The sequence below is a fragment of the Phascolarctos cinereus genome, unplaced genomic scaffold, assembly GCF_003287225.1.
Source record: "Phascolarctos cinereus isolate Bilbo 61053 unplaced genomic scaffold, phaCin_HiC Scaffold_726;HRSCAF=1367, whole genome shotgun sequence".
NCBI classification, from domain to species: Eukaryota; Metazoa; Chordata; class Mammalia; order Diprotodontia; family Phascolarctidae; genus Phascolarctos; species Phascolarctos cinereus.
Genome location: NW_027556098.1, coordinates 373428418 through 373570637, shown reverse-complemented (window position 1 = coordinate 373570637; position 142220 = coordinate 373428418). Strand labels below are relative to the sequence as shown.

Sequence of the window (142220 nt, the reverse complement as noted above, 5' to 3'; positions counted from 1 at the left end):
GGTTTGTTCTTATGTGGCACGAACAGAATTGAAGCCCTTTGAGGCCATCCTGTCTACTTGCTGCTCAGCCTAAGAAGTACATAAATTTCTACAGGATCCCCAACAAACAGCTAACTAGCTCTCTGGGAGAAGGTCACCACCACCTTCTCGGTCACCCAGGCTCACAACCTCATTTCCTCACTTACTCTCACACCCTTATATCCAACCTTGTTGTTACCTTCAAACAGATTATACATGCCCCCTTCTCTCTTCCGATACAGCTGTGTTCTGGTGCATGTCCTCATTTTCCCTGCTTTGTCTTTTCCCACTCCAGTACATCCTCCACTTAGCTGATCATCCTACAGTGTAGGTCTGACCACGTCCTCTCCTTAATTAATGTTTTCCAGTGGCCTCCTATTACGGATCAAGTATAAAAACCCTATTTGTGGTTTTTAAAGACCTTTCCAATCTGGCTCTTCCTACCTTTTCTGCCTTCTTGCACTTTACACTTCTTCCTGTATTTTACCATCCAGCTATACTGGCCTTCATGTTCCTTAAACATGACTCACCGTCTCTCAACTCAGTGCCTTTTCTTTGAATAAGTTTTTGTTGATATTTTGTTTCTTGTATCATCATAGGATCCTATGATAGCATCCCTTCCTTCCCCTTCCCCTTCCCCTCTTAGAGAGGTGTCCTAAATGACAAATAGCATTTTTTTTGGAGAGGAAAAAAAAGTCAGTGCAACTGATGAATATACTGAAAAAGTTTAAAAACAGGTGCAATGTGGAACACCTACGGACCTTCCATTTCCTCAAAGAGGTGGTTTGCTGGTATCTCCTCGTATCTCTTCATTCTGAGCCCTATTTGATCTTTATAATTTTTTGGCATTTACTTTTGAGTTTGGAGAGACTTAGCTCCTTTTTTGGGGGAGGGGGGCAGTAGAAATTAAATTACTTGCCCAGGATCACACAGCTAGTAAGTGTCAAGTGTCTGAGGCTAGATTTAAACTCAGGTCCTCCTGACTTCAGGGCTAGTGCTCTGTCCACTTCCTGTCCTAACTGCCCCAGACTCAGTTCCTTTTCACAGACTGTCCCCCACATTTGGGGTGCTTTTCCTTCTCCCTTCCACCTCTAGGTCCTTGGGTGCGGCCTTTCGACTGAGTCCAAGTTTTACAGAACAAATTCTTTTATTGAGGGGATTTGTTCAGTGACGTTTGGATTCCGTCTAAGGGCTGCACTTGAGGACCTAGAGGGCCACATGTGGCTTTGAGGCCACAAGTTCCCCACCCCTGGCATAGACTCTCCTCTCAGAAGACTATGGCTGGCCCACTTGAAGATAGGAAGGCTTGAGGAAAAATACGCTTCTTGCCTTCAAATGTATGAAGCATTTATTATGTGTCAGGCACTATGCTAAGTGCTAATGATACAAAGAAAGGCAAAAACATCGTCTTTGTGTTCAAGAAACTCATATTCCAATGGGGGAAACAACATGCAGTCACCTCTGTGATGATATATTATATATTGATGTATAATTATATGTCATAATATATTATTTTAATATATAATTATGTGTTATATTAATATATTATCTAATTATATAGAATATGTTAGGTATAATAATTAATTATATCAATATATTATAATACGATATTATATGTTAATATATTATTTATATATATTTTATATACATATGTACATAGTGCAGGGGGGGGCACTAGCAAGAATAGGGGGAGAGGGGAAGGGGACTTGGAAAAACATCTTACAAAAAGTAGATTTTAACAGTCTTCCAGGAAACTTCCATTTTGGGTCAGCAGCTCTGCTTCATTTTCACTCCTCAGAATATCATGCCCCTAAGAGGTACCCCCCACCATGGCCTCCTTCCCCATACTTTTCAGATTCCTTTTGCATATTGTCTCCTCCGTTAGATTGTAAACTCCTTGAAGGCAGGGACTGTCTTTATTTTTATTTGTGTCTCCAGCACTTAGCATAGTGCCTGGCATGTGATAAGTGCTTAATAAAAATGTTTTCTGACCTGAATTGAATTATGGTGTGCCTGTCCTTTGGGAGATGGAGTAGATACTGAGAAGACCAGGGCTGGGAATGAATCATAAAGGAGCCAAAGCCCTATTTGGGCTTCCTGAGTCCCTGTCCTCCCTAGCAACCTGGACATGAACTTGAATCAGGGCGACTGCAATCTGGTTGACCTCTCTATCTGACTGTAAGTATTTCTGTCAATTGACCAATTAGTCTGAAGGAAGATCACTTACTTTGGCAACTGAGTGGAAAATGGACTGGAGTGAGGGAGACCAACCCTCTGGCTATTGCAGTAGTCCAGGCCTGAGGTGCTGAGGGCCTGTATCAAGGCGGTAGTAGTGTTAGAGAAGGTGGCACATAAAAGAGATGTGAAAGCAGAAAAGTAGAAATGTCAAGGAGCTGCTAGGGGGCTTAGTGGATAGAACGCAGGGCCTGAAATCAGAAAGACCCGAGTTCAAACCTGGCTTCAGATACTTCCTAGCTGTGTGACCATGAGCAAGTCACTTCACCCTGTTTGCCTCAGTTTCCTTATCTGTAAAATGAGCTGGAGAAGGAGATGGCAAGCCATTCCAGGATCTTTGCCAAGAAAACCTCAAATGGGGTCTGGGAGAGTCAGACACAGCTGAAATGACTGGATGGCAAGAAGTGGTAGCAGATTGGATATGTGTGTGAATAAGAGTGAGGTGTTGAGGGGCAGCTAGGTGGTGCACTAGATAGAGCACCGGCCCTGAAGTCAGGAGGACCTGAGTTCAAATCCAGCCTCAGACCAAACACTCAACACTTTACTAGCTGTGTGACCCTGGGAAAGTCACTTAACCCCAATTGCCTAAAAACAAACAAACAAACAAAACAAACAAGAGGTGTAGAAGTTGAAGTTCATTTCATTCTACATTCTGAACAGAAATTGGGAAGGGCAGAGGGTGAGGGAGGTGACCCCAGATCTGTCCTGCTAGAGGCACTGAGATATAGTGGAAAGAATAGACTAGTTTTGAAGTCATAAGTGGTTTTGAATCCACTTATTTATTCATACTTGGTTTGGGATTAGTCACTTCCTTTCTCTGGGCATCACTCATTTTAAAAAGTGAGATCGTTGGCGACATGATCTCTTAAGGTTACTTCTATCTCAAGATACAAGATTCTATTTCTAGCTCTAGAGAGGATCCTATGTTTATTCTCTGAGACTTATGAGATGCAGGAAAGGACCCCCTCTATTTTCTTCAGATTTAGTTCTAGACCCAGGAGATGAGTAATAAGTCATTTTGTGTTCTGAGTTGTCTTGATCTGAGTGTCCCCAAACTTCCAAGTGGGCCTTTTGTCCCTTCAGACAGGCCTGTCTTAGAGAGGGGGTCTTAGAGAGTTTAGAATGCACGTAGTCACAGGGCCCCTTTGTGAGGTGGTCTAGAAAGGCTGGTTTAGAATTCTTGGAATTGAGATTCTGTGAAGGTTGGGCATTGGGCCAGGCTGACACGATGAGCGAGAGAGCCGAATGGACACATTGGGATGAAAAAAGTCAAGGAAGGCCGTTGAACTTCCTCAGGGTAGGTGGTCCTGATACCTCTGGCTGGATGTCCTGGGTGGGGGAAGAGAGAGATTGAGGGAGGGAAGGAGAAATGAAAGGGGAGGCGAGAAAGAGAGAAGAATGGAGGACCTCCCCATGGGAAGGATGTCTCCCCTGGCATAGTCTAGATAAAGGGTGAGGGAGCCTGTGGCCTCAAGGCCACATGTGGCCTTCTAGATCCTTGAGTGTGGCCTTTTGACTGAGTCCAAGTTTTACAAAACAAATCCTTTTATTAGGGGGATTTGTTCTGCGAAGTCAAAGGGCCACACTTGAGGACCTAGAAGACCACCTGTGGCCTCGAGGACTCCAGTTCCCCACCCCTGATGCATATTCTGAGTGAATTCTCCCCTTTCCCACCTTTAGACAGGATTTCGAGAATCCTATGGAAGGCCAGAAGAAAAAGTGCTCATCAACCGTCATGAGGTCACGATTACCAAGAGTAAGGCCTTGGGCTAAAGTGACCAGGACCCCTGCAATGACATTTCCCCTCCCACCCCACCAGTCTCCCTTTCTTCTGTAGTGACACACTCATTCAAGCACTCTTCCCCTTGTAGCCCCGTGCCAACCCCAGGGTTCCCTCTCTAGCGACTTGGCCTCTCCCCAGCGCTCCTTCCGTGGTGGGGTGGCTGTCCCTCCTCTCTCACAGTGGCATCCCTGCTCTCCCTGTCCTCAGGATGCCTGGGACATGCAGGAGTTCTTCACTTACGTGTACATCAGGCAGCTCCTTCGACATCCGGCCTTCCAGCTGCTACTGGCTTTGCTTCTGGCAGCTAACGCTATTACCATCGCTGTGCGCACGAACGCTTACTTTGGCCAGGTAGGACCAAGCACCCTGATTCTGACCCTCCCGCCACCTAAGGTCTTCCTCTTTTCCCCATCCCCTCCTCATGAGGCAGCATAGTGAACAGAATACTGGGCTTAGAGTCAGGAAGACCCGAGTTCAAATTCTATCTTAGACACTAGCTGTGTGACCCTGGGCAGGTCACTTCACCTCTGTTTGCCTCAGTTTCTTCATATGTAAAATGGGGATAATAATAGTATCAAAAGTGAGAGATAATATTTATAAAAACCAAAAACACAATGCAGTGACTGGCACATAGTAGGCTTTAATAAATGCTTATTCCATTATTCCATTCCATTCCCACATAGCACCTCCATGGCTCCTCTACTGATCTATTTCTTCCTCTTTCCATTCCCATCCATTCCTCCCATCCACAGCATCTTCTATCCGTCCTTCTCTCATCATCTCTCCATCTATCCTTCCTTATTCATTCCTTTCCCCTCATCTCTCTCTCATCCATACCATCATCTAGTCATCCATCCATCCATCCATCTCTCATCTATCCTTCTTTTCACCAGTCCCTTCCCCATTCATCATTCCCTCCCATCTGCCACTTAGCCCTCCATCTATCCCTCCCCAACTATATTATCATTTATTTCTCCTATCATTATCCCTCATTCATCCCTTATCTATCCATCCCTATTCATCTTTCCATACTTTCCTTTCCCAATTCATTCTACTCTGCATCCACTCCTCCCCAATTCGTTCCTCCCAATCAATCTTTTTATCTATCCCTCCCCCATTCTTTCTTTTTTTTCTTTTTTCCCCATATTCTTTCCTCCATCTCTCCTTCCTTCTATGCAGTCCTCCATCTATCATTCTTCATTTATCTTTCTTTGCATTCATGCCTCCTTCCCCCATCCATTCACCGATGGGTAAATCTTTATATCTACCCATTTCTCATCTTTCCACCTAAAAAGACTTCACTGAGCATATTCTGTGTCTACTGTCTTTGGCTAAGCCTCAAATTTGGGAGAGAAGAGCAAAGAGAATGCTATGTCTGTTCATATTTACAGAGAATTCCCTATCCCATAAGACAGACAAGACTAAGGCATGTAAACCCTACTAGGCGCTGAGTGCTAAGTGCCCAGTGAGAGGCCTACAGTGACTGTTAGGCAAAATTGTAGGGCAGTCATCAGAGACAGACTGGAAAAGACAGAGACGGCCTCTTGGAGGAGATGAACTCTGAGGTGAACCTTGAAGAATGGGGAGGCTCTGGAGAGACCAAGAGGAGGCAGTATGGTAGAGTAAGAAGAAAACTGGATTTGGACTCAGATGACCTGGGTTCAGATCTTGGCTCTATTTCCTACCTGTGTGACTTGGGCAAGTTATTTAACCTCTTTGGCATCAGCTTCCTTATCTGTAAAAATAATGGGGTTAGATCAGGTGGCTTCTGAGGACCCTTCTAATTCCAATTCTTTGGTACCATGAGGGAGAAGGTGTCCATTGTGGGATGATAAAAACTGGAAGGCATGTAACTGTAGGGACAGCTTGGTACTGTGAAGAAGAAAGTGCTTGAGTGGGAATTAGGAAGACTTGAGTTTAACTCATGCCCTCAGATACTAACTTGCTGTGTGACCTTGAGCAAGTCATTTTACTTCTCCGGCCCTAAGTTCATTATACATAAAATGAGGCGAGTGGATTTGATGCACTTTCAAGGTCCCTGATAGTTCTGAATCTATGTTCCTATTATTTCGAAAAGTAAGTATTGAGCCTATATGGCTCTGGATAAAACTTTCTGACACCGAATTCCAGGCTTGTCCATAGTAAGTCCCACTGCCCTGCTGGATACAACATCTCATGGTTAGGAAGTTACATCCTACTCTCCTCCCTTCTCTACAATGCTCACAGGCATTTTCTCCCTTTGCCCTCACACAGTGTTCCATTTCTATTGTTTACCCTCATTATAATATCATTAGCATACATTAATTAGCCAGTCCAAGCTCCAGCTGGGGGTGGTTCTGCTTGTTCTGAAGCATTTATCAGCACCCCAAGTTTATGCTCTGGCTACTCTGATCTGGTGTCCCCTGGTTCTATGACCTTTTTGTGGCTAACTTTTTCCACCAGTGTCTGGCAGGCAGTTCCAGTGAGAAAGGACCCCTTGCCTCTCCTCTCCTTCTTATTTCCCCTTTCAGATAACCTGACTAGAATATTTTTATTTTGGTCTGGATTTGTGATTTCATAGGCATGGGAAACTCCCAGTGCGGAAATACCTTCTACCCATTCAGGCTGATAACCAACCATAACTTATGATCTTGCACAGTTACCTGGGGTACTGAGAGATTAAATGATTTGCATGTGGCCATCCAGAGATTGTATCTGAATCAGGATTTGAATTTAGTTCTTCCTGACTCCGAGGCAGGCATGCCATCTGCTCTGAAAGTAAAGCTAGTAAGGTTACTGCACGGGCCCCGGGGCCCCTCTCTTACCTACTGGGAGCTTTGACTAACCTCTTGCTGTGCTTCTCCACCTCCACCTTGCCGCCCCAATCCCCAGCCAGTTTCCTCCCTTGGTAACAGGGAAGAATGGAGAAAACTGGCTTGAAGGTAGGGGCATGCCAGACCCAGATCCGATAGACCCAGGAAAGACCGATTCTCCAGATTTCAGTGTGAACTTTTACACCTAGGAAATCACAACAAATCAGGGCTCGATTTCGTGTTTTGTTGGTTGTGTAGAATTAAGAAAGTGATGGAGAAAATGTTAATAATTTATATTGAACTTTAAAATGTGTACTTTGGCTTTTTCTTCCTCCAGAAAGCTGGTTGTTAAAAAACATTTACAGCATACCCCCTGCCTAAAGGTTTGACATGCGTGAAGGAGGAGTAGGTCAGGGACCAGACAGAGTAACACTTGAGAAGGGCAAGAGATGGAGAGGAGGGGGTGGTGAGCAGGGGGGGAGAGCCAAAGGTGAGTTTCTAGCCCAGGAGACCGCGGTAATAGCATCAAAGATAGAAATAGGAAAGTCGGGTTTGGGGATGGGGAGGGGGAAGGGGATAAGTTCAGCTTGGGACACTTGGGTTGAGATGTGAAGGTGGCCTGGGGGGGGAATTGGCGATGCAGGTCTGTGGGGAACTCAGAGGAGAGTCAGGGCTGGGAGAGAGTTTGGGGATTGCCTGCTTAGGGGTGATGCTTGACGCTGGGAAAGTAGATGAAAGCAGTACCAAGGAGGAGAGAACAGAAGAGGAAACAACCATATTTGGGGTCAGGAGATCTGGGTTCCAACCTGGGCTCTGTTTCTTACCAGCTAGGTGACTATGGGCAAATCCCTTAGTCAGAGGTGGAGAGCCTGTGGCTGTAAGACCACATGTGGCCTCGAGGCTGCAGGTTACCCACCCCTGTCCATGTCTAGCTTCTGTCATCTGTTAAATGGGAGGGAAGGAGGAAAGTTGGACCCAATGAACTCTTGAGTTTTCTTGCAGCACTGGGATCATAGATATAATATTGGAAAGAGAGACCTATCTAGTCTGACCATTTTATAGATAAAGAAACTGAGGCCCAGAGAAATTAAGTGACCTGGCCAAGAGATAGTAAGTAGAAGAGCCAGGATTCGAACCCAAGTCCTTTGAGTCCAACTCTATCGTTCTTTGTCCTGTACTATGCCGCCTAGAATTGAGTCTTAAGAAACATATATATATATATATATATATATATATATATATATATATATATATATATATATATATATATATAGTGGAGAGAGGAAGTGGAGATGACTAAAGATATCCTCCCTCTTCTCTCCTCCTTCACCCAACCCAGACCTAGGGTTCTTGTCATTCCCACTCCTGTCATCCCCCACCCTTGAACCTTAGAGCCACATCTCCCCTTACTCCCAGGCCTGCCTGAATGACTCTCTCTCTCTCTCTCTCTCTCTCTCTCTCTCTCTCTCTCTCTCTCTCTCTCTCTCTCCCCCTCCCTCTCTCTCTCTCTCCCTCTCTCTCCCCTCTCTCTCCCCCTCTCTCTTTTCCTCTCCTCTCTCTCCTCTCTCTCTCCTGTTACTCTCTCTCCTCTCTCTCTCCTGTTACTCTCTCTCTCTGTCTCTCTCTTTCTCTCTCCTCTGTCTCTCTCTCTCTCTCTCTCTGTCCCTCTCCTCTCTCTGTCTCTGTCTGTCTGTTTCTTTTTCTCTCCCTCTCATGCAGAAACACTATGAGTTATTCTCTGCCATAGATGACATCGTGCTTACAATTCTCATGTGTGAGGTTCTGCTTGGCTGGTTTAACGGCTTCTGGATTTTCTGGAAGGTGATTTCAGTCCTGTCCCTCTAGTCCCCAAACATGATGCTTGCTCCACCGTGCTTCTGCTCCCATATGTCTTGAATTCTTCTGAAGGCTTCTTTGTGTGACTGAGTGCATGGGCACTGGTGTGAGCAGGTGTCTGTCTCTGCGGTTTGAGATGGATGTGTATCCATCTCTGGTGGGTAGAGTATATCTGTATGTCTCTTGGAGGGGTGGTTGCATGTCTGTGGATAAATATCTATCTATGGAGCGTTTTGTGTGTGGGTGTCTGATGTATGTCTGTGTCTATCTGAAGGGTGAGTACCTTTAGGTCTGTGTGTCTGTCTGTGGAGAGGAGACTGTATATCTGTGTGTGTCCATCTGTCCATCTGGAGGGGGTGATCTGTATGCCTGTGTGTATGTGTGTCATTTGGCAAGATATGTATATGTCTGTGTATAAGTATCTGTCTATGGAATGTTATGTGTGTGTGTGTGTGTGTGTGTGTGTGTGTGTGAGAGAGAGAGAGAGAGAGAGAGAGAGAGAGAGAGAGAGAGAGAGAGAGAGAGAGAGAAACTATCATTAAGGTGGATTGGGAAAGGCTTCTTGTAGAAAATGGAATTTTAGCTGGGACTTGAAGGACAGGGAGGTACAGATCCAGAGGAAGAGAATTCCAGGTATGAGGAAGAGAAAATGCTTGCAAGCTGGAGATAGAGTATATGGTTTGAGAAAGAGCTAGAAGAGCAGTATTACTCGATCACGGAGTGGGGGCTGGGGAAGACTGGAAAGGCAGAGTGCAGGTTGGATTATGAAGGGTTTTAAAAGTCAAGACTTTAAAAGAACTTTGATCCTGAAAGTGATAGGGGGACACTGGACTTTATTGAATAGGTAGATGACAAGGTCAGACCTGCACTTGGAGAACATCACTTTGACAGCTGGGCAGGGAATGGATTGGAATTTCTTATGTTCATTCTTTGCCCTTCCGTGTGTCTCTGTGCAGGGTCTCATAAGACTGGGTGGAATAAACCCATAAGGAAGTGATGCTGGGGTTATGCTCACTACTTTCAGGGTCCTGGGCAACTTCTTTCTCTGACCCCAACTCTTCTTCCCCGATGCTGGTTCTGTATGAATATCCAGAAGTAATTGATTCTTCTTCTCAATGGTTATCAAAGCTCTGACACCCTCCCCAAGTTCCATGGGACTTGAGATTGCAGATCACGGCAGCATGGGGCACGGGCTGCTGCTCCTGGTGGTGGTAAAGGCCAGTGATAACACATCTGTTGAGAAGCAGGGGAGCTGGGTGTTAGGCCATGACCTCTAACCACTGATTCTGTCCTCGCCTCCCTCCTAGGATGGATGGAACATACTCAACTTTGTGATCGTCTTTATGCTGGTACTGAGCCTCTTTTTTGAAACGTTCCAAACCATTTCCATTGTTTACACCTTGAGGTAGGAAGGATGAAAGGACTGGCCTGTCTCCTTGAGCCACACTTGCTGCTGCCTAGACTGACAACTAGGGCTTCAGAGGAAGGCAGATGAGGGGCATTGCTGGTGGGGTGAGGATAGGATATGTTTGGGCAAGAGGGGAGTTGAGGAGCTGAGGATCACCTGCTTTCTTGACCACCCCAGGGAAAATGGGATGGAGAGAGAGGGGACCCTCTCCTGGGAGGGAGCAAGAAGAGGACAGAGAACCTGAGTAATCCTCCCCTCTCCCCTCTCCCATCTTCAGAGTATTGAGACTGGTGCAAGTATGCATGGCAGTGGAGCCCTTGGCCCGGATTCTGCGTGTCATTATGCAGTCTGTGCCCGACATGGCCAACATCATGGCACTGATCCTCTTCTTCATGCTGGTTGGTCTCTTCCTTGGGGCCTTCTTAAGGGGTACCTTCTCCCATCCTACCCCCCTTCCTAAAACCACCTCTGGCCCAAGCCCTTGGAGATGGTACTGCCTTTGGGGTCAAGAGACCTGGTTGCAAATCCCTTATGTGATGTTAACATGACATAAGACAAATCCCTTTACTTCCTGGAGCCTCCCTTTCCATATCTACCAAATGGATGTAATAATGCTTATACTATCCATCTCCTAGGAGTTTGGTGAGGAAAACACTAGACCCTAAAACACCCGCTCCTTTCATCCTTATAGGTTTTCTCTGTTTTTGGAGTCACCCTCTTTGGCTCCATGGTCCCTCAACATTTCCAGAACATGAAAGTGGCCCTTTATACTCTCTTTATCTGTATTACCCAGGATGGGTGGGTGGACATCTACAAGGACTTTCAGTAAGTAAAGTAATGCCGCCCCCCCCCCCAGATGTGGGATGGGGATGGGCCTTGCACAGGACCTCTTCCCTGAGAAGAGAAATGTCACACAAACTACGATGAATACAATAGAATAATGGGGTGAGGGGATGGTGAGGGACCTTTGATTGAGGGCTAGAGTTGACTCCCAACATGATTCCAGGGGTTCTACCATGTCATGGATAGTGGAGGAATGCTAAGACCATAGACTAAGGCTGAGGAACCCTTCAGGCCAAGGGAAGAAAGCCTGAAGGAAGAGCAGAGCTGAGATCTTCCTTCTTTGTCACTGAAATGCCTAGTTTCCAAAGAATGAAGGAACCTTGTTCAATTCCTTCCAGGTCCATAGCCTTTGTTTTTTTAGAGGGAGAGGGCTAATTTCTTTTTCATTCTGTCTAGTTATTTTGTTTTTATTCCATTGCACAATTTCTATTGGCATATGGACCAATTTATCTTTAGCATACTGCCTACAGTTAACCCTAATGTCTAAATTATTTTCTTTTAAAAATGCTTTATTAATGCTTTTTACATTGATACTATTTTCCCACCTTCACACACACACACACACACACATACACACACACACACACACACACACACACACACACACACACACACACACACTTTTCCCTAGACAAAAAAAAAATCTTTACTTGTAACAAATAAACTCCACCAAGCAAAACAAATCAACACACTGGCCATGGCCAGAAATGCATGCCTCATTCTGTACCTATAGGCAACCACCTCTCTGCTCAGAGGTGGGAGGCTGGCCTAACCATCAGTCCCTCTAGAATCATAGGAACATAGATTTGAGCAGAAGATGATCTCAGAGGTCATCTAGTGTAACCTCCTCACTTTACAGATAAGGAAATTAAGGCTCAGAGAGGGTAAGAAATTTTCCCTTGATCATGACAGTATACTGCACTGCTCAGAGGTCTTTCAATATTGTTTTCCCTTTTACTTCGTTAAGATCATCATGTAAATTATTCTCCAGGTTGTGCTTACCTTGTTATGCATCAATTCATACAACCTTTCCCAATTTTCTCTGAATTCTCCATGTTCATTATTTCTGACAATATAGGAATATATTCCATTACAATCATAGACCACAATTGGCTCAGTCATTTCCTAATTGATGGGTACGCACTTTTCTTCTAGTGATTTGCTACTACAAAAACAGTGCTACTATTAGTATTTTTTGTGCATATGAGATCTTTCTCTTTTTAAACTTCCTTGGGGCATATGCCTAGTAGTGGTACTATTGGGTCAAAGGGCACATAAAACTTTGTGACTTTTTTAGTATAATTTTAAGGTGTTCCTCATCCCCCAACAGTGGGATTATCACATAGTTTATGTGCTTGTCTCCCCATAGCCCCTCCAACATTTACCTTTTTTCCAGTTTGGCATCTTTGCCAGGTGAGAACTCAGAGTTCTTTCTTATTTTTCTAAGTAGTGATTTGGAGCATTCTTTTATGTGGCTCAGTTTAAATTTCTTCTTTTGCAGACTGTCTCTTTTGTATCCTTTGACCACTTGTCTGTTGGAGAATGGCTCTTATTTGTATATATTACTTTTTTAAAAAAATCAATTCACCATACATCTTATATATCAGACTTTTTTCAGAGATACATCTGAAAAGATTTTTCCTCATTAACTGCTTTTCTTCTAATTCTGGTTGAATTGATTTTATTCACACAAAAATACTTCAATTTTATGTAATCAAAATTGCCCATTTTATCTTCTATGATTATATCTATTGCCTGTTTAGTTGGAAATTCTTTCCGTAGTGTATCTGTGCGAGGTACCTCCATCTATTGTCCTCTACCTTTTTTTGACGATGTGACCTTTTATATTTCCATTTTGGAATCCATTTCCAATCCATTTTGAAGTCTATTGTGGTATATGACATAAGCTCAAGTTATTTTCAGTATTACCTCTCCCCCACCTCATTTCAATTTAGACCAGCCTCCTGAATTCTTTTGGTCCTCCCCAAGTTTAGGCACATCAGAATCTCAGGGAAGGGGGCACAAGGTGACAAGGGGTCCCTGCTGTCTCCAGGAAGGAAAAAAGGGAAATCGGGATAGAGATCGGGGGTGCTGTTTACTTTGCCATCTTCATCACCATTGGTGCCTTCATTGGCATTAACCTGTTGGTGGTTGTCGTGACCACGAACCTGGAAGAGATGATGAAGGAGAGGGAGCGGGAGCAGCAGCAGGAGGTGACTACTTTCACCAACCTGGAGGTAAGTGATGATCCTAGGAGGATGTGTCCTGACCTGGGAATTAGGGCTCCTTGGAGGACGCCTTGAGCAAATCACTAATCCCGGGCCCTGGAGTCAGGAACCAAGATACTTAGGAATCAGAGGTCATAGGAAAGGTTTCTGAAGCCTGGAGGTTCTGAAAGTGAAGGGGTCTTCATTTTCCCAAGAGTCACTTATTTTCTGAGGTTCTGGGCCTTCAAGGGTAAGCTGTATCTGAGGATAGCGGAACTTCAGAGGAGGTAGGATTGGAGAGGAAACCTGGTATAGTGGTCAAGGCATTCCAACTAAGACTTAAAATAGCTACCTGCTTTATTCCCTAGCAGGTAGGTATGTGACCTTATTCAAATCACTTATCTCCAAGTCTCAGTGTCTTAATCTATAAAATGAAGGGTTAGAAATGAATTTAGGGTTAGGTACCTTCTATCTCTAAATCCTATAATGTCATGTCTTCCAACAGGGTGGAGATTTGGGGCAGCAGGGCTTCTGGAGGGATGTATGGATAATTACCTGCTGCTGCTGCTACAACCACCATTTTTTTTCACCAATTGAGGGAACAAACATTGACTGGGACACAGAGGATAGAGAAAACTGGGGTTATTATGATTTAGTTATCCCAATGCCTAGAATTCCCTCTGGCTACAGTAACTGGGAAACCCACTGTTAAGAGGCATCATGGTATAGTGGAAGGAACATTGGATTGGGAGACCTGTGTTCAAATCCTAGCTCAGACCCTTATTAGATTCTGAACTGATTGAATGACTGGTCTAAAAAAATATTGATGAAAGGATCTCTAACAAGAAAGCACTTCACTCTCTCCACAAAGTCTCACTCTGATGCCTCATCATGGTGTGGAGGCCACCTTGGGCTCTCAGAAGATATGCTGGTGAACTGTAAAATCTGGCAGGTTTAACTATGAGGAAAGGTTTCTATCGTGGTCCTGGCTACAGGATGTGTCTTCTTCCCGAGGATTAGCCTAGTTAAGTCTAGAGAGGCTCAACTCTAAGTAGGCTTGCTCTCTGGGGATGAATACAGAATGATCCTGAATTCTATTTAGCTACTTTCTGCTCTTGCAGTGATGATGGCTGGAATGTGGGAAAGAAGGCAGAGGGGGCTAGGAATTTCATAGTTTAAGAACTGTCTATAAACATTCATTTAGTTGCTGGTGCTCTAAATGTCCAATGACCAATGTCCAATGACCCTTGAACTGATATATTCCACACCATGCTGCCTGCACTACAGTTATCTTCCCCTTCGTAACAGAACCTTCTTGGATTTTGCCCTTGGGAATGCTAAACTACAGGTGAACCTTCACCTCATCTTGCCAAGAACTTCCACATACTCCCCGGTCTTCTCTGCACCATGCTGCCTCATGGGTAGACTCCCCCAGCTTTCCAGCTCCACTTTATGTATTGTCTCCCCACCCTCATTAGAAAAGCTCCTCAAGGGCAGGAATTGTGGCCATTTAGGAGCAAAACTCTGATAACTGCATGTTTCTGTGTTTTATATCTTTCTTTTCTTTTTTTTTTAAAAAAAGCATTTATTTTTTATTTTAAACATTCATTTCCACAAGATTTTGAGTTCCAAATTTTCTCCCCATCTCATCCCTCTTCCCACCCCAAGATGGCATGCATTCTGAATACCCCTTCCCCTAATCTTCCCTCTCTTCTATCTCTCCCCCACTTCTCTTATCCTCTTCCCCTTCTATTTTCCTGTAGGGCAGGATAGATTTCTATACCCCATTTCCTATATTTCTTATTTCCCGGTTGCATGTGAAGACATTTTTTTAATGTGTTTTTAAAACTTTGGGTTCCAAATTTTCTCCCTTCCTCCCTCGCCACCCACCCTCATTGAAAAGGCAAGCAACTCAGTATAGGTTGTACATGTGCAGTTATGCAAAACACTTCCATAGTAGTCAAGTTGTGAAAAACTATATTTCCCTTAATCCTATCCTGTCCCCATTTATTCTATTCTTTCTTTTGACTCTGTCCCTCCTCAGAAATGTTTGCTTCTGATTACCCCCTCCCCCAGTCTGCCCTCCCCTCTATTATCCCCCTGCTCTTTTGTCCCTTTCCCCCCTTATTTTCCTGTAGGGTAAAACAGATTTCCATACCAAATTGAATGTGTATGTTATTCCCTCCTTGAGCCAAATTCTATGAGAATGAGATTCACTCATTCCCTCTCACCTTCCCCAGTTTCCCTCCACTGTAAGAGACTTTTCTTTTCTGTTTTTTTTTGTGTGAGATAATTTACCCCATTCTACCTCTCCTTTTCATCTTCTCTGAGTATAATCCTCCCTCATCCCTTAATTTTATTCTCCAGATATCACTCCTTCATCTTTAATTCACCCTGTGCCCTCTATCTATCTATCTATCTATCTATCTATCTATCTATCTATCTATCTATCTATCTACATACATATAATTATATGTTTCTTAATATTAATGATAACAGACAGTCATTGAAAAAGGTAATCTCTTTCAAGGAATCTTATTATCACTTATTAATACATACACAGAAAACATCTTTTTGGAGAAGAACCTTTGAGGTAGCATTTTGCACATCAGAATTAATTTTTTTTATAGTTAACAAGCAACAAGGGCCATAGGATCGTGTATGCTTGGCACCTAAAATGGAATGCCCAGAACCGAACACAACACTCCATGTGTGGTCTGAGCTAGTCAGGGGACAAATGATCGTTTTGTTCTATACTCTTCTTCTATTCATAATCCTCATTCTCCCATTCATCCTATACTTTAGGAGGATTTCTAGCATATAGTCTAGATTGAAGGAGAATTCTCTATAGATGGTGAGATTTTCCAGATGGTCCTGTCTGTAGATGAGCTTGTGTTGAATGTACCAAGTGACCAGAATATGGCAGAGATTACTAAATGAGGTCCAGAATCTCTCAAGTTCAACCTACCATCCATATTAGAAAAAAAAAGTGGATAAAGAATACCCGCTGTTTGATAAGTAGTTGCATGGACAGCCCATAGAGCTGGTCCATTGAGCATTCCTCTTGAACTGACACTGCAGATGGACAATAAATGAACAGGATCGGTCCTAAATGAACAAGGGGAGGAAAGGAGTGGGGGTGGGGGCTAGATTCCATTTGGAAACTGCAGTACTATTAATAACTCCAAGGTTCTCTCCAAATCAAAAATGTTAACAATAGTGGATTGAGCTCCGGCCTTGGAGGACCTGAGTTCAAATTGGGGCTCAGACACTTGACACTTACTAGCTATGTGAGCCTGGGCAAGTCATTTAACCCCAATTGCCTCACTAAAAAGCAAAAAAAAAATGTCTTCCAATGTTGCCACATGCATGCAAATCATGAAGGATCACAATTTACAAAGATTTTAAATTGTAGAACACCTGAAAGGCAATGGAAAGGTACATGGTAGATCTGAAAGGACATTATTACAGAGATGCATGACCAGAGGAGGCAAGCCATGTGGCAAGACTGAGAGATCACTGAGGGACAGCCCACGTGCCATTTTGGTATCCATGTGATATCGAGAGATCTAGTGGATAGCCCCCTGTAGATTAAGTGTAACTCCTGAGAAGTTATGGGAGAGTATGAATAGGAGTTGACATGATGAGTATTCATGGGTGTATAGCCATCTGCTTCATTGGAGGGAGTGGCCTCACTGGTGAGATCACAGAACCTCCAAAATATCACAATATCAGTTTGGAGGAAGTATCTGATGGATTGCCCTGGTGTTCTATCTTTATCCCTCTGCTCTTCAACATTTTTATTACTGACTTGGAAGAGGGCATAAATGGCAGGCTTATAAAATGGGTAGATGACACAGAACTAGGAGGTATAGCTAATAGTTTGGGCAATAGGACTGGCACGTAAAAAGGGTCAAATTTAATCAAACAGTTTAATAAGGATAAAAGTAAAGTCTTTACACTTTGGTTAAAAAACTCAATTTCACAAGTATAATATATAATATGAGAGAGTAGTGGTTAGACAGTGTTTCTGAAAAAGATCTGGAGGTTTTCGTGGGCTACAAGCTCGATATGAGTCAACAGAAGGACATGGCAAATGAGTCAGAAGAAAAGTTCATTTAATCAGTTGCAGTGTGTATAAATAGAAGCAGCGTGTAGAAGACAGGCAGTAATAATTTGTCTTCTGCCCAACTTAGAGCACACCTGGAGTACCCAAGTGTACCTCTGGCCACTACATTTTAGGAAGGACTTTACTGAGGGAGTATTTATCCAGAGGGCAGCCAGGATTTTTAGGGATTCTAGAGGCAGTTAGGTATTTCAGTGGATAGAGTGCTGAGTGAGGGAGACAGGAAGACCTGAGTTGAAATCCTGGTTCAGATATTTTTATCAACTGTTTGACCCTGGGCAGGTCACTTAACCTCTGTCTGCCTCAGTTTCTTCATCTGTAAAATGAGGATAATAATAGCACTTACCTCTTAGGGTTGATGTGGGAATCAAATGAAAGAATATCTACAAAATATTTTGCAAACCTTAAGATACTACATAAATGCTAGCTATTATTATTATTATTATTTTTGCTATTACTGTGAGAGGTGGAAAGAACTGGGAACAGAGGTATAATCTAGAGAAAACTTATTAGGGACACAATAATTGTATTCAAATATTTGAAGTGTCACCATTTTGAAAAGGGATTAGTTTTGTTCTGTGTATTAGCAGGCAAAACGTAACAGAGAGGCTGAATTTGACTTAATAGAAGGAAAAAACTTCAACAATTAGTTATCCCAAAGTGAATCAGGTTGCCCAGGAGGTATCTAGTGTCCTTTCTGCTGGAGGCTCCAGCTGAGGCTGGATGGCCACAAATCTAGGGTACCTTGGAGAGGATTCCTGATTATGGCAGGGGTTATATGGGGTGACCTCCTCCAGCCTCGGTGGTTTTGGTCCCCCTGACCTCGGGCAAATCTCCTCTCCTCCCCAAACCTCAGTTTCCACACCTCTGAAAAGGGGATCCCATTCACCAACTGCCCTGCCTACTTTCACAGGACTTCGAGGAGGAGTGGGCTACTATAAAAATGTGAGTTGTGATTGTGTTGTGCTTAGATGAGCCAAGATGACTACACAAGCGACGAGAAACCAGAGCTTCAGCTAGTGCATTGCAGGGAATGCATCGCGGACTGGGGTGGGACGTCCAAGCAGGAGCCACTGTCTGGCGGGCCGATGCAGAACCTGTCTGAGAACACCTGCGACGACTTCTGCCTGGTGCTCATAGGCATCCAGGAGAACCTGCAGGCCTACAAGAAGATCCGGGAGGAGATCAACAAGTATGGCCGGGATTGGGGAGAGAGGACCTGTCAGGGACGGAGGTGGGGAAGAGGACCTGGAGAGGGCGCAGGTGGCAGAGGACCTGGAAAAGACGGGGGGGGCGGGGGAGGAGGATCTGGGAGGGGCGCGGAGGGGACCTGGAGGGTGCGCAGGGTTGGGGGAGACCTGGAGGGGACTTGAAAAGGGGGAGGGGAGCGGAGGGGAGAGAAGGATAACCAGGGCTCGGTAGGTCAGAATCCCAGCTGGCAGGAGAGCTTTCTGACACAGTTCATCTTGGAGGGTTACCCAGAGGGAAAGGAGTCCCTGGTAGGGAAAGGGGAGGCCTGGGAAAGGGGTGGCGGTAGAGGAGAAAGCTTTGGGAGGGGGATGGGGGATGCACTTGAGCGGGGCAGCAGAAGGGGGGCCAGTGTGTAGGAGTGGAGACTCCTGGAAGGAGCAGGAGGGCTGCGGGGAGGGAGTGTCCTTAAAGGAGGGCAGCCTGGATGGGATGAGGTTGTGCGAATGACTGGGTGAGAGGAGGGGCTTTTTTAGGGCCGGACTTCTATCCTCAGTTTCGGTCACCCTCGTCCTCTTTTCTCCCGTCCCCGACCCCGCCAAGTCCACCGCCATCCATACCCCTACCCTTCCAGGATCGTGGAACAGGTTCGCTCCATCCGCTTCAACCAGGAGCAAGAAGAAGAGATGTTACAACGGAAGTGGCATCGGAACCTTTCTGAAGCGAGCGAAACCACGATGCACAGCCAAGACATCCTCTCCAGGCTCTTGAGCAAGGAAAGGGTGGGTGGACATCCTGACTTCGGGCTCAGATTCCATGGCAGCAGTCACATCACGTCGGGTCCTTGTGGGAAGAGGGGACCTCCCAAATGGGTTGGTAGTCTTGGAGCCAAGGGAGACTCAGAGACCATCGACCCCAACAAACCCCACCCCTATTTTACAGATGAGGGAATTGAGGCAAAAAGAAGTTCATTGATTTGCCCAGGGTTCCATACTCTGGATTCACGGAGCGTTGGAAGGCTTTAAGTGAAACAATTTAAAAGCACTTGAGATCACATTGCCAAGCTGTATCTGTAAAGGGTGGGAAACGGCCAGGAAGACTGGAAGGTCAGGTCTGTTCCTGGGAAGACACATTAAGACAGGCTGAAGAAAAGGGGTGTCACCGAAAGAGTGAAGGAGTTGGGGTGGGTTGAAAGACCAGGACGCCAGTCCCAGCTGTACTACTTAGTATGGGATCTTAGCTGCATCCGTCCCTGTCTGGGCCTCAGTTTCCTCATCTTTAGATTGAGTGGGTTGGTGCAAGGGGGGGGAGCCTTCAGCCTCGAGGCCACATGTGGCCCTCTGGGTCCTCAAGCGCAGCCCTTTGACTGAATCCAAACTTCCCAGAACAAATCCCCTTAATAAAAGAATTTGTTCGGCAAAACTTGGAGTCAAAAGGCCCCACCCAAGGACCTAGAAGGCCACATGTGGCCTCGAAGCTATAGGTTCCCCACCCCTGGCAGCTAGATCATTTCCAAGGCCCTTTCCAGCTGTCTCTACCAAGGCTCCAGTAAGCCTCAGGACACCAGGGTCGCAGCAGGAGTGCTCTTCTTGCCTAAAGGCAGGTGGGGGTGGGGGAGAGTGAAAGAATGAGATGTCTATCCCTCTGCCACCCCACCCAGACAAACCCTCCCTTGCTCTTCAGTCTCTGGATACCAGAAGATGAATCGATGATCGGGCAGGACGCAGGACAAGAGCAGCTATACCCACCCAGCCTCCTGGATCTGCCTGAAGCTCGGGCATGACCACGGAAATCCCCTCCTGCTCTTGCTGCTCCCCAGCTACCCCAACCCTGAGACTGCAGTCACCGCTCAAACAGTCAAATTCTCTCTCAAGAGCTCCCGATGGGCACAGGGACCTGGAACTGGGGAGGGCAGGATACCTGGGTCCCACACCCACTCCCCCACTCCACCAGCTGCCAAGGAGAAGGGTCAATGAAGGAGCCTGGACCCTGGGTGAGGCCTTGGATCTGGCCTGTGGGGCTGGAGAGAATGACTGTCTTAGGATGGGGATGGGGAGACAGGCACTATGGGACAGACCTGGCTCCAGGAAGTGTGAATATTCACTGCTAAATGGGGCACCTCAGAGCTTGGCTCTGAACATTACCAGGGTGCACAGGATTAAGAATAAAGTAGAGGGTTTTGAGGTGAATATCTGTCTGCTCTGTTCCCCTTCACCACCCAGTGGGAAGCCTTGGCCTGAGGTGGGAGGGGCACATATAGATGAAAAAACGCTGGCTTTAGAGATCAGAGTCTCAGCTCTGCTACTGACTGCTAGTGGGATTTGAGGAAAGTCACTTAACCACTTTTGGCCTCAGTTTCCTCATCTGTAAAATGAGGGGGTTGGATTAGATTCTTTAAATAAGGGGGTTGGGGGCAGCTAGATGGTGCAGTGGATAGAGCACTGGCCATGGGTTCAGGAGGACCTGAGTTCAAATCCAGCCTCAAACACATAACGCTTACTAGCTGTGTGACCCTGGGCAAGTCACTTAACCCCATTGCCTAGCCAAAACAAAAACAAACAAACAAACAAAAAATAAGGGGGTTGGATTAGGTCCCTTCCAACTCTAAGCCTGTGATTGTTTGAATCACAGTCTGTCTCATTCCTATTCATTCTTTTCCAGTTGATATTTTCTTTTTTGGGAGGGGGGTTAATAGGCAATTGGGGTTAAGTGACTTGCCCAGGGTCACACAGCTAGTAAGTGTCAAGTGTTTGGTCTGAGGCTGGATTTGAACTCAGGTCCTCCTGACTTCAGGGCTGGTGCTCTATCCACTGCGCCATCTAGCTGCCTCTCCAGCAGATATTTTCCACTGTGGCTCCAGGTTGTGTCTCTTCTTGCAGCTGTCATTTTGATACAAATGAGGGAAGGCGATCAGGGCAAAAGTAGAAGGGTTGGTCTAGGAATGAATGAATGAATGAAAAACCTGACTACGATTACTATGTTCTAAGCACAGGGGCTACAAATACAAAGGTGAGAGAGTCTCTGCCTTTAGAGAGCTTACGTGACAATCAGGGAAAACAACCCATAAAAAGGAATGGGAATTGGAAAAGGAGAAGTGGTAAGTTGGGGGGGGTAGTAGAGGGTATGGGGGCATGATTTGGAGATGGCCAAAGGAAGATGTGTGGTGCTTTGGTTCTGCACAAGATGAATTAGTTTATTTAATGGCTTTTATTTATTAGAACCCAAAGGAAAGTTCTATGGAGGTGAAGAGGTTATTGGGAAGTAACATGTTTTTAAAAAAAGCAATGGAACATTTAAAAAACCAAAAATAAAGACAGATTGAGATTTAAATACCTCTCAATTCCCTTCCACTTCCAAAACTCTGATTCTCTAGGCTATAATTCTATGAAAGTTCAGGTTCCTGGAGACCAGATCCCATTAGAAAGAGGGTGGAGTCTCCTGATTCTCTAAGGGGTCTTTCATTCTTTCCCCTGGTGGGGCACTCCATTAAGAGCAGTACCTGAACTATGCAGGTCCCCAGAAAAGGATGGATGATTGCCTTTCTAGCAATTCCAAGGTCTTCCACCTTGTTGATGGTGACTTATCCTCAAAGAAGTATTGTTCTAAGAGTATTACTCCAAGTCTAGAGGACTATATAGTACCTTAAGATGGTGGGGGGCTGCCAGAAAATGAAAGTATGTTTTATGCCTGTCATGTGGGCTCAGGTACAAGATCTTTAGGTTCTCTACTGTGTTATATAAAATCTGTATTTGATGCTTTGTCTGCTTATGTGCTTGTAGGGGAATCAGTGGCCACCCTTTATGCCTTTTCCAGGCTTCATCTGGGTGGATGAAGCCCTTAGAAGTTTCAACCCAAAGTTTGCACAGCCCCTTTGGGTCAGAAGGGAGTCTGACCCAAGGGTTACCCTTAAAATACCATCCCTTGATCCTGCCATCCCTTTAGTTACTCATCTTCTGTTTCTTCATTTCATTACCAAACTCCTATGAAAAGTTGTCTACACTTGCTGCCTCCATTGACTCCCTTCTCAATCCAGAATCTCAGAACCAGGGCTCTGAAAGGCTCTCTAGTCTAATCCATAGCTGTTTAGGGAGTGAGACTTGGCAACTCATTGGGTTTGGGAGGAGTGGGCAGGAATATGGGGAAGTGTCTGACACTAGAAGGATGGTTTTGTCTTCCACAGAAATGGGAAGATTTATAGAAGGAATAGGTTCAGAGGGGAAGATAATAAGTTCTGGTTTGGATATATTGAGCTTGGGATGGCTTGTGGCTATCCAGTTACAGATTTCCAGAAAAGAGTTTGTGACTGGGGACTGTAGCTCAGGAGAAAAATTGGACCGAGATATATGGATTTGGAAATCCTGTGAGATTACTGAGAGAAGTTTGCCAGAGGAAACAGAAGCGAGCCCAGGAGAGAGCCTTGGGGACACCTATGGCTGTGGGGTGGGGGATGGGTGATGATCCCCCAAAGAAACTGGGGTTAGTGGTTAGACAGGTGGGAGGAGAACTAGGAGAAAGTAGTGTGATGAAAGCTGAGAGAGGAGAGGAGACAAGGGGGAGAGCAACAATATCAAAAGCTTAAAAGAGGTCAAGAGGGATGAAGGCCAGGAAAAGGTCATGGAATTTAGCAATGAAGAGATCAACAGTAAGTTTCACTCTGAGGTCAGAAATCAGACTGGAAGAAGATGAGAAATGAATGAGAGGTGAGGAAGCAAATAACTTTTTAGGTGACTTTTGCTGTGAAATGGGGTGAGTAATATAGGGTAATAACCTGAGGAAATAGCAAGGTGAAGGGAAGGATTTTTTAGGATGAAGGAAACCTGGGAATGTGTATAAACAACAGAGAAGAAGTAATGGATAAGGAGAGAGAAGAAAGAGAGAGAGAGAGAGAGAGAGAGAGAGAGAGAGAGAAGAGAGAGAGAGAGAGAGAGACAGAGGAGAGACAGACAAACGGGGGAGAGAGGGAAGGAGAGAGAGGGGAAAGAGAGGGAGAGATAGAGAGAGGCAGAGGCAGAGAGAGGCAGAGAAACGGGACGGGGGAGAGAGAGAGAGAGAGGAAGGGAGAGGAGAGAGGGAGACAGACAGAGGAGAGAGACAGAGACAGAGAGACATAGAGAGAGGGAAACAAAGAGGCAAGTTCTTGGATGAGATTAGAGGTGTGGGATCAAGGGTACAAGTAGAAGACGTGGCCTTGGTAAGGATGAGGGCTGGCTACCTCTATGTCAGAGACGGAAGCAGAAGGAAAGAATAGGGGATGACACAGAGGTGTTCTGAAGTATTGTGGGAATTGATTGAACCACACTGACTCTATCTTGTGACTCAATTTTGGATCCAGCTCAGTCGCTTTCTATTCAATTGTAGGTCTAGTCCAATTTCTGTCTTGTGAGAAAACTTTATTCCATTACGGGAATTTTGAGAAAACTTTATTGCATTGTTTGAACCTAGCCTTGCGTGGCTGGGAAGCTGGACACCTCTATCTCTTGTTTAGAAACCCTTAACTAAAGCACCTAGTTTATGCTGACCAGAGATCTGGTCAGATCCGCAGATTGATGCAAGGGGTTTTGTCACAATTAGATATCTGAAGCAACCTAGATGTCTTATCTTAAGAAAACTGGTCCTATACTGGTCAATCAGTTACTGTTTCCATGCTCCTTTGATTGAATGCAGGCATTTGAGAGGAGAGAAACATCTCTTTTTCTGATTTCAGGGAACTGTACCTATTCACTCTCCCCCTCCCAGCTTGGAGTTGTTGGGGGTTTTTTTGGAAATCTTTTCTCCAATTAGAAATCAGAAGACCTAATTTTGTATCTTGGTTTATATTCTGCTAATTGTTTTCTTTTAATGTATAAAAGTATGTATCCCCCTGTATTTGGGGGGTCTAGTGCCAAATGAAGAGTCCTGGTCCCAATTTGTTGTGCAATTGGCATGCATTGCTTAATAAGCTGATAGAGGCTTGAATCTTTGTTTCCTCAGTTATTTCAGATTTCACTCATTACAGTTTTTGGTGAACCAAGCTAGGTTGAGTCAAGCCTCTTGACTCCTGGGACAACAGACTTTGGGAAAAACTCCCTTTTTTCCATGGGACTTTGTGGAAGACTGCCTTTGGAGATTGGATCCCCCCCCTCAATTTCAAATTCTTCTAAGCTAAGGTAAGGTTTACCCCCATCCTGATAGGGAAAAGATGCTCCCTTTAAGGGAATGATGGGTTCAGGTAATAGTAAAACACCAAAGGATTCCTCTTCAGATAAAATTTCTTTTGGCATGAAACCTGGGGAAGAGTGCGCTGTTAAATCGGCACTGTTAGTGTGCATAACCTAGCCCCACCATCCGTTTCCCCAAGACTCCACATTTTTTGTTGAGACTCCAAGTAGCAGTGTTAAATTCCCATCCCCTTGCTTTGGAGCTCAAGTTAGTTTTAAAAAAAAAAAAGGTTGTTACCTCTTATGCTAGTATCTCCTAGGATATCACATAGATATCTGTTTGCTTGGTTCCACAAAATTATCATCCCCAAAAGATACGTCATCTATCTTTTCCTGTCTTTGTGTAGTTAAGGAAGGTTTTTATCTCTTCTAAGGAGACATGTCTGTTACTTCGTGATCACCTAGCAAGGACTATAAGATGCAGATGGTCCTGTAAAACAATTGACATCTTAATTGTCACAGAAGGGCATGATTAGCCTCACCCCAATGCCAGCCCACCTTTCTCAGAATAACCAATTGTAATGTTTCTGGCCCAACCCTACAACTTATCACCTTTTCTCCATACCAAAACTCCTTCTTTGTTGTGTGTTAATAAAGAAGGTCCCTTCCTTCTGGGGGGGGAAGGGACACTGGTTTTGCTGAGGTTGCCAGTATGACTCACTCTGTTAACAGTTATCCACATCACTTTTAATAAACTCATCTTGCTCAGAGTTTGTACCTCAGCCTACTTTGATCAAATTTGCTCGAGATACCCTGTTATAGCATATGTCAGGTCAGTCTGCCCTTGAAGGGGTGAATCTTAATATTGTTATAGCTATATCCCTCCTTTTCCATTCATAGCAAATTTCTATAATCAGGGTATGTGAGCAGTAGAAGTTTTGTAAGTACAATACTAAAACTATTAATTAATAGATTGATACTAGACCATCTCTGAGTTACCATAATAGGATGTAAGTATGAAAAATCTTATAATTTTAATCTGCATTTGTGATCAGATTATCACATAGGGATGATATCCTCCGAAGGGGTGATTGGACAAAGTAATAAGGCAAAGATAAAAGGTAAAAGTTGAATGCTGAGAAAGCAATAGGATTAGACTGTTTTCTCTAAGAACTATATACATATATGTGTGTTGACTTCCAAATAGAAGTGTGGAAATTTAGGCTTTGATTATTTTTTTAGTAATAAGCTCTCAAAATTAGATTAAAGATTTAACATATAAAACTGCATCAATAATTGCAAAGAAATCAAAATCATTTTCCCATTTTAAGGTATCTGTCTGATAATTTTAAGACAGAAGAGTTCATTTTACAAATTAGACCCCTGCTTTTTTTTTTAAAGATTCTTCCTTCAGCCTATTGATAGCATTGGCCATATTAGGTGCATGGTTTAGATCAAGATAGAAACAGAAAGGGGTATGTAAAAACTAAAATTCCCTGAAGTTTCAGGTGAGTTATGCATTCCTAATTTGATGTTCTTCTTATGACTCTGTGGTTAATAGTATTATAAGGTTTGATTGGTTTTCATTACATGAACTCGTTTTTTGCAAAACCAAATTTAGGAAGTTGTAATAAATTGCAGTCAGTTTTCTTGCTGATATATTTTAGCAGAATTATCTAGGAATCTCTACAAGTGACTCTGAACCAAAGAAGCAGAGCTCCCTTCAGAACTATTCTGAGAATGAGGTCTATTCCAGAATGTTAAAGAGAAGATACCTTCAAAGACCAGATGATTACATGGCACTCTGGGATTCAAGACAAGATGAAATGATTAAATGGACATTGGGAGAGAGTTACTAGATGCAAGGAGATTTACGTTATTTAATATTGGTAATTATCATTGTATTGCTTTGGCCTTTTGTTTCATGGTGTTCATGCTTGCTAAGTTTTCCTGGTTACCTTGGTGACATGTAAATCTCCCCTCTCAAGTTAGTCCAAGTAAGTCCAATTTAGCCCTCTAAGATTGACCTATAATCTGACTTAGTCCATGGTGGGATCCCTCTTCCTGGTGTACTTGGCTACAGGGTAATGGTATGTAACCCACCATAGCAAAATAGTCGTCCTATGCATTATGGTTGTCTTAGGGCTTTGCATTAAAGTGTGTGTTAAAGTATGCTCCAAATTGATTCCTGGAAACCTTATGATGGTTCAAGTATTGATAAGTGATTCATGGGGGAGGGGGAAATTGTGGGGATTGTGGGCATTGACTGAACCACACTAACTCTATCTTGTGACTCAATTCTGTTTTGTTTTTTTTGTTCTGTTTTTTATTCATCTGTGCAACGACAGATAAATTTATTCCTACAGAATTTCTAAATCTAAAAGAAGGGTCATATCTAAGGCCACTTTAGATAAGTTCTTCTTTTTTAATTAATTTATTTTGAATTATCAATAATCACTTCTATAAGCTTTTGAGTTTTAAATTTTTCTCCTTGTCTCTCCCCACCTTTCTCCCCAAGACAGCACACAATCTGATACAGGCTATTACATATACATTCCTATTAAAGATATTTTCACATTAGTGATGTTGTAAGTAAGAATTAGAACTAATAGGAGGAACCACCAGAAAGAGGAAACAAAACAGAACAGAAGAAAAAAAATAGCAAATGGTATGCTTTGATCTGCATTCAAACTCCATAGTTCTTTCTTTTTTTTTATTTTATTAATTTATTTTGATTTATCAACAATCACTTCCATATGCTTTTGAGCTTAAAATTTTTCTCCCGCTTCCTCCCCCCACCTTCCCCAAGATGGCACACAATCTGATATAGGCTATACACTTACATTCCTATCAAACATATTTTCACATTAGTGATGTTGTAAGTAAAATTAAAACCCATAGGAGGAACCATCAGAAAGAGGAAACAAAACTCAACAGAAGAGAAAAAAAATAGCAATTCAACTTTCATAGTTCTTTCTTTGGATGTGGATAGCATTTTCCATCATGAGGCCTCGGGAGATGTCTTAGATCCTTGTATTGCTGAGAAGGGTTAAGTTTATCAGTACTAGTCAATGCACAACGTGGCTGTTATTGTGTACAACGTTCTCATGGTTCTGCTCACATCACTCAGCATCAGACCATACAAGTCTTTCCAGGTTTTTCTGAAGTCAGCATGTTCATCATTTCTTATAGCACAATAGTATTCCATTACATTCATATGCCACAACTTGTTCAGCCATTCCCCAATGGATGGGCATCCTCTCAATTTCCAATTCTTGGCCACCACAAAAAGAGCTGCCGTGAATATTTTTGTACGTGTCCATAGTCCTTTCTTTGGATGTGGACCGCATTTTCCATCATGAGGTCTTTGGAGATGTTGTGACTCAATTCTGGAGCCAGCTTAGTTCCCTTTCTATTCAATTATGGGTGTAGTCCAATTTCTGTCTTGTGAGAAAACTTTATTCAGTTATTGGAATTGTGAGAAAACTTTATTGCATTGTTTGAACCTAGCCCTTTGTGGCTGGGAAGCTGAACCATCTTTACCTATTGCTTAGAGACAGTTAACTAAGGACCTAGGTTAGGCTGACCAGATACCCAATGAGATCTGAAGACTGATGCAAGGAGTTCTCTCATAATTATACATCTCAAGCAACCCAGATGTCTTATCCAAAAACTGGCCCCATACTGCTCAATCAGTTACTGTTTCCATGTTCCTTTACTTTGAATACAGACCCCTGATGGGAGTGGGACACCTTTCTCTAATTTCAGGGAAGTGGAATTTCTCTTTCTGTCCTAGTGAGGAAAGGTTTAGGAAAAACAGGACAAAAAGTAAGATGGACAAATAGGTGGTTGTGACCAAGAGAGAAATGTTAGGGTTCTGCATCATGACAGTAGAGCAGAGAGAGAAGGCTGCCTACATTCCATGCTTCCACTTCCTGTCTCACTACTGTCTTCTAGACTAACCCTCTACATTCTGGCTTCCAACTTTATCATTCAGTTAAAACCATTCTCTCCAGAATTGCCAATGATCTCAGTCTCCAAATCCAACAGCCCTGTCTCAATTCTCATACCTCTTGGCCTCTCTGCAGTATTTGACATTGTCAATCCCACTGTTCTCTTAATCCTCTTCTCTCTAGATTTTTTTTTTTTTTGCTTTTTGGCTAGGCAATGGGGTTAACTGAGTTGCCCAGGGTCACACAGCTAGTAAGTAAGTGCCAAGTGTCTGAGGCTGGATTTGAACTCAGGTCCTCCTGACTCCAAGCTCTAACCACTGTGCCACCTAAGTTGCCCCATTCTCTCTAGATTTTCATGAACTTCTGATTCTCTTCCCGCCTGTCTTCCTTTGCTGGATCTTTACCCAGGTCACACCCACAGACCCTCGGTGTCCCCCAAGGCACTGTCCCAGGCCCTTTTCTGCTTTCTCTGTACTACTTTCCTTGGTGATCTCATCAGCTCCCATGGATTCAATGAGCATTTCAAGGCTGATGAGTCTCAGATCTATTTATCCATCCCTAATCTCTCCCTTCCAGTCTCATATCTCTAGCTGCCTATTGAACCCCTCCCTTTTGCTAACTTTTCTATTACTGCCAAGGGTATCAACAGTCTCCTGGTCACCCAAGCTCACAACCGAGGTGTCGTCATTGACTCCCCACTCTCATCCCCGCCATATTCAATCAGTCACTGAGTCTTGCTGTTTGTACCTTAGTAACATCTCTTTCATGGATCTTCTCTCCTCTGCAACTGCCACTCCCTCAGGGTAGTCCCTAACACCTGATACCTGGATTATTGCCTGCCTCAAGTCTTTGCCACCTCCAGCGCACCCTCCCCTTGGCTGTTAAATTTGACCTTTCTAAAGCTCAGATCTGACCATGGCACCCCCTCTACTCATAAATTCCAGTGACTCTCTATTACCTCCAGGATCAAAGGTAATGCCTGTTTGGACTTTAAATCCCTCGATAACCTAGTCCCTTCCCACCTTGCCAGACTTCTTACGCTTTACTCCCTGACACATACTCTGTGTTTCAGTGATGTTGGCCCCCTGGCTATTGCATAAACAAGACACTTCTACTCTCAGCTCCTGGTACTTTCCCTGGATATTCCCTATGTCTGGAATTCATTCCCCCTTGCCTTTACCTCCTGCCTTCCGCGGCTTCCTTCGAGTAACAGCTGCCTTCCCAGCCTCTGCAAGAAGCCTTTTCCAATTCTGCCTTCCCTTGAATGCTAGCCGTAATTGATTCTGTATATAGTTGTTTGCATGTTACTCCCCCCATTGGACTGGGAGCTTCTTGAACAAGGACTGGTTTGGGTTTTTTTTTTTTGCCATTCTTTCATCTCCAGCACTTAGCACACTACCTAGAACATAGGAGGAGCTTAATAATTAATTATTGACTCACTGACATTAATGTGGCTATATTAAAATCCCCTTGTATGAGCACAGAGGTTGGAGTAAAGAGGAAAACTGTGAACCTGAGGCTATTTAGCATTTGTGTGTATGACATATGACACCTGAGACACCGGAGAAGAGACACTACAGTGTTTCAGCTTTCAGAAAGGTGGCATGTCACTTATATTATTTATCCAAAGAGGGAGTGCAATATCTTATTTGTCCATCTATCAATGTGTCAATCAAATGTCAACCTACCCAAGCCACAAGCCAAGTGATCTAATCAGAATCTTTTAGAGATATAGTTGGGAGGGCATTCCAAAAGGTCACAGTGTACAAATAATTTATTCCCTCTCTTCCAATATCAGGGTATATAGTTTCAAACAGTGGCACTGAGCAGTTTAAAATCCAGGCTAGTCAGGTTTGGAAGTCAGCCAGGTGATGATAATATGCCATATTGCTCAGCATTTAAAATTTTTTAAAAATCTATGATCTAGAGTCTCCACCTCACAATTGGAATTTCTTCTTTCAGACAAAACCTTCCCTATTCCCTCCCCACATTCACAGGATACAGGGTATAATTGTGGCTACACAGTTTACTGAACGCAAGAAAAATGAAAAAAAAAGATTTGTGTTCCTACATGGAACATCTCCCTAAAAATTCTTCCTGTTTCCACTCCCAGATCTTTGGGGTACTATGGGGTGGGGCAGGACAGTCCCCAAATCTAACTCTGAGTCATAGAAAGTATTAAAGAGTTCAGTGTCTAGGGGGCAGCTAAGTGGGGAAATGGATAGAGCACTGGCCCTGAAGTCAGAAGGACCTGAGTTCAAATCTGGCCTTAGACCAACCACTTGACACTTAATAGCTGTGTGACCCTGGGCAAGTCACTTAACCCCAATTGCCTAAAAAAAAAAGAGGGAGTTCAATGTCTGCAACCTTGTCTCAGAATCAAAGACTGCTCCAAAGTACAATGAGGGAAATCATAGTGGGACTGATGGGATTTTTAATAGCGCCCATCCTGGCATCTCTGCTATCTAGATTTCTGGGAATGAGTTAAAGGTGCACTATTCATGGACTTAGCTCTCCATCCATTGCTCCTGACCACTGGCAGGTGGAGTCCAGGCCTCAGCAGCTTGTGATAGTCACAGCCTGAAAATGTAGATTCCAGAGTCTGTCTAGTTACAGTGAAAGCTTACTCCTGGTACTCAGAAAGGTGACCAGGAAGCTCTAGTCTCAAAGGCAACAGAGGGAAACAGAGGCAACTAATTCTTGTCCCTACTATCTTATCACATGGTTTCTTGCTCACTGTAAGTATTTTCTCCTCAAGCCTGAGGTGAGATATCCAGGAACTCTTTTCCCCCAAATCATCATCATCATCATCATCACCATCATCATCACCATCACCATCATCATCACCATCATCATCATCATCATCACCATCATCATCATCATCACCATCATCACCATCATCATCAATATCATCATCATCACCATCATCATCATCATCATCATCATCACCATCATCATCATCATCATCATCACCATCATCATCATCATCACCATCATCATCATCATCACCATCATCATCATCATCATCACCATCATCATCATCACCATCATCATCACCATCATCATCACCATCATCATCATCATCACCATCATCATCATCATCACCATCATCATCATCATCATCATCACCATCATCACCATCACCATCATCATCACCATCATCATCATCATCACCATCATCATCATCATCACCATCATCATCATCATCATCATCACCATCATCATCATCACCATCATCACCATCACCATCATCACCATCATCATCATCATCATCATCACCATCATCATCATCATCACCATCATCATCATCATCACCATCATCATCATCATCATCATCACCATCATCATCATCACCATCATCACCATCATCATCATCATCATCATCATCACCATCATCATCACCATCACCATCATCATCATCACCATCATCATCATCATCATCATCATCATCATCATCATCATCATCATCATCATCACCATCATCATCATCATCCCAGACCTGGAGGTAAACAGTAATTTGAAAGAGGGCATACATGGCAAGGGCACAAGTTACATTGAGAAAGGAGGGGGAATGGCGAGGGGTCAGTGGACAACAAGGATTTGAATAGGGTGATATGGATGGATGGAGCACACCTCAAAGGGGAAATTGCTGAGTGATGGATATGAGTCAGTCAAAAAGCACTAGTGAAGCAAGCAGTGGGAGTGCTTAGAAGTTTGTATGAGGAATACTGGCCTAGTATACATACATACATACATATATAGAGATATAGATATACGTATCTATATCTCTATATATGTACACACACACACACGCACACACACACACACACACACACACACACACACACACACACACACACACACAGAGGGGGGAGGGGAGGTTAAGGTGGAGGCAGAGAAAAGTTGAAAAAAAATACACCAGTAAAGGACAGGATGGCCAAGGATCTTCTGGAAGATGAACTAGGTGTAAAGGGAAGGGAAGCTTATTAATGATAGAACAGGGAGTCCAGAGGGCACAAGGAAAGAAGAGGGAGAGTGTGGTGTGGTTAGGCTGACGTGGTCAGAAGTGAGAGATCAGGGAGTGATAGAAGGAGGAGGTTTTTACCGAGGAATTCAATAACTCTGACCCATAGATTTAAGGAGAGGGAGAGGTAGGACTTTGCTAGCCATGTGATAGTTGGAGGAAAAGAGTAGCATTTGATTAGGTTTCATAACCTTATGATGATGGAAGGGTGGTATCAATTTTCTGTACCAAGGCAGAACAAAGATGGAGTTGATATTGAGTCAATAAATATCTGGTGATTGGGTCCTTAGGGACCTGATTGACCAAATATGCAGCACTACTTCCTTTGCCCATGCCAAGAGAGTGGGAGACGACGTACAATCAGAAGACAACCTGAACGTGAATCATTGGCTTAACCTCTGGTTGGGACCCAATTCTTCCTCCATGTCATCTCATGTATCCATTCCCTTTTCTCCATTCACTTGGCTAACACTGCTAGTTCAGGCCCTCATCACCTGGACCAGAGGTGTCAAACACATGGCTGGTAGGCTGCATGCAGCCCTAAGCACTCCCTGTAACCAGAACCAGATTAAAATATTAGATGGAAATATATTTTGCACAAATGTACACATAAACTTACATCAAATTGCCTGCCATCTCAGAGGGGGTGGTGGGGAGGAAGGGAAGGAGAGAATTTGGAACTCAAAGTTTTAAAAAATGTTAAAAAGTGTTTCTACATGTAATTGGAAAAAAATATAATAATAAAAATGTAATTGGGAAACATTTAACTAAATAAAAATATAATAAAACATAGATAATTTTAATTTGTGGTTTTCTAAGTTGATAGGCACCCACAGGGATCCTTATGTACAGATTAGTGGCTCCTGTTTCTACTTAAGTTTGACATTCCTGACCCAGGCTATTCTAATAGCCTCCTGATCAGTCTTTTTGCTTCCAGCTCCTGCTCCCCAATTCATCCACACGGTTGCCAGAACAATCTTTCTAAATAATCTTCCCTATAGTCTTCAATGGCTTTCTGTTGCCTTTAGGATAAAACACAAACTTCTTAGGCTGGTGTTTAAAGCCCTTAACAGTCTGACTTCAGTTTACATTTGCAGACATCTCCTATCGCTTCCCTTCATCAATACGACTTTCCAGCTAAACTAACCTACCGGCTGTTCCCCCAGTTAAGCATTCCACCTCCTGGCCATGTGTCTTTCCATGGTCTGCTCCCTATGTCTAGAGTACAGGTCTAGGTTTCCATTTTCCTTGAGCTGCCCTGGAGGCAGAGATTTCTTGGTCATTATGTTAACAATGGGGAGCTGTGGCAATCAGATGGAGGCTTCCCGCCTCCATCAACCATATGTGGTTGAGCAGCAGTTGACTTTGGGACTGGGGCTTCTGGATGGCAGCAGTTGTAGGTTGAGACACTTTTCTGCCGGTGATCAAGGCTGGAAGAGGTAAGATAACCCAGATCCTAAAGCAGAGGGAGGGCCCTCAGTGTACGGAGGAGAGAAGATCCAGTCCGGACCATAGACTCTCAGTTATCTCAAATCCCTGTAGCTTGGTAAACCCCGGACAGAGGGACCTAGCCTTTCTGGCCTTGCATTCCTCGTCTGCCTTCATCTCTACTCCACAGATGGAAAGTCCTCTCGGGTCCAGTTTCTATTCTGAAGCTCCAGGTTTGACCATCTCATTAGCCTCCTGTGATTCCCTATTTCCCTAGGACAGGGTTTCTTCATTTTGCTTGTGACACATTCACTTTAGCAGCCTAGTGAAGTCTAGAGATCCTTTCTCAGGAAAGTGGTTTTCAATGCATCAAATAAAGTCCGTAAGATTATGAAGGAAACCATTTCTATCAAAATACTTATAAAAAACCTTTCTTTAAAATTCACAGACTCCTAGTTGAAAATTCTTCTAGGCAGTTAGATGTCACAGTAGATACAGCTTTGGGCCTAGAGTCGCGAAGACATGAGTTTGAATTTGACCTCAGACACTGACTAGCTGTGTGACACTGGGCAAGTCATTTAACCTCTATTTGCCTCAGTTTTTTTCAACCGTAAAATAGGGGTAATAATAGCCCCTACCTTCCAGGGTTGTTGTGAGGATGAAATGAGTTAATGTTTGTAAAGTGCTTAGCACAGTGCCTGGCACACAGTAGGAGCTTAATAAATGCTCATTCTCCTTTCTTCCCCTTCTCCCTCCTAAGATAGAATAATTTCTCAGCCTGGCTTTTTTTTTTTTTTGGTGAGGCAATTGGGGTTTAGTGACTTGCCCAAGGTCATACAGCTAGTAAGTGTTAAGTGTCTGAGGCTGGATTTGAACTCAGGTCCTCCTGACTCCAAGGCCAGAGCTCTATTCACTGTGCCACCTAGCTGCCCCTCAGCCTGGCTTTTAAAGGCTTTCATACTCTTGCTTCAGTTTATCTTTCTGGCCATATTTCCTACCTTTCCTAACCCTTGTGTTCCAAACTGGACCGTTGGCTGCTCCCCAGACTTGGCATTCCATCTCTCATCTCTGGGCACTCATATGTCCTTCATATGGAATGCCCTTCCTCTTCTCCCTCTCACTTTCCGAATCTTCCTCTTCCTCCTAGCTTTAGCTCAGGTACCCCTATTCCAGGAAGCCTCCCATGATGCCCTAGTCATTAGGGCTTTTTTCTGAAATCATTTTGCATTTACTTAGCATCTGTCTTGTATTGCCCTGGAAGCCACCCTCACCCCTCCCAGGACAGGGATTGTCTCATTTTTGTCTTTGGCTCCATAATACCCAGCCCAGAGCTTGGCACATAGGAAGGAGTTAATAAATGTTCGCTCGATTGAATTAATGTAAAGGTAGGGGGTCAGACTAGACCAACTCTGAGATTCAGTGGTTTTTAATCCCTTCTGCTTTCTGGACTTCTGTCCAAAGAAGGAATCCTTTATAAATAAAAGGTTGGGATAGGTCAGGAGTTCTTAACCTGGAGTCTATGAATTTTTGTTTTTAGAATATTTATTCCAGTTTATTCCTTTTAATCCTATGGATTTAATTTTATGCATTTAAAGACATTCTTCTGAGGCCGTCTCTAGGCCACCCAGTCTAGTCACCCAGACTGCCCAAGGGAACCATGATCTTCGAGGGTATTCCCCAGCACTAAGTGGATGGTCCCTATGTCTCCTGCTTCTCTGCCGCTGATGCACCGCAGCGGGTGGAGACCCAAGGTCAGATGTCAGCCTCCTTGATCACACAGCTGGGGCTCCTGCTGCCAATTACAGCTGCCTCTGGGATGCGGTCACCAGGTGAGGGGCTCCCCAGGTGTGCAGTGTTTGCCACCGATGGGCAAACTCCGCCTGCCACCCCTTGCCCACCCCTTCCTCCAACTCCTGGACCTGAGAACATCCCAGGCTCTGGCTGGGCTGGGCCAGCAGTTGAAGCTGCAAGGCGAGAGCTGGCAGAGCTCTGTATCCCAGAGTTTCCTGTTCTAGGCCCAGGTGTTGGGCCTGCTGCCTCAGAGTTGGTCTTGCTGTCCTTTCCAATCCAGTTGAGTCATGGAGAGACAGCTCTTAGGGATTTTGCTGCTGCTGCTGCAGCTGCTGCTGACCCTAGCCTCTGAAACTTCTGGTGAGCACCTTTTCCTCCACTCCCTGCCCCACAGATACAACCCCTTCCTGTGAATCTGGGCCTCTGTTTCCTCAGTGGCAAAATGAGGGAGTTGGGCTAAATGATCTCTGCTTCCCTTTTAGCTCTAAGACCATGATCCCCTGTCCATTTAGGCTTCTCATTTTACACTGGGGAAACTGAGGCCTACAGAGGGACTTTATCTGACCACAGGCAAAGGGATAGCTAAACAACCTCCACAAGGCCCCTTGGCTCAGCCTGCGTGTCCTTCTCCAGCTGGTTTGTCTCCCCTGCCATCTGGGTGGCTGTTTGCCTCTGGCTACCTCCTCCACTCTGGATGCCCCTTACTCATTTGGATTTTGGATTTCTGTGGGGTGGGACACCTCCTTTCCCTTTCCCTAGAGTCAGGGGCCAGAGGAGGGTCCAGGGACTCAGATAGATACATTCCCTTTCCTCCCTTCCAGAGAAGTTCCCACAGGGTATTACTGCTCCCTCTTCCCAGGCATAGATCCCAATACCCCTTGCTGGGCAGGAGGAAGGAAACAGTGCCTTTGTGGTGTCTAGTGCCCATTACAGTGCCTGGCACATAGTAGGTATTTAATAAAGGCTTATTTAATTGACATTGCAAAACTTAATTAATTAATTAATTAATTAAAATGTCATTGAATTGCAAAACATCATGTGCCCTTGGGGAGTGGGGATATATTTGACATCACTCCGCATGGAATTGGAAAGCCAGTTAGTATCCACTGGGGTTCTGGGGAGCAAAAGCAGAACATGTTTTCTCTTTCCACTATCCACAAAAGTAATTGCCTTGGAGACAGAAGACTTGTGTTTAGGTCTCTGCTACAAAAGGTATCGGCTGGGCAAGCTATTGAAATTCCTTCAGCCTTAGTTTCCTCACCTATAAAATGGGGATAAGCCCATTGGCGTTGCCTACCTCACAGGGTGGTTTTGAGGAAAGTAGTGTGCAAGCCACAAACTGGTAAAGAAATGTGAGTTATTGCTTTCAAAATACCCATACCCCTACTCCCAGCATTGCTATGTAATGTCCTTCAGCTATTTCAGCTTGATCATGAAAGACGGAGAATTCTGAAGATAGTCCAATAAGGGTTTTTAAAGACCATAGAGTGCAGGCCTCTTATCAGACAAAAGAGGAAAGTGAGCCCCAAAGTGAAGGGTCCCAGGGTAATCAGGGGGCAGTGTAGTCCTGGGCTGGCTAACTCTGATTCTGACTGGTCTGGGCTCAGGGGTAGGCCAGGCAGCTGAGGAAAAGCTAGGACAGAAGCCCAGGTCCCCTGACGGAGAAGCCGTATTACCATGATGCTTTGCCTACTTTGAGGTGGTTAGGTGGTACCATAGCACATAGAGCAATGGGCCTGGAGTCAGGAAGACTCCTCTTTCTGAGTTCAAATCTGGCCTCAGACGCTTACTAGCTGTGTAACCCCAGACAAGTCACCTAACCTCTGTTTGCCTTAATCCATTGGAAAAGGAAATGGCAAACCGTTCCAGTATCTTTGCCAAGAAAACCCCATGGATAGCATTGGCATGCTAGGGTCCGTGGGGTTATAAGAATTGGACGTGACTGAACAACAATCACCTCAGGCAGGATTTGAACCCAGGTCTTCCTGATTCCAACGCCATCCCAGTATCCATGTGGACATGTTGTCTCTCCTTATAGAATATAAGCTCCCTGAGGGCAATGGCTGCTTCATTTTCATTTTTGCTTTCCTAGAACCTACCACAGTGGCTGGCATATAGTAGGCACTCAAATTCAAGTTAATTACTTAATCATATGACTTTAAGGTGTGCCCTCAAGGGGCTTACATTCTGCAGAGGGAAACAATGCATACACTGATAATAAAGAGAAAACCTATGCAAAGGAAACACAAAGAGAGTTTTGCTAATGAGAAAGAGAATACTAGCAAATGAGGGGATGGAGAAACCTCAGGTTGGAGGCAGTACTTGGAGCCGAACCTAGGAGGAAGCCAGGGATTCTGGTGGAGATAAGGATAGAATGAATTCCAAGGATGGGCAGAAAGGCAGGGAAAAGGCACCAGGTCGAGAGATGGGATGTCCTTTCAGCTTGGCCAGAGCAGAGTGCAGGAATGGGGAGTAATGTCCAATAATTCTGGAAAGAGTGTGAAGGTCTTTAAATGCCACAGGACTCAGTATGTCTTCCTCACTGTCTGGTTTCTTCCTTGGCAACGTGAGGTAGTTGAACTAGCTCACCCGTTTTAACTCCATGGTCCCATAGGTCATTCAAGAATGACCATGAGTAGAGGCAGCTAGGTGGGGCAGTGACTAGAGCTCTGGCCTTGGAGTCAGAAGGCCCTGAGTTCAAATCTAGCCTCAGACACTTAACACTTACTAGCTGTGCGGCCCTGGGCAAGTCACTTGACTCAGATCACCCCACCAAAAAGCAATAAATAAATAAATAAATACATAAAATAAAAAAGAATGATGAGTAAGGCAAGGAGGAAAGGAATTAGTTTGGGGGTGTCTATCTTTTTCTCCTTCTTTTCCTCTTCTTCCTCCTTCTCTTCCTTTTCCTTCTCTTCTTCATCTTCCTCCTCCTCTTCTTTCTTTTCCTACTCTTCCTCCTTCTTCTCCCTTATTCTCTCCTCTATGCCCCAAGCTATGGGAGCAAAGCTAGATTTGTCTCTCTATCCTCCAGGTCTGGAAGATCAGCAAGTGGACCAGTCTACCAGTCTTGGAACATCACATAACTCAGTCTTGCAAACCCACAGCACCAGGGCAGACACAACTCTTGCAGCTATGGGAAAAACTACAATTCTAGCAACAGCCTCAATAGTGATCACCACCATTGGATCAGCCGATTATGTGATGACACCTACAGCTGATACTCAAGAAGGGAGGATCACTACAACTTCACCCTCAACTGCAGTCACCCCAGCCAGGCAGGACATGGCCTCCTCAACCACTACAATCAAAAATCTGGTAGGAACTACTCGGTCTACACCCACACAGCCCACGGAAGCAGCCAACGTAACAGGGAGAGGAATAACTGATGACAGTACTACACCTGAGACGAAAGCTGCACGCATAACTTCAATGTTGGTGAGAACACAAATTCACCAACAACCAATATGGCCTTGGACATGGTGAATGGGACAATCAAGGCTATATCCACAGCCTCGGTAATAGTTGCAGAAATAGAAAAAGGCTTGACTCAACCGACATCCACAATAAGCTCTCTGTTTAAAAGCCCAGAGGGAACATTCCCAGCTGCCTCCACAGCTAAGGCAGCTGAATCTGTAGTGGCCACTATGTCTAAAACCCCAGAAGGGCTTCCCCCACACTCTGTGTGGACAACCACCCGTGCTGGGATAAATGGACCAGTGAAGAACGTCATGTCTGAGACTAATCCTATATCTGTGACCTTAACAACAGTTACCACAACCAGGAAGGACGTGGTTCCAGCAACTACCAAAAAGAGTTCTAGACTTGAGATGACCAGTGCTACACCCATGATTTCAAAGACAGTAACAGAGACCCTGAAAGGGACAGCTGACATTACAGCCATCTACCCCAAGGAAACAACCACCGATGCTGGGACAGTATTGAATATGGCAACTATGTCTGAAACCAAAGCTATGACCGCAGGCCCATCAACAGCAGACACAACGGAGGATGTGATTTCTTCAGAAGCTACAGTGAGCTCTAGGTCTGAAAGCCAAGAAAGGACCACTACACATGCACCCACAAGTTCCATGAAGTTGACGGCCGATGCCGGGGTGGATACGACGCACACAGCGTCACCCAAGACAGCAACCACACTGCCTACGGCACTCAGTGCTGGCTCCTCTGGGACAAATATGTCCCCCAATACGTCCGTGGCCAATAACTCTTTGCCAGCAATGAGCAGTCCCCGTGCCTCCGATGAATACCCTAGCACCAACCTAGAGAGAGGCTGTACGTGTGATAGCAGCTACTATGCTGATCCAGGTAATTATGGGACCCGTATGGCTACTGTAGAGAAAGGAGGTGGGGCAGAGGCAGTGGTCTGCCTCAGGCTGCAAGATGAGCTTGGCTAATTCTAAAATTTCCTGGGAGTGCATTATCTGTTTTGTCCACGAATCTGGTGTGTCCTACCTTTCCATTTCCAATCTACTTCCTGCTCCCCTTTAGTCCAAGTGGAGGTCCAAGGCTGAAAGATTTTAGGACTGGGATAATCAAACTTGAACAAATCACAAATGTGAGGGAGGATGAGGATAAACAGGATTAGAGGGCTTTCTCAAGTCAGAAAGAAGTAAATTTAGGATTAACCAATGACCATCTTGCTATACAGGTTGAGGGGGAAAAAACTTTATTGATGCTACTCTTCTTAGTAATACAAACTCAAACTTATATGCCACTCTACAATCACCAATTACGAAGTGATTTCACACATTATTCCCGATGACCTCTGACCCTGAGAGGCAGGTATCATTACCTCTTCTTATATAGAGGAAGAAACTGAGGCTTGTTAGCCTTATGAGTGACCTTGTGGCCATGGGTGACCTTCACTCAATAAATGGCCAGGCTGGGTTTCCAGTCCAGGTCTCCTGTCTCTAAGCCATTCCTTTATTCTGCATTTATTAAGCTCTCACTATATGCAGATCAGTGAGTAACAGGGGAGATAAGATATGAACATGTAGATAATACAAATTGGAAAATGACAGGCACCTATGAGGAATAGGAGGTGCTAGGAAATCAGATGAGGTAGAAATCACTTCCAGCTCAGGATTCAGGGAAGGCCTTATGGAGAATGTGGTGCCCAAGCTGAGCCCCTAATATAGGTAAGACTACAACAGGCAAAGTTGGGAGTGGGAAGGGAAGCAGAAAACAGGATTCCACCCCAGCTCCAGATGCACTGATCTTTCCTCTACACCTCCCTCAGGAGTTAGGACAGGCTAGAAGCATCAGCGGGCTCACAGAGGGATTTTGATAACAATTAAGGGATGAAAGAGGCAGATGGTAATTAGGGGTGAATCTAGGGCCCTTGTGTATGACATCAGGGAAAACAAAACCATAGCTTTCCATCAACCATCCCTCAGTGAATGAATGGAGCAAGTGGACCAAAGTGAGGTCTTTGAGACATTGAGGCAGGCAGAAAAATGGTTTTTTTTTTTTTTTTTGCTTTTAGGCAATTGGGGTTAAGTGACTTGCCCAGGGTCACACAGCCAGTAAGTATCAAATGTTTGGTTTGAGGCCGGATTTGAACTCAGGTCCTCCTGACTTCAGGGCCGGTGCTCTCTCCACCGCGCCACCTAGCTGCCCCCAGGCAGTAACATGTTGACCGATTTCAAGAGAAATTATTTTAGTCTGTGCTTTGGGGGTTGCTCACAAACTTGCCATAGGGTCGTAGTAATGAAAGTTGAGAAGGGATTTTGGAGAGCATAGTTCAACCTCTTTTTTGTACAGATAAACAGAGATTAGGACTGGCCTAGCTTGGTACCAAGGAAAAGTGCTGGGCCCGGGACTGAGAGAGGCCTGGGTTTGAATCCTACCTTACATGCTCACTAGCTCTGTGATCTCTCTGAATTTCTGCAGGTTTTTTTTTTTATTTAATCTGTAAAACAGCCAGATAATACCTGTCATATCTCCCCGAACTGGGCTGTGTGGTGAGAATCAGCTGAGTTAATTATGAAAAACACTCTGCCCACCCTTAAGTTTGCAGAATATTCATATCAGCAACTGGAGTTACTTGAGGGTACACAGATAAGTAAACATCAGAGTCTGGATTTAAACCAGGTCCTCTGATTCCAACCAGATCTAGGGCTCTTTCTTCTTCACCCTGCTATGTGGAGGTATCTATTTCTAGCAGCTAGGTGGCACGGTGGATGGAGTACCAGGCCTGGAGTCAGGAAGACCTGAGTTCAAATTTGGCCTCAAACACTTACTAGTTGTGTGACCCTGGGCAAGTCCCTTAACCTTGTTTGCCTTAGATTCGTTATCTGTAAAATGAGCTGGAGGAAGAAATGGCGAACCACTCCGGTATCTTTGCCAAGAAAACCCCAAACGGGATCATGAAGAATTGGACCTGACTGAACAACAACAACAGTGTACTTAGTTAACAATTTTTTGAGCTTCTAGGGATAAGAAGATCCTGGGCCAGGTACATGAGATATAAAGCTTCTAAATAGGACAGTCTCTACTGTCAAGCTGAAGTCTAGAAGAGGAGGGAGGAAGAGATGTACACAGATAATTATAGTACAATATAAGATGCATTAAAGGAGTGGTGTGGACCCTAATGAATCACTTTTGACTGGTAAGAATTAGACAAGACTTCATGGAGAAGCTGGGCCTTGAAAGAAGAATAGGATTGCTTGCTTTCTTTTTAAAAATCTGTTGTATCAATGGTCTTTACATCACAGTCATTCATCAACACCAACACTTTCTCCCCCAGATCAGAACCTCCTTTGTGACAAAGGAAAATGAAGCAGAAATTTCCAGTACAGACACCTTACCTGACAACACGTACAATATTCTCTGCCCTGGTAGTCCCCCAAGTTTTGTTTTGGGTTTTTTGCCAGTGAGGGAGGAAGCATGTGTCTGTCTCTTCTTCAAGACCTGCTTCGATTTTCCTGTCATGAGTGTGATTTCCACATAGACCATGCCTGGGGTGGGGAGAAAGGCTGTTCCAGACAGAGAGATTTCACATAGTCCTGTGCTGGCACCAGGATAAGGCAATGAAAGCTCACCATAGCCCTGAAGACCATGTCTCAGGTCTCTGAGGTAGCCTACCTGGGTGGTAGAGCACTGGTCATAGGATTAAGAAGATCTGGGTTCAGGTCCTGCCTCCCACATTGAGTGTACAGCCATAAGCAAGTCACCTAACTTCTCAGTCGTTGATTGACTGAGTTGGGGTGCTCTAAGACCAAAATTAACAGATGAGTCTGCGCATCAATGGAGGAGGTTTCCTCACTGGCAGTTCCCTTTATTGATGACATCAGAGATGCAGATTTTTTAAAAAATGCACTTATCAGATAATGTTGTATATTGAGAGTTCTCTGTGTTTTACTGTCTGATCTCTACTGGGAGCTTCAGAAGGTTTTGTATCCTTGTATCTGCCCAAATGCTGGGTAGTAATAATAGCAAAGCACTTTACAAATAGTATCTCATTCTGTCCTTACAACTACTCTGAGAAGAAGGTGCTATTATCTCTACTTTTCAGTTGAGAAAACAGAAACAGATAGAGATGAAGTGACTTGTCTAGGGTCACCCAACAAGTCAGTGTCTGAAGCTGGATTTGAACTCGGGTCTTCCTGACTCCAAGTCCAATGCTCTATTCACTTTGCCATCTAGCTGCCTCTGTTGAATGAATGAATGATAATGTATGCAGCTAGAGTCCAGTCTATGCTTTGAACACAAGGGTTGAGTCCAGAAAGCCTGAGTTATGTGGGGAGAACCTTAAGTGGGACACAGAGTTTGTATCATTGACTGGAGCATTTGCCCACTCATCTGGGTGGAACTCAAACCCCTGACACTACTCCTAGTATCATCCCCTACTCAGGTCATTGGGACCTTCCCTTCTCTCCTTTTCCAGAAGTGAACAATGTGACAGTGGCCCTGTCCTGCCGACCCTGGGAGATGGAAGTGTCCGTGAGCCAATGTTTCCTGGAGTCACGCGGCTGGGTCCACGGATATGCCCTCTTTCCAGGGTGTTCTGGGGTCAGCAAGATCGTCCATGGTTGGAGAGCCATCACCTTTGTGGTGAAGAGAAATGGGAGCACATGCCGACTTAAGGCTTTCTGTGAGTCCCCAGCCTGTCCTCTTCTCTGGAGATAAGGGGAAGGACCTGGTTTGGCAGGAATTGGGGAGGAGAAGGGGAAGAGGAAGAGTGGGCATTAGATACCCCCCAGGCCTAGTTTCAGTTTCATGCCTAGTTTCATGCCACCAGGCTCAAGGTTCCCTCAGGGCAGGAACTGCATTTTCCACATCAGTCTACAGGGCAGATGCACATTTCCCTTTGTGATCTTGGCATAATGGTTGGAGGGTCTAGGACATGTCCTGAAGAAGCCACATATCATCCCCTCTGAGTCCTCTGCCCCTCCTTCTAGCAACACTTACTGGTTTTATTAGTTGTAGTTCTGATGTGGGGCCCCTCCTCTGGGTGATGGAGCAGGCCCATGAAAGGCTTGGCAGGTGAAAAAACTCAGAAAGCCAAAGACACGCCCCTGAAGATACTCACCAGGGGTTTTCTTTAAAAGAATGTGGTTGCTCACAAACAAAAACATTTAAACTAAAACTTATTTTTAAATAAAAAGCATAAAGGATACTACCCCTTTAAGTACAAAGATTATGTCATGTCACCCCTTAACTGTGACGAAGTCCTGGGTCTGACTATTTATTTTTATTATATGTTTATATGAAATGACCATCCTCTCTCCTCTCTCCTCTATTGTTTTGATTCACTCTTTCTCCACCACTAGTCCTAGTGTTGTTTAAACATAGGACCACTTAATGATAACAACTTACAATCCCCCCCCCCACTTTGAGCCTCACATGATCTCCAAAGCTCCTTATAGCACTAAATCTTTGATCTTATAGTATAAGTGCCATTCTACAAATGAAGAAACTGAGGCTTAGGTCAAGTGACTTGCTCAAGGAGGTCAAACAACTGATGCCAGCACTGGACCCTGAGACCATCAGGTCTCAACCAGCTCACCAAATGATCTGTTCTCAATAATTGGATCACAGACTTAGAGCTGCAAAGGATCTAAGCTCATCCAATCCCCTCCTTTTACAAATAAGGAAACTGAGGCTCAAAGAGGTTAATGTCTTGCCTAAAGTCGAACAGCTGTTAAACATCTGACTCTTCCAATCAGCTTCTGTTTATCTCATGCCTATATTCACCTTCCTTGGCTTACTTCTTTTATCCCAGTGTTTTCTAATGGCTGCCCTCAGGTGTTGCTCTGGGTGGATGTCTCAGAAACCAGTCTTTTTGTGGTTTCTTTTAGGGATTCATCAGTTTTCTTTTCATTTCCATTTTGCCCTACTCTTTCTAACATATCCTGGCTGTTTTCATCTATGATTTCTTTTTTAAATTTTTTGTTAATTTATTTTGATTTCTCAACAATCACTTCCGTAAGCTTTTGAGTTTTAAATATTCTCCCCCACCATCCCCAAGATGACATGCAATCTGACATTGGCTCTACGTATGCATCCTATTAAGCGTATTTTCATATTAGTCATGTTGTAAGGAATAATTAGAGGCAATAGGAGGAACCACAAGAAAGAGGAAACAAAACAAAACAGAAGGAAAAAATGGCAAATAGTATGCTTCGATCTGTATTCAAACTCCATTATTCTTTCTCTGGATGTGGATAGCATTTTCCATCACGGGACTTCTGGAGTTGTCTTAGATCCTTGCATTGCTGAGAAGTGCTAAGTCTATCAAAGTTAGTCATAGCACAATGTGGCTGTTACTGTATACAACATTCTCCTGGTTCTGCTCACTTCACTCAGCATCAGTCCATACAAGTCTTTCCAGGTTATTCTGAAGTCTGCCTACTCATCATTTCTTATTGCACAATAGTATTCTATTACATTCATATACCACAATTTGTTCAGTCATTCCTAAATTGATGGGCATCCCCTCAATTTCCAATTCTTTGCCACCACAAAAAGAGCTGCTATAAATATTTTTTGCACATGCGGGTCCTTTTCAATTATGATTTCTTGAAATAGAGTATCCTAAGGGGCAGCTAGGTGGCACAGTGGATAGAGCACCGGCCCTGAAGTCAGGAGTACCTGAGTTCAAATCAGACCTCAAACCAAACACTTGACACTTATTAGCTGTGTGACCCTGGGCAAGTCACTTAACCCTAACTGCCTTAAATATATGTATATGGTTGCCAGGGAATCCAATGATTCTTAAATTCTCTCTCCTTGACCTGTTTTTATTGCAGATATTTTACGTTTTCTTTAGTTTTTCAATCTTTTGATTTTGTTCTAATATCGGGTAAGGTGTACCATTTTCTCTTCTATTTATAATCCTTCCAACTCTTTCTCCAGAGTTTTTATTTCATGTTTATCTTGCTTCATTTCTTCCCAGTGTTCATGTAGTTCTTGTAGTACTCTTTACATTCTACAGCCCCTTCCAAATCTACTGCTCTGTGTTGTAAATGTTCTTCCTTCTCTGACTTTGTCCTAAGGGCAGCCCTTTCAATTCCAAAATTCTTCATTCTCAGCTCTCCTTTAGGCCCTCTCAGGTCCCTCCTCGCTCTGGCTCCATGTTCTCAGACCCAGACCAAATCTAACATCCCCTATTTCAAGGTCTCTCTCCATTCCGATATTTGATGTTCTAAGGCCCCTTCTAACCCCAACAGTCAGTATCCTAAGACCCCTCTCTGCTCTGATAGTCTAAGTTCTAAAGTCCCCTCTGTCTCTAAATCCTGCTCTCTCATGTGCTTTATTCTAGACCAATACAAGCCATGTCTTGTACTCTCTGAATGCCCAGCTCCCTCCAGCCTTTCATGGCTCTAAGCCCTCCAGTGGTTCCACTGATATCAATATCATCTGTGCCTATCTGCTGGTAGTAAATGTGAGCCAGAAGGCGCCCCCGAAAGTGGCCACCTCCCAGTAAGTTTTGCCCTCCATCTCCAGGACTGTCCAATAGTATGTATCAGTGTCTGTCCTTCCCTCATATTCCCTGTTACCCCCAAGCCAGAGCAGTGAGAATCAATCCCTCAAGGATGCTATCTTTGTGTGCTAACCCTGCCCCAGGTTTCAGAATAGACTTCCAAATTGTTAGGGCAAGAAAGGAGCTTTCCTTAAAATGAAACAATGACTCTAGGAGTAACCCCAGGGAATCCTGGGGTGCTATGTTGTGGTCCCCAATTTCCCTAAGATTAAGGGCTGGAGCTAAGGGGCTGAAGAGCTCTATCTTGTTCCCTTCCCATTTCCTATAGCTTGGAAATTGTCCAGTAAGAGTAATACAGAACTCAATGCTCTTTTCTCACTCCCTTTTCCATTCTGTCACTTCCCAAGACACATCAACTACAATGTTACAGGCACCGGGGATTCCATCATCACCTTGTCTATTTTCACTGATGCCCAGTACTCTTCCCTGCTCGTGGACCATCCTGTGGCCTTCCACACACCATTATATGTGGCCCTGGAAGCCACCAATGCTGACCCAGAGCGCTTTGTTCTAGTGGCCAATGCTTTCTTTGCCAGCACCAATGCTTCTGGGGCTTCAGCCCCCGAGACCACCTACTACTTCTTGAAATATAGGTAAGGCCCCTTCTTTCCTCAAGTCCCCTCCCTAACTTTGGGGCCATTTTGGTATAGTGGGGAGCACAGGACTGAGGATCAGGAGATCATGAACTGGGAGTCAGGAGACCTGAAGGTCTTGGGTATAAGTTATAATAGAGAAAATTCGGGATGGCCCTAGGCCAAAGCAGAAGGGAGCCTCCCCTTCGAGATCTCTGCTGTCCTGGAGATGTCTAAAAGGAGCAGTAACAGATGTTTTCACCCTGGGACTTAAAAGAGCCAGCTAATGCAAAAAGGACTGCCTGGTGTATCTGGGGCAGAGACTAATTGAGATTTGGGATCTGGCGTTTTAGAGCTGGAAGAGACAGTAAAGGTTGTCTAGGGCAGAGTTGTCAAATACCTGCTGCATTTGGCCCATACCACTCAGGAGTAAGGCAGGAACCAGATTAAAACATAATTGAGAAACATGTAACAAAATATTTATTTTTTTATTTTTAAATTTAAAATAAATTTTTAACATTTGTTTTTAAAACTTTGAGTTCCAAATTCTCTCCCTTTCAACCTCATTGAGAAGGCAAGCAATTCCATATAGGTCATATATGTGTAGTCATGAAAAAAATATCCATAAGTCATTCTGTGAAAAAAAAAAGACAAAAAAACTCAAGAAAAATAAAGAAAGTGAAAACAAAAACAAAAACAAAAGTTGCTTCAGTCTGTGTTCAGACACTATCAGTTCTTTTTCTGGGGATGGATAATGTTTTTTCATCCTAAGTCCTTCAGAGTTATAATGGATTGCTGTATTGCTGAGAATAGCTAAGTCATTCACAGCTGATCATCTTACAACATCGCTGCTACTTTGTACCCTGTACGTTTCACTTTGCATCAAGCCACCTAAGTCTTTCTAAGTTTTTCTGAGAACATCCTGCTCAACATTTTTTATAGCACAATAGTACTATAGTATTTCATCATAATTACATACCACAACTTATGCAGCCATTCCCCAACTGATATGCATCCTCTCAATTTCTAATTCTTTACCCTCAGAAAAGATCTGCTATAAATATTTTTGTACATATAGGTCCTTTTCCTTTTTTTTTTTAACAAAATATTTAACAAAAATAAAAATACAACAGAACACAGATAATGTTAATTTGCATTTTTTTCCAAGTCATTAGGCAGCCTTCAGGCAAGTCACGGGCAGCCTTATATATGGTTTAGTGGCCTCATTTTCTATTTGATTTTGATACCCCTGATCTGGTGCAACCCCCTTCATTTTACAAAGGAGGACATTGAGGTTCAAAGAAGTCCGACATGGAGTGAGCAGAAGAGCCAGGATTCAGACCCAGGTCTCCGGAGTCTTAAATCCAGGGTTCTTTCTATCACACCTCCCTGTTTCCCAGCAGGAACAGTAGTGCCCCTGCTGCCTTGTTCCATCTCTGCTCCCCATGTCATCATTGGTGTGCGTGTGCGTGCGTGCACTCAAGGAGGTCTGCGTGACACAGAGTCACAGATCATGCTGCCCATGACTCCGTACGATATGTGTGTGTATGAACTGGAGAGGTCAGGTCCAGCTCTGGATTGCTCATCTGGATGGTACCAAGCTGAGCCGACATTTGACTTCCATCCTTTCAGAGGGCTGGGCAGTGGCGGCCTCTGGGTAAACCTTAAAGTTGCATTTGGGCTCCCCTGGAACTGCCTCCTCCTGTCCCTGTCACGTTGGATGGTTTGGAGAGGAGAACAATGGCAGCAGGGGAGGGGAGAGAGGAGCAATCACAGCTGTTAGAGGTGTTAAATCCTAGCTCTTACATCTTTTTAAGGGTCCACAGGAATGTAACTAATCTGGGCCTCAGTTTCTTCCTTCTATAACAAGAGGGGATTTTAAGGTCCCTTCCACATCCTGTCTCATAATGCTTGCATCCCTATCAATTTTCTGGGCAGGACCCCCTATTTCCACGTCCAAGTGAACACTAGCGAGTACCTGAGGTGAGAAAGATCACGCTGTCATAGATTATAGAATGGGGCAGGAAAGCATCTGTGAGACCATTTGGAACAAACATCTTATTTTATAGATGAGGAAATTGAGACCCATAAAGGAGGAGTGACTTGACCACAATCACACATTAAGTTTGTATTAGATCTGGGCCTAGAACCCCGATATCCAGGCTCTAGAACCAGTACTCCTAATGCTGTCCTCTGCTGCCTCTCCCCACAGCTGCCCAGTCAGTGAGAGGTTACTCACACAGCCATGCAACACTGTGTGACAAGCAGAGGAACAGCTCCTGCCAACCTGTGAGCTGAGCTGGCCTCCTGGGATGTGGGGGTGGAGGAGGAGTCCTGGGTAGGGCTGGGCAACCTTTAAATAGTAGGACTTGACAATGCCCAGCACAACAAGTTGAGAGCGATAGAATTTCTAGGGGGTGGGATTTACGTAGGACAAACAGTTCTCCAAGGGATTGGTCATGTCACCAATGGGTGGGACAAGACCCAGGAGCTCAAAATGGCAGATCTCTGAGGGACTAGTAATGTCATGACTGAGCAAAATAAGGGGTGGGGCTTGTAGGGGCAGGGTTCCCATGTTTTGGTGAGGTCATGGAGGTTGATAGAAGGGGCTGGGCTGTTTGGGGTCTTGGTCAAATATCTCTAGGAGGTGGGCCTACCTGGCTCAGGGGAAGGAAGAGGGGACTAGTTCCAATATCTCATCTCTTATGTCTCCTACAGACCTGTACTAAGATGAGACAGAAATGGAAGAACTTGGTTGAGCTGGAACACCAGAACAAAGACAATGGTGGTTGGCTAACATACGGGCCAATCCAGTTCCAAGGTAGCAATTCAATAATTAAATTAAATTCAATAAGTGCCTGCTGTTTATCAGGCAGTATGCTAGGCATTGGGGGATACAAAGGATTCCTGAAGCCCTATATCTCTCCTGCCATGCAACGCCTCTATTTGAGCCCCCAACACCATGCCTGAGCTTCCTCATCCTCCTTACTGAGCCCTCATCCTTTCAATTCCATTCAGCAAGTATGTATAAAGCACCTTCTACCAGCAAGTCATAGGTAGACACACTATTAGACCCTAAGGGGCCTTGCAGCCTGAGAAGGCTGCAACATGTACAAAAGCAACTATGATACGAGATAGCATTTGAAAAGGATAAAGGAGAAGTCCAGACAAAGAATCAATAAAAAACCTGAGGAGAAGGAGACCACCTTCATTTAGGGGGAATCAGGATAAGATTTCATGGAAGACTTAGCACCGAACTGGGCCTCCAAAGAAGACAAGGATTTCAACAGGCAGAAAGATAGATGCTGAGGCTGGACAGCTCCACCATGGCCAATGTGAATGCCCCTTCAGGAGAGCGATGGACAAGGTCAGAGAACAGCTAGGAGGGTGGCTGAGCTGGAAGGAAGAGAGCGTAAGGGAAAAACAAGCCCAGAAAGGTAGGATGGTGCCTAGCCAGAAGACTATGAGTGCTTGAGCTAAGCAGATGGCAGTGTCAGTAAAGGGAAGGGACAAGCAGAATTAATGGGATTTGGCACTGGCTGTGGGGAGTAAGGAAGAGTCAAGAGGAAAAAAGCAGCCTTAGGTTTTGAGTCTGGGTGACTGGAAAGATGGTGGCGCCTTCAACAGAAATAAGGAGGCTTGGAGGAGGGGTTAGGTTGGTGGGGTTTTTTGTTTTTGTTTTTTTGGTGGCTGGGGAGGGGGGAAGATGTTGAGTTCAATTTCAGACTCACTGCCCCCCCCCCAGTCCCTGGTACTATTATTTTTTCAAGTCTGACTAGAACGTAAGCTGCTGGAAGACAGAGCCCATGTTGCCTGAACATGATCAATCCCTCAATTCTTGTGCTTTCAGGTTCCGACCCTTTCCACAGCAGGACCCCAGCAGGTCAGTAATAAAGAAGTTCTGTGATTCAATTCTGGTATTTCAACAAAGGTCTTATAGCTTAACTCTCAAATTATAGACAGATTCACTTGGTCAGATCTGGTCCTGGTCTCAGCTCTTTCTTGACTCTCTGTGTAACCCTGGGAAAGTCATTCAGACTCTCCAGGATTCTTTGTCCCCTACTGACTATGGCCAAGGTTTTTCTGATAAGGAAAAGAATCAGAAAACATTGGATGGGAGGAAAGACAGGTATGTAAGCTGGGACAAGAAGGAGAGGTAGATGTAGATGTCTTCCAGGAATACTGTCCTTGTCCTCAGCTTCCTTGCCTCTCCCTTCCATAGTCTCTTATTTTTTCCCACCCCTAGAGAAAAAGGCCCTCAAAGGATGGGGTAGTTGGCCTCCTAGATTTAAAATATTCTGCTGATGGGAACAGGAAATACTGGGGTATCACTCCCTCAATCCCACTCCACATACACATAGCTTGCATTCAATACAGGTGGTCTGCAGCCTCTAGAACTCTCCTCTTCTCTCTCCTTCCTCATATGGAAATGAATGAATGAATGAAAACATAGCTCATTAGCAACCATTCCAAAGTATAAAGGGCTTATATGGGGCTAGAATCCATGTTTTTGTTTGGCTATGCTATCATTTAGCTGAGTGACTTTGGGCAAGTCACTTACAGATCTTGGACTCTTCGAGGCAGAAGGGACTTCAGAGGACATCTAGTTAAACCTATATTTATACAGGAGTTCCCTCTACAATATCCCCAACAAGTAGCTATCCTGAAGAAGCCTGATTCACTCTGAGACAGCTCTAACCAGTAGGAATGTTTTCCTTATAGAGATTCTAAATACTGCTTGCTGTTCCAAGTTAGTTCAATTCTCTAGGTTTAAGGAGATCCAATCTTGTCCCTCTCCAAATACATGAAGAAGGCTAAGACTCTCTTCTCCAAGTTAAATCTCCCAGGGATCCCCTTATGGCAAGGTCTCCAGAGCCCTCACCAAGCTGGACAATCTCCACCTTGTCAATGCCCTTCCTAAAATGTGGTGCCTAGAACAGGGACACAATATGATCCGACTGGCTCACTCGGGATACTGTACCCAAGTTGGGTTGGATTTTTTGGTTGCTTCAGTGCTCCTGTGAACCCATAAAAACTTGACCTCTTTTTGCATGAACTGCTGCCAAGCTATGCCTACATTCCATGCTTACAAAGTTGATTCTCTGAATCCAGCTTTGACATACAGTTTGAACACAGAATATGTCTTCAGGTCCCTCCCATTTCTAATATTCTGAGTCTAGAGTTCCCTACACCTCTAGATCTTCCATTTCTGGCTTGCAGTCTTTATTTCTTCCTCTCTCTAGGACCCATGAGGATTTGGCTGACATTCCTTCTCCTGGTGGTGATCAGTTGCATGCTGGCATGAACTTTCCACTTCCCTACTACCCATTTCTAGGGGTCTTGGGAGGAAGGAGAACAAATTCATATAACTTAGAAGTGGAGTATCTGTGTCTTCTAAGTTGGTATCTAGGGGTAGGGCCACTAGGATATACAGACTCTCTGAGACAACCAGCACCTGTGGAGGGGGGCTGGGTTTTCTCATCTCAGCTTCTCCACTTATCTTAGGACCTATGCCCAGAGGAGCCCCTAGGAGGCAATTGCCTGAAAGCACATTTCAGGACACAATCAATAAAAAAACATGAACTCCCATCATAGTGGTATTGACTTATACTTCATGATCTGAAATGCTTCTAACCCTGCGTGGGCTGGGTCTGGAGTAAAGACATCTCATCATGTCCTACTGGGTGATATCAGGATAGTCTACTCCTTCTCTGAGCCCCAGTTTCATTGTTTGAAGAATGGGAGGAAAGAAACAGACAGCTGTAGTATCCTGTGAGAGCCAGTATGAGGATCATTCAACTTCTCTTGGGTATTTCCTTGGGGGTGTCTCAAGTGAGGTTAAGGTAAACTGAAGCACAAGTTTTGAGCACAATCAATTTATTAGCAAAGCATGACTTGGACAATAAATTGGGTCTCAGCATCCTCAGCAAGCTAAGACCTTGAATGAGGGTGAAAGCTTATTTTTATGGACAAAAGATGAAGCATCCAAAAACCAGAAGGTAGTATCATAGATGAAGAAACCAATACTTATTGGTTACAAAGTCAGAAGCATCGTAGATGTGGGGAACGATATGATTGGCTGGAAATTGGGGATGCGGGGCTAGCAATAACCCCTCCTTCTATCTTGCTAGGAAATTCTGATTGATTTAGTCCACCTGCAAGGACAATTAATAGTACGTAGGTAACAGATTTCTTCTAACTGTACAAGGACGGCCAGTGCCACAGAGATGATGGATTTCTTTTAATTAAAGTGACTTATAGGGAAACTGAACTTTTTAACTTACAGAGGAAGACTGAACTTCAGAAACTATGAGCTTCTGAACTTAATTCGAAGACAAAGAAATATGACTTACACAGTTTTCCAAAATGTTTGCAATGATACAGAATAGAATCACTTACCAAATAGAATCAATTAAATTTTCTCAATTCCCCGTTTAATCAATGGCAAATATGTCTCCCATGGATCACTTCTCTATAGGCTAATTCTATAAGATTTTTAATGTAGTTATTATCAGCAGTGCACATTACAAAAACTTTTCTGTGGCTAGTCTAGAATAGGCTTTAGCATAGCAACTAAGGCAAAGTCTAAAAAGAGGAACAAGATGAAAGGCAAGAAAAGCCCATTTATCAGAAGTAGCAATAGGCCATCTTCCCGCAGCCAAGTGAGCCAAGAAGAGGGGTTCCACCAGGGGTCATCTGGGGGAGGTAGCTGTTTCTGCTATAACTCATGAAATAGTCTGCAGGCTTTTCATAATATCTCCTAACAGATTGATGCAAAAACTACAAGACTGATTAATTATAGCAGAATCCCTGAGTTGTCGTGAGAATATCTAAAACCATGTGATTTTGCAAAGCCAACAGAACCTACCTCAGTCTAGAGAGAGGAGATGGACTCATTGTGAGCCAACTTCTTAATTTCAAGTGAGAGTTTCAAGCTACTTGGAGGGTTTGGGGAGATTTACATGTCACTGAAAACTCAGTAAACATAAATACCAGAAACAAAAAGCCAAAGTAATATAATGACAGTCATCACTATTAAGGACTAGCATCTCCTTGTATCCTAATAGCCCACTCCTAATGTCCTCTTAATCGGCACATTTCATCTCCAGTCCCAGATGACCCAGCTAGTCATGCGGTCCTTGGAAACATCTTCTTTTGGACATTCTGGAATAGGCCTTGTTCTCAGGGCAGCTCTGAAAGGGGCTTTTCCTAAATAGATTTGCTTCTCTGGTTCCAAGGCAGTTGCAGAGAATCCTAGATAATTTTGCTAGAATCTGCCAGTAACAAGACTTAATACAATTTAGTACAACCACCTAAATTTACTTTTCCACTAACTAGCTCGTGTGGTGAAAACCAGCTCAAACCTTATGGTTTTTAACCATGGAGCTATAAGAAGAACATCAGATTAAGAATCCATAATTCACCCGAAACTTCAGAGAATTTCAGTTGTTACATACCGCTTATTGTTTCTATTTTTATCTACTCTGCCCCACGTTAAAAACACTGAGTCTGATTCCAACTGATCTGTTTGCCTTAACTTATGCAACTGTCATCAAATCTGGCCTCAAAGACATTTACCGTGTGACCCTGGACAAGTCACTTAACCGCTGTTTGCCTCAGTTTCCTCATCTGTAAAATGGAGATAATAATAGTACCTACCTCTCAGAGTTGTTCAGAGGATCAAATGAGATAATAATTGTAAAGCATTTTAGCACAGTGCCTGATACATAGCAGGCGTTTTGTAAATGTTAGTTGTTATCACTATTTTATCATTACCTCCCAGGGTTGTTAAGGGAATCAAATGAGGTAATAATTCTAAAATGCTTAGCACAGTGCCTGCACATAGTAAGCATGATATAAATGTTAGTTTTCATTAGCTGTTATTATTAACAAAGGCAGAAATAGGGAGGATATTGTCATTAGTGTACAATACAGACCACCAGATCAGAAAGAAGAAATACATGAAGCTGAAGACAGATCACATGTTTCAAATGGAGGCATGACATAGCGATGATGAGACACCACTCAAGTAATCCAGACATAATTTAATTGTCCTAATGATAATTTAATCCTTCAAAAGAAGCAACAAGAGGAATTTCTATTCTGAACCTGTCTTTTACCACCAGTGATGAACTGGTAGCTAAAATTAAAATGATGAGAACATTAGCAGGGAATGGTTATTTCATCAGACATCGAGATAAAGAAAGAGGAAACCAGGGGCAGCTAGGTGGCTCAGTGGATAGAGCACCGGCCCTGGAGTCAGGAGGCCCTGAGTTCAAATCCGACCTCAGACACAGAACACTTACTAGCTGTGTGGCCCTGGGCAAATCACTTAACCCCATTGCCTAGCCAAAACAAAACAAAAGAAAGAGGAAAACACCAATCATAGTCTGACATGAAGAGATTTCAAAAGGTTCAGGAAAAGGATAGGGAGATTCCCACAGGCTAAAATTCTACACTAACATTAGCAAGGCAGGGATAGGAGGCGCTCAAGGATGTAATTTTCTTTTTCTTTTTCTTCTTTTTTAAAAATTTTTTTTAAGAATGTAATTTTCTTTTTTTTCTCTTTTTAATCTTTTTTATTTTAATTTTTTAATATAAATTTATTTATTTTTAGTTTTCAACATTCACTTCCACAAGTTTGAGTTCCAAATTTTTGCCCCATCTCACCCCTCCCCCCATCCCAAGATGGCATGCATTCTGAATATCCCTTCCCCTAGTCTGTCCTCTCTTCTATCTCTCCCCCCTTCTATTTTCCTGTAGGGCAAGATAGACTTCTATACCCCATCTCCTGTATTTCTTATTTCCCAGTAGCATGTGAAAACATTTTTTTTAAACATATGTTTTTAAAACTTCAGGTTTCAAATTTTCCCTCTTCTTCCCTCCCCACCCACCCTCAATGAAAAGGCAAACAACTCAATATAGGTTATACATGTGCAGTTATGCAAAACACTTCCATAGTAGACATGTTGTGAAAAACTAACTCTATTTCCCTTAATCCTATCCTGCCCTCCCATTTATTCTATTCTTTCTTTTGACCCTGCCCCTCCTCAGAAGTATTTGCTTCTGATTACCCCCTTTACCAATCTGCACTTCTCTCTATCATCCCCCTGCTCTCTTGTCCCCTTCTCCCCCTATTTTCCTGTAGGGTAAGACAGATTTCCATACCCAATTGAATGTGTATGTTAAAGAATGTAATTTTCAAGAAACAAAAATAAACAATTCTGACAACTCTGATAAGGAAAAACGTTCTCCAAAAAGACCCATATGGAGGCATGGGGAAAATGATAGGCCAATCATAAAAACACGCTAATAGAAGATAGAAGCAAGAACAAGAGATGAAGACTGAATTTGGAGGCATAGCATGATCCTGAAAGAATGTCAAGAGCATTTAAGTTCAGAAGGAGTGAGGCTGTTTATAAATGCTAATGAAAATGGAAACTTTCATTAGCATTGATAAACAGAAATGGCACATAGCAGGGGCTTAATAAATCTTGTTGACTAAATAGCTGATTGACCTTTAAAAGTCTGTGGAGGGGCAGCTAGGTGGCACAATGGATTGAGCACTGGCCCTGGAGTCAGGAGGACCTGAGCTCAAATCTGGCCTCAGACACTTGACACTTACTACCTGTGTGACCCGGGGCAAGTCATTTAACCCCATTGCCTAGCCAAAAAAAAAAAAAAAAGCCTGTGGAGAATAAGAGTGGTGCTATAGGATTGGAAAAGGGTGATTATTATACCATTTTTCTTTTCAAATGGAAGGGTGGAGTCTGAAAACTGTAGTTCAGTGAGCTTGAACCTGATTCCTTGGGAAATTCTGGAACATATTAAAGGGATGGTTTGTGACCACAGTGGTTCCAAAGAAGCAGAATGACATCATCGAAAATAGGCTGTGCTAGACTAACTGAGTTTCCTCTTTTTTACACAAGTGTAAGATTGGAAAATCAATGACATGCCAAAGATATCATTTGTCTAGATTTCAGAAAGGTATTTAACAAAATCTCTCATATTATTCCAGTGAATGTGAATGACTGATCCCAAAGAATAGGCATTAATGATTCCAAGTCAGTTTAGAGAAGGCTGTTTGCTGGAGTGCTCCCAGGGCCTAGATGAAGGCATAATTGCTCTACTTTTCAACTTTGCAAATCTCACAAATGGGAAAAAACTGGTAACACACTGGATGTCAGAATCCAAAAATTCTCAACAGGCTATCAAGGTGGATTAAATCTAAGAAGATGAAATTTAATAATGTAACATTTTACATGTGGGTTCAGAAAATCAACTTCACAAATACAAGATGGGGAAAGGCATTACTGTATAGCAATTCACCTCCAAAAGACCTGGGATTTTTAGTGGACTACAAGTTCCATAGGAATCGAATATATGATATAGCAGTCATTAATGCATTAATGATATAGCAGATGTTAATGCAATTTTGGGCTGTGTTAAGAGAGTCAGTACTCAGGAAGCAATCATCCTGCCCTGGTCAGGGCTCATCAAATTTAGCTCCTACACCATAGGAAGAACATTGGTAGAGAGTGGTGAAATGACCAGGACCTTTAACATCATGTCATATGACTATTGAAATCACTGAGATTTTAAGCCGAGAGCAGAGGAGAGTCAGTGGGAATATGATAGCTGACTTCAAGCATTTGAAGGCTTCTCATGTGGTAGCCAGACTTGTTCTTAATGTTTCCAGATAAAGGGGATAGAAATGCATGTTGTACACATTTTGATTCCACAGAAGGAAATACTTCCTAACCATTGGCTCGAATCAAAAGTGGAATGAGATGCATTCTCACTAAAGGCCTCCATCCGAGCCCAGGCTGGATGGCTACTTGTCTGGTGGGTGGTAGTGAATATTCGTTTTGGACTAGATGGACTCGGAGAGCTCTTTCAGCTCTAAAATTCTGTGATACCATTTCAAGCCTTATTTTGCATTACTTTCCACACATGGTATATGTTCTGTACAAACTGGACTACCAGCTTTTTTCTGTATTCTACATTCTTTCTCTCACTTCCATATAATAGCTTGAGTAATTCCTAGGGCCTGGAATATGCTCTCTCCTCATCCCTGCCTTTCTAGAATTCTAATCTTTCTTCGGTGTTCAGCTCAAGTGCCGCTCCTCCTTGAAGACTTCCTTCATCTTACATTAACCCCACTCCCTTCTCTTGAACTTAGGAGACTACTATCAGAACTGGAAATGTTTGTTTCTCAGTATTTTGTTGCTGTTGTTGTTGATGATGATGATGAAGATGATGAAGATGTCGGCTCAGAGGGGAAAAAAAAACAACAAACACAAAAAAGTCAGCCAGGTACCTGAGGTCCAGTCTTGGGCTCACCTAGGCAAGCACATGTTCTCCCCACAATGAGCTTAAGTTATGAGTCACCATCGCCACTGGGAGATGAGGATAAGGGGGAAGGGAAGGAAATACTATGTCCCACTCTACTAGAAATCCAATCGAGATGGCAGAGTCCCAAAACCTCTTCATCAAACTTGGAAAGAACAGTCTTCTTTTTTTTTATTTAAACTACTTTTTTTTCAATGAACAAAAATCTATTTTCTTTCCCTCTCATCTCTCCTCCTATTAAAAAAAACACCTTGTAATGAATACACAGAGTCAAGCAAAATAAATGTCCTTATTGTTCATGTCTAGAAATATATGTCTCATTCTGCACCTAAGGCATCACTTCTCTCTCTCGGGAGGTGGAAAGTTGGCTTCATCATTTGGTCTTCTGGAACTGTAGCTGGTCATTGCATCAACCAAAATTCTAAAGTCTTCCAGAGTTGTTTGTCTTTACAATGTTATCATAGAAATTGTTCTCTTGGGTCTGCTCATTTTATTCTGTGTCAGTTCACACAAGTATTCCTATGTTTTTCTGAAAATTGTCCCTTTCATGGTATAATACCAATAGCTAATAATGGCTGGCATTTATAGGCTCTAAAAATATGATGTCATATGATCCTCACAACAACCTTGGGAGGTAGGTGCTATTATCCACATTTTACGGATGAAGAAACTGAAACATACAGAGATTAAGTGATTTGCCAGGGTCACAAGCCAGTAAGTGTTTGAGCTCACATTTGAACTCGTCTTCCTTACTCCAGGTCCAGGGCTCTATCTGTTATGCCATACTATTCCATTACATTCATATACCACAATTTATTCAGCCATTCTTCAATTGATGGACACTCTTATAGTTTCTACTTCTTTGACACTACAAAAACAACTGCTATAAAATGTTTTTGTACATATAGACCTTTTCCTTCTTTCTTTGGGAATCTAGGCCTAGTAGTGGTATCAATGGCCAAAGGGTATACACAATTTAATAGCTCTTGAGACACAGTTCCTAACTGCTTTGCAGAATAACTGGACCAACATACAGCTTGATCAGTAGGGCATTAACATATTCCTGCAACCCTTCCAGCATTTGTCATTTTCCTTTTTGGTCCCCTTCACCAGCTACGTGATTCTAGGCAAGTCACTTCACCTCCACCTGCCTCAATGCAGAGTACATCAGGCTGGATGAATGAAAAGCCAGAATTAAGGTCGCAGGAGAAATATCAACAATCTCAGATATGCAGATGATACCACATCAATGGCAGAAAGTGAAGAGGAATTAAGAAGCCTCTTATTGAGGGTGGAAGAGGAGAGTGTAAAAGCTGGCTTGAAGGTTAACAACAACAACAACAACAACAACAACAACAAAACCTAAGGTCTTGGCAACTGGCCCCTTCACTTCCCAGCAAATAGAGGGAGAAGAAATGGAAGCAGTGTCAGATTTTATATTCCTGGGCTCAAAGATCACTGGAGATAACTGCTATGCCATGAAATGAAATGCTCTTTGGAAGGAAAGGTATGGCAAATCTGGACAGCATGCTAAAAAGTAGAGACATCACCTTGCCTACAAAGGTCTGTATGGTCAAAGCTATGGTTTTTCCAGTAACAACATATGACTGTGATAGTTGGACTACAAGGAAAGCTGAGCACTGCAGAATCGATGCTTTTGAATTGCGGTACTGGAGAAGACTTTGGAGAGTCCCTAGGGGAGCAAGGAGGTCAGATCAGTCAATACTTAAAGAAACTAATTCAGGCTGTCCACTGGAAGGTCAAATATTGAAAATGAAGCTTAAATTATTTGGCCACATAATGAGAGGACGGGACTCACTGGAACTCTGATGTTGAGAAAGATAGAAAGCAAAAGGAAAAGGGAGATGGCAGAGGATGAGACGGATGGATAGCGTCATGGAAGCAATGAATACGAACTTGGACAGACTTGGAGGATGGTGGGGGATCGAAGGACCTGGAGTGCTATTAGGGTCCACGGGGTCACGAAGAGTTAGACACGACTGAACAACAACAACAACGGGAATAATAATAGCATCTACCTCCCCCGGGTTGTTGTGAGCATCAAATAAGCTGCTACGCATTTGTAAAGCGCTTAGCGCAGTGCCTGGCAACGTTCTCATCTTCATTAACTATAAAATGGGGCTAATCCTAGACCTTCCTTACAGATTTGGGAGGACGTTATCATTATGATGATGATGATGATGATGATGATTATAGCCTATACCTGCCTCAGTTATTCTCTAAGCCGCATAGCATCGAATGGGCTCCCTACGGAGAGCAAGACAGGGGGAAAAAAAACTCATCTGCTACGAGCCGCGGTTAGGGCCAGCTTGAGGAAAAAGCGTTTGTTTTCTCCCCCTCCGCCAGACCCTGGGGTTTCAGCAGACGGGGGCGGGGCGAAGGAGGCGCTCCCGTCCTCCGATTGGCCAGGGGTGAGCGGAAAGGGGCGGTGCGGGGGCGGCGCGCGCTCTCTGAGGCGCGGTCGTGAGGCGCTCTAACGGCCGTTGGAGGAGAGAACGCGGCGGCTTTGGGGACAGGGTGTCTCTCCGGTACTGGAGCTGCTCTCTTCCGGCCTCTAGGTGAGTAGCCTTCCTCAGAGGGGTTCTCTCCCCCTCCAGAACTGACTTCTCCAAACCTCCTTCACTGTCCTTGGCGGGGCCATGGGTCCTTCGGAACCCCCTCGAGCAAGGGGCGAGAGGAAGACAGGGCGCATGCGCAGAGCCAGGAACGCCACCAAATGTTTCTACCCTTTGCGTGGCACCGTCCCCCTCCCCTCCCAAATTCCGAGCTCTGCCAACCTCCTTACCAGAAAGTATTGTGGCGTATCACAGACTGCCAGAGGTTAAGGACCACTTGATTTCAACCCCCTCCTTTTTTTCTAGTAGGGAAACTGAGGCCCGGAGAGGTGCCAAGTCACAGTGAGTTAGGGGTGCTGGACTCTACGCCTCCTTCCTTTCCGTTTGCGTCCCCGCCACCACAGCGCTCTGTATTTCTCTCTCCCCTTCTCCCCCTCACATTCAGTTCAATATAATCCAGGTTGATCAACTATTGGGCAGGAGGGCCGGTGCTTGGTGATGGGGATGCCAAGATAGAAAAGGACGCGACCCCTGCCCTCAAGTCTGCTTCATCTGGTTGAATTTTCATTGCTCTCCTTCCCCCTCCCCTTTGTCTTTCCTCATCTCTCCTGGTCCCCCTTTTCTCCCTTCCAGTTGGAATACCCAGCTCTTTTCCTTTGCCCTTAGTTTAGTCCTGCATCTGCATTCCCAGCTTCCTTTCCGTCCCTCCTTCTCGCAAAAGGATACATTTACATTTCTGTTTTCCGAAGTCTTGGACGCTAATTCATTCACTAAATATTTATTCAGCTCCAGTTACGTGGAGGTTCCTTGCTAGATGCTAGGAATAGGAAGATAAACATTACACAATCGCTGACATTCTAGAGAAGAGGAAATTTGACATGTCCAGAGATAAATTTAATTACAAGGATGGGGCAAACGAGAGGTGCAGACAAAATATTGTTCTAGGAAAATTTGAGGATGAAGAAAATGCTTAAGTGAGGGATGGATGAGAAATCCCTCCCCTTATTAGCTTATACTGGTTTTGCATAGCTCTGAACTTATTTTGGGGAAAGGTAATGTTTGGGGATAGCTGTGGGGGTGGTTTGTGAATAGTCAAGATGATGAAAATGGTGTGATAGTGTGAAATTCTTTCTGCTACTGTGTCAGCTGCTTATGTCTCCCTCTAAAGCCTCTTCTGTCTGCAGTGCCGTTCTTTTAGCAGCTGCAGAGGGTGATATTACACAAAGATCACTACTCTTTGAAGGGGAGGGGTAGCAATTAAAGTCCAGGACTTGGTTTTGGTAGAGAAGGAATTAGCACTAGCCTCAGAACCACAAATCCATTTTCCCTGAGACTTTTGTTTTCTAATAGATTCCTCACATCTATTTGGAGCATGAAGGGAAGGACTGGGGGTAATAACTGCCACTATTTCCTCTGATGTTCTCATGCTTGTAGAATAGTAGCACTAGAGAACCTTACAAGTAATCAAATTTTTATTTGAGTGCTAAGTCAAAAGTCAGGATGGTTTAGAATTCTGAGTCTTAGATTTCCTAGTTGTGTAATCACAAGCAAATTACAACCTTTTTCAGTTTCCTTATCTGAAAATTGGGAATAGTAATCTTTATACTACTTATTTCAAGTCCAGCCAGTAATCATTAAATTAATCACCTGCTGTGTGTCAGGTGTTAAGTGCTTGTGTTAGAAAAACCAGCCTGGGCTTTCAAGGAGCTCTCAGCCAAACTGGGTAACTGTGTAACATGTAAACGACTATGTATAAATGAGATATAGAGAGGATAAATTGATGGCAATCTTATAGGGAAGGCACTAGCAATAAAGAGGTTTAGGAAAGGCTTCTTGTAGAAGGTGGGACTTGAGCTGGGACCTGAAAGAAATCAGGAAAGCCTGGTAGAGTTGAGGAGGGAGAGGTTACAGGTATGGGGACAACCGATGCAAAAGTATGGAGACATGGAGTCCTTGTGTGAGGAATAGCTAGGAGGCCGGTGTCATCGGATCACAGGAGATGTGGAGGGGAGTAAGATGTAAGAGGACTGGAAAGGTAGGAAGAGGCCAGGTTATAAAAGTCCTTAAAAGCCAATCAGGGTTTTAAAACTGACACTGGAGGTTATAGGGAGCTGCTGGAGTTTATTGAATGGGAGGGAATATGTGACATGGTCTGATCTATGCTTTAGAAAAATCAATTTGATCTTTCTAAAGTTAGGCAGTTAGTTAACAGTTAAGAAGATTAGCTGAGTGGAGGATGGGCTGGAGTGGGGAAAGACTTGAGGTAGGAAGACCATTCAGCAGCCCTTGGAATGGTCTAGGTCTGAGATGGTGGAATGATCTAGTCCTGAGATGATGAAGGCCTGTACCAGGTGATGACAGTATCAAATGGAGAAGGGGGATGTATTTGAGAGATTTATAAAAGTAGACTTGACAGCACTTGGAAACAGATTAGAAATGGGGGGTTTTGAGAGATTGTGGACCTCCCATTAGTTCTAATTCTTCTTTACATCATGACTAATGTGAAAATATGCTTAATATGAATGTGTAAGTAGAGCTTATATCAGATTGAACATTGTCTTGGGGAAAGAGAGAAAATTTAAGACTCAAAATCTTATGGAAGTTAATGTCGAAAACTAAAAATAAATAATTTTTTAAACAAAAAAAAAGGAAAAAAAAGATGAGATTTTAGTAAAGAAAGCCAGGGAAGCTAGAGGAGGAGGAGATGAGGAAAAGCATTTCAGGTTTGGAGGAAGCCAGAGAAAATTTCTGGAGCCAATAGATGTCTTGTTTATGGAACCACAAGGAGGTCAGTGTTATTGGATCAGGGTATGTGAAACCGTGTGAGGAGTAAGAAGAGTGGAAAAGTAGGAGGGGCCTGGTTTATGAATGCCAAAGGATTTTGTATTTAATCAGTACAAAATCACCTTAGTGGGGAGAGAATTGAGGCAAGCTGACTTAACCAGAAGGCTGTTAAAAATAGTCCAGACTTGAGATAATGATGGTTTTGCACCAGAATCATGGCATTTTCAGAGGAAAGAAGGAAGTGTGTGTATTCAAGAGATGTTGCAAAGATGATATGAGGGGGTGAGATAGTGAAGAGTTGAGAATGACTTCTAGATTTCAAACTTGAGAGACTGAGAACGTGGTGGTACTTTTGACAGTAAGAGGGGAGGGGGAGAGTTTAAGAGGGGGAAAGCTAATTTCTGTTTTGAATGAATTGAGTTGAAGATGTCTACTAGATATCCAGTTTGAGATGTCTAAAAGGCATTTGGAAATAAGAGATTGGGGATCAGCAGAAGAGTTAGTGCTGGGTAGGTAGATTTGAATCATTAGTGTAGAGATAGTAATTAAATCGGTGGGAACTGATGAGATTACAAGTGAAGCAGCATAGAGGGAAAAGAGAAGAGGCCCAGGACAGAATCTTCTGTGGGACATTGATGGTTAGAGGGCATGATCTGGATGAAGAGTCAGCAAAGGAGACTGAGGAGTGGTGCTCAGATAGGTAGGAGGAGAACTAGGAGAGAGTGGTATCCTGGTAAGAGTACCAAGGTAGAGAAGGGGATCAATCATGTCAGAGTGCAGAGAAGTCAAGGACAGTAAAGATTGAGAAAAGACCATTGGATTTGGCCATAAAGAGATCATTAGTAACATTGGAGAGATAGTTTCAAAGGAATGATAAGGTCAGAAGCCAAATTGTAAGGGGTTAAGTAGAGAGTGAGAGGAGAGAAAGTGGAGGCATCTATTACTGACATACTTTGTGGGGAGTTTAGCTACCAAGGGCAGAAGTGTGATAGGAGTATAGTGAAGGTCAAGTGAGGGTCAGGAGATACATGGGTGTGCTTACTGAAGTGGAGAATGAGCTAGTGGACAGGGACAGATTGAAAATAAGTGAGAGAGGGGCAGCTAGATGGTGCACTGGCCCTGAAGTCAGGAGGACCTGAGTTGAAATCCGGCCTCAGACCAAACACTTCACACTTACTAGCTGTGTGACCCTGGCCAAGTCACTTAATCCCAATTGCCTTTGAAAAAAAACCCAAAAAGCGAAAAACCCAAAAAACGAAAATAAGTGATAGACTGGGGATGACAGAGGAGGCAATCTGTTGGAGATGGGGTGTAATTGGATTGCTGAGCAGGTAGAGGGGTTAGCCTTGGTAAGGAGTGAGGACACTTCATGTGAGACAGGGGTGAAGGAGGAGAGTGTCAGAAGGCATCTGAATGATAGGAGATGAGGAAGAGGGAGTACACAGCAAACGGCTTGAATGTTTTCTATAAAATATGAGGCTAGGTTCTCAGTGGTGGGGGGAGGAGGAACCATGAGAGGTCTGAGGAGGGATGAAAAGGTTTGAAAGAGCTGCTGTGCAGAGTGGGATAGTGAGTGGTCAGGGAAGTATGGTGGGACTGCCTAGCAGCAGTGAGGCCCAGGTGAGGTTGTGTACCATATGTGTGTGGTGGACCCAGGCAGAGCAGTTACGTGATTTTACTCCTTTCAGTGGCACGTATAGGAGCAAAGGCAGCAAATGGTGGGAGTGATTCAAGGATGAGACTTGGTAGGGCCAAAGATAAGGGGGCTAGGGATTCAAGAGAGGGGATAGTGTAGAGTTGAATTAGTTCACCAAGGGACCAAGATGTGGAAAAGAGGAGAGAGTGGTTGGTGCAGGGGAGATGGCTTGGAGAGAATTGAGAGGGCAAGGGATTAGAGGTCACAGTGTGGACAAAGAGTAGGGTTTTGTACAGGGAGGCAGAGAGATTGGTGAGAAGCTAATAGGTTTGGTTGGATAAGGGGATTTTGGAATTCTTGCATGGAGAAGGTGGTACATTTGTGGGTGATAGCAAGATCAAGGGTATGACCATGTTTGTGTGTGACTTAGGTGGGGAGCTCATGGGAAGTGAGTAGGTTGAGGAACTGAGTGGTTAGGGTGTTTGATGTTGAGTCAGTGTGTATGTTGAAGTCCCCTAGTATGAGTGGAGGAGAGAAAAAAAAATTGTGAGCCAGGTATCAAACTCATTGAGAAAGGAAGCGGAATGACCTTGGGATCTATAGACAGTAGCTACCAGGATATTGATTGGGTAGTAGTTAAGACTAGCATGAACCTCAAAGTAGTTAAATAAAGACATTGTTTGAGGGAGGATGCTAGCAATTGGGGGTGGGGGTGGGAATCAGGAAAGGCTTCATGCAAAGAAGATAGTATCTGAACTGCATCTTAAAGGAAGAGAGGGACTCAGGCATTTGCCGGTGCAAAGGCATGGAGACGAGATGTAGTATTGTGTGGTTAATAGAGGAGGCAAGTTTGGCTGGATTGTGGATTGAGGGAGGGGAATTAATGTCTGTTGAAGCTGGAAAGGAGGTTGGAGCTAGATTGTCTAGAGCTTTTTTTTTTCTTCTTTTTTGGGCTAAGCAGTGGAGTTAAGTGACTTTCCCAGGGTCACACAGCTAGTGTCTGAGGCCAGATTTGAACTCAGGGAGATGAGTCTTCTGACTCCAGGCCAAGCATTGCATTCATTGCTGCCCACCTAGCTGCCTGATTGTAAGTGTAGGATGAGGAAAAGTGAGGAGTCCAGGACAACACAGACATTATAAACCGAAGACACAGGAAGGATGGGATGGTAGTGCCTTTGACAGAAATAGGGAAGTTTGGAATGGAGTGTTTAGAGGAAGGATGATGAGTTCAGTTTTAGACCTGTTGAGGGGACAGAAAGGGAATAAGCATTTATATAGCACCACTGTGTGCCAGAAACTGTGCTAAGTGCTTTACAAATGTTATCTCATTTGATCCTCCCAGCAATCCTTCGAGGTGGATGCTGTTCTTATCCCCATTTTAAATTTGAGGAAACTGAGGCAAATGGAAGACTTACTGTGGATCACACAGCCGGCAAGTATCTGAGGCTGGATTTGAACTCAGGTTTTTCTAACTATAGGCCCAGCAATCCGTGCCACCAGGTGCCTACCTTGGCTTTAGGTTGTCTCTGGGACATCAAGTTGGAAACATCTAATTAGAAGTGTAGGAGTTAGAAATATGAGATATACTAGGCCAAACTTCAGAGAGAAAGAGTTGGATATGTAGATCTGGGGGTCACCTGCATAGAGATGATAGTTAAACCCATGGGAACTGATGAGATTACCAAGAGAGTGTACAGAGGGAGAAGAGGGCCCGGAACAGAACCTTGGGGAATACTCATAGTTAGGGGGCGTGATATGAATGATGAGCTAGCAAAAGGAGACTGAGAGCAGTCCGACCAGTTTAAACAAAAGACACTCTCAGAGGGAAAGGAGGAGAGGGCATTGAGAAGGAACTTGGAAAGGCTGCCTGTAAAAGGTGAGTTATGAGCTAAGTGTTGGAGGAAGCCAGAGAACCTAGAAGAGGAAGGTGAGGAGAGAGAATGTTGCAGGCATGGGGACAGCCAGTGCAAAGTAGTGTTTTGTGTAGGGTGCTTGGAGTGGAATAAGACAGAAAGTAAAGAACTTTGGAAAGGTAGGAAGGAGCCAGGCGGTGAAAGGCTTTAAATGCGAAGTGGATGACTTTATATTTGATCCTGGTGTTAAGAGGGAGCCAGTAGAAGTGATAGATTTAAGGATGACATGGTCAGATCTGTGTTTTAGGAAAATCACTAGAAAGAGACCTTTGAAGCACAGCAATGGTCCAGTTTAAGAGATGATAAGGACCTGTACTATTTGTTTATTTTTAATATTTAATTTTTAATATTTAATATTTAATATTTAAAGATAGCAATAAAGCAAAAGACATTGGGATTTGTAAGAAAGGAAGTGAAGCTAGCCAACTTAGCCCTCCTGCCCAGGAACGTTCTTTTCCAGAAGGGGAATTGTACAAACTGTTTTTTCATCAGTGTAATCAACTGGCGTTTCAGTAGGTGGTGGTGCATCTGTGGAGAGGCTGTTGAAGATCTTGGATGTATTGATTAGGAGAAAACTGCAGAGGGCAGTAAAGTACATTGTTAAGAAAGTGGCAAGGCTCCTTTTTCTTGTTTTGTTTTGTTTTTTTTCTCTAAGGTTTAATTTCGCCTCTGGAGGGCCATCTCCAGTCATTTTGATCTATATCTGGCCACTGGACCCAGATGGCTCCGGAGGAGAGAGTGAGGCTGGTGACTTTGCACAGCCTTCCCTTACTTAAATCCAATTCACTTACAAGTCATGGCATCACCTTCCTGATGTCACGATCCTCTTCAAGAATGAAGGACAAACAACAGTTTCCCCTCTGAGGCCTATGTCTTGGAGACCAAGTTGTCCCTGAACTTCTCCTTTGTTCCTCAGGGTTCCCATTTGTGATCCTTTCACTTCCACAAAGGGATCCCATATTAGTTGCTTGTTGTCTTTTGTCACCATGTTGGGGTCAAGTGTACAGTGCCTACTGGGTGTAATGCACTCTGCTCAGTGTAGGAATGTACTCTACTCAGATACAAATATAAATAAGACATGGCTCCTGCTCTCAAGAATCTTACAGCCTGGTCAGGGAAATAACACATACATAAATGTGCAGTACTGCAAGAGTATAATCCTTCATTAAAGTCCTGTCTTAATGCCTAATTCTGGCTTTGAGGCAACTCTGGATCCTCAAAAGCTACAGAAAGGTAACCCAAGTCCTACAAAGCTAGAATGAGTTTGGATACAAACAACCTCAATGATAAGCCAAGATCTGTCATGTCAAAATCAGCCTTTCTAAGTGAGACTCCATGCCAGAAGGTTGACCATAAGGTGGATTGTTGAGAGGACCATAGAAGCTCCTGAAGGTTATCTACTAAGATGTGGAAGGGTAGCAGTTTACATGGGGCACTGTCAGTCACAAATCTTTGGAAGTCAAGTAGAATTCTCATGAGTGCATGAGAGTATAAAATGCTTTTTTAGAGCGGTATTTGATCTGTGTTAGAATTAGTGCACTCTACTCAAATGTGAGTCAAAGATGATGTTCACAGGTCATGGTAATAAGACTCCCACATGTTCCTTACACTTAGAGTGTATTCACTAAAAAAAATTTTTTAAGCATTTTCTATACTAGACTTCTGGTAAAGATGGCTGCCTGAGCAAGGGTAGACTGCAGCAAAAATCTAAAATTTGTGCCGGATTGAAATCCATGAGAAACTACAGTGACATCCACCCCAGAACTGTATAAAACAATCGGCCAGAAGCCAGTGAGCACTAGAAAAAGAAGCCACCAACGAAGCTGGTGCCATCACAGCCAGCTCCGGCACAGGCAAACAGTCCTGTAGTCTCTCAGCATGACTAGAGAGAGGCCAGAAACGTGTAGCCTTCAAGGCTCTGTATCCAGAGGAAACAAGTGGCTCCTGCCCACGCCCTGAATGCCTTGGGACTGGGACCTTGAAAGCCCCGGGGAGTACCAACAACCAGTGCTGCGTAGCAGTGCTTGAGACAGGCACAGCCCAGTTGCCCAGGGACTCTGTGATCCCTAGCACTATGCTCACAAGAGGCAGAGAGTGCCCTGAAGGTCCAGCTCTCTAAACCTCGGAGATCCAAGTGGGCCTAGCCCCAGGAGATGGAGGTCGTTGCAGGAATCCTGACCACCCTCACACAGAAGCATAGCGTGGGGCAGAACCTGGCCCTCACACAAAGCTCCGATTCAGGGACTAATGCTGGAGAGATAAATAAACCCAAGAAGATAGCACACAGTTTAAAAAATTACAGATCTAAAGATTTCCCAAAAGAAGGAGAATAGTTCTGTAATGACTGCAAACATAGACTAAAAGGGGAAAATGGATTTTCCACAAGAATTACTTGAATATTTAAAAGAAATGAAGCGAGAGATAAAAACATGTAATAAAAACTCTGGAGGAAAGAATTGGAAAAATAAATAACTTAAAAGAGAAAGTGGTAAACCTTACTTGATAAGAAAACTTAGATCAAACAAAAGTCAGACACACTGAGACAGCAGGAAATAGAATACTTTGAAAAGATTGAAAAAAATTCAAGAAAATGTTACATACCTGATATAAAAAAATGACCTGGAAATCAGGTCGAGGAGAGATAATTTGAGTCATTGGACTCCCTGAAGACTATGACCCCCCCCAAAAAAAAAACCCTGAACGATAATGTTCAGAAATCATGTTTCAATGATTTCAATAATTTTAATATTTAAATAGATGTTTCAAGAAATCATGAATGAAAACTATCTAGATCCATTTGAACCAGAGGGAAGAGTAATGATAAAAAAGAATCTATTGATCATCTCCTGAAAGAACCCCTACCCCCTAAGGGAAAGTCTTAGGAATATCATAACCAAAATCCAGAGATCTCACTAAAGACACCTAAAAGACTGTCTTACGAAGAACTCACACAAGGCAAGCACCCACATGGTGGTGAGTGATTCGGAAGAAGTGTTACAAGGACACTTTCAAAGGCTGTCTGAAGAACTTTGGAATTGATTGGGTGACATGGGAGACGCTGGCAAAGAAATGTCCAGCATGGTGTGCCCACATCAAAGAAGGTGCTGCACTCTGTGAGCAAAACAGAATTGAAGTAGCTCAAAAGAAACACGAGATTTACAGATTTAGAGATTCCACCCCACATGTTCACATGGACTATTTGTGTCTGTCCTGTGGTAGAACATTCTAAGCTGGTACTGGTCTGATCAGCCCCAGTCTGACACACTGTACCTTGACCTTGACATAGTGGTGTCATTTTGGTCCTCTTTGAGAACGAAGGAAAACAACCGATATTTCTAGTACACTAAACTTCTCTTTCATCTGTGACTAGAGTCATCATCCCTCACTAAAAATACTAGAGATTGATTTAAATAAATATTTCACTGAAAATTTTGTAACATCTGTTAGATGATTTGAGATGGCCTCTAGAATCAAAAAGCCCCTAGATGGTGCAGTGGATAGAATACTGGGCTTGGAGTCAGAAAGACTCATCTTCATGAGTTCAACTCCAGCCTCAGACACTTACTAGCCGTGTGACTCTGGGCAAGGCACTTAACCCTGCTTGGCTCAGTTTCCTCATCTGTAAAATGAGCTGCAGAAGGAAATGACAAACTACTCCCATATCTTTGCCAAGAAAAACCCATTGGGGTCATGAAGAGTCATACGTGACTGAAACAACCGAAGAACAATGAAAATGGAATCCAAAGGTCAAGGTTGGGAATAGTAATTGCTTATATTTGTATGTAGTAGCCCATACTATTGCAATGATAAGAGTGCTGGACCCAGAATCAGCAGACTTGGTTTTGGGTCCTGGCTCCAACTCTTATTAGCTGGGTAGCTGATTGCTTTCCTCCATGAGCTGAGGCCTCTCTGTTCGTGCTCCGTGTTGTGGGGTCTTATGAGGAAACCTACACGTACATGCGTGTCCTCTGTGGTGATTCGGGCTTTACAGATGTCGCCTCGTTTGAGCGCTGCTCCTCTTGGTTTCCCCATTTCCCAAAGAAGCAGCGCAGGGAACTGCTGCACTCGAGTGAAGTTCTGTCTTTGAGGGAGGTATAACCCTGGGCTCGAATACTCTTGGGGAAAGGGGCCAAGCTCTGCAGCCACTTATAGTTCGGTGTGCATTAGATTATAATGATTTAAAAGAGACTAAGTGAACTCATTTAATTCCCCAGTTGATTGGAATCTCCCAGGATGGCTGTGCAAGAGAAATACCCAGGTGGGAGGATTTCTGAATCCAGTCCAACAGGTAAGTATTCCAGTTTTCTCTGCCAAATCCCAGCCCTGGCTATATTCTTTCATTTTTTTTTTGAGGGAAGAAGGAGAAAGACATAATTCACTGAAGTGTCAAAACTAAACAAATCACATGGTCCTGTTTGAGGAATGAATTGTTACCTATGGAAAACTAAGTGTGAATGGATATTGACATGTATATATGGAGGGTAGAACAGACAGTTGTGCATTCTTAACATGATGTTATTTGAAATAGCAAACAGGTGCTTCAGACAGGAGAGGAGAGCGTACAGGATCACGTGAGGTAGAAAATAGCACCATTACTTACTGTATTACACGTTGTTTTTGTAGTCATACAGACAGCCTCTTGTCTCCTGCCCCACAAGGATCCAAATTCCAGTTGGATGCTGGCGTACTCTGCTGGCGTCATTGGAGATCTGGGAATTTAGCTCTCAAAGCACCCCCTCCTCTGTTTGTGAATTTTGCAGAGTCGCTTATGAAAGCTCATATGCCACATTCCAAAGGGGAAACAGCAGTTGTTTAAAAAAGTGCCTCCTCTGACAACATAGCTGTATAATTTAACAAATATGAAGTATCTGCTGTCTGTAGAGGTTTGGGGTTTTTTTTAGGACACCCTCCTATACCTCATGGAGTTTGTAGTCAAATAGAGTAGCTTGTTAAGAATACAAAGTAATGTAATACTGTATGAGAGGCCCAAGCAAAGAGCTAAGTGACATTATTAGACCGGCCAAGGAATGAGCTGGAGACAACCCTAGAAGTTAACAACAACTTAGTTTAAGTAACAGAGTATATACAATGTTGTAATTAGATCTTTTCCTTTTCTTTTTTCACTTTGTTCAGGAGCTACTGGAACATTGTCATTAATTTCTTTTTTTAAAAAAACTTCAATTTTTTGATCACTTCATCTTTCTGTGGTTCACATTCACTTGTGGGCCCTTATGGTGTTGGCATGGCATAAGATATAAAGAAAAATCCCAGCTTTCAAGATGTTTGTTTTCACATATAATATATGTTCATGTGTATGTATGTGTGTATGTATGTATATATGCATGTACATGTGCAAACAGAAAGACATTTTTAAAAGACATGATCAGAACAAAGTTTGTTATCTTTCTGCTAAGCCAATCCTTTTCTGACTTCCCTTTTTTTTCCAGTGTACCACCAGCTTTCCAGGCACCCAACTTCATAACCTCAGTATCATCTTTGACTCTTCTAACCTTCATTATCTCCCATCACCATCCTAGTTCAGGCCCTAATTATTTTTTGCCTGAACTATTGAAATAGCCTCCTGATTGGTCTCCCTACCTCACATCTCCCCTATCCAACCTGCTCTCCCCATGGTTACCAAATTAGTGTTCCCAAGACTGACCATGTTGCTCCTGTGCTCAGAAGGAGCCTATCACTCCTTATTGCCTCTAAAGTCACATGCGGACTCTGTTTGGCATTAAAAGCCTTTCACAATAAAATTCAACCTATCTTTCTGGGCTTCTTACATACTACCCTTTTCCCCACATTCTGTGCTTCAGGCAGACTGGCTGACTTCTAATACTCCCCCCCTCCCCCCAGTTATTAGTCCTCCCTCAACTACAGTTACTTGTAGCCTTGGGCAAGTAATTAATCTTCCTAGGCCTCAGTTTCCTTATCTGCCAGATGAAGGACTTTTTGAATGGCTTTCTCTTGTATCTCACCTTGGTGAGAAGAAATTGTGGTGGCTGAAGGGTGTTAGTGTGAAAGACAGTGTTAGATCAATTGATGGATGATGAAATTCTACTTGCCACACTCCAGCTTAATTCAACTTAAAATTTTCAAAGCTTCTACTGTATGTACAGCCTGGGCAGGAGGAAGGATTTAAAATGATACATAAGACAAGGTGCAGGCAATGTGGAAAGGTTTGCAAAGTGCTTCACACATGTTATCTCATTTGTGAGTCTTTGTCTTTTGATGTAAGGACTATTTCCATTTTACAGATGAAGAAACTGAGGTTAAGAGGTTAAATATGCCCAGGGTCATACAGCTAATAAATATCTGAGGCAGGATCTGAACCCCAGTCTTCCTCATTCAGGTCCCAAACTCTGGAGTCAGGAGACTTGAATTTGAATTGTGCCTTATTAGCTACGTGATTGTGGACAAGTTGGTTCATTTCCCTGAACTTCAGGGTTCCTTATCTGTACAATGTGACTAATACTGCATGTTCTACCTCCCTCACAGGGTTTTCATGAGAAAGTGCTTTGTAAACTTTTGAACACTAAGATATGGGGGTTATTACTAATATGTTATATATCTTATATAATATGTTGTAATACATTACTCCCTCAAGGAGTTTGTAGTCTGGTAGGGAGAATATGATACACAAAAAAACCTTGTAACTTTTTCCTTTTCTTATTTTGCATTTAAGTTTGAAATAAATTTAAAAACTTAAAAAAAAAACTAATATAAAAGAGAACAGAAATCTAAACCAACTATTATGTAAGGTCTTGATAATTTCGTACACCTCAGGTTGAAACCCTAACCGTCCTGAAATCCTTCTTTAACCTTCTTTATTAGGCCTCAGTTGTGCGGCCTGGTGGGGGTGAGATAGAAGTAGAAGACCTAAATTCACCCCAAGTGTGGCCATTGGACTAGAAGAAAGAGAGCTGCTGTGGCAGTTAGACTTTTGTTCAGCCTCCTGCTGGTGCTATGGCCTTGACCTTGACCAGGTCACAGTCATCTCCCTGAGTCACACTTTATTCATCTGTAAATGAGGGAGTTGGGCTAGATGGTCTCTCTAGGTGTATTGATCCGTTCTTGGGATGTGGGGATTACTTCTGCTTATAATTTAGAGGGCACCCCATGATATAACTGATTAGGATCCTAGTATTTTGTTGTGCCATTAGCTAAAATTTTCTTGACAATCTCTTTTTTAATTCAAACTTGTGATTCCAGGTATAAGGTATGCCCAGTGTAGAAACTTCCTCTCCCAATTCAGATTAGCAACTTATCTGTGATTAATAGTCTTAGGGACTTGCCCGAGACTAGAGTCAGAGCTTGTCTGGGTCAGAGGCGTGTTTTGAACCCAAATCTTACTGACTCCAAGACCAACTCTCTACCTACACTGCCATACTACCTTTCTTCTAAATGATTGTATAATCAAAATGGCATTCGAATTAGGCCAGAATAAAGCTGATGATGGGAAAGGCAATGTGATGAAGAAGAAAGACAGTGTCTGGGGACTCTGCATCAGGAAGCCTGGCTTCTGGCCCCGGCCCTAGTTCTGGCTCTGCCACTGCCAACACCGCCAGCTTTCTCCATGATGGTGGAGAAGGTTAGCTCCCTTTGGGCCTACTTTTCTAACTCTGAAATGAAGGTTTGGAACTAAATGACCCTTAAAGTCCCTTTCAGCCTTATGGTTTAATGTTTGAATTTGTATCCTTAGCACCTGGCACATGTACTGGTGCTTAGTAAGCTCTTAAATGCTTGTTGATTGGTTGATGGTTCAAGAATCGAATATCTACAGAGTGTGCAAGTGTGTGTGCACATGTTACAAAGACAACTACCAGGTTAATAAAATATTCAATTTGAGGGGGTGGAGCCAAGATGGTGGCGTGAAAGCAGTGACTTGCTTGAGCTCTCCCCCAAACTCCTCCAAATACTCATAAAAAATGGCTCTAAACAAATTCTGAAGCAGCAGAACCCTCAAAAATACAGAGTGAAACAAATTTCCAGCCCAAGACAACCTGGATGATTGATCAGAAAGGTGTATCGCCAGGCTGGGAGCGCAGCGCAGCGCGGTGTGGGTGCGCAAGCTGCAGCAAACCTGGAGCAGGACTCAGAGGACTGAATTGCAGGCAGCTGTGGAGGTTTCCAGACTCCTCAATCCATGAATGCCAAAGACAACTTAGAAGGTCAGTGGGAAAAGTCTGTTTCTGTCGGTGGTTAGAGAGGAAGGCGGGGTTTCAACTCCATGGGGGGGGGGGGCAGCTGCTTCCCAAGCTTCCGGCCCACAGACTGAGGGGGAATCCAGTGGCTGATCAGAGAGGGACTGCAGGGATCTCTTTGCCAGTGCTGAGGCAGAAATCTCTTGCTTTGCCCGTGTGTGGATCTGGGTCACAGTTCTGGGCGGCAGTGCTGGGGTGAGGAGGAGCGCTGGCGTGGTGGACCTTTTAGTACCTGTGGAGAGGAACCCCTCCTTACAGTTACGGGACAGAAAGGAATACTTGTGGTCACAGGCCAGGAAAGGAGTAAACACCTCGCCCCTTATCATACCACCTTGGAAGAACTGAAAATTTACAGGTCCCTACAAGTATCTCTGAAAACAGCTACACAAACCCCTGAAGCTTGGGACAGTACACTCTCCACATTGGAAGCAGACTCTTACCTTAACAAAGAGTTTAAAACTCAAGTAATTGGCTGGGATCATGAGCAAGCAGCACAAAAAGAGTCAGACTATGTTATCTTACTTTGGTGACAGAGAAGATCGAAATATACAACCAGAAGAAGACAACAAAGTCAAAGCTCCTACATCCAAAGCCTTCAAGAAAAATAGGAATCAGTCCCAGGCCTTGGAAGAGCTCAAAAGGGATTTTGAGAAGCAAATAAGGGAAATAGAGGAAAAACTGGGAAGAGAAATGAGAGTGATGCAAGAAAATCATGAAAGGAGACCCAAAAAAATACTGAAGAAAATAACATCTTTAAAAAACAGCCTAACCCAAATGCCAAAAGAGGCCCAAAAAGGCAATGAGGAGAAAAATGCCCTAAAAAGAAAAATTGGCCAAATGGAAAAGGAAGTCCAAAAGATTACTGAAGAAAATACTTCATTAAAAATTAGAATAGAGCAATTGGAAGACAGTGACTTTATGAGAAATCAAGACACTGTAAAACAAATCCAAAAGAATGAAAAATTAGAAAACAATGTGAACTGTCTCATTGGAAAAACAACTGACCTGGAAAATAGATCCAGGAGAGAGAATTTAAAAATTATTGGACTATCTGAAAGCCATGATCAAAAAAAGAGCCTAGACATCATCTTTCAAGAAATTATCAAGGAAAACTGCCCTGATATATTAGAACCAGAGGGCAAAATAGAAATGGAAAGAATCCACAGATCTCCTCCTGAAAGAGATTCCCAAAGGAAAACTCCTAGGAATATTGTAGCCAAATTCCAGAGTTCCCAGGTCAAGGAGAAAATATTACAAGCTGCCAGAAGGAAACAATTCAAGTACTGTGGAAACACAATCAGGATAACACAAGATTTAGCAGCTTCTACATTAAAGGACCAGGGCATGGAATATAATATTCCAGAGGGCAAAGGACATAGGATTACAACCAAGAATCACCTACCCAGCAAAACTGAGTATAATCCTTCAGGGGAAAAAATGGTCATTCAGTGAAATAGAGGACTTTCAAGCATTCCTGATGAAAAGACCAGAGCTAAAGAAAATTTGACTTTCAAATACAGGACTCAAGTGGAACATGAAGAGGTAAACAGGAAAGAGAAATCATAAGAGACTTATTAAGATTGAACTGTTTACATTCCTGCATGGAAAGATGATATTTGTAACTCATGAGAACTTTGTCAGTATTAGGGTAGTTGGAAGGAAAAAAATTATATGTATGTATGGATAGATAGATAGATAGATAGATAGATAGATAGATAGATAGATAGATAGAAGGCACAGGGTGAGTTGAAGATTAAGGGGTCATATCTGGAGAATAAAATTAAGGGATGAGAGAGGATGATACTCGGAGAAGAAAGGGAGAGGTAGAATGGGGTAAATTATCTCACAAAAAAAAAACAGAAAAGAAAAGTCTCTTACAGTGGAGGGGAAACAGGGGAAGGTGAGAGGGAATGAGGAATCTTATTCTCATAGGATTTGGCTTAAGGAGAGAATAACATACACATTCAATTGGGTATGGAAATCTGTCTTACCCTACAGGAAAATAGGGGGAGAAGGGGACAAGAGAGCAGGGGGTGATAGAGAGGAGGGCAGATTGGGAAAGGGGTAATCAGAAGCAAATACTTCTGAGGAGGGACAGGGTCAAAAGAAAGAATAGAATAAATGGGAGGGCAGGATAGGAGGGCAGGATAGGATTAAGGGAAATAGAGTTAGTTTTTCACAACATGTCTACTAAGGAAGTGTTTTGCATAACTGCACATGTACAACCTATATTGAGTTGCTTGCCTTTTCAATGAGGGTGGGTGGGGAGGGAGGAAGGGAGAAAATTTGGAACTCAAAGTTTTAAAAACATGTTTTAAAAAAATGTTTTCACATGCAATGGGGAAATAAGAAATACAGGAAATGGGGTACAGAAGTCTATCCTGCTCTACAGGAAAAGAGAAGGGGAAGGGGATAAGAGAAGGGAGGGGGGAGAGATAGAAGAGAAGGCAGACCAGGGGAAGGGGTATTCAGAATGCATGCCATCTTGGGGTGGGGGAGGGGTGAGAAATTTGGAACTCAAAAACTTGTGGAAGTGAATATTGAAAACTAAAAAGAAATAAATTCATATTAAAAATAAATAACTGTCAAAAAATATTCAATTTGAAATTTAAAAAAAGGGTTGAATTTCTAGAACTTGAATCTCCTGAAAAACAGTACTTCCATCTTGTATTTATCTGTGTATACGCTGTATTCCTGCAGTAAGGGTAAGCTCCTTGAAAGGGCAGGAACTTTTTTGTTTTGATTTTTGTGTCCCCAGTGTCTAGCAGGGGGCCCTGCACCCTCCTGGTCTAGATGTTTATTGAATCTTAGTTCCCTATTCAGCTTGGTTTCACTAGCCCTCTGGATAAAATATAAACTCTTCAGACCAGTTTTCTAGATCCTCTAGAACAGGGGTCGGGGATCTCAGGGCTGCAGGTTCCCCACCCCTGCTCTAGAACCTGGCCCCACTGATTTCTCCCATATTTGTTTCCTGCTTTTTCTGAATTAGAACCTTCTGTCATAACCTCATTAGTTTCTTTACTATCCCAGGAGCATCCCAGATTAATCACCGCTTTTTTGTCTGTGTTCTTGCTGTTCCCAGATCATCACATGGGGATCAAGTTCCAGCTAAAGTTCTAGAAGACCTGTTCTGAACAATAATAATAATAATGCTCATTGTATATAGTGCTATACTTTTATAAAGCTCTTTCTTTGCAATACCCTCTCTTTGTGATAAGATAGTAAAATTATGATTGTTCCCATTTTACAGATGAAGGAAACAGGTTCAATAATTGGCTCAAGATCACACAGCTAATGTATGTTGCAGCCAGGAGTCTGAACCTTGGTCTTCTCATTCCATAGTACAGTTCTCTTTTCACTACACCATGCCACCTTAAGTCCTAGTCATAGTGATCTTTCCCTTCTCCAAATTCCTACTACCTATTGTCTGCATGATATTATTTTTTGTATTTAGTCATATTTTTTACATATCATTTTGCTGTCTTATGTTTATATACATTTCTTGTTTCTTTATTAGACTATAAGCTCTCAGTGGGTCATCTCTTTCTTTAATATTCTTCATAGCCCCAGCATGGCCCTGGGCCCAGAACAAATAGAAGATAAATATTTGATCTTCTTTGAAATTAGGTAGTTCCAGATAGCTGGGACAGCCATGAAAGAGTGGGCTGTTGGCTTGTGATTTAATTTTCAGTGTGGGTTTAAGGGTGATCTTTGCTAAATTATTTCAGTGAGTGATATACTGGGAGCACACTAAAGGTAGGCAGTGGTACTTGTTTCAGATTCCAAACTGATTCAGAAGGGCAGTTCCCTGGGGACCGAATGGCAGACCCCAGTCATCTCAGAGCCATACAGAAGCCGGTTCAGCCGCTGCTCAAGCGTGGCTGACAGTGGAGACACGGCCATCGGCACATCATGTTCTGACATCGTTGAGGGTAAGTTTGGATTGTTAATGAGATTGCTGACATTGTAGTGCCTTTTTTAGACTGTGGTCCTGTGGTTTGGAGTGTTCATAAAGCCAGTCAAATCAGTTACTGAGTCTGATGGTTTCTTTAAAATGTCTCTCACATCCAACTCTTTCTTTCCATTCCACTGTCACCACCCTACTCCAGGTTCACCTGATATCTAGACTATTGCAGTAAGCTCCTTATTGATCTCCCTGTCTCTCCCAGGTTAATAATCTTTTTAAAACACTGGTTTAACATTTTGGTCACATTAATAGATTAGTATTTCAGGGATCTGTAACTTCCTTGTGTAGGGAACCCACTACCAGTGAAGATCCAACATTGCCCTCCCTTAGTAGGGAGTTTTTATGAATTGCTATTACCACAAAAAATGCAGTACCCAGTTGCAAATCTTCTCTGAACTGGTTCTCGTAGTACAGACTTGCAATCTGTCACTGGGCTTGTATTCAGAGCTCCAGCTTAGTACGAGCTGCCAGAGCTTGTATTGACTGGTGTGTCCTTGGAGAGCTCAGGGTCATCTACCTATGACTTTAGTAGAAGAACAATAATCATAGCTCACATTTATATTGCACCTGACAGTTCCTTGCTCACTGACCTCTGGTGGCTTCCTGCTGCTGAGAGGACAAAGCCCAAACCCCTTGGTTAAATATGCAGGGCCTGCCACTATCCACAGCAGAACTTCTTCTCCGGCCACCCTTGTATCCTTACTGTCTGCTCATTCCCACCACTGTGCCTTTTCTCAAGTTGTTTCTCTCCTTTTCCATGAAATGTTCATCAGCTCTCCCTCAGACCATGTCCATTCTTCACAGTCCACCTAAAATCCTGTGTTGTCCATAAGGCTTTTCCCGTTATGTTGCCTTCCACAGCAATCTTTCCTTCTTTTGCTCTGCACTCCTATAAATCCTACTTTCTGTATTGCTCGCTTTGAATATTTATCTGTTCTGTATTGCCTCGCAATGATGAGAATGTGTAACGATAGTTGTAGGGTATGGAAAAGTTTCTTTCCTCATCAAGAGAGCAACAGTAATTCTAGGTAGGGTGAATTTCCCCAGATGACCTGTCTGTGTGTACCTCACTGAGTGAAACAAAATAGAACTTGGGGGGGGGCGGGGCATGGCTTTCAGGTAGGGTAGTATGACTGGAATAATCCTGGGAAAACTAGAAATTCTTTAGAGGGCAATTCAGTCAATCAGTAAACACTTATTAAGTGCCTACTATGTGCCAAGCACTGTGCTAAGCCCCAGGATACAAAAAGAGGCAAAGACAATCCTTGCCCTCAAGTAGCTAATGGTCCAATGGGGGGAAATAATAAACAAATATACAAACAAGCTATGTACAAGTTGTATAGGAAATAATTAACAAGAAGGAAGGCACTAGAATTAAGAGGGGTTAGAAATGGGATTTTAGTTCTAACTTAAAGGAATCCAGTAGGCAGAGTTGAGGAGGGAGAACATTCCAGACATGGCGGGGGGTGGGGGGTGGGGGGAACTAGAGAAAATGCCTATGGCCCAGAGGTAGGGTGTCGTGTTTGGGTAACTGCTGGTAGATAGTGTCACATGTCGAGGAATAAGGTGTAAGAAGATTGGAAAGATAGGAGCTTGTGAAGGGCTTTAAATCCAAAACAGAGGAGAGAGAAAGAGAGAGAGAGAGAGAGTGTGTGTGTGTGTGTGTATGTATGATTGGACCTGTACTTCAGGAAGGTAAGAGAGTACCAAGGTAGAGAGGGGGACCGTGTCAGAGAGTGCAGAGAGGTCAAGGACAATGAAGATTGAGAAAAGGCCATTGGATTTGACCACAGAGATCATTAGTAAACATTGGAGAGAGCAGTTTCAAAGGAATAAGGTCAGAAGCCAAATTGTAAGGGGTTAAGTAGAGAGTGAGAGGAAAGAAAGTGGAAGCACCTATTGCTGACATACTTTGTGGGGAGTTTAGCTGCCAAGGGCAGAAATGAGATAGGAGGATAGTGAGGATCAAGTGAGGGTCAGGAGATACATGGGCATGCTTATTGAAGTGGAGAATGAGCCAGTGGACAGGGACAGGTTGAAAATAAGTGATAGACTGGGGATGACAGAGGGGGCAATCTGTTGGAGATGGGATGGAATGGGATTGCTGAGCAGGTAGAGGGGTTAGCCTTGGTAAGGAGTGAGGACACTTTATGTGAGACAGGGGTGAAGGAGGAGGGTGACAGAAAGCATCTGAATGATAGGAGATAAGGAAGAGAGAGTTCACAGCAAATGGCTTGAATGTTTTTTATGATATATGAGGCAAGGTTCTCAGTGGTGGGGGAGGAGGAACCATGAGAGGTCTGAGGAGGGATAAAAAGGTTTGGAAGAGCTGCTGTTCAGAGTAGGATAGTGAGCTGATCAGGGAGGTATGATGGGACTGCCTAGCAGCAGTGAGGCCCAGGTGAGGTTGTGCACCATATGTGTGTGGTGGACCCAGGCAGAGCAGTTACGTGATTTTACTCCTTTCAGTGGCATGTATAGGAGCAAAGGCAGCAAATGGTGGGAGTGATTCAAGGATGAGACTTGGTAGGGCTAAATGATAAGGGGACAAGGGATTCAAGAGAGGGGATAGTGTAGAGTTGAATTAGTTCACCAAGGGACCAAGATGTGGAAAAGAGGAGAGAGTGGTTGGTGCAGGGGAGATGGCTTGGAGAGAATTGAGAGGGCAAGGGATTAGAGGTCACAGTGTGGACAAAGAGTAGGGTTTTGTACAGGGAGGCAGAGAGGTTGGTGAGAAGCTAATAGGTTTGGTTGGATAAGGGGATTTTGGAATTCTTGCATGGAGAAGGTGGTACATTTGTGGGTGATAGCAAGATCAAGGGTATGACCATGTTTGTGTGTGACTTAGGTGGGGAGCTCATGGGAAGTGAGTAGGTTGAGGAACTGAGTGGTTAGGGTGTTTGAGGTTGAGTCAGTATGTATGTTGAAGTCCCCTAGATGCGTGGAGATGGGGAAAAGAAAGAAATTGTGAGCCAGGTATGAAACTCATTGAGGAAGGAAGAGGAATGACTGGGGGTGGGAGGTAGGATCTGTAGACTACAGCTATCAGGATTGTGTTGAATGGTAGATAAGAATAATATGAAGCTCAAAGGAGGAAGAGTTGTGTGATGGTGGGACTAATTTAGGGGGATGTGTTATTGGGGTATGGAGTGACCCATGTTGCTCAGTTTTTCCTACATGCTCCCACTCCAGTGATAATGATTGCAGTTTCCTAGTAGGCAGAGACTTTGACTTACTCCTTTTAGAACTCTCTTAATGGGCACAGCTAGGTGGTGCAATGGATAGAGCACTGGCCCTGAAGTCAGGAGGAACTGAGTTCCAATGCTGCCTCAGACCAAACCACTTGACACTTACCAGGTGTGTGACCCTGGGCAAGTCACTTAACCCTAACTGCCAAAAAAAAAAAAGTAGAACTCTCTGAATGTCTAAGTAAAGTGTTCTGGCCATGGTATAGGCTCAGTGAATACTGATTGAATGAATGAAAAGATATGCTAAAGTCATTCAAAAATTTTAATGATGGATTTGTACCTTATCAAGAGTTTCCTTTTAAAAATATTTCCTTTCCTTTGCTAATGTTAATTGTAAACTACCTAGAATTTTAAAATTAAGTTGTTTTTTAGGCTTGTGTGCATATTGAATAGTCTTTTGGAACTTGAGTGCTGACTGGACCCTTAGAAATCATCTAGTCCCACTCTTACCTGAGACATGAAATCCCCTGACAATGCCCTCTTTTGGATACCTCCAGTGCCTGGCAATTCATTACTTCCCAAGGCATCTCATTCTTTATTTTCACCCCACTCCCACCCCCATTTTTGACTACTTTAATTGTTTAAACTGAGCTAAAAGCTTCCTCCCTGTAACTTCACACTGATTGATCATAGTTCATCAGTCCGAGGTGTATTGGAACAAATCTCATCCCCCTTTTGCATTACCTTTCAAATGTTTGAAGACAGTAATCATGACCTCCTCAATCTCCCAGGCTAAAGAATATGTAGAATAATTAGATGTTAGAGATCTTAGGGATCTTAGAGATCAGCTAGTCCAGCCCAGTCTTTTTATAAATGTGGAAACAGATCCAGAGATTAAGTGAAATAAATATCCAAGAAACCAGCTGGGGTCGAGGGAAATGGCCTCAACATGAGGAAAAACTCAAAGTCATGACATGTCAATGCTTTGGTGCATTGACAATGGGCAAGCAAAATTAAAAACACAGCGTGCTTCAGTGTTGCTGGAGTGAAACCTGAGAGTTACTAAGAATAACTTCACATTGCCACGTGAAGCCAGGTTTGGGGTATGTGAACCAGGACAGTCCCAGGCTCGGGCACCACGTCCCCTTGCTGCCCTGGGCACTGAAGGAGACAAGACTTCATTTGTTTTCTAGGGTGGTTGTTTCATGCTCACATTCACCTAGGAGTGGCAAGAGTCACTGGGGAGACAATGTGGCATTTAGTTGTGCCATGGACTTAGAGGAAATTTCTTTTCGATGGAGTTATAACTTGTGGTTGCTGATCTATGAGAAGAACTAATTCTTTTCTTCTTTTGGAATCCTTCAGTAAGTAGGTTGTTTGGGTTTTTTTGATACCTTAATTTCTTGACTAGGAAGATGCCATCTCTGGGGGTACAGGGAATAGAATGTAACTTCCAAGGAAGAGGCCTGGAGATGTGTCCCTAGAAGCAGCCAGTGCTGCCTTTTGTGGCTTTACCTTGGCAAGTAGCAGTTGAGCTCCTGGAACTCACGCCATCCTTCTAAGTTGATGTCCCTTTCTCTGCAGCAGCTGAACTTTGGAAGGCTTGATGCTTTTTTTCTGGCTTATAGAAGGCTCTTCTTTTTCCAGAGTTTTGCAGCTCGAGTGGCAGCTCGTCCTTCCAGCCCATCAAAAGCCAAGTAACCATTCCTACAGCCCATGTGATACCATCTACTTTGGGGACCTCTCCAGTCAAGCCTGCTTCCACCCATACGGGGCTCCTTTCCTCCAAACTGCCCGTGTCAGGATTGTCGGAAAACGTGGGACGGCCCCGGAATGGAGACTTTGGCATTATGAAAAGATCTCCGGGCCTGCCGAGGGATCTCATGTACCTCTGTGGAGCTCCTGGGGAAAATGGAATTGAACAGTCCTGGTTTCCTGCTTTGGGCCACGAAAGAGAAGAGGAGATGAGAAAGTTTGATACTCCCAACATGGAGCCAACCCTCAACCAGTCGGTACTGATGGAGACACTATATTCAGATCCCTACTACCGATTCCACCTGCAAAATCCAACAGCTGAGACAGGCAAGGAGTTGTACAAGGTGCTGCCTGAGACTAAGAAGGCCCCGAGTGTTGGGGCTGGATGTGAACGCAGTGGGACCCATGCTCTTGCTGGTGGGCTGCTTCAGGCAGCATCTGGCTTCCCGAAGCCTCTCCAGGCGCAGGGGTGGCTGCAAGGCCCTGACACTTGGCATTCCCAGGAACAGTCTTGTGAGCTCAGCACGTGCCGACAGCAGCTGGAGTCAATTCGGTTACAGATGGAACAAATGAAGGTACACGTCCATTTTCTGGTTACTATAATATTATCTTTGCTAAGACCTGGTGTAGTGAAAACATTGGATTTTGAGGCAAGAGACTTGGGTTTAAAAGTCCTGGCTCTGACGCCTACCAGCTAGCTGGGGGTGTCACTTAACACTCGGTAAGCCTCTTGTCTCCTCTGTAAGATGGGGGAGATCTTAGTTGCAATACTGATGGTATAGTAGAAAGTACTAGATTTGGAGTTCTAAGAACAGAGTTTGAACTCTGGTTTTGCCACTTACTAAGCTTCTGTCTGTCAAATGAGGGAGTTGGGCTAGTGGATCACTTAGGTCCCTTCTATCTCTAAAGCCTTTGGTCCTACACCTACCGCAGAGGGTAGTGCAAGAAAAGTACTTTGTAAATCTTTTTGTTTTTTTGCACTAGGCAGTGGGGTTAGGTGACTAGCCTAGGTCACACAGCTAGTGTGCGTTACGCGTCTGAGGCCGGATTTGAACTCGGGTCCACCTGACTTCAAGGCCAGTGCTCTATCCACTGTGCCCCCTAACTGCTGCCATACTTTGTAAATCTTAAAGCGCTTTAGAAATGTGCATCGTTGGAGGTACAATGCTACCTTAGTCATTCTTGAGCGCTGAATTATTAAAGGTTTTTGGGGCCATAGGTACTGTCCACCTCCTAGAATTATTTAGGTTTTTGCCTTGAGTACTTGTGGTTGACCTAGAGTAGTCAGGAAAAGGAGATAAAGATTACTTATCCTGGAGATGGAGACATTGGATAAAGGAAAGCTTTGAGACCACTGGTACTTAATAGGCAGAAGACATTTATAAGAAAAGAGTTAATAGGAGAAAGACAAAAAAGCTTCAGCTTACTGTAAGGGGAACTATTTCAGAGAAACCCATGGTGCTGCCATGAGTATGTATATACACCATATTGTTTCCAAAGTTCTTTAACTATCTGATTTGATTCTTCCAACATCCTTGTGAGTTGCAAAGGCAGGAGCTGTTAGTCTCATTTTATAAATAAAACCAAGACTTGAGCTTAGCCAAGGTCACACAGCTAGTGTGGATAGAAGCCTAAATTTGAACCTGTTTTTTCAGACTGCAGACCCATGGTGTTTTTCAGTTCTCTGCTTCCTCCATTGAAGTGAGTAGGGGTGGTAGGAAGAAGAATTCTGAGCCCGTGAATGATAAGAACAGACTCAGCTGTGTGATTTGTCTCTGTTACCAGATGAAGCCTAACTGACCTTTCCTTCGAACTTAGAGCCCTGCTGGAGGGCAGGGGAGTATATAGCTTGCAGGCAGAGCCTCCCTCATGAGTTTCTTCCAATCCTGAAAGAGAGCTAAAATTAGTCAGTAAACACAGGGTTCTCTCAGGCCCAGTCAAAACAGAGCTCAGCTGAAGATCATGCTGGCCAGTGACCAGGTGCCTGTCACAGCTCTTCTGTCATTTCAATTCAGCAAGCTTAATAAGGGCCTCTGCTATCTACGTGCACTATTTAGGCATAGGAGACCAGAAGATAGAATAAGGCACAGATCCCGCCCTTAGGGAGTATAGACCAATGGGGGGGAGGGGCGGGTAAAGAGATGAAAATAGGCACATACACAAATATCTGGTCCAAGGCAGAGCTAGTGGAGTACAAAGCATAGACCTAAACCATGTGCACTGAGAAATTGGAGAAAGAAGTCATTGTTCATCTGGGGGATATAGAAAGGTTTTATGGAGGAGGCAGGCCTTGAAAGAAAGGCAGGAGTTCAGTAGGCAGTGAGGAGCCCCTTCTGGTTATGGGGGATGGCTTCAGGGAAACATGACTTTCTTCACAAGGTGGGTCCTTAATAAATGCTTATTGATTAATTGATCTGGTCCAGTTTTTGAAGGACTACAGTGGAAAAAGAAGAATTGGATTTTTTCTCTTTGGATCCAGAAGGCAGAACTAGAAGAGTGAATAGAAGTTGCAGAGAGGCAGATTTTGGCTCATTATATAGAAAAAAAATCTTCCTTTAATTTTTTTTTTTTTGAGGCAGTCAGGGTGAAGTGACTTGCCCAGAGTCAGACAGCTAGTAAGTATCTGAGGCTAGATTTGAACTCAGGTTGTCCTGATTCCAGGACTGATACACTATCCACTGTGCCACCTAGCTGCCCCCTTCCTATAAAATAATGTCCAAATATGGAATTGGGTGGCCTTGGTAGGTAGGGAACCCCCACCTAAATAGAGATCTTAAAGCAGAGGGTAAATGAATACTTTTCCTGGATATCATAGAAAAAATTGCTCTCTAAGTAGGTTTGAACTAAAGGTGCCTTCCAACCGTGAGAAATATCTGGAAAGGGAGAGGGGAGTCAGATTGTAGAAGGCTTTGAATGCTGGGATGTAAGTTTATGCTTTATTTGGGATGGGTAGGAGAGGCCCTGAAGGGTTTGAAGTTGTGACATTAAGTCACTTCCAATGAGCTGCTTGTCTTTCAGCTCCAGAACGGAGCCACTTGCCACCACCCCACAGCTTACGCGCCATCTGTGCCAGCCCTGGAGCCAGCCCAGTGGGTGAGCATCCTGAACAGCAATGAGAACCTCCTGAAAGAAAAGGATCTCCTCATCAACAAGTAAGGCACAAGGGGAGAGGGAATGGCCATTCAAACTCATAACTTCCTGGCTTCTCATGTTTGCCTCGGAGGTCCTCTCGGATCAATAGCGAGCCTGTTCTTGAGTGTGCCTAACATCACCTGGGGGTATGTGTCTTTTTGAGGGCTAACTCATCTTTACTCGTTTGTCCCTTCCCCCAGAAATCCTTTTCCTTGTTCCCTTCCCCTGTCATCAGCCAGACCTTGAGATTCTCATCTCAGTTAAATAGGACTGATTATTCCTATCTGCCTAGTGAAAGGGAAGGCTCCGATTTCAGGCAGGCTGTCACTCAAGAAGGTTGCTTTGATGTGTGCCTGTGGTTCACTTTGCAGGCAGAGGCAGCATATCTCTCAGTTGGAACAGAAAGTCCGTGAGAGTGAGCTTCAGGTCCACAGTGCCCTATTGGGCCGCCCTGCCCACTATGGGGATGTCTGCATGCTGAGGCTGCAAGTAAGTACTCACAGCCAAGAGTCACATGTTTAACTGCTGTTTGGGGCTCGTGGGGGGGGGGTTGAGCGGGGGGGGGTAGGGGGTGGGGAAGCTCAAGGGGGAGGTTGTTACAAAGATAAAATATAACTGCCCTTAAACAGCTCACATTATGGTAAGGCAGTGTGGTGTAGTGGAAAGAGCAGTGGATTTCAAGCCAGGAGAGACCTGAAGCTCAAATCCTGCCTCTAACACCTACCATTATAACTACAGGCAAAGAGCTTTACTTCTTCATCTTAGTTTTCTCATCTAAAAATGGAGATAATAGGATCCAATTAGACAGTAAATATACATCACTTTGGAAATTTTTGAGTGCTGTAAATATGTCAGATGTTGTTGTAGGGGAGACACACACGCACACATACACGGCCAGAGGCTTCAATCTTTTGCCATAATATGAAGTAAAATTTGAAAGCGCAACAGAAAATACAAGGCATTGTGGCAGCTCCCAGGAGGGAGTGGTCACTTTTGGATGGGATACCAGGCATGGATTCAAGAACTGGGCCTTGAAGGATGAGTAGAAATTACTAGAGGGCATTCTGGGTGGAAGAAACTGTGAGCAAAAACACAGGGACACAGAGGTTAGAAAGCATTTTTGGGTCATAGCAAAGAGTTCAGAGTTCAACTCAGTCTTTATTAAGTACTGCCATGTACTCAGTACTGAGAGGGGTGAAAAAGTATTAGATATTGTCCAAGTATTGGCTGTTGTAAAAGTATTAAATATTGTAACAGATATTGCCAATATCTAGTAGATATTGGCCCTGGGCCAGAGAAGAGCTTCAGGGGCTTCAGGAGTGGGGAGGCAGGGCATTTAAAATAGTGTGAAGGTGTCCGACCCCCATTCGTGAAATACCCTGGAACTGGAAGAAGGGATTTTTGAGACCCAGTCTGACTGACCTTCCTCCCCTAACTTCCTTTTGTTTTACAGAAGAGGGAGAAGAAAGGAAATAAGCATTTAAATAGCTCGTGCTGTGTACTAGGCACTGTGCTGTGCACTTTACTAATATCCCATTTTGAGGTGAAGAAACAGCCTCACTGAGGGAGGGGAGGTCAGAGTGGCAGAGCTGAGCAACTGAAGCAGCAGGACCCTGGGCTTGGCGTCAGCAAGTGCTGGGTTCTAATCCCACTTGAGACACTTGCTAATTGTGTGACCATGGAAAGGCGCTTGGCTTCTCTATAAAGCGAGGAAGTTGAGTGCATTGGCCTCTAAAGATCCTTCTGCCTCCAAATCTGTGCTGCTAATCCAGTCTTCTTTCCACAATGCCAAATTCCCAGCAGATGGAGGCAGTGATAGAGGCTAAGCATAACAACAAGCAGGCTTGGCTTCACTTTTTTTTTTTGTTTAAACCGACAAAGCAAACTGATTAGAGAGGGAAGAGGCAGCCATTGCTCTGAGTCAAGAGGTATGGGGAAATGAGGAAAGGAAATGGCCTCCCCCTGTCAGGGCCAAGGCCCTTTGAATTCTATGTTACCTGTCAGCCAAACTGGATTTCCCACCTGTCTGCTGAGTCCAGGAAATTTTCTAGTCATTCATCCACATTGACTTGGAAACTCAGTTCTGTTTACTAACTCTGTGACCTTGAGCAAGTCACTTCATTTCCTTAGACCTCAGTTTCTCTAAAATAAGGAGAGTTGAGCTAGATGATGTCTAAAAGTGCCTTCAATCTCTAAATCCTATTTTCCTGTGAAAGGATACTTCAACATTTATATTATCTGAGTGTAAAGAGTGTATGTGTGTGTGTGTGTGTGTGTATACACATACATACACATACAGCCAGGAACAGAGGCACTTGTCACACCTATGGCATCTCTCTGGCAGGAGTTGCAGCGAGAGAACACTTTCCTCCGAGCACAGTTTGCGCAGAAGACAGAGGCTCTCGGTAAAGAAAGGTCGGAGCTTGAAAAGAAACTCTCTGCCTCAGAAGTGGATGCACAGCTTGTCCGGGAGTCCCTCAGGGTGGCGTTGCAGAAACATTCAGAAGAAGGAAAGAAACAAGAAGAAAGGGTGAGTGATAGTGGGGCTGCCTTCTGAATGGGAAAGGATTGGGAGTCAGCCAGAGACAAGTTGGGGCTCTGCTTGCCAAGGCTATGATGCTGGTGGCCATGCCAGGAGTAGACGTGAGCCAGAGAGATTTGGACTCTCCCAGGTGGGGCTGGGGGTGGGCGGGCTCCCCAGGCTGTGCTTGCTACCCATCAACACTGGTTGCCTGTTCTTCAGACTGATTACCTACCCCAAGGTAAACAGAGTAGTAACTCGGGCATTCTCCACTGTTCACTCCCCCATCCTCTCAGACCTCTTGCCAGCTGGCAGAGGAAAGAAGCAGTTACACCATTCTTCATTGTTTCCAGGGGTGTAAACACACCTGGGTTCCAATTGTTTGGTGTTCTTCCTCCCGTGAACTAAAAATGGAGAAAAGTTTGCAACTACTTGGAGAGGTTAGAATCTTTGTCAGTGTGCTTCTGATGCCCTGAAGGATGACTGGAGGCAGTGGAAGCTGGCTCATTTCCTTCAGCTCTATTCTCCCATTCCTCTAATCCACACTTCCTAAAGTGTCTGTATTCTTACAGAGTTGTAGCAGAGAGTAACAGAAGAGGGGAGACTCTGGCCCAAATCCTGGCACTTTTACTTAGTGGCTGTGTGGCCATGGCATGGCATTTCCCCTTCTCTGCCCTTCAGGTTCCTCCTGTAAAAAAAGGGTAAATAATGCACTGCTTTTTTACCTCATAGACTTGTTGTGCCCAGAGTGCTTTGTAAACCATGAAGCAGTAGAGAAATAGGAGTAGTTACCGAACAGCTTTCTGGGTGTAAATAGTGATAGTTTCACCTGAGACAGTGCCATCAGCTCATTTATTAGTCATTCTTTGGTCACGATTTCCCCTGAAGTCCTGTCAAGTGCTTCCTCTGAGATCACTGGGTCTGTTTCTGTTTCACTGGCTTTTTTTGCTTCCCTTTTGGTAACTTAAGTTAAGAGTAACTTTATTTCTATAGTACTTCCCGGTTAATAAAGTGCTTTCTTCATGGGTAGTTGTAAGTATTATTAGCCCCATTTTACAGATGAGGAAACTGAAGAGGATCAGAGAAGTAAAATAATCTTTCCAAAGTCTTATATGCCAAGGCCAGGTCTTAAACTGAGTTCTCTTTCTACTACGTTATGGTTTTTTTTTTCACTTAGACTTTTTAGATAGAAGTTGCCTTTTCCAGTGATTCGTTCATTGTGCAGCTGACAGGTTTTAGAGGGGGGAAATGTATTGCCAGTCCACCCAAGTGAACCAGACAGGAATGCCTTTGGCAGGAAATGTATCTGCTTTTTAGGCCACCTAAGGATTGCTTTCCTTTTGCAAAGTGCTGGCATTATAAATCTGTAACTTGTGTCCCAATCTCGAATGACCTGTTAATCTTTCTCATGTTCCCTGCCCTTATCGCAGTGCAACGTCATCCTGAGTCCCAAGGGAAAGGCTACTGGTTGCAGGTTTACCTCTCAGTTGTAATCACCAAAGGGAAAAAGATTGTTTGAAGAAAGAAAGTTGACATTCAGGGTCTGATGGAACCAGGCTGTGTGCCAACTGAGACAGACAAGTGACTTCCCTTCACACAGGTCAAGGGGCGCGACAAACACATTAACAATCTGAAAAAGAAATGTCAGAAGGAGTCGGAGCAGAATCGGGAGAAACAGCAGCGCATTGAAACCCTGGAGCGCTATCTGGCTGACCTGCCCACGAGGGAGGATCATCAGAAGCAGAGCCAGAAGGTAGAAATGGTATCTGACCTGTTGGGGGGAGATGGAGTCACCTAGGGGGTTTATGAGCTCTAGAGTGGGAAAGGACCTGAGAAATCGAATCTAATTCCTTCCATTTTACAGAGAAGGAAACTGAGGCCCCAAGAGGTCAAATGACTTGAGGAAGGTCATACCAGTAGTATCAGAGCTAGAATGCAAACCTAGGTCTTCTGATTTCCAGTCTAGTGTTCTTTTCCCTCTACCATGCCACCTCTCAAGCCTCTGTGCTTCATAAAAGGAAAATTCCAAGTACATGTTGGAAGTTGTGGGCTGTTGATTGGCAGTTGGATTGATAACTCCTTGAGATCCCTAAGGGAGAAGCACTCCTGACTTGTTGGATCTGAGCCTGGCCTTCTCTCTCTAGCTCCGGGAATTAGAGCTGAAGAACTCAGACCTTCAGGAGCAAGTGACGGACCTGGAGAGAAAGCTGGGAGAGGCCCGGGCAGTCTGTACAGAACGGGAATCCCAGCTTGAGAGCCTGAAAGAGAGAGAGCGGGAGCTCCTCTCCGTGGTGCAGAGGTAAAGAGCCCCGCCATGGGCCTGCTCTCAACTCCCACAGTAGGCTTTAGGAACAAAATAACAAGGCGCCTCAGCACCTAAGGGAAGGATCCCTTGAGAGGTGGCACCTGGTTCCCTAGTTAGTGACAGTTATTGAACACTCTGGTCGTCCTTGCCTAGTCGTGGGATTGGACCTCTAGATCTCATTACCAGCCCCAGTGCCCTTGTTTATCTCATTAGGAAGTACAGCACCTGAGTGAGCTGGGAGGAAAAGGATGGAGGGGGGAGTGAACCAAAGAGCCTCGGCCCTACTTCCTCTAAAAATAGAGAGCTGTGAGGGCAGGAGGCTGGTATGTGGACAGATAACCTGTTGAGGCACTTTGTCTTTCAGTTTGCAAGATAAACAGTGTTCGAAGAAGGCCAGTGGTGGGAGCCTGGTTCAACAAGTGGAAAGCCCCAAAGTGGAGACTGAATCTTTGCAGAAAGAGTGTGATTGCCTGAGGAAGGTGACTGATATAATGTGTGCCCTGGTCTAGTGGGAGGGGAGGGAAAGCTATAGGGAAGGCCAGTGACTCAAATCACCTTGCACCTGGCTACCAGAACAGCTGATTTCCTCAGTCGAGCTAATGCATTTTACACCTCTTCTGTCTGATGCTTTGTGTTTTCAGAATGTGATTTAGTGTTTTCTTTTATGACTTTTAAAATGTGTTTCATGGTAACACTTCACTTTATATAGAGACCACTCACTTGATCACTTTACTTAAACACTTCTGGGGAATCAGGAAGGACAAAAAAATAAGACCTTCTGGCTAGCCAAAGTGGATACCCCAAGGTCCTGGCACTAAAGCTCATTCTCAGTTCTCATAGTTTAGTCCAGGGGTAGGGAACTTTTGGCCTCAAGGCCACATGTGGCCCTCTAGGTCCTAGGTCAAGTTTGAATCCAAACTTCACAGAACAAATTCTCTTAATTAAAAGGATTTATTCTATAAAACTTCGACTTAGTCAAAAGGCCTCACCCAAGGACCTAGAAGGCCACATGTAGCTTCAAGACCCCAGGTTCCCCACCCCTAATTTAGTCCTTCTACCAGAACTCATTCACACTTGTTTTACACACAATTCTAATGTTCTAGGTTAGTGGGTTTAATAGCCTTTTGCAGACTAGAAGTGACAAATTGAAGAGCAGGGAGTACTACTGAAGGTTGTCATACTGTTAATAGCAATAAATGACCAGTGGAAACCTGCTAAATTGCCCCTATTTAATATTTTTGATTGTATTTACATTAACTATAATCATTTGTGAGTTAGAATTGAGATATCCTTAGCTATTAGTCATTTTTGCCTCTTAAAAATAAGGTGCTTGATTTTTACAAGTACATGTGAATTGCATGTAGTATGTTTCCTAACAAGGGACCTTACCTTACCTGATATTTTTACACGATGAAAATTTTTCTCAAACTCCAGGATCTGTCTTAAGAGAACATGTGATATAGTGATTATCCTTCACAACAGAACTAGAAATAATACTGTAATTAAGTTGTTAAATATTTCTGTTTGGGGATGTCCCTGTTATACAAATGGATGGACAGTGCTTTGGGCCTACAAGCAAGTAAGGAAAGGATATTGACTTGGACATTCTGTGGGAAATTGTTTTTTAATCTACAGCTGAAGTTGTTTGCTACAAAAGCCCATCTCTTTAACTTTGTTCTGCCTGTAATGCTCTGTGGCTACAAATCGTGATCTCAGAAGAATTCTAGTTCCAGCTTAAAGAGCAATAGAGATGCATAATGGATAAAAAGTAAAGGCCGTCATGAAAGAAGGGGGTAGAGGTAGGAGGGGAGAAGGGAGAAGGAAGAGTCAAGCATCACTTTACATGGCTGTAAACTAGAGTGACTGGAGAAGGGGTGGGCATGAGGGAAGATGTGCTCTGCTCCTTGGCATCAGGCAGACAGTGCAGCTACCTCAGTAGCCTCTGAGAGCATCACAAGATGACCTCCGAGCTCCTTGCAGATGTTGGCATTCTTTGACTCTATTGCTGCCAGTATGAAAATGAGTTCTGTTAGGACAGGTTGAGTTTAAGGGTACTGTTGGGATAGCCAGGTGTGGAGGTGACTAGCCAGCAGTTGGTGATGTGGACTGAAATTCAGGAGTGAGATTAAGACTCGATATATAGATTTGGGATCCATGTGAGTAGATGTGATCATCATTGAGAAAGCGTATAGAAAGAAGAGGAGAGGTGACCCAGGACAGTGTGGGGGAGAAGTGCCAGGTAAGGAACAGGGTATAAATGGTCCAGCAAAGGCATGGGCAGACAGGGCAGAGCAGAATGAGGAGAGAACAGGGCCATGCTTCATGATTTTGGATGGAAGGGACAGATACTACTAAGAGTAGCTGACGTTTACATGGAGCCACTTTGCTCTCAATAACCAGGGAAGATGTGTCTCGTTTTTACAGAAATGGGTTTGGAGCAGTGATGGGACTTGAACCCTGGGTCTCCTGAATTCAGACCCATTGCTTTGTCCATCTCGCCGTACTGCCTTTCAGTTATAAACAGCAAATTCAAGAGTTCCAAGAACATAGTAGTCTAAAGTTACTTAGTAGAGAGGCAATTAACTTTAGGAAGATTTCCATTTAAAAGTTTTGCTACTCTAAAGAGTATAAGGACACTTTGGTTAACCAAGAAGTTCACTTAAGTGACATACCTCATTCAATTCATGTCGATGGAAGTGTCTGCTATGTGCTAAGCCTTATAAGGGGGTAGGAAAGTGAATGAGGCCCCATCTCCAGTAAAGCTACCTAAATGGGGCATGACTACAGAGTCATCCTTTCCTCTTCTTTCTCCCTCACTCTATGTCCAGTTGGTTGCCATGCTTCATCAATTCTGCCTTTAAGGCCTGCCCCTTTCCACCCACCATAGCTGCTACCCTGGTTCACACCCTTATCATCTCTTACCTGACCTGTTTCAGTAGCTCATAATTGATTTCTCCCTCTTTCAGTCTTCTTCCAATCCATTCTCCCACACCTGCCAAATTGCTATTCCCCAAACATAGATCTGAGCTCCAAAATCTTCCATTGCCTTTAGGATAAAATACATTCTGGCTCCCACCTGCCTTCTACCTTTTATCTCCAGTTACTCCCAGTCACATACACTATGTGCTAGCCAAATTAGACTACTAGCTGTTACCCAAACTGAATGGTTCCTCTCTTATCTCCATGCCTTTATACACACTCTCCCCCACCCTGAACTACCCTCCTTTGCCCCCTAGAATACCTAGCTTCCCTCTAGGCTGACCTTAGATGCCTCCTGTGGGAAACTCTTCCTGATTTTGCCTTCAGGTACCCAGTTGTGAGCATTCTCTCTCCCTCTGGTCTTTGTCTTGACTGATCTCTGTGATATTTTCCCCACCCCACTCCCCTTTTCCCCAGCACACAGGCTCCTTAACAGGGATGATTTTTTTAAAGTTTTTTAATTCTCTGCGCCAAGCTCAGTACTTTGTCTTTAGTGGGCACTTAATAAATACTTGTTGAAGTCAAACATTGAATCAATTAGGGGAGTGTGGGGGGGTATGTATCTGTTGGTGGCGGGGTGAGACACCATCTAGTCCAGTGCCTTCATCTTACAAAAAGAGGAGGCCAGGGTGCAGACCTAGTGAAGAGCTCAGTTAGGATGTGAACCCTGGAGTCCTTTCAGGCCAGTGCTCTTTCTACTACACTGTAACGGGGATTTTTTTCTCCCAGGATTACTGGCAATCTTGCACTCAGACACATTGTCCCACTCAGTCCTCGTCCTATCAGCATTCATTTATAGTGACCAAGATCAGTGGTTTAGACCAGGGGATCAGAAAACTACAAGCCACAGGGCCAAATCCTGTCTGCCACTTGTTTTTGTACAGCCTGCAAGTTAATCGTGGTTTTTATATTTTTAAATACCACAAAACTTCACGTTTAAGTGTAAAGCCATTCTTAACTCAAGGCTATACAAAAACTGGCAGCCGTTGCCACCAAGCCCTGACTTAGCTGGTGCCTGAGACACCAAATAATGAGTCACTTTATATTGTTTACTTTCCTCACAATGATCCTGTTGTAGAGAAAGCAAATAATGTAATCCCCATTTATAGATGAGGAAACTGAAACATAGGTTGAGGGATTTGCGCACAGACTTTGCTCTGAAACCCAGGTCTTCTGGGTCCAAGGCCAGCACTTTTCCTGCTCCTTCAGTTAGCTCCCCACTGAGCTAACTGAGCCACCAGAATCAATGACCAGGCCTGTGTGGAGTGCCTACTGTGTGCCAGGAGCTGTGCTAGCCCCTGGGGGACACACATAAAGAAGGAGACAGCCCCCACTCTTGGAAGATTTCCTGTCAGAATCCCCAACCTAGATCTTAGCTCTGTCTGAGTCAGCCGAGACATGTAGCGCAGTGGGGCCAGTGAGTGCACTGCTGATGTCTGATACTGCAAACTTCATCTGTGTGAAAATAAGCCCCCACTTTTCCTTCTATTTTCTTTGTCTTTTAGATCGTGGATAAGCAACAGAAGAAAATAGACCAGCTGTGTTCACAAGTGAAGGTAAGCAGGACCTAGACCCTACAAGGTGCCGGGTTTGGCTTCACTTAATATATCTGATGCTTTCCAGAAGTTAGGCATGTTCCTATAGGAAAACTTCCTGCCCTCCACCCATCACATAATGGAATCGCAGTTCATGATCCTAGCTTCTACTTTAAGAGCCTGCTCTGCCCCTTTGTCATTGAGTGGTCAGGGTTGTTTGTATCTAGCTTCTTAGAGGTGTCCAGTAGGAAAATTAGTCAGGTAATAGGCTGTCCTTTCTGAACATTTTAAAGCATAAAAATACCATAAATGCCTTTTCCAGCAAACCTCAGGGGGATGTAAGTAAGACCTGATTTACATTGTATTGATCCAAGTTCATCACCTAATCTCCTCAACCTTCTCAGAACTGGCTTGCGTATAACCCTGGTGTGATCTGGAATTGGTGCTATTTTTAGTATAGCACAATGAGTAGCAAATATTAGGTGCTTTAATAAATGCTTCCTGATTGAGTATAAACATGCATATACATACCCTTTCAAAGAGAACTCATTTTAAGGCATGTGGCTGATTTGGGAGAGCTGCCTGTGTTTAAGCAAATCTGGATATTTAGTCCTCACTATCATCCTCCTTCAGTGGATGCCTAGTTGAGGCATGGCTGTGACCCTGAGGTTTTTTAAAGCAGTATCAGCCAAGCATAGACTGGAATGACATGGAGCATGGGCATGGTGAAGACTTTATGTCTGCCCAGAGACTGGCCTTGCTAAATTCAGAGAGGTAGTTGGCTAGTGGATCATTAATTTGGGGGGCCACAATATCTCATGAAGATATCCATGTTGGTGTAGAAAAGTTATGACCTGCATTGGTAAAGAAAGGACCACATAGATTCTTTTTTTTTTTTTTTGGCTAGGCAATGGGGTTAAGTGACTTGCCCAGGGTCACGAAGCTAATAAGTGTTATGTGTCTGAGGCCAGATTTGAACTCAGGTCCTCCTGAATCCAGGGCCGGTGCTGTATCCACTGTGCCACCTAGCTGCCCCCACATAGATTCTTAAAGTCATGAAAAAGAACATTTTATAATAAGCAGCCTGTCTATTAATGTTAGATTTCATCATGGCTAAGGGGTTGATCAGAGAGTGATGAGGAGTCCTTAAGGTCATATCAGCCTGACTATAGAATAAAGAAAAAATTGCTGCACACCCTTTTCAAGCAAAATCCCCATTCCTTCCCTGGGCCTTGGGGTCTCCATAACCAGGTACCAGCCCACCTTTCCAGCCTTTTCTCATGTTAATTCTCCTTTGTGCATACTGAACTGTGGTCAAAATGGCTAACAGATCATTGAAACCCAAGATGAGTAGGATGGTAAGAGAATAGACCCTGGCAAACTACATCGTAGGGTACTGAAAGAACTGGCAGCTGTGATGCTGAGCCAAGGTCAGTGACCTTTGAAAGAGTGTGGAGAACAAGAGCAAGGGGAAAGAGGAGAATGGGGGTTCTTAAACTTAGAGAATGTCAACTGTCCCAATTTAAAGGGGAGGAAGGGGTATGAAATTTCTAAGCTGTAAAGCCAGGCAATTTGACTTGGTGCAATTCCAGGATGTAGGCAAACATCTAGAAAAGAAAGTTGTGATCACAGCATCAATATCATTTTATCATGTCCAACTAACATACTATCCTTTTTTGACAGGGTTACTAGACTGGAAGGGGGTCTCCTGAGGAGTTCCTCAGAGATCTCTCCTTGGCTCTGAGTTGTTCAGTGTTTTTATCAGTGTCTTGGATAAAGGCATAGATTCAATGCTTTGTGAATTTGTAGCAGACACTAAACTGGGAGAGCTAGCTGACAGATGGGTCAGGGTCTGACCACAGATACATTGGCAGTGCCTTGGAAGTTGGCCTGAATCAGATAAGATGGAGTTCAGTAGTGTTCAATGTAAAATCTTCCACTTGGGTTCAGAAAAACCCATCACATGAGTAGGGGATGGCAGATAGACAGGCTTTCATCTGAAAAAAGATCTCTGGGTTTTAGTGGGTTGTGAGCTGAGTATGAGCCAACAGGGTGTTATGGCAGCCAGGAAAGCTAATTCAATCTAAGGCTGTTAAGAGAGGCCTGGGGTCCAGAACTGGGGAGGTGATAGTCCCACTGGACTCTGCCCTTGTCAGACTGTCCACAGCTGGCTCTTGTTTGGGTTACTACAGGTTGGACTACTTGGCATCTAAGGCCTCTTCTAACTCTGAAATTTCAGCCATACCTCACCCTGGCTGACTCAGTTCCAGGCTTTTGCCTATATTCACTATACAGAGAATGTCTTTCTCTTCTTCCCCCTTCTTTCCCTTGGCCTTTCGAACGCTAACCTGTCCTTCAGTCCTTGGGTCCAGGTTTATCTGAGGCCTTGCTTGATCCTCCCCCTCTCAGTTACCTGGCTTTCTTTGGCCCTTGGGTAGCTGGGAGGGAAATTGGTTGAAGTCAGCTGAGTTGCTGGCTTGTAATCCTTTGCGCTTTCCAATCCCTTTGGTGGCCCACAGAGCCTGGAGGCGGAAGTGGCTCAAGAAGAAGGAACTGGTCAAGCCCTGAAGGAGGAGGCCAGGATGAGGGAAAACGCCTTGGAGCAGCTGCGCTTGGCAGTAAAGGAGGTGAGAACAGGGTAAGAGTCTGGGGCCTGTTAGCATCATGGTATGAAAGGGGCTGTAGAAGCCAGGAAGTCTCTGGTGGAGACCAGTTGGAACTCCTTTCTGCAGGACCTTCCTATCTCCTGAGAATCCTGGCTGGCTCCTAGACTTTTGTGTTTTATCAGCACCCTCCCCACTGTTAGGCTTGTGGACATGAAATCGGGAAAGGGATTTTTGGACTTTTAAGCTTTTTCATCAAAAATGTTTCCTATTTTGAAATACCCACACACAGGCATCCCCATCCCCTGGATGTAATCTCCCTAGAATGTTTTCTGGAAATAGGAGTCTCTCTTCTTCTGGCTTCTATAGTGAGCTGAACAGACAGCAGAGTGTGAAGAGTTCTTTAACTGGGCTCAGCCCTAGGTTAGGGCTGAAGTGGATGGGAACCTGGGGAGGGAAAATCTGTTCAGTATCTTCTCAGAGAACATCATAAAGAAGGAGAGTGTAGTGGGGTGAGACTACCATCCTTCGTAAGTCTAGTGTTCGACAAGGGATGGGTTCAGCTTCGGTTGAGTTGGCGGAATTTCGAAGGCTTTGGGCAGTTCATTGGCATGCCAGTTAATTCAGAGTGGCAGAATCCAGGTACTAGAAAGCTGGAAAGGACTCTGAAGATGTAATCAAAGACTCTTTCCAACTCAAAAGATCCTATGATCCTATTAATGCCTTCAGTGTTTAGTTGTATCTGACTCTTTGTGACCTCATATCAGTTTTCTTGGCAAAGCCACTGACGTGGTTTGCCATTTCCTTCTCCAATGGATTAGGTAAACAGAAGTTTAGTGACTTGCCCAGGGTCACACAGCTAGTGAGTGTCTGAGGTCGAATTTGACCTCAGCCTCCCTGACTCCAGGCCCAGTGCTCTATTCCTTGAGCTGTCTAGCTGCCTATCTGCAGATGGGAAGCGTGAAGCCCTAACATTAAGTGACTAGCTGAAGGTCATGCAGCAAATGGCACCGCTGGGGCACGAAGCCGGTCTCCAGGGCATTTTCCCAGATCCTGGGTACGCATTGATCATCTAGGCTTCTGCTCTTCTTGCTGCCTCTTCTTTCATTGCCTTCCTCACAAAGAGATGGGGCCCAGCCAGCCTGGCCCAGAGCCACTCTTGTTAGGGTGGAGGGGAAAGATTGAAACCAGTATCTCCAGCGGAGGTTTTGTGCTCCTCAGATTTCACTTGTATGTGTTCAGGCTGCTCTAATGGCCTGGCTAACTGTTGGCTGGGGCACTGGCTGCAGATGCATTTCCAAGGGGTGGAGAATAACTTCTCTGGTTCCTGAATAGGAACCTGTGGGCTGGTGACTCAGGTCCCCTGTGGGAAGCAGCTGCTGTGGCAGGCCAAGGCTTCACAGAGAAACACTCCCTTACCAGGCGGGTGGGAGGATAGAATCAGACCCTGCTATCTGGGGGCCCAACCCAGGGCCTGGCTGCTGGCTGCTGACTCAGAGCCTTATGTCTGTCCTCCCCCAGCCTAGATTTAATCATGGCTTGCCCGTGTGCTCAGCTTTCAGTGCAGAACCAGGACCTGATTGAGAAGAACCTGACCCTCCAGGAGCACCTTCGCCAGGCTCAGCCAACTTCTTTGCCCTCTGCAGACACAGCCCAACTGGCCCACGAGCTGCACCAGGAGCTGGGCAGCTGCCTGCATGATCTGCAGGCTGTGTGCAGCATTGTGACCCAGAGAGCCCAGGGCCGAGACCCCAACCTCTCCCTCCTCCTGGGCATCCATTGTAAGTCTCAGGGCCAGGGTGGGTGCTGGGGCCTTGGCAACATAGAATTAGAAGGAAGCTGCCAGTTGTGGTCATCCCGATTTACCAAGTGTCTGAGCAGGCACGGCCAGGCTCTTGGTGCTTTCCAAGGCCCTTCTGTCCCAGCACTGCATCATATAGGTATCCTCTCCTTTGACCCACAAGGAGCTTCAGACCCAGAGATGTACAGGGGCTTTCCCAGGTCACCCAGCAAGATTCAGTCACTTCGATTCAGTCACAGGCCTTTGGCCTCTGAGGCCAGCACTTCCACCTTAGCCTCCTGGAAGAACTGAAAGGCTTATCTTTTTAAGTCCCATCGCTCCTTGCACATAGTAGGTTCTAAATAAATGTTGATTTGTCTGATCCAGGGTAGACCCAGCCCTGGGTAGGGAATAAGCTGCCCCTTGCAGTGCCATGTTCCAAGGCTGTGGGTCTCTCTTTGTGCATGCTACTCTCCCTAGGCCTACTGAATGAACTTTTCCTCCCGAATCTTTTCCTTTCCAGCTGTGTCCCACCCCTCGACTGAGCTAGATATGCAGAAGCCAGATGTGATCATCAAGAAGTTAGAAGAAGTCAGGCAATTGCACCGGGACATCGAGGAATTACGTACCGCCATGTCTGACAGATATGCCCAGGACATGGGAGACAACTGCATCACCCAGTGATGACCCAGGAAATAGGAGGAAGCAGCCAGAGGAGAGGCCAGGCCAGTGACTGCCTCTTGATTGTTGTGAGGGAGTGATGAATGACTTAGAAAGCCCCCTGCCAAGGATATGTCTTCTCCTTCAGGAACATGTTTATTGGCACTTGCCAGTCCAGATTTGTGCCCCTGGGTGGTGATGGGGGAGATCGAGTTAATCATTAACTGGTGCTCCCTGGGCACAACCTGCTGTCCAGGAAAACCCTGCTCTTGCCTCAGGCTCCGGTCAGAGGAAGCTGACCTGTTGCCTCACTACCCCATCCTAGCCGATGGGGACCAGGATCAATTTTACACATTCTTTAAGGGGCGGGGCTAGAACGAGTCTCTTGGACACTTGCTGTGATTGCCCTCAGATCATTAACAGCAAGGATTCTCCATGCCTCCCCCTGCCCAGGATTGTGGTGCCCAGGCACAGATCTCCATCTTTTCCCCACAGGGTTGACTAAGATGAGATATCTAGGAGGGGAAAGGAAGGAAGGAAGGACCCTTCTCATCTGGGGGGCCAAGGAGAATCCCACATATCTCAGGGTCTTTTCATTTAGCCAAGTCCCCATAGCATTGTAAAGGGGAAGTGGATTACTTGTCACTCTTGTGCCTTAATTCTTCTCCCTCTCACCTCCCACCCCCAACTAAGTTGGCCACCAAGGTCAGATTTTCAACCTGGCATTGTGGGTGTACCTAGCTACGTAGCAGACAAAACCTGCTCGCTTTCTTGGTCTTCATTTTTAGTCTCTGCAAGCAGGAGGGGACTGGATGCTGTTGCTGGGAGGAATGGTGCAGCTGGTCTTCACCATCCTTCAGCCAGGCATCTGCTCCTCTGTGGTGCCTGTGGGCAAGTTGCCTGGGTTCTTGGGTAGTCTCCTGTCCATCCTTTCCTGCCCTGTTGGGTTAGGAAAAGCCCCTCCCACCTTGAGGGAAGGCCTGAGTGTGTTGGCTCCCCTGGAAAACCCTCAACACTGATGCCCACGCAGGCTGTGGCACCTCGGGTTCTAGATCTTTTAGCTGTTAACACGTTGACTTCGTAGTTCCAGGTGCAGTTTGTATTTGAGTTGTTCACAGGGCCTGTTATGTTGGGGGGTTTTCTTCTGTTAGCGAAGCCTTGGATCAGCCCCCCTTTTTCATCTTTCCAGTGTGCCTGGCTCTGTGTGCTTGTCCTAGGCGTACATGTGAGAAGCCACGTGATCACAGCTGGCCTGGGATACTTCGGAATGAGGAGCAGGCCCGTGGCATGGTTGGTGCAGATCCTTGCTGCTCCAGGAGCTTGCACGACCCTGACTCTGGGCTTCAGGCCAGTGAGCAGATCGGGGAGATCCCCTTCCCCAGTTGCGTTTAATTTATAGGATGTGTTCAGGGAAAGCTGCTGCAGCTGCTGAGGCTGCCTCCCTCCCCCCTCCCTCGGCCTCGGGCATCCTCCGTAGTCAAAGCCAAGCTGCCTTCTTGTTCTTCACCGGGGACTGGGAGCCAGGGTGGAGCTCAGGACTATTCTTCCTCAAAGTTTATAAGCACAGATAAAGTATTTATATGAATCTTTGTTATATTGACTGGTTTGTATTATTTTGATTACAAAATAAAAAGATTTAACTGGCTGCACAGGTTTTTATTCTTCCTCCTCTCGCTCTTACAGAGAACAAAGGTGGGCCCTGGACCCTTGGGCAGGAGCAGGCCCGGGGCGCTGGGTCTGTGCCGGGCAATCAGCAGTGCCCTGGGGGGGCCTGGGACCCGGGGCCTCCACTCGGGAGCCCCCCAGAAGGTGTCTGCGTCCAGCCCTCACCGCCTCTAGCAGCCTTCAGAGGGGAAACGGGCTTCCCCCGGCCGGGACGCGCGGGGTGCTGCAGCCCAGGCTCCGGCCCTGGAGCGCAGGGAGCTGGGGGGCCGCGCAGGGGCTGACGGCCGCCGCCGCTGCCCTGCCTCCGTCTCGGGGAGGGCGGGGGTGTTTGTGCGAAGCCTGGGGAGGCCCGGCCCGGCTGCGCCTGCCCCTCCGCACCTCCCACCGCATCCCCCTCGGCCCCGGCTCGGGGAGGGCCCTCTGAGGCAGGGGCCGGGAGAGCCCACGAGACCCCAGGCCACGGGCTGCCGGGGGCTCGGGGCCGAGCGCGCCACCCCGTCCCCCGCCCTCGCCGCGGAGGCTGAAGGGGAGGCTCCGCCCCCAGCCGCCCTCCGGGCCCGCCCATTGGTCCCGAGCGCCTCTGACTCACGGGGCGGGGCAGGAAGGAAACCCCTCCCGAGCGCCGCGCGGCCGCCGCCTACTCCGCCTCGTCCTGCTCCTGCTCTGCTCCAGCTCCTGCCGCTGCTGCTGTTGCTGCTCCTGGTCCTCCGTCCGTTCGTCCGTCAGTCCCTCCGTCTGTCCAGCCCGGCCCAGCCCGCGCAGCCCCAGAGCAGCTCTGCTGTCCCCGCCCTCGCGCGTCCCCCCAGCCCGGCCCGGCCACAGCATGAGCGGCCTCCGGGTTTACAGCACCTCAGTCACCGGTTCCCGGGAGGTGAGCGAGGAAAGAAAGAGGGGGTGGAGCGGGGAAAGAAAGAGGGGGCGGAGCGGGGCCGCTTGTCGCGGGCTGCTGCTGCGGGACCCCGGAGTCCGGTGAGCCTCCCCCGCCTTTCCTCCCGCAGCCGGGGCGCTGCCCGCCGGCCGCGGGGCCGGGCCTCCTCAGGGGGCGGGGCTGGGGGCTCCGGCTCAGAGCTGACCCCACCCCTGCTCTGGTTCCCCTTCCCTCCGACACCCCGCTTCCCAGCTTGCCCGGGGAGTATGCCCCACCCCGGCGGTGCCTCCAGATGTTGGCTGGCATGGACTCCCCCTGCCCCATCGTCCCGAGCCCCCGCCCCGCATCCCAGGTTCTCATTACTCTCGGACCCGCACATGCACACGTCTACCGCGGGTGTCCCCTGACTGTCCTCTCCCGCTGTTGCTTCTCTTTCTCCCCCAGCTACAATGCCCCCGGTTCAGTGCCCCCACCATCCTTCCCCTCTTGGCTCCCCTAGATCAAATCCCAGCAGAGTGAGGTGACCCGCATCCTGGATGGGAAGCGGATCCAGTACGAACTGGTGGATATCTCCCAGGACAACGCCCTACGGGAGGAGATGAGGAACCTGGCTGGGGACCCCAAGGCCATCCCACCCCAAATATGCAACGGGAACAAATACTGTGGGGTAAGGGACTCCAGGGCGGGCTGTAGGGGTTGTGGAGACAGGCAGGACCCCGAAAACCCGGCGCTCAGGGTGCCCTTTCTTCCCTAGGACTATGAGCTCTTCGTGGAGGCTGTGGAACAGGACACCCTGCAGGAGTTCCTGAAGCTGGACTGACCCCCCACCCCATAGACTGACCAACATTCCCTCTCCCCACTTAACTTCCTCTCCCAGCCATGAAGGACCCTGGGACCAATTTCTATACCTGTACTGTATATGAGGGTTCCAGTTCCTAATCCCATCTCCCCCTCCCTGACTCTGCGCCTACCTGTCCCGTATTCCTCCCCTGACCCTGGATCCTCTGCCTTTCATGGGTATAACTCACCGTCTTCCCCCTTTCTCATTCCTCGACCTCTGCCATTCCCTTCCCTTTAGGCTACATTCCATGCCCGTCAGTCTTAGAAAGTGTCGGAAGTATCTGTGTCCTTCCCCTCCCCCTCATTCCTCAGTCTGCAGGGGATCTCCGGGGAGGGATCCTCCCTCCTGCTGCTACCCCTCCCAAAGGCGGCCAGGTGATAGGCCGACTGTGAGGCGCAGTGCCCTGTTGGTGACCCGCCACAGGTACTGTCCTTCAGTGGTCTCTGTTCCTGAGGAGCAATTAAAGTTCCAGTTGGCTTGGAGCCGGTTTGTGATTGGTCCTTTGGGGTGGCCAGGGGAAAGGTCAGTGAGGGTCAGTGGCCTCTGTCTTGCTTTTTCTATCCTTCCTTTGGCTCCTTCAGCACCGACATTTGGGGGTGAGGAGTATTTACATCCCTGTGCCGTGCATCGTGTGTTTGTGGTGGGCTCACACACCATTCTGTGTATGGCATGGACCTGTACACGGACCTGCTTTTCGGTCTAGGTGCACACGGGCAGGTGTCTGGGGGACTCTTCTTGACCAGCTGGGCAATGGAAGCTGTAGTCCTTGATTCACCCCAGTTTAAGGTGTGAGCTATTGGGGAGTATCCTAGGAGGCTGTGCCCCCCAAGCAAGTTGAGTCTGCATCTGCTGCAGCCAGTGGACTACACCTTCCAGCTTACTCTTTGGCCCTGCTTCTCCTTGGCTAGCCAAGGTCTGATCTGATCTCTTGGGCAGATGAGGAAAGAGAAGTGAATCCTGCAGAGTAGACAAAGGCCTGCCCCACCCTCACCCAGCTGTGGGCTCTCTGCTCTTCTCCCCTCCCCCCAGCCCAGCTGCGGTCCTAACCTCACCATAGGAAGCTAGCTTCAGGTAGGTAGGGGCCTGCTTTGGAGCAAAGAGAATGCACAGATCAAGCCTTTCAGAGTCCCCAAAGTGGATGGGGAAATGTGTTTTATTAGAGACTGGGAGCTGGGTGTGGAGTCCTGGGGGGCCGAAGAAGCAGGATGGCATTGGGCACCAGCCCACAGGCCTGCAGTGTCTTTGAATCATCTGTGTACACGGTGGGTGGGAAGACAGTGAAGATTTCAAATGTGGCTGGGTCCATGTCCCTGAAGTGAGAGGGATCACGTTAGAGACCGCAGGGGCATTGTTCACTTGGACATCAGGGACAGTAAGACTGCCAATGGAGGGGAGGGGACACTTGGCCTAGGAGTAAAAAAGACCCGTGCTCAGGTCGTGGCTCTGCCATTAACTCAGTCTGGGCAAGTTACTTCCCTCGTTGCCTCACCTTCCCCATCTGTAAGGAGGGATGGGGGGGAGGGACATGATCAATCACAAAGGTCACTTGCAGTTCTGGAATGTTCTTAAGAGCCCGAGAAGGGACAGCCAAGCAGGGTGTGTGAGTGGCTGGAGAATTGGGAGCAAAGTGATGGGGATGGGAGGCACTGACCTGGCCTGGGCAAGGTACTGTCTGACCTCCCCAATGGTGTCTGCAGGCGACAGGGGCAGCACGAATGTTTGCTCCCCATCCTCAGACTTGATCCGTAGAGTGGCGGTGGGAACCTCCAGGGAGGACTGCCTCAGCCTGGGGCCCCAGCCCCATCAGCCTGGGGGCTGTGGCCCCCCTCACCCTGGGGCCCAGGGCTGCAGGTGCATGGGACTGGTCCCAACAGCCTCTCCCTCCCCCACCCAGCCCACCTTGGGGATCCTGTAAGGGTAAATTCAACACCCCACCCCCACCCCATCGCCAGCCCTGCCCTGCCCCCATCTCCCCCTCCCAGGATTCTCACCTCTCAGTCTCCACCAAGATCTCCTGGGGCCCTGAGCAGCCCTTTGAGGCAAGGAAGCAAAACCTTGGCCCTGAGGCTGTAGTCCTCCCTCCCCACCCTTCTTCTAAGGACTGAGCCCTGCCTAATGTCACACGCGCGCGCGCGCGCACACACACACACACACACACACACACACACACACACACACGAATGTGCACGACTAGGGATGGGGTGAGGAATGCTGGCAGGAGACAGCCCGTGTTCTCATGGAATCCACAGGCTGAAAGGAAGGAGCCCCACAGGGAGCCCCAAATCTGAGGGGGAAACAGGACCCATTCCTCACGATAGACAAGGTAAAGAAGAAGACGTGGTGCTGACTAATGGTAACGTGGAGGGGGAAGGGCTGACGCTGCCCAGCTCAGGGAACACTCGGGGAGGTGGTGCTGCCCCACAGGATGCCGACTTCACCCCGCGGCTACTGTCTGGTTCTCTAGTCTTCTGGGGCCAGAGAAACTGTTCTATGGAGTGTCCATCTCTGCCTACCAGGGCCCCCCTCCCACCAAGGGATCCAAAGTGAGAGCAGCCATGTATTCTCCCCTCCTGTCCCGGGAATTGTTCTATGGGATAATGATACCGTCCTCCCTGTTGGACAGGGGAGCTCGAAGGCTCGCCCAAGCCGGGTGGGGTGGGTTCCAGGCCCCCTTGCTGCGGGGCACCACTGCCAGGGGGCGGCTGATGCTCACCTCCAGCGTTTCCCGGATGGGTTCCCGGACTTCAATCACCTCCCCGTGGCGGATCACAAATTTAGGAAGCTTTTTCAGAAACCGCTCTTTGGTGATTGTGGAAGTTTGGGAGGAGTTCCCCATGAAAGGAAAGGGGTTGTTGGTTGCTGTCAGAGGGATGCAGTTTAGAAATGGCACCTGTCCTGGGCCCTCCACAGTTCAACATTTTCATCATTGATTTAGATGAAGGTCTAGAGCTAGACCAAATGCTTATCAAATTTACAGAAAGGGAGAGCTAACAAGGCAGATGAGCGTCACTGAGATCCAGTGATGGGCTGAATCAAATGAGCGGGGATCAGTTTCAAGGCCTGCACTTAAAGTAAAACCAGCTTTGCACAGGATGGGTTGAGGTGGATTGGAAAGGCAGCAGATGGGTCACATGGACAAGATAGGGGCTGGGGAAAACAGTGGCCAGGCAGCTCCACACCAGCCGACGTGGCGGCATTAATAGAGGCAGAGCATCCTTTCCAAGGGAAGGGCCTCAAGCAGACCACGTGGGGATGCTCGAACGCTCTGGGCACATTTTAGAAAGGATGAGAAGAAGGGGACAGGGACAAAACACTAATGCCATATAAAGGCCAGTTCACACAATTGGAGATGTTTGATCTAGAGAAGACTGAGGAGGATATGATGGATGCCTTCAACTATCTGGAACACTGTCATGTGGAGACCCCCCTAACAACGAGAGGTGCTCTAAAGTGGAATGGAATAAATGGGCAGCCTCTGGCAGGGCGTCAGGCCTCTCGTCTGTCAGGGATGCGTGTCCAGATCGGTTTGGCCTCAATGCCTTCCAAGATCTCCATCGATGCCAACATTCTGTGAAGCATTTTCCAGCAGGGTAGGGAGCTCCCCCCACCACCTGGCTTCTCCCTTCCCAGCCAGAGGCTCACCTGACTGGTCATTCAGCTTCTTGGTCTCCTTAGAATTCATTCTTCCTATCACATACCCGGGGCCTGAGAAGACCTCAGGAAGTTGCTTCTCCTGGTAGACCACATTGCGCAGGTCTGTCACCTGGGGAGGCAAGGAGGATGTTGGGAAGGACTGAGCATCTGCACAGATTCCATTACACTCCCTCAGCAGGTGGAGATGTGGCTGGTGGCCCACTTCTTCTGGCCCAAGTCCAACACCCTTTCCACTCTGCCGTGAGAGCTGCCTTCCCTGAGGTTACCCCTCTCCAACATACTGCTGTCATAGCTGCCCCTCTCCTGCTCTGGCCCATGCCTGTGCCCTTCCTCTGGCTCAGGAGGGAAGGTCACAGTCATGAGCAGTGACTTGGGGCCCGGCTCTCAGTATCTCTGTTCCTAACGTGCAGATGATAATCCTGACACACAATGAGAGGCTAGAGGGAAAGCTCACTGGGAACAGTCAAGGGGGAGGCCTGCCATTTCTTTGCCTTTGTTGTTCAGTTGTGTCCGTCTCTTCCTGACCCCGTGAACTGTCGTGCACTGATCTGCCCGTGAGGTTTTCTTGGCAAAGACACTGAAGCAGTTGGCCGTTTCCTTCTCCAGTGGATTAAGGCAAACAGAGGCTGTGACTTATCCAGGGTCACAAAGCTGGTGCTGGATTTGAACTCGGGTCTTCCTGACTCCAGGCCTGGTGTTCTATCCCCTGAGCCACCTAGCTGCCTCTTGTTATTTCCTTGCTTTAGGTATTCTCTATGTCCTTGACTAAACTGTAATCTCGAAGAGGACAAGAGCTGTGGGAAGTTTAATCTAAAATCCCTGTCTCCCCTGGTACCCAAATACTGGGCTTTGCACACCATGGACTGCCTCATAAATGCCATCCTCGTGCTTTTTCTGGCATGGAATGAACTTCTCTCCTTATTCCCCACCTCACTCTACCAGCTAAAATTCCCCTGGCGGCCTGCCTGGGGCTGCCTATGCTGTAAAGCTTTCCCTGATCCCCAGCCCCTCTCATATCCCCGTAGCTCTGAGCCTGGCTCTCTTCTCCAAATTCATCTTCTTCAATGTCTTCCCCTCCACCAGACTGCCTGTAAGCTCCATAAGAGCACGTTGGCCAGTGCTGAGCCAAGGGCAGGTGTTTAATAAAGGCTCGTTCGAAAGGATTGTTACCAACTGCTTAAGTTCTCTGGACTCTGGAAATCATTCTACCTCAAAGCGAGAAGGGATCTCAGAGGTCATCTGGCCTGACCCCCTCAATTTACTGAAAAGAAACGACCCTAGAGAGGAAGTGGCCTGCCCCTTTTGGGGTCACACAGGCAGGACTCAAAGCCAGGGCCTCTGATTCCCACTCCAGGGCTCTGTCTCTTCTGCCTTGCTGTCTTCTGATTTGTGAGTTTCACTAAATGACAAAGTTCTTCCCCAGTAGGCTGTAAGTTTCACGAGGGCAGGGACATCTGCGTACCTAGCTCAGGACATGGGAAGTCTCCATAAAGACTAAATTAAACTGAAGCAAATCAACTCCTTGCTGTGGCCATCCCTCTGTACGACCAGCAGAGGGCTCTCACTGCCTGTTCAACTGAGGACCTCTCCCCCCAGCCCCGTCCCCTGCCCTCATGCTGGTTCCCATTAGTTTTGTGCTCTTAGCTAGGATGAGGTCTCACTCCCTCTCCACCAGACACAACCATGCTCCAGATTCTCCTCTTCCAGGGAGTCTTCCCAACTAGCTTGTTCACGGCATCCTTTCCTCCTCGCCCCATTCCCATCCTCTGACTCCCCATTTCATGTAGAAAAACCTTTCCTTGCCTTTTTGTGTCCTGGATGCATGTTGTGTCTTCATCCTAAGGACAGTAGTCTCCTGGGACACAGGCCGACCTCCCCAAGGACAAGGATTGTCTACGATGCCGGGGCTGGGAAACCTGCAGCCTCCTCAAGCCGCCCTCTGACTGAATCCAAACCTCACTGCTTGAGGACCTAGAGGCCCCATGGGGCCTTGAGGCTGCAGGTTCACCAGCCCTGGTGCCCCATCAGATTAGGGCTCCCTGAAGTCCGGTCCTGCCTTCCCCTCTCTGGTGGAAGTTTTTAGAGGCTTGGGGCCATGTGCTTCTAACTTCCCAATCATTGAAGCCAAGCTATAGAATGAGCTTGGGGAGACTTCAATGGCTCTTTCTCAGGCCAGACAGCTCCTTACCTGGAAAGGGACTCCACTGGGGTAAATTTTCTTCAGCTCTGAAGGGAAGAAGCCATCTAAGATGTCCTGGATGCATTGCTGCAGGGGAGATGGGCAGAAGTAGAAGGCTGGGTGGGGAAATGATCTCTACTGCATCAGACAAGGCCAATTCCCTCCCACCTCCACCCCTACCCCATATTCCTTGCTAAGCTGATCAGCACCTAGGAATCCACAGCCCTGACCCTGATGCGGCTTCCCCTCCAGGTCACTCCCACATGTGAGAACATCTCTGCCTTGGTACAGCCTGAGCCCTGCATTTTCGGGCTATAATGGGTGTTTTGAGAGGATGTCCAGGCCCTGAGCCCTCACAGGACCAGGACTGCCTTGGCGTGTAGCAGATGGTCACTGTCATCAGGGCAGATAGAGGAGTCACCCATCAGCCAGACTTTAAGACAGAGGCCACACTGAGTACTAGTAGGGAAAAGGCACATCTGGTAGCCCTGGGAAGGTGCGTCACCTCCACCCCCTACCCTCAATCTTCACTTGTCTGGGGCATGAGCAATCCCAGTGAATAGCCACTTACTCATCTCGTCAGGGAGATGAGGTCCCCTCCTTCATACTCCGAGGACCTGTGATTTCCCACCTCTCCTCCCCATGTTAGGAAGGGATTTCCAGAAGCTGTTGTGGCCAGACAGACTCAACCCAGGGAACCCAAGAGTTTGGTGAGGGCCCTCTCAGCCCTGAGTGGAGCTGCTTCTTGAAGGATAGACAGTCACATCCTCTATCCCCTGGCCTCTATGTAAAACCTTTAGCCCTTTCCAGTGACTCAAACATTTTGTCTCCTTGAAAATAGCATGGTGTGCTTGGCATGGCAGGTGATTATCTCATATATTACACATATCTACACACCTCTGCTCTGTGTGCCCAAAGGGAAATGTCCCAGTGGCCCTCACAACCAACACCCCCTGCATCCCCTTCCCTGTGTGACTTTACTTAGGCCCTTCCCAATGCCCACCATGCGCTCTTTCCCTCTCTTTGCCTGGTGACTTCTTTCCCAACCTTTCAAGCCCAGCCCAAATGCTGCCCCCTCCAGGAAGGCTGCCCTGATCCCCTCCCACCCCCCAAGCCCCATTCCCAGTCAATAAGGAACTTCTCCTTTAACCTTGGGCAGCACATGGAATGGATTATTGTGTATCACAGTCATCTACATTTAAATTTCATCACTGGACTGTGGATTTCATAAAGACAGGGACCATCTCATGTGAACTTTTGTCTCCCTCGCCATCCCCTCTACCCCCCTCACCTGCCCCCAGGTCAGCATAGGGCTTCACACAGAGTCTGCACGACCATTCCAGAACCTCACCGTTAGCATGTCACAGCTTCAAGGGCCACTCAAGGCTATCGTGTCCAGCCCAGAAAAGGACAGTGACATGCCCACGGTCACACTGAAAATCAGTGATAGGCACAGGACTAGCATCCAGGGCCTCTGGGTTCTCCCTCCCTGTCTCCTGCCCACTGGGGCTCCTTACCTGTGTGGAGACATCTGAGAAGGGGCGGAAGGGCCCGTTGAACATGATGATCCCATTCTGATATAACGTCAGGGGCACTGGCTCTGGGGTCTTGAGCATCGCCATGCTGGATGAGGTGTGTACCAAGGACTGCCCCTCCCCGGCCAGCAGGCTCAGATCTCGGAGGTTCTCCAGCAGCTCATCACAGTCCACCGTGGGAGCAGGCACCGTGGATTCTCCTGATAACCGAGGCGTCTGTGAGGGGCAATGACCCTCTGCAAAGTACGCTACTTATTTTTCATGTGTCTGACTACCAGTGGGAATGGGGCCATGAGATAAACAGTGGTGCTCCTTTCCAGAATAAGGGCAGTAGAGCATGGGAAAGAGCCATGTCACAGACCTCCCAATTCCTAGGGCTCCTGGCACCCTGGAACGTCACCTGATCCATGCCCTTGAATCTAAGATCACTGTTATAATAACAACAGTAACTCCCCTTTCCGTTTTATGATCACAAGGCACTTGGACATACATTCAAGAACCACTACCCAGCGTGAAGCAAGGGAAAGAATAATGGAGAAGGAAATTAGGAAATGGGGGTCAACCTGCAAGCTAGGACGTGTCCTAGTGGCGAGACCCGGGACAAGCCACTTCATCTTCCTAAGGATCAGTTTCCCCTCCCATCAAATGGGAATGACAATATGTGCACCTCCTACCTCCCAGGGGTGCCGTGAGGAAAGCATTTTGTAAACTTAGAGAGTTTCCAAGTGCTGTTCCTCCCAAGTCCTAGTCCAATGCCTCATACTATCCTGGAGGTAAAATATAAAGAAAAAGGATGACCAGAAAAAAAAGGCCTGGAGACTATAGTTCAAGAATCACACATAAAAACTGCTCCGATCTAATAAAGCCAGAGGGCAAAGTAAAAATGAGGAAAACATCCCCTGATCACCTCCTGAAAGAAACCACAAAAGAATTGTTATAGCTGAGATCCAGAGCCAATCTACATCAGAGAAAAAGCTTTCAAGAAGGCACAAGGAGTTCAAGTAGCCAGGAATCATATCCATGATCAGCTTCTACTAGAAGTGAGAAGAAATCTTGGAATACAGTATTGCAAAAGGCAAGTGGCATAGGTTTACAACTAAGAGTAATCTATCTTAAAAAGCTGAGGATGATCCTATGGGGCAGAGGGGGGGGGAGGGGGGAAGTATCTTTAATGAAACAGAGAACTTTCAAGCATATCTGAGGAAAAGACTAGAACTGGGAGAAATTTGAAAATACAAGAGAAACCTGGAAAATCAAGATTTTATGAGCAACCGGAAGAGACCTTATGATGATTCAGTGCTAATATTCTCGTAAGGAAAAGAAATCAATATCCTCTCAGAATCTGAATGTCTTCAAAGGGTATTGAGGGAGTTAAAAGCTAAAAAGCAGAACACCTGGGGGGCAAGGGAGAGAAAAGGAAGGGAGGGTAAAAGACATAATGTTATGTAGAAAGAAGGAAGAAGGGAAGAGGAACTTGTTATTATCATTGAAGTATGTGAAAAAAATAGAGTATGAAAATATAGGGGAAGGCGGGTGGGGAGGGCAGGAATTCAGATGAACTTCACTGTTATCTGAACCAAAGAATGGCAGAATACACACACACACACACACACACACACACACACACACACAGAGTTTGTTGTAGAACCATATCAAGCAAAACAGAGAAATAAATAGGGATGGCAGTAGGAGGGGGAGGTTAAGAGAAGATACTATGGGGGGGGGGGAACACTCAAAAGCAAAACAAACTTCCTGATCCTGAAATGAGGTGGGAAGGGGAGACTGAAAGGGGAAAAATGACATAAATTGAAGGGTTGTCTATCAACGGAGGAAGCACTGAACAGATTCGCAGCATCTGAAAATGATGGACTATTACTGTGCTGTACTAAATGATGAGAGAGATAGTTTCAGAGAATGCTGGGAAATATGAGCTGATGGAGGAGCCAAGATGGCAAAGGAGAAAGAAGCTGAGTCTACCACCCCTCCAAATACAGCTATAAAATGCACCAGACCGAATCCTGATAGAGAAGTCCAGAAAAAAAAGTCACAGTGAGTCTTTTGTCCCCCCAGGTCAGCATAGGCAGACAGAGAGGCCTGCAGGTACCGGGGGCAGGAGCATGAGGCCCCCAGGGTCCTCCAGCACCCAGGGAGAGGCTACACCCAAGCACCAAGAGAAGATCCCAGACCCACTGGCACAGGGTTCTGGATCACAGGTCCAGAGCAGAGTGAGAAAGGGCCCTGTGCACAGTGGGGCCACAGCGGAGCTGCCAGGTGGGGTTGAGAAGCCAACAGCAGCAGCAGCAGCAGCAGCAGCAGCAGCAGCAGCAGCAGCATGGCTCAGCCCCCAAGGCTCAGAGCAGAACATCATGTTTAGTATCTAGGCCAGCCTCCCAAATAACCAAAGCAGGAAACCCAGACCAAAGGGGAAGCTTAAAATTCTGACACTTTAAACCCACAGATCTTTCCAAACTGTAAAAGCAGCACCTCCTCTTGCTGAGACCCAGAGCCGAGTCAGGAACTTGCAGAGCTCAGATCGGGACAGCAATCAGACTTTGCCCTGGCTCAGACCTCTGTGGGAAGCAACAAAAGCTTGCGGGTCCCCAGGCTGTCTCTGAGATCCTGCACTAACGCCACGCTCAGCAGCCCAGGAAAGCAGCAGCAGCACAGCCCAGGCCTTCCCTCCAGAAGTGACACAGAGCCCAGTCCTGACACTGAGCCCCAAGTCAGGAAGGAGGCTAGAAGAATGAGCAAGCAAACCAACCAACAAACAAGCTAGTTTGAGTGACTGCAAGCTACTGTGGCAGTAGGGACACTCAAGACGCAAACACAGAAGAAAAGAACGGCTCCAAAATATCCACAAGAGAAAAACACAGCTTGGGAGGTTAAAAAACAAAAAACCTGTTTTTATAAATGGAATAAGAATGCCCGAGGAAAAAACTGCTAAAGAAGTGAAAGCTATGGAAGGAAGAATTAGAAAAGGAATTAACTGCTGGGCAGAAGAGGTTCAAGACTCTACCCAAGCAACAAATTCCCTGAAAACTTGAACGGATCAAATAGAAGGCAACAAGAAATGTTAAAACAAAATCAAAAGGCTGAAGAAAATGTAAAGTGTTTCATAGCAAAAACAACTGACCTGGAAAACAGATCAAAAGAAAAATCGTTGGACTTTCTACACCATGACTCAAAAAAAAAAAAAAGAAAGGGAGGGGGAGGGGCCAGCTGGGTGGCACAGTGGATAAAGCACCGGCCCTGAAGTCAGGAGGACCTGAGTTCAAATTCAACCTCAGACCAAACACTTGACGCTTACTAGCTGTGTGACCCTGGGCAAGTCACTTAACCCCAATTGCCTTTAAAAAAAGAGAGAGCCTGGACATGCCATTTTAAGAAATTGTAAAAATTGCCCAGGTCTCTTAGAACCAGAGGACAAAGTGCAAATAGAAAGAATCTACCAGTTACCTTCTGAATGAAACCTCCTAGGAACATCATAGCCAAAAACTGGAGCTTCCAGATTAAAAAAAAAAAATTCTGTAAGCAGACAGAAAGAATTCCAGTACCAAGAAACCACAATTAGGATCACACATAATTTAGCAGCCGCCACTATAAAGCAGCAGAGAGCCTGAAATATGATATTCCAGAAGGGAAAGGAGATGGACTTCAGCCAAAACTAACTTACCCAGCAACATACAGAATATATAATCCTAAAAGAGAAAAAAATGGCTCTTTAATAAAGAGCTTCTAAGTAGTCGTGATTGAAAGATGAGAGCTGCAAAGAAACTTTGAAGGTTACACATAGGAGTAAAGAGAAGCCTAAAAAGGCAACGTGAATGAAAAATTAGAAAGGACAAACTGCTTTCATTTAAATATGGGGAGAGGACGCATGTGCTGTCATGGGGGTGTACAGAGGGAGGCAAATTAGACAAGGTTTGGGGCGTGGTTTTTTTATGTCTTGATGGTCTTAAGAAAACATTGAATATTTCTAGCAGCTCTTTCTGTGGTGGTAAAGAATTAGAAATTGAGGGGATGCCCATCGATCAGGGAATGGCTGAACAAGTTGTGGCATATGAATGTAACGGAATACTATTGTTCCATAAGAAATGACAAGCAGGCAGATTTCAGAAAAACCTGGAAAGAATGACAGGAACTGATGCTGAGTGAAGTGAGCAGAGCCAGGAGAACATTGTACACAGTAACAGCAGTCTGCGATGACCAGCTTTGTTAGACTTAGCTCTTCTCAGCAACGCAAGGATCTAAGACAACTCCCAAAGATTCATGGTGGAAAACACTACCCACATTCAAAGAAAGAACTTTGGGGCCTGAATGCAGATGGAAGCATACTTTCTCTCTCTCTCCTGGTTATTTCTTTCTCATGGTTTTTCCCTTTTGTTCTGATTCTTCTTTCGTGACATGAGTAATGTAGAAATATGTTTAATATGATTGTACATGTATAGCCTATATCAGATGGCATGCTGTCTTGGGGATGGGGAAGGGGAAGGAGGGGGAAAATTTAGAACTCAAAATCTTATAAAAATGAATGTTGAAAACTAAAAATAAATAAGTAAATTTAATAAAAAGAAAAGATTGGAAAGAAAGAGGAAGAAGAGGGAAGGGAATGGAAGGTAAGGGACAATTTTCTCACTAACCAGGGTGCACAAGCAGACATCTATGTAAACAAGGAAAGGGAGGCACGAGGAGTGGCTGACCCTGGAACCTCATTCTCATCTGAACTGGTTTAAAGAAGGAAGAATAGGAAGTCAGGAGGACCTGAGTTCAAATCCGGCCTCAGACCAAACACTTGACACTCATTAGCTGTGTGACCCTGGGCAAGTCACTTAACCCCAATTGCCTTTAAAAAAATTAAAAAATAAAAAAGGAAGAATACACAGGCACATATGAACATGCACACATCTACTTCACTCGAGAGGAAAACAGGAGAGAAAGGGGAAAGCTGGGGTACATAGATTAAGAGGAAGATGAGTCCTAAGCAAAACAAACTCCAAGGATATACAGAAATATTGATAGCTCTTTCTCAAGTGGCAACTGATGGGAATCCGAGGGAGTGCCCATAAACTGGGGATGGCCAACCAAACTGTTACATATGGTTGGAAAACGACTGTGCTGAACCTTATCAGCAGAATGGCCACCAGAACTGCAGAGCATTAAGGACGACACCAGGCACCCGCCTCCAAGGACTCGGAATTCAGAGACACCTCTCTGTTCGGATCCAGCCAGCACGCACGTCTGTTTTGAGTGACCGTAAATGGCTGTACCACGTTCTGTTTTTCTCCTGTTCTCAGATGAGGAGATAGAGAGTTGGAGGGAGCAGGGAAGGACGTTGGAGGGCGGGAGGGAGAGAGGCAAGGCCACATGTGTGGAGGTTGATTGGGCGGTTGGTTTCCCTCTATTTTTAATCTGGAGTGGAAGATAACAAAAGGGAGGCAGGTAACAAAAATGGTGTTTAAAAAAAAAAGAAGAAGGCCGTTAAAACTTATTCAAACGCACAGAAGAGCACACAAGGAGGCTCAGAAGGAAGCAAAAACAGGACAATTTTGAAAGTGAGCTATGAATGTATTATATCTTTTTTAAAAAAAGAGCAAGCAGTATGAAATGCAGATTCAAGGCTTTCCATACAATCTTCTCTGTGTATTTTGATATGTAGATGGAAATGTTTTGGGGTTTTTTTTTGCTTTCAGTTCAGAATAAAAAAAGTTTTTTAAAAAAACCCCAACCCTTCTGAGGTTCCACCTCAAAGCCATTTGATTGGCAAAGATGACCAAAAAAGGAAACAGCTGTCAAGGCAGCTCTGAGAGGACAAGCACACAAAGGCGCTGTCATGGAACTGTGAGACGGTCTAAATGTTCTGGAATGCAATTTGGAATTATACTCAAAAAATACTTCAACTATGCATACCCTTTGGTACCCAGTGATAGCATGACTAGGCCTATACCCCAAAGAAAGAGGGACAGGACCCATATGTAAAAAAAAGTATTTACAGCAACATTTTTTGTTGGAACAAAGAACTAGAAACAAAGTCGGTGTCCATCAATTGGAGATTAGCTATTATGGCATGTGAATGGAATGGAATGTTACTGCTCCATAAAAAATGATGAAAAGGACAGAATCAGAGAAACCTCAAAGAACTTGTATGAACTGACTCAGAGTAAAGTGAGCAGAACTGGAGCAATTTATATGTTATAACGTTGTAAAGGAAAACAACCATGAAAGCTTTAAGAATCCTGATGAACGTAATAACAAATCATGACTCCATGAGATGAATAATGAATCATGCTTCCCCTCTCTTGGCAAAGTGCTAATGGACTCACAGATGCAAGATGGTGCCCACGTTTTCAGACATGGCAAATATGTGGATTTGTTTTGAATGATTACATTTATTTCTTATGAGGGAGGGCTTTTATTTGGGGGAAGGGAACTGTGGGAAGAGAATAATGATAATGATCCTTTAAAAAAAAAGGAAGAAAACAAACAAGCATCAATGAATCACTTTTAAAAATAAACAGAAGAGTGCAGAAGGAAATTCAGAAAGAGACACTGACAAACAGCAATTTTGGAACTAACATGATAACTCTGAAATTTTTTTTTTTAAAACAGTAATACATAGTGCAGATTCATGGTTTCATTATACGATCCTCTTCTTCTGCTCTTTGTATAGGGGCAAATAGTTGATATTTGTCAATTTCATAATAATAAAAAAGAATTTTTCTAAAGGTAAGGATGAGAGTCCTGAGTACAGGGTCAAGACAAACATGAAACAAAGGATGGCAGCTGAGAGAGGAAGGGGATTGACAGAAGGAAAATCAGATGAGAGATGAAAAACACATCATTTGATGGGCAAGAAATATTGACTCAAGGCCATTCCTGTCCTGAAGAGTATGAAAGCAAAATAACAAAGTAACATCACTGAACATTTCAACTGGAAGGGCTCGTAGAACACAGAATGTCAGAGCTAGTAAGTACCTAAGACCTTAGAATGTCAGGGTTGGAAGATACCTCAGAGTAGTGGAGCTGGAAGGGATTTAAAATCTAGAATATAAGAGCTGGGAGGGACCTTAGAGATGACTAAATCATAAAATAACAGGGGTTTAGAGCTAGAAAGTATCTTCATGAGCCAACTCCCTTATTTGACAGATGAGGAAACTAAGTCCCAGAGAAGGGATGCATGTTGCCCCAAGGTACAGGGTCACCTGCTTGGAGTCAGGGAATGGCCTTCTTAAGGCCCCACTCTACCTGGCTTCCAGAGTTTTTTGAGTGTCCACTTCTCTGCCTCTAAGTCCGTTTCCATCTCCATTTCGGTCTCTGATGGTTCTCCTACCCACTCCAGTCCATAGTCATTCAGAAATCGCTGAGCAGGAAAAGGAGGACACAGAGGAAGATTGCTGTTAGCTAGGCTTCTTTCAAGAGACAGCCAAGAAGGCAAGGGGCAGTGAAGGTTACCGATTTCATGATTCAGTGAGTAACAAGTTTGTATCAGAATCAAAGACAGAGCTGTGAAGCCTTGGCTCCTCATCCTGCTTCCCTAACCACCCTAACCACCTTTAACCTAACCTAAGTGGTAGAAAGAACACTGAATTTGGAGCCAAAAGACCTGGGTTCAAGTCCTAGCTCTGACTTCCTAATTGTGTTACCTAGGGCAAATCACTTCACTTTGAGTCTCAGTTTTCTCATCTGTAAAATGGAAATAACAATGCTTGCTCTACCTAGATCTCAAGAGCAAAGAAAATAAAGGATGCATTTCACACTGTAAGTCATAGAGTAGTACAAAAATATGAGCTGTTATTACTAGTTGAGAAAGCCATTAGAGATCATTATCCAGTCAAAACCTCTTTTCTCACAGATAAGGGAACTGAGGCCCAGTACGGAGGAATGATTTGCTCAAGATCATACAGCAGCTTAGACCTCTTGACAGAGCTGAGAATCAAATCCTAGTTTCCTATCTTCCTATTCTGAGTTCCAGCACAGAAAAGGGGAGAGAAGAGGGGGAAAACACACCACTCTAGGACTAGGTGTTGGCCTCCCGCCTGTTACCCCAAAGACGACTTCTGTTCCCCCAACCACCTCCTCTCCTTGAGGGAGGAGGACGGCCAGAAGCCACAGGACAGGGGTTTAAATGGGGCATGCGCTGTCTGGCTGAACGAGGCACCAGGAAATGAGAGGTGAAAGACAAGGTTAAGAAGTCTGCTGATGTTGAAGCCAGGGCTGAGGTCTGAGGCTGTGTCTTCCTGGCTCTAAACTAAGCTATGACATTGGCAATTAGGCAATGCCTTCATAAGGTAATCAATCTGGGGAAGTGAGAGGAGGTCACTTCATAATAATAGCTTACTTTTACCCATTGCTTGAAGGCTGACAAAGTCTGGCCTCTCTCATAGCAGTGAGAGTCACAACACAAGTGAAGTCCCTGAGCATGGATGTTTTAGAGATGGTCAGGGGCTTGCCTATGTCACAGAGCTCCCAAGTTTCAGGACCAACATTTGAATCCATGAAATGCCTCTGACTCTAAGGCCCAGGTCATTCCCACTATATCTCATGGCTTCCTTCCAGCTAAACTGTGACCAAAGGAAAAGGCAGGGTCTCTTCTAGGGGTTTCTGAGAATGATGATGATGGTGACAGCTGCATTTACATGAGCATCGGCACAAGATCAGTTAGGAGCTCCATTAATTTCATAGGATTTAGTGATGGAAGGGAGCTTAGAAATAATTTAGTCCAACCTATTCATTCTACAGCTACAGAAACTGAGATTCAGAGAGGTGACACAGGTAGCATCAGAGCTAGGATTGGAATCCTATGTGGATGAGTGATGGTCTACTAGGAGTAATAAATAGATGGAAAAGAGGCTTGAAAAAAATCCACATGATCTCTGAGTTCTGTAGCCACCATGGCCACTGAGAGATACCCCAAAGCCTTCTTCCCAGTTGTGTTCAAGGGCCCATCTCCTCCCCGCCTTTATCTGTCTCACCTCCATTTCATGGACCTGATTCTGAAGGTGCTGACACTTGGCTTCCAGTTCTTCTGTACGGGTTAAACTTCTTCGATCTTCTGGAAAAGATAGGATGGTTTCAGGGGGTCCTCAACAACTAGAGCAGAGATGCAGGGCTCAGAGCGGCCTCCCCGGCCAACAATGGTGGGCTTTCAAGTGCTGCCCAAGGAGACACTTTCAAGGGTTAGGACCAACCTCGAATGAGATTTTGTGCAACACCCCCAAACAAAAGCATTCCACGTTCCATTCCGAATGTTGAGGTAAACTAATCCTGCTAGTTGTGTATTCTCTTTAAATCCTGGTGAGTCACTCATTCGTACAAAACATGCTTATTAAATGATTATTATGTGCCAAGCCCTGGGTTAGGTATAAAGTTTCAATGAGACATGGATAAGAAATAAACACACAACTAGAAGGCACAATATGATGTGTTAAGTGTTTTAGGTTCAGAGCAGAGTACTACATGATATCTAAGGCAAAAGGTTGTTAATAACCCGTAGTGGGATTAGGGAGGACTTTGTGGAAGAAGCCATATGGGGAAGACCCATTTAGGGTCCACTTTAACGTGTGGATAGAAATTCAGCATGCAATGAGGAGAGGCATAAGGCACATCATGAACAGTGGCATGGAGGAGGAAATCGCAGGGTATATTCACAGGACAGAGAATGGTCCAATTTCACTGGCATGCAAAGTTCATGAAAGGCCTTCATATGAAATTCAGCTGGAAAGCTGGGGTGGGGCCAAATTGTAGAGGGCCTCAAATGCAAGGCAAAGCAGTTGAATGTTATTCAGTAGTTGTTCACTAGACACATGCCCTGAATAGTATTTAATAAAAGAGTGATATAATCAGATCTACATATGGAAGAGATTATTCTAACAGTCAGAACAGAGCCTAGCAAATGGAGCCTCTCCCACAGAAGGGCCAGGTTCCTCCCTTAGGCAGCCAGCAGTGCCATCACTGTACTGCCCAACCTCTAGGGGATGGGCTGCCCCGGCTCCCACCCCAACTGTAGTCAGACTATGCTCCCATCCCCCAATTCAATTTATCCCTCATGCTCATTACACTTCATCTGGAAAGTAGAAGACTGAAATGGAGAAGGGAAAGAGTAGAGATAGAAGAGGATTAGAGCGCAAGGAGAGGAAGATGGTGGGTGGTAAAAAAAATATATTTTCTACTTGGGCAAAAGCAACTGGAAAAGAGAGAGTTGATGTGAAAGAGGGAGAACTGTTAGGACTTGATAAATGACTACATAGGAGAACTCAGAGAGGTCCAAAGATGACCCCAACGATACAAACCTAGGAGATGGAATAAATCAGCAGTGTCAGAGACAGAAATGGTGAAGTTAGAAGTAGGAACTGACTCATGGGGGGAAATAAGCTGTGTTCTGGACGTGCTGAGTTTGAGGTAGTAAGAGAATGTCAAAATGTATGTGCTCTGATGGCCAAGAGAAATGTGGGGCTGGAATTCAGTAGATAGGTCAGGGCTGGGAGCCACCTGCATAGAAGGGCTAGCAGAAGCCATGGCAGCAAATGAGACTGCCAAGGGAAAAGACCCAGAGAAGGAGAAGAGAGACTGAGAAGAGGCCTTGAGAGACACCAATGTTAAGGGCTCAAGGGGTCAGGAAGAGGATGAGGAGTCAGTGAAGAAGAGGAACAACGGGGACAGCAAAGGAGTCTGGGAAGGAGGGATCGGATGGGTAGGTGGGGAAGCAGGGGAGAGCAGAAAATCCAGAGCGGAGAGAGAACCTCAGAGGAGGTGGGACTCAACAGGGTCACACGGAGCAGAAAAGTCAAGAAGATGAAGCCTGAGAAAAGACCACCAGATTTGCCAACAAAAAGGTTGTTGGTAACTGTGGTGGAGAAATTAAAGAAGATGTAGGGACATCTTTTCAGTGACCAGAGGGGAGAAGGAAAGGATAGTTGATGATACCTGGAAATTTTGAGGAGAGGGGCTAAGAGATCTCAGACAAGTGGGTGGATAGGCAATCTGCTATAAACTTTGTGCTGGGCCCTCTCCTCTCCTCGCCACTCCTCTTTTCCTCTCCTCTCTCTGTCTATCTTTCTCTGTCTCTCTCTTTCTCTCTCTCTCGGCACACTCTCACCTGGTAACCTCATTAGCCCCCATAATTCCCAGTTCCATATACTCAATCCCAGTATCTTTCCTGAGCTCCAGGCCTCTATCCACAACTGCCTATTGGACATGAAAGCTCTTGAGGGCCAGGACTATTTTCATTGTTGCTTTTCTGTCCCCAGGACACAACAGGTTCTTAATAAATGTGTCTCTGATTCAAAGAACAGACAATGTAGCAAACAAAACAAGGAGTTGAGAAAGACAGAAGAAGTGTCAAACAACAGCAAAGGCCCAGCTGGAATGCTATAACAGCGATGGGGAATGGATGAAGCAGCCTCCTTGCTTCTGCAGGTTTCTCTGGCTATGCTTCACAAGTCCCAGAGCAGGAGCAGAGAGCTCAGGCAGCGAGTATTACCCAAGGATTTGCAGGTCAAGAAGAGCTAAAGTCAGGGGGCAAAGAATTCTAGCGAAACATTCCAATGTCTGACAATGCACGAAATGGGTATTGTATTAAATCAATAAATGGCCATTAGATTAAAAGTGAAGCCAAAGCAGGGGGTGGGGACAAGAGGGGTCAGAGGTCATGACAAGGGTGAAGAGTAAGTAGGTTCCATGTGCATGAGAATGGGTGGGAAGGAAAGAGAGGAGCTTGTGGTCAGACTTTGAAAGTTAGATCTTAGACGTGATTCAGTCTGGCCATTGACGGAGGCTGGACGTGGGACCATGCTGGTGGGGAATTAAAGTGGGATGGAGAGGGTCACTGAAATGGAGGGATTAAGGAGTCAGCTGGCTAAGTGGCTCCTTAACATTCATGCTGAAGTCCCAGAAGGTTATATTAGGAGTTGGGATGAAAAGAAAGACTGTACAATAGGTACTAACATAACTGAAGACATTGCAATAGCGACCTGGGAAGATGACAGCAGTGAGGAGAGAGAGGACATCTCTAAGCAGACCATGTGGATCTTAAATGATAATGTCTCCAGGCAGCTTTCCCATAGGGCTTCTCCAACCAGGGCCTCAAGGGAGGACAGTGAATAGTCTGGTTACCTGCCCCCCTTCAAAGGACTTCTCTCCAACCACTGATGCGCTGCCCAGACTCGTGCCTCACCTCCAAATTCTTAGTGCAGTTATAAGTCTTAATAACTTCAGAAGTATAAATGCTATAAACTTTACCCCCCCCCAATTGCAAGTTTAATTATTTAAATTTCTTTCACACTTATTAGTTTTGTGAATTTTGAATAACAAGATATCAATCTTAACAAGTCAGGGCAGCCTGTGATTATGCATTGTGCACAACAGTTTCCTGATGGCACTTTCTCAGACTGGTCGATCTGTACAGGATGTCCTCTTGCTTCACTGCCTGGGTCACCTGATCTAGTTCCATTAAACTTTTTCTTATGGGGTAAAGTCAAAGCTGTATGTCTGTGTCAAAATTCGTTCTTAGGATCTTAAGGTGAGGATTGCAAATGTAATCATTTCAATCACTGAGCCACAGCTGATAAAAGTGTTTACAAAGTCCAAAAATTAACTAGAGTAATACACAGGATAAGACAGCAGTGATCTTGAATTTTAATAATACCAATATTTTGAAGCCTTCAATCTTCTACAAGCTGTTTTTCTAAGGATGTAGCATTTATGCTTCTGAGCTGAAGACAGAAGGTGGACTCACAGGACACTCTGTATCGAGGGTCCCAGTGATTCAGAGCCTCGGCCTACCCATGGCCATACTCCAGTGCTCTTCCCCAGCTGGTGCTCCTGTACTCCTACCCATCCCAACCCTACTACCCCCAACCACCCGCTCCACATCTAACCAAGAATCCTCCATATGATTTTGCTTCCGACAAGGGCGGGTATTCATCCTCCGCTGAAGCCCATTCTGTTTTTGGAATGCTCTAGGAGGAAACTTTGCTGACATCATGAAGCCTAAAGCTGCCTCTCTACAACTTCCTCCCACTCCTCCTAGCTCTGCCCTCTGGGCACCAGGCAAGTCTAATCTCTTTTTCATATTGTTCCATGGGTGTGTTTTGGGTTTGGTATCCCGGCTCCCCTCCCACCCTGGTGGCTCTTCAAGGCAGGGATGATGTGTCTCTTCTTCAGAACTGTGAGTCCCTTTGGTTGGGGCTGGAGTTGGGAGTGGGAGGGGAAGCTAGACAGGCCAGGACTCTGGCAAGAGAATTCTATTACCTTTGTCTGGCTGCAGGCTTTTGATTTTCAACTTGAGGCTTTTGATCCACTGGTCCTGCAGTACCAAGGCACCAACATCAGCCCCAGACCGGTTCCTGGCACTCAGGAAGCTGGGAATGATGCCTCTGGGAAGCCTCTAGTGATTCCTTCCCAGCCCAGAAGTATAGGAACTGAGATTCCAGAATGAGTGGCAGAACAAAGCCATTGGAACCCAGTTGCCATGGCTCAGGGTCATGGAGGCCCTGGTTTCCAAACACCCCAGGCAGGGATGCAGCAAAGGGAAGATGCCCAAGCCTCCCACTGAACTGCTGGGCTGCCAGGATCCCATGTGTTGGGGGCTTCCTGCAGGGGCTGAATGCTTTTTTAGCCTCATCTGGAACCACCCATGGCCTAGCAGACAGCAGCTGGTTCAGCCTGGGCCCAGTACCTTGAAGTTGATTTCTTCAGCCTGCTTCTTCACCTTTTGTTCCAGTTCAGTTAACCTCTTCACCAAAGAGGAGACCAGGCCCACGTCATAGGGCAGGGACCCTGGCAAAAAATGACTTCAGGCCACGGCTTGAAGAACTGAGGTGGGGGCCCATGTGTTTAGGAAATGAATGGACACTTCTCCTCCCAACTCCACCAAGCACCTAAGGTTTCTGATACCCAAAGAGAGAGTAAGCCCAGCTTTTGAATGACTCACCCAGGAACCCACTGACCACCCTGAGACTGACCCTCCCAGCCTCAATTAACCAATGCCAGCAGTCACCTCCTGAATGCCCTGGAGATGAACTACCTACTGTCTAAGACCTGATGCTCCCAGTCCTAACTGACCTTCCAGCCCTTGTTTGATCCTGAGGTCCTTACTGAGCCTCCTTTGCCCTTGACCTACCTATCTCTATGACTAGACCCTCTGCTTCTTAAATGACCCTTCAGCTTCTTGGTGATCTGCCCCCCCACCCCAGCCCTACCCTCTGCTGAAAACTCAAGGTCTCCATCCCAGTAAAGGGCCCAAGATAGAATGACATTCACAAAGTGTCTGGAATAGAAGGCGTGCACAGAGAGGAGGGAGGAGGCAATGTGTCACCAAGGGGAAGTGGTTAAGTGGAGAGAACCCCGGGCTGGGAAGCTGAGGCTAGGCTTTGAGACCCTTTAACCATTGCCTGGCCTCCATCTTCTGGGGCTCCACCCCTCCAGCCCTGCCTCAGGGGTGTCCAGATCTGCTGCCTCAGCCTTATTCATTAGACTTCCTAGAAGTTCAGGTCTCCCTGGAATACCCAGCCCACTAAGAATCACAGAATCTCAGCCCTAAAGGGGACTGTGGCAATTTACTAACAAAGGTGAAGCAGGAGTCCCATTTCCTACAAATGCCTGCCAGGTCCCTTTGGGATGCCCCAAATGATGGGGAAGGAGCCTACTCCACTTTGGACAGCCCTGCTTGGTAGAGGAAACTGCTTTAAATGAGAATCAAATTGTCTTCCTGGTACTTCTAGCCCCTGGTTCTGGTTCTGCCAACTGAGGTCAAGCAGAATGAGCATCAGAGCACTTTTCTAACATGACAGCAAGGCTACAGATACATTCTCTTCCCACCGCTCATGTTTTCTTTTACCATTTGAACTTGATACTAGTAATAATTCACATTTCTATAGCACTGGAAGGTTTACAAGGTGCTTTTCTATGAGGCAGGTAGTGCTTATATTATTTTACCCAATTTACAGATGGAGAAACTGAGGCTCTGTTTGCCCACAATTAAATAGCCAAGTAGAAGATCAGGGACTTGAACTGGGCCCCCCAGACTCCAAATCTAGTGCCCTTTTCATTATACTACATTTCCTCTAGTTCCTTTCAACCCATACTAGCCTGGCACTGTTTCAAGCCCCAACCCATTCAGTCAATCCCACTCCTGAAATGCTATGTCTGTCATTCTCCAGGTGCTGTCTGACAAGGGCAGAAGACAGTAAGTAGAACTGTCACCTCCCTTATCCTCCCCCCTCTCCCAAATTTGGCTCCATGCTCCCATGAAGCCTTCCTTGACTAGTTTCATCTAAGATTTAATCAGTTACTTCTCTCTTCCCCAGCTTCCCCCAAGCATTTCCATAATCTATACTTGTCTCTCCTTTCTTGGGACCATATCTTGTCTCTGCTATCAGATAGGAAGCACCCAGAGAATCTTTAATCCAATCCCATCAATTCTGCCCATCCATCCACCCACTTCTCCCTACCCCCTGCCCAGCTATCAAGTAAACCTTCCTGGTATGGTATGATGGTTTGTAAACCATCAAGGAAATCTCTTCCTGTCAACTTCTCCAGCCATAATTGTGGAAGTTTTTAAGTCTCTTCTGGCTTAGGCTGCGAGAGGCAGCAAGACCCAATGGAGAGAGAGCTGGCTTGACTGCTACATACTGGCTGCATGACCCTGGGTAAATCACTTAGCCTCACAGTGGTCGAGGCCAGGGCTTCTTAAACTTTCGCCACTCTTGACCCCTGCAGTGCTTCTTAAACCCCATGAGACCCATAGTTTAAGAAGCACTAGTCGAGGTGACTCTCTAAGAAGTGTCACTCTGCAGTGGAAAAGGGAATCTCTTTATCAGGAAATAGCAATGAAATCATGAGTCCAGTCCCTATTCCTTCCTAGGCCATTATAATGGCCTTCAAACTTTGGTCTTCCTGCCTCCATTCTTTTTTCTCCCAACCAGCCTTCATACTATTGCCCTAGCAATCTTCCAAATTCTGTTTACATCATCCTTTGACTCAAAAGCCTCAAGTGTCCTTCCATTGCCCAAAAGAGGATAAATTCATGACCTTGGAATTCAGGGCCCTCCACAATCTAACCTGCCTATCCATGCTTATGATCTACACGGCAGAGTGTTCTGCCCTTTCCCATACGTCTGCCTTTATGCACATTATCCCCCATGCCTGAAATGGGCCTCCCACCCAAATCTCATATCCTCATTCCTTTCAAGGTGGAATTCAGATGCTACATCCTCCATTAAGCCTTCTCTGAAACTGCCCAGATGAAAACTCCTTTTCTTGCCTCAAATGTCTCATAGCATTCATTGTGCCTCCTCTCCTTTACACTTAATACTCTGCTGAATCTGTCAGAAGCCTGGGATGCTGCAGAAGGGAACACAAACACAGGTGTGTCACAGTTGTGGGGATAATTCTGCCTCAAACTCTTGCCGTTGTGGGGAAGACTGCAAAGGAGATTGACTGCCATCCCAAGGAGATTGACTGCCATCCCATGATGTAAGGGGCGGGTAAGGGTGTCAGGAAGTAGCCAGAGGCCTACTGTCTGTGGCATTAGGTGACTGGAGGGACTGCCTTGGTGTGACAAGCATGGGAGAGGTAGTAACTGCTGTGGATGTATGCTTAGAGCACAAAGGTAGTGACAGGGCTATATGGATTGCCTATGAAGGCTGGGAGTTCTAGTCCTCAACAGTGTTCTGGGAATGGCCCAAGTGTGGAGAGTTAGAGCAGGGGCCTCATCAAAAGGTAGAATTTGTGGAATAATTGCTAGCTTTCCTGGATACCACCTATACCAGAATGAGGCAAACATCAATAAAAGTTATGAAATCATCTTATATGAACTGTGGGCATAGTTGATCTTAGCTCTAGATCTGCTTGTGCAGGAGAATGCTGGGAGGCACTTCACAACCAACAGTAACATAGTCATTAGTATCTTGTGTCTTTTCCCTCAATGCCTGTTAAGTTTCTCAAGTGGAGAATCTGCCATGCCTCCCCTGTAAAATAAGAGTACAAACAGCCTCCGCCCCCAACACCATGGAGGTCAAATGAGAGTGCCTTGTGGCCATCAAACACGCTCGCTTGTTCTTCTGTTTTGGATCTCTGGCTCCTGGCACTGTACCTTCCAGGGAGGTTGGGTGAATGAATGGCTAAGAACCCAGCTATGGCTGGCCTTCTTGCCCTACCAAAACCTCAGGTGTTTCCTCTCTGGCTCAGACCTCCTGCAGCCCAGCAGCATGACCCAGCACACACAGGATTTGTCTGGAAAACACCCACAGCAAAGGGAGGCCACCTAGACACACAGGGGAAAGTACCGAGGAAGCCCTTAATCCTACATCTCTGTGACCCAACAGATCCTTTCGTCTCCTCTCTTTCTCTTCCTGAGGGCTAGTCTTCAAAACACCAGCACTACAGATTTCTCCCAGTTTTGAGGTGCTGTCTGCCTGGTAGTTCTGGTACAAGAGAAAGCCCAAATCGTGGGCTTCAGCAGCTGCCTCCCCACATCCACAGCCCAACTTCCTGGCTTTCCTTGAGGGGCTAATACTTCATTTAGAGGACAAGAAAATAGATTCGAGGCTCTCCTAAAAGGGTGAGACCTGAACATGATAAGGCTTCCCAGGGTGCTTTGGGGTATTTGCTTGGGACCTACAGGAAACAGAGGTGGTGAGCTGCTGAGCTCTGCACGCCAACCTGTCCTGCTCCTAATGGTACCCTCAGTGTTTTCATAGACAACGTGACCCATCTCACTAGAAGTGCCAGAGAAGTTTACCTGGCCACTTGGCTAGTCACCCCATCCTGGGCCAGGAATAATATCCCTGCTTCCTTTATCCTCCATCAGACCCAGAATAGCTGGGATTGGGATGCACAGACGCATAACAAAGCTACAGCAAGTGTTACTGCACCGATTAAGATTCATGCTAGGCTTCCCTTCCTGAGGCCTGTGCAGAGCCAGTCTGTCTCCTTCTAAGCCTCCCACCCTAAGCCCTGCAGCCACCAGCACCAAGCCCCTTCTGGAGACCTTCAGGCCCTTCCTCCTCCACTCCAGGGAGATGGAGCAATAGTTGGACTCAGGAGGGAAAGTCCCCAGAAATCTTCTATGAGTGGCCACTTTTTCTCTTCAAGTGGAAAAAAGATCAAATTCATTCTACTTGACCCCAGGGGGTAGACCTAGAACTAATGGTAAAGGCAGCTGGTGGTACAGTGGATAGAACAATGAACCTGGAGTCAGAGAGACTTGAGTTTAAATCCAGCCTCAGACACTTACTAGCTGTGTGACCGTGGGCAAGTCATTTAACCTCTGCTTGCCTCAGTTTCTTTGACTGTAAAATGGGGATCATAACAACGTCTACCTTGTGGGGTTGTTGTGAGGATCAAGTGAGATAATATTCTTTTAAAAGTGCTGAGGTGCATAATATATGTTTATTCCTTTACCCTTCCCACCCAATAGGTGGACATTAGCATTTTCTAACAATTAGAGCTGTCCAAGAATGGAACAGACTACCTGCCTAGCAGAGGCAGGAAGACCACTGGTCAGGGCTACTAAAGATCAGGCAGATACTTCCAGCTCTGACCACCTACATTGTTATCCTGGCATCTACAGAGGCAGACAGGAGCTCTTACCAGATCTTCCCAGAAGGAAGGGCTTTTCTCTGGTGCAGCCTGGAATCCTATCTTCTGAACTAGGTCCATCATTTGACAAGTCATCCTCTTCCTCTGTAGACCCAAAAGTATGAGGTTATTTTTAATGGGGGCAGGGGGAAGGATGCAAACTCTGGAACCCAAACTGTGTCAGGGTTTAAGGTGCTGGAGTGGGGCAAGCAGAGAGAGGTGATAAGGGTTTTTCAAGGGAAGAGAGGGTGAGGACCTGATTCCTCGAAGGGCTGTACCCAACTCTCAAGGTGACTGCACCAGAGGGACAGCCCACTGGACAGTCATTGAACATTCATCTACAAAAGGGGTTCCTATAGGACAGTCATTCTGGAGAAAGCTGGTAGGGTGAGAGGGATGCCAGGAATCTGCCAAAGCTGAACATGGGGATTTTCTTCTGAGTCATACAGGCCAGCTTCTGGGAAGGCCTGAGATGACAGGGAGGTGGGGAAAAGGAAGACAGGGACAATTCCTATGTGGAAAGGTCAAGAGTGGAGCTAGAAAACCATAAAATAGGGAGTCCAGAAGGGGTTTTCAAAAGGAGGACACAATAGAGGACAGGATTAGGAGCTCAATCAGTAATTTTTCCTGTCTAGTCCATCTCAAACTGACAAAAGGACGGAGCAGTAAATGACCATCAGAGGAGACCGAGGCAGAAGCTTGAGGGCATTGGGGAGAACAAAAATGTAATGGGCACATGGGGGGGGGTCAAATTGAACAAGGGGGATGGGCTGAAGGATTTCTGTAGAGAAGGGCCTCCAATCATTCCATGGAAGGGGGTTTGCAAATGAGTGACTAACTGTACACTGGAGAAAAAGACTGGAGGGGGGGAGGGAGAAGGGAGACATGACAGGGACAGGAGGAGATGGGAGCCAGAAGGGACCCTAGAGCAGCATCAGTCAGCCCTGCTGGCAAATAATTCAGACGGAAGGGCAGTGACTGAGTCCCCTCCCCAACCCCCAACAATTCCAGCCTCCCACAACCACCAGCATGAAGGGTAGAAGGAAGGGGCTGTTAGTCTCCAGCCGATTTTATTTTCCTTTGTTCATCTAGTCCACCCCAAGCAGCATCCAGGGCAAGAAGATAAAGAGCAGTCGCAGCTGGGCAGACACTCACCACCAAAGACTTTCATCCGAGAAGGCAATGATCGCCTCCTGGAAACCCAAAAGGGCAAAAAGGAAATGCTGGTTAGAAATGGCCGCACTCCGGGGGACAGGGGAGTCAGCAGAAGGCCCCCCGACCCTGGCCCACTGGCCAGTGGCTCCCTGATCCTAGATCCAAAGGAGCTGGGAAGGAGAGGTAGAGGCCAACTCCTTCTTCCTGCCTCAGGAGCCCGGGCCGGTGCCTCCACCCCAAGGGACACCACACAGCGTGGAGTGGGGTACAAAAACAGGACTGATTTGGGGGCTTGGCAGCCTATCCCTGGTTTGCTCTCAGACATCTAAAAGAACAAGGGAAAGAGTTGAGAAGCAGCAAATATGTCGGGAGACTTCTACCAGAGGAAGGTTTGCTGTGGGAACAGGTCACGTGTTCTGTCTGGACTTCTTCCCCTGTAAAATGAGAGATGATGCCTACCTTCCCTTCCTTGGGGGAAGACTGGCATGAGAATCAAGCAAGCACATAACAAGAGAGGAAACGCATCGGGACACCAGAAACACAGTGAGCTGGGTACTGGGCAGTCACCAAGAGGAGGGGACCCAAAGCCTCTGGCACTAAATGGGATGGGCGTCAGACACACTGGCTTCCAGTCCCAGACCACAGGCAGGCAACACATTTAGGTTCTCTAAGTCTTGGTTTCTTTATCTCTAAAATGGGTGGGCAGAACTTATTGAGAGAATCATATGAGAAAACAGAGGTAAAGTTTTACAGAATTGTGAGTTATAATCACTGAGGTACTTTGAAAAACAATCAAGTACTACACCGATGTTAAATGCTTCATGACGCTCTCATCATGTGGCTGGGGGAGGTGAGGTTAGCCTCAGACGGAGGGAGTATAGTCCAGTCTTCCAAAAGACATCTCTAGGACTCAGTGAAAATGTCCCAGTGCCTGGGAGGTACCAGGAGGGATACAGCGATGGGTTAGCTTTTCTTGTGGCTGTTAATACCGGCAAACATGAACATGCCCATGTCTAGGCTCTGTTTTGGGGGAGACAGAACTTTCCAGTTAGGAGGAGCATTCAACATAGGAAGGATAGTCAGGAGAGGCTGTTGAAATCTCTGCAGATCACTCATAGGGCCCTCAGAAGAACACAGCCCATGGGCAGAGGCTCACAGAGGGCCTAAGGCCCCACTGAGAATTGTAATCCAGGAGAACTCCCAGACCATAGCTCTTTTGGCTTTATCAGGCCTAGGAAGCAGAATCTGATTTTCATCTGGCTGTGCTCCATACTCACACCCAGCTCCAACCAGGATGCCCATCCAATCTGAGGATGCTGCTTGCCTGACAGCAAGGGGTTTGGGTCCTCCTTACCCTGTGTTTTGGACATCCGACTGCAGAGGCACCCTCCGAATCTTGGAAAGTGAGGCCAGAGGGGAACTCATAGTTGCTAATTCTAGATCCTATCTGTCAGGAGATCCCTGAAAGCAGAAAGAGAAAGAAACCTCTGGGGACATGAAGGGATTTACAGTCACTGTACTGGACCAGGGGCCTAGGGCCTCCTCCTTCACTACCCTTCCACACCTGCTCATCTCCCTGCAACAATCTCCTGAGAAGCCGCCCTACTGCCATGAGGTGCCTTTCCCCTCTTCCCTTGGCCCCGGCTGCACAGGTCACAGAAGCCCTGAGGTGGAGGCACCTGGCATTAGAGGTCATTTAGAACAAGAATTCCCTCTCTGCCCCCTCCAATGGAAGGGGGCCTATTGCTGGGTGAAGCAGCCCACAGGACTTCTGAGCTGCTCTAACTAAAAAGTGTTTCACACCTACATTAAGCCAACAGCAACCTCTCCACACTACTCTCTTGTCCCCAACACACGCACATGCACACACACACGCACACACCAGCTCTTCAGTGCTGGAAGACAGCGGTTATGTTCCTCCCTTCCCCCTGGGGGAAAAACACCACACCTAGCAATGATCGCAGGGCCTTGAACACAGGTGCCAGCATCCAATAAATACCCCCTTCCTTCCTGATGTCTTCTGAAGTTCCATTGCCACCTTGCCTCATTCGCCCCGGCTGGTCATGATCCCCTGATCTCACAGCACCTGATAGCCTTCTCCTCCCCAAATAAAGTCTCTACGCAAGTAACGTGGTGCGGTGGAAAGAACACGGGGCTGGACGTCAGAAGGCTTGAGCTGCTGTCCTCCCTCTGCCGCTGACCCCCTAAGTAACCTTAAGTGACCCCTTCACCTCTCCTCTGTAGGCTTGTTTCCCCATTTGTAAAACGGGAATAGTGAGAGTGGCGCCGTTGGAAAGAAAGGGCTGCGTCTCCCCCCACCACCACCACTGATGCTCAGCATAATGCTCTTCCACATAATAAGTGTCTAGTAACCATTTATTGAATGAATGCAGAGAAACATTATCTTCCTGTAAACTTGTGGCCCATCCTTTTCTGTTTCTTCCTTCAAATCAATTGTTTCCCTGCCCCACTCCCCACCTCACAGTCAGGTGTTTGGGGGCCCCAAGGCCACATTTTATCCTGGATAATGATCCCTTGTTAGGCAGGATGGAGACTAAAGGAGCCTACCTGCGACATTCCTCATCAGCTCTCACCAAACGTCTGCTCGGGACACAACTACACTAAACACAACAGAGAATGGGAGCGGGGGGGGGGGGGGGAGGAAGCAACAGACTGAAATCCTCCTCTAGCTTTGATTCTCATCAACAAGGAGGAATTGGCTGCTGAGAGAGAAGTGATGGGAACCTTGGGAGCAAGTGACCAGTGCGTGGTGAAGAAGGAGAGGAAAGCTGGGAATGGTCTAACACGCATTCTAGCTTTCAGGAGAGTACATTTCAAAGATTTCAAAGGAAGTGTAACATTCTCAGGGAGAAGTCAGCCCCGGAGGAATGGCGAGCTAGCAAGAATGAAATTCTGAGACACAAAGGAAAAATCAGTTCCAATGAGGAGGAGAAACAGTTGTCTCAGACCAATGTGAAGGCACAACTACCCAATCAACTTAGAGTTTAAGACATGAAGAGAAGATGGAAACATGGTAAATAACAGAAAAGGAACATAAAATCCTGGCATAGCTCTCTAAAAACTCATGAGAGAAATGGGCTGAATCTGGGCTGAATCTGGGGAGGAAACGTACAGGTGGCAAAAAGAAGGGGGTGTCTGAACTACATTAGGGGAAAGAGGAGGATCAGAGAAGGGGCAGGGTGATATACAGAATGACAACAATGGAAGACAGAGAGATGACTGGGCTGTTAAATTCTCGTTTTACTGGTTTTCTCTGGTAAGAAGAATGATCTTGGATTGAAAAGGTGAGAACAAAAGCGGCTAATGGGGGTTTGGTTACTACCCACAGCCATGGGCCTCTGCCAACTATGTTTCTTGCCAAATTCTGATCTCTGTGTACAGAATGGAGTTTGAAAATAAACTATTAGTTTTATAACATACTGAACCAAGTAGGAATGATAGCAGTTTCTTTGAAGAAGCATTATTATGAGTTTTTTGTCTAATCATGTAAAAAGTTTTGAACTCCATTGTCTAGGCTGGTTTCTAGCTTTCGGAATTAACAAAAGTTATTTATGCTGATATTTTAATAAAGAAACTGCACATTTGAAAAACAGAGAGAGAGATGAGTGCTATTCATTGTGTCCTGTAAGTTCAAGTCTCTTGACCCAGACTAACTCTATCCCAGGATCCTGAAAGTACTAGTCAATGGGATTGCTGAGCCACTATTAGTAACCTCTGAAAAACTGGAAAGCAGAAGAGGTACTGAAGGACTGGAAGAGAGAATGAAAAATGTCCTACTTTTTTTTTTTTAATAAAAGAGATGAAGACTTCAAAGGACAAGCCAGTAAGCTTGGTTTCTTTCTGTTCCTGGAAAAATTTGAGAACATAGCATGATTAGTGATTAATGATTAGTGAAAAATCAAGAAAAGGAAGTGTAGGGATCACCAAAAGCCACTGTGTCTCCTTTTTTTTTTTTTAAACAAGACCGGCTTAAGGACAAATAGTGAAGCTGAAGCTTAAATAGTTTAGCCACATAATGAGAAGACAGGACTCACTGGAAGAGACCCTGAAGCTGAGAAAGATTAAAGGCAAAAGGAAAAGGGGATGGCAGAGGGTGACGTGGATAGATAGTGTGATGGAAACAACCAACACGAACTTGGACAGACTTCAAGAGGTAGTGGGGAGAGAAGGGCCTGGTGTACTGTGGTCCATGGACTCAGGAACAGTCAGACACAACTGAACAATGGGCTGGTAAATCAGGCAAATGTTGGAAACACTACTCAGATTTTAGCAGATATTCACAAGTCCTTCAACACTATTATTGTGGAAAAGATGAAGGTAGGTGGCCTAGATTGATAAAATGGGGTTTTTGTTGTTCAGTCATTTCAGTAGTGTCTGACTCTTTGTGACCCCATTTGGGGTTTTCCTGGTAAAGATACTGAAGTGGTTTGCCATTTCCTTCTCCAGCTTATTTTGCAGAGGAGGAAACTGAGTCAAACATGGTTAAATGACTTGCCCAGGGTCACACAGCTAGTAAGTGTCTGAGACTAGATATAAACTAGGGAAGATGACTCTTTATGACTTCAGGCCTGGTACTCTCGCCACTGTACCACCTACTTGACCGTAGACTGCATTAGGAGAGAGCAAATGAAGATCCTGTCCTTTGCTCTGGTGAGAACACATCTGGAATATTGTTTCTAGTCTTATCTGTGCCCCTTTTTAGTAAGGACAGTGATAAAAAGTGGCTAGGGGTAGGGGGCACCAGAACAGTAAACAGCTTATGTCTCATGAGGGTCACTTCAACATTCTTGAAACAATACCCCCATTGTTTAATCTGGGGTAGGTGTGGGGGAGGGTACACACACACACACACACACACACACACACATAGTTATCATTAGCTACTATATTTTGAAGGACTGTCAAAAAGAAGAGGGATTAAACTGTCTTTCTTAACCCCAGAAGGTAGAATGGGTTAAAGTTGCAAAGATTCAAATTTAGGAATGAAGTAGGGAAAACTTCATAATAACTAGAGCTAGCTAAAAGTGAAATGAACTGCTGAGGGAAAAAGTAAGTTCCACCTTACTAAAGGTCTTCACAAAGAGACTGGCTGATCAAACAGGAAGTTTTTGGGTCAGGATGTTTTGAAGAAGAGATCAAACAGATTTCTTAATCACTTAATCAAAACTTTCCCCAGGTCCTATCCTCCAGACACTCATTTATGTCCAAAGCATCCTCTCATCAGCTGCATAGACTCGGTAACAGAGCAGACCCCTTGAACCAACCCAGCTCAAAAGCTGCTTCTTCCAGGAAGGTTTCTGATCACCTGCCCTAGTCAGAAGTGATCACTTCCTTTTAAATCCACAGACCCCTTCGTGATGTTATTTAGCACCTTCTTCCTACATTATGAGTGTTTGTATATCGGCCTTATTCCTTTGCAGAATTATAGAAAGCAGGGACCAGGTCATCCCCTTTGTATCCCAGGCTCTATTCCAGAGAAAGTGCTCAATAAATACTGAATTGATGGCCCTACACTAAATTCTTCTGCAGGCAGCCTACCCCAGCTAACTTCCCCAAACTCCCTCTACTCCAACAATCCAAGTTCCCTCCACCTTTCCTACACAGTACATAGACTTCATCACTACATTCCCTTGCACTTCCATAATTATGAGTGTCTTAGGTCTTGTCTTAGGTCCTCAGACTGCGGGCCTCCCCGAGCGCAAGGGCTGTGCCTCCCCTGCCAGACTTGGGGATCCCCGAGGCAGGAGCGATGCCTTCCCTACCAGACCGGGGGAGCCCCGAGCTGTCACCTCTTCCCCATTAGGTTTCCTATCTAGGAATGACATCATCACTCCGAGACCCCACCCCTCCCCCTCCTTCGGCTCTGTAGTGCCCATTCTCCTTCTCCTCAAAGCTCACTCGACCCGTTGTTATGGTAACGGAGAGCCCGGGTCTCCCCTGGACAGAACTTGGGGGAGGAGGAAAGCTCTAGAGCGCCCCAAACTCCGCTTCTGTGACTCACTCAGTCCTACTGTGAGCTCCAGGAACGGGCTCTCGGGGAGAGAGGACACCGGGCTGCTTGGGGGTCACTAGGGACAGCGAAGGCCTTGGGTTGGGGACTCACCACGCCCGGGCACTGAGACGGCCTGGCAGCGCCGCCATCTCGTTGTCAACGCGGTCACCACGGCGACCGAGGGCTCCATGACTCTTATTGGTCAGTAGAGCGGTCGCCTAGTAACGAGCCTACCGTGGGTGGGGTACAGACCTTCGTCCTCAAATCTGATTGGCGATTTCAGTGTCCGCGCTCTTTCCTGGAACTGCAAGTCCCAGACGCCACTGCTCTGGGTCTTGGCTGCTTGTAGAGGCAGGATAGGGAAACTCGATTGGACAAAAAAAAAAAATCTGTCAATCAGTTTGTTTCTACGCCCCTCTGAGAGTACTCGGGGGAAGTCCTCAAATCTGATTGGTTACAGTGGGTCCGAGCTAGTTTCGTGCGACTGCAAATCCCAGACATCTGTGTTCTGGGTCTTGCTTACCTGAAGAAAAGAGAGGTTACAGGCAACCTAACTGGATTGGATAGTCGGTCTGTCAATCATTGTGTTTCTCAGCCCTCCTCCTTTCTTCCGCCTTTCCAGTGAATTGTAGTGTGGATTCCTGTCCTTAACGCCTAATGTGGGTAGGTCTGCGTTAGAGACTCCTCTCCCATTTTAAAAAATGTGGCTTGTTAGATCAAGAAGAGAAATCACGGGTGGAAAAATACATCTTTGCATCAAGTGTGCATGATATCAATCAATCACCAAGCATTTATCAGGAGTTTACTATGTGCCAAGACAAAGGGAAAACACTCCCCGCCCTCATGGAGTTTACATTCTAGTGGGGGAAACATGATGATATCTAAAATATACAGGGACAAATATGTGGCTAAGAGTCATGTCCCAATGAACATATATGGTCAAAGGCTACAAATAAAAGTTTTCCAAAGAAGAAAGGCAGACATTCAAGGACTACACTAAAATAATGCTCCAAATCACAGATAATTAGAAAAATGCAAATTAAAAAAACAACTTAGAGGTTTCAGCTCACTACCATTAAACTGGCAAAAGTGATAAGGGACCTTCTATAAAGAGCTGTGGGAAGCCAACAGTATTCTTTTGTGGAGTTGTGATATGGTTCAAGTACTCTAGAAAGCAATTTGAAACTAAGAAAAGTTACTAAACTATAACCCAGAAGCTAGGTGTGGAAGTGGATAGAATGCCAGGCCTAGAGTCAGGAAGACTCATCTTCCTGAGTTCAAATGAAGCCCAACACATTAACTGTGTGACCCTGAGTAAGTCACTTAACCCTGTTTGCCTCAGTTTCCTCATCTGTAAAAATGAGCTGGAGAAGGAATTGGCAAGCCACTCCAGTATTTGTGCCAAGAAAATTCCAAATTTGGTCATGAAGAGTTGGACATGACTGAAAAATGACTGAACAACAACAAAAATCTTACCTCAGTATAATACACCCTAAGGAAGTGTAAGACAGAAACAAATGTGTTTATATGTGCTAGGATAGATAGATTAGATAGATAGATAGATAGATAGATAGATAGATAGATAGATAGATAGATAGATAGATAGCATTTATTAAGCACCTACTATGTGCCAGGCACTGTCCTAAACTCTGGGGATACAAAGAAAAGTAAGTCCCTGCTCTTGAAGACCTCACAATCTAATTCAGGAGACAACATGAAAATAATACGTACAAACAAGCTAAATACAGGATAAATTGGAAATAATCGAAAGAGGGAAGGCTCTAAAATTAAGAGCAATTGGGAAAGGCTTCCTGTAGAAGATGGAATTCTAGCTGAGCCTTGAAGAAAGTCAGGGAAGCCAGGAGGCAGAGACGAAGAAGGAGTGTTCCAGGTGTAGAGGAGCTTGGAGTCAGACTCTGGAGTGTCCTGTGAAAAGAACAGGAAAGAGTCACTGGATTGAAGAGTGGAGAGGTGTAGGATGGAAGAAGACTGGAAACTTGTGGGGAAGAAGAGGGGAGGGATCTTTGAATATCAAACAGAGGATTTTGTGTTTCTCCTGAGGATCAGATCGAGTGAGGAAGCTCGGGCCTCTCTACCAAATGCTGTGAATGAGAAGACAAAGGAAGGAGGGCTGACATGTCAGTCAGTGGTCAGGAAAGACTTCTGAGGGGAAGTGAAACTTGAGGCAGGCTCCAGCCAATGAGAGGATTTTGCGAGGTGGGAAAGGATTCTGAGGCATGGGGTAGGAAGAACATTTTGAGCAGAGTGCTTGAGACAGGAAATCTGAAGTCATGTATGCCAGACACATTGAGGAATTCTGTCTAATTAGGGAGAGTTTTGTGTTGGGTTTGAGTGGGAGGGGGGAGAGACATTGTGGATGGTTCATGTTTACTGAAGAATGCCACTGACAAGCACCTCTCTTGGCCTCTACCCTTGTACAAACAATAATCTGGCTTGTGGCCCTGGATGAGGGTAGCAGTCAATGCATGTTGCTACTGCACGTTGCTCGTACACGTTCATGGGGTTTGCTTCCAAATCTCTCCCCCACTCCAAGCTCCTATATTAGAATAAGGATACTAAATCTGGAAACTGGGAGAGGGGACAAATAAGAAAAGGCTGGAATGTGCAATATAAGAGCTGGGAGGGGCCTTAGAACACAGGATGTCAGAGCTGGGAGGGCCTTAGAACACAGGATGTCAGAGCTGGGAGGGACCTTAGAACACAGGATGTCAGTGCTGGGAGGGGCCTTAGAACACTGAATGTCAGAGATCAAAACTTAAGGATCATCTAGTCTAACCCCCTCATTATAGATGAAATCAACTGAGGGGAAGTTATGTCTCAGTCTAAGGCCATGAGGCTCATTAGCTGCCTCAGACTATTAGGATCATAGAAATCCCTGACAGATGTGATGAGGATGTGCTGGTTATCGGGCAAGATTTGAGGCAAGCCACACCATTCTTCTGGGCCTCAGTTTCCTCACCAGTAAAATGAAGATGACAAAACTCCCCTCTCTCCTTTGCCAGATTATTTTCAGTAAAAGTACTTTGGAATGGTTAAATCCTCTATGGAAATGCGAGTCGGTAATAGTATTAATTTTTGTTTTGGGTTCTTGAGAACAAGGTCTGTTTCCTACCTCTGAATCTCCTGTTCCAGCTACCACTGCCGCCGTCACAGGCCCTTAAAACTGGTGTTTTAACAAATTATTTCTTGAATTAAATTTGGCTCGTGGGGGCCTCTTGAAGCTGCTTTTATGACAAGGCTGGCAGACGGTCTGGATCCTCTTCTCTTCAGGTCTGGGGACCTGGGCCTTCTTCCAACAAACTCTGCCCTTGTAGGCCACTGTGACCCTACTGGAAAGCACTTCCCTTTCCCCAAACCCAGCTCAGTCTCATTGCTCTTGAGGTAAATGGGTACACAAATGAGACAGGGAAGTGAAACTTGAGGTATGAAGTGAAAATAAGAACTAAAACATAGATCTTCAACCCCTCCACC

At 45.4% G+C, this 142220-nt stretch overlaps 4 protein-coding genes across 17 annotated transcripts; 3 read left to right on the top strand and 1 right to left on the bottom strand.

Moving 5' to 3' along the window:
* The first annotated feature begins 3478 nt into the window (after positions 1-3478).
* On the top strand, positions 3479-20615 carry CATSPER4 (cation channel sperm associated 4). The gene is made up of 11 exons (XM_020982977.2): positions 3479-3550; positions 3934-4014; positions 4244-4387; positions 8548-8649; positions 9972-10069; positions 10350-10470; positions 10764-10897; positions 12969-13152; positions 18220-18440; positions 19071-19218; positions 20120-20615. The coding sequence occupies exons 1-11, from the start codon at positions 3482-3484 to the stop codon at positions 20138-20140; spliced, it is 1323 nt and encodes a 440-aa protein (XP_020838636.1). The 5' UTR covers positions 3479-3481; the 3' UTR covers positions 20141-20615.
* Positions 20616-61170: 40555 nt separating this feature from the next.
* On the top strand, positions 61171-103887 carry CEP85 (centrosomal protein 85). 5 transcript variants are annotated; one of them, XM_020983184.2, is made up of 14 exons: positions 61171-61280; positions 71825-71898; positions 79597-79749; positions 84620-85302; positions 87746-87879; positions 88231-88348; positions 90204-90389; positions 91981-92133; positions 92525-92679; positions 93050-93164; positions 97170-97220; positions 99719-99826; positions 101358-101583; positions 102106-103887. In XM_020983184.2, exons 2-14 carry the CDS (start codon positions 71844-71846, stop codon positions 102264-102266), a joined length of 2298 nt encoding a protein of 765 aa, XP_020838843.1. In that variant the 5' UTR covers positions 61171-61280; positions 71825-71843; the 3' UTR covers positions 102267-103887. The 5 variants fall into 5 exon arrangements, with proteins under 5 accessions (XP_020838843.1, XP_020838845.1, XP_078001694.1 ...); XM_020983186.2 differs by lacking the exon at positions 102106-103887 and having other exon boundaries at positions 99719-99837; positions 101358-101473; XM_078145568.1 differs by lacking the exons at positions 61171-61280; positions 71825-71898 and adding an exon at positions 75032-75784.
* A 625-nt stretch (positions 103888-104512) lies between these two features.
* On the top strand, positions 104513-106098 carry SH3BGRL3 (SH3 domain binding glutamate rich protein like 3). 2 transcript variants are annotated; one of them, XM_020983195.2, is made up of 3 exons: positions 104629-104778; positions 105275-105442; positions 105530-106098. In XM_020983195.2, exons 1-3 carry the CDS (start codon positions 104731-104733, stop codon positions 105593-105595), a joined length of 282 nt encoding a protein of 93 aa, XP_020838854.1. In that variant the 5' UTR covers positions 104629-104730; the 3' UTR covers positions 105596-106098. The 2 variants fall into 2 exon arrangements, with proteins under 2 accessions (XP_078001700.1, XP_020838854.1); XM_078145574.1 differs by lacking the exon at positions 105530-106098 and having other exon boundaries at positions 104513-104778; positions 105275-105529.
* Positions 106099-106734: 636 nt separating this feature from the next.
* UBXN11 (UBX domain protein 11) lies at positions 106735-139284 on the bottom strand. Of its 9 annotated transcripts, none has more exons than XM_078145571.1 (15): positions 138981-139284; positions 134070-134176; positions 132716-132753; positions 131573-131665; positions 126657-126757; positions 126230-126284; positions 121954-122033; positions 120227-120341; positions 112967-113184; positions 111459-111536; positions 109259-109379; positions 108330-108475; positions 107608-107648; positions 107268-107402; positions 106735-106926 (listed from the first exon to the last, which is right to left on the bottom strand). In XM_078145571.1, the coding sequence occupies exons 2-15, from the start codon at positions 134138-134140 to the stop codon at positions 106773-106775; spliced, it is 1446 nt and encodes a 481-aa protein (XP_078001697.1). In that variant the 5' UTR covers positions 134141-134176; positions 138981-139284; the 3' UTR covers positions 106735-106772. The 9 variants fall into 9 exon arrangements, with proteins under 9 accessions (XP_078001697.1, XP_020838847.1, XP_020838849.1 ...); XM_020983188.2 differs by lacking the exon at positions 138981-139284 and adding an exon at positions 138840-138921; XM_020983190.2 differs by lacking the exon at positions 138981-139284 and adding an exon at positions 138840-138921 and having other exon boundaries at positions 121954-122030.
* Between the last annotated feature and the right edge of the window lie 2936 nt (positions 139285-142220).

Bases quoted from the DNA above. Each gene is read 5' to 3' on its own strand.
- CATSPER4 (XM_020982977.2), top strand. From the start codon at position 3,482: ATGAGCGAGAGAGCCGAATGGACACATTGGGATGAAAAAAGTCAAGGA. The intron at 3,551-3,933 runs GTAGGTGGTCCT...TCCCACCTTTAG, and splicing joins GGCCGTTGAACTTCCTCAGG to ACAGGATTTCGAGAATCCTA. The intron at 8,650-9,971 runs GTGATTTCAGTC...CCTCCCTCCTAG, and splicing joins GCTTCTGGATTTTCTGGAAG to GATGGATGGAACATACTCAA.
- CEP85 (XM_020983184.2), top strand. From the start codon at position 71,844: ATGGCTGTGCAAGAGAAATACCCAGGTGGGAGGATTTCTGAATCCAGT. The intron at 79,750-84,619 runs GTAAGTTTGGAT...TTCTTTTTCCAG, and splicing joins ATGTTCTGACATCGTTGAGG to AGTTTTGCAGCTCGAGTGGC. The intron at 92,680-93,049 runs GTAAAGAGCCCC...TTTGTCTTTCAG, and splicing joins CTCCTCTCCGTGGTGCAGAG to TTTGCAAGATAAACAGTGTT.
- SH3BGRL3 (XM_078145574.1), top strand. From the start codon at position 104,731: ATGAGCGGCCTCCGGGTTTACAGCACCTCAGTCACCGGTTCCCGGGAG. The intron at 104,779-105,274 runs GTGAGCGAGGAA...TGGCTCCCCTAG, and splicing joins CAGTCACCGGTTCCCGGGAG to ATCAAATCCCAGCAGAGTGA.
- UBXN11 (XM_078145571.1), bottom strand. From the start codon at position 134,140: ATGAGTTCCCCTCTGGCCTCACTTTCCAAGATTCGGAGGGTGCCTCTG. The intron at 122,034-126,229 runs GTAATAGAATTC...TATCTTTTCCAG, and splicing joins AAGCCTGCAGCCAGACAAAG to AAGATCGAAGAAGTTTAACC. The intron at 120,342-121,953 runs GTGAGACAGATA...TTTCCTGCTCAG, and splicing joins ATCAGGTCCATGAAATGGAG to CGATTTCTGAATGACTATGG.